Source organism: Lynx rufus, unplaced genomic scaffold (assembly GCF_022079265.1).
Source record: "Lynx rufus isolate CCGP_SWC_20201006 ecotype Redwood Valley unplaced genomic scaffold, mLynRuf1.p SCAF_3, whole genome shotgun sequence".
Classification (NCBI taxonomy): domain Eukaryota; kingdom Metazoa; phylum Chordata; class Mammalia; order Carnivora; family Felidae; genus Lynx; species Lynx rufus.
The window spans coordinates 85,170,356-85,287,865 of NW_025814845.1; the positions used below are offsets into that span (position 1 = coordinate 85,170,356).

The window sequence follows — 117,510 nt, forward strand, 5'->3', positions numbered from 1 at the left end:
ACTTGCAAAAAGATAATATGGTGTGAAAATGAGAATAATATCTATACAAATCTATTAACTTACTAAATTTATAAATTCTACATTAACCCATAGAAATAAAGCTAATAAAATGGTTGGGTTCCTTTGGAACCCAGAAATTAGTATAGTCAAAACTCACTGCTTCTAAATTTCTGCTATGAAATTAAACAAAATCTTCTTTTCATACCAATAAATATCCCAAATAATTCAAAAATTTCAGTTTATTTACATATTGTATATCTCAAAAGAAGTTGGGGAAAAAAAAATGAAGTTTTAACAGGAAGTCAGTGAATTCTCATAGCTCTGCTGGTCTCTAGCATTTGGGGAGAGGGAGTCGTGGAGTCCTCGGAGATTGGAATCTTGATGACAGAACTTCAAATGTTCCAGTCACTTGCCAAGGAAGTGCCATACTTGCTCTGTGTCTGAAATGGTGGAAGGGGGTGTCAGGGAAGGGGTAAACAGCAAGGGAGAGAGGGAGAGATGGAGGGAAGAGAAATTTCAGTTACACCTTGAGGAAGTATTTAGGCAGATAAAAACAATCATGAGCTTGCTATGACACACTTCCCTATTTAAAGTTACTCCCCTTTAAATCCCAAGTTCTCTCATTTGGCTCAAGCCTTATATAAAACTGGGCTAAACACTCCGGAGCCTTCCCATTTTATTTCCTACATTTTCCTGGATCATTTTAGTCTCTACTGAATAACACAGAAGTTAGTGCCCTAGCGTCAGCATGAAAGGTCTAGGGAAAAAACCCTGTATGGTAAAATTTGACTGCTTGTCAAATATCCAAAAAATGGAATAGTACTGCAGAGAAACAATCTGTTAGTTTCCCATATAAGGAATATAGCTTGCTTTCCCATGAAATGTCTATGGATTTGTTCTTTTCTAAACACCGTAGAACTTGACAGAGTAAACAGTTCTCAGTTTTCCTCCAATTTTGCGAGCTGAATGCTCTTCTAATGTTTTATATTAAAACAAAGGGCCAAAAATTTTGCAAAGTTTCAAAGACAAATGATATGTGTCTATGCTTGTATTTTGAAATTTTTACTACAGAACATTTTTACTTGTTTCTCAAAACAGCTTCAGATAATGGCAACAAAAATTAAGTTATTTTCCATCCTACGATAAACTGTGATTTTAAGATATTTATTTAAAACGAATGATTCATTAAGGTGACAAGATAATTAAAAGAATCTTGCAAATTCAGATTACCTGGAGTCTCATTAAATTTATCAGAATTACCTGAAAACTTTCAGTACTTCACCAAAAGTCGCTAACATAATCAAACTATTGTCTAGCCTAAAAGCAGTAAATGTGCTCCTTCTCATTTTTTGAAATTACAAAATAAATGATTTCATTTGAAAATTTTAGTGACTATTTAAAACAGTTATTTTACTTGGTTTATATAACTCTAATTAATCTATTGTGCTTTTTTGTCTGGTTTCCACATCTAGCTCAAGAACCAAAATATACCATACCTTCTTCATTACTTTCCTTATTCAGTGATGAGGACACCTGAAAGATAAAGACAGAGATGAATCCCTGTTATGAATATTTAGATGTGGAAACTACGCCCAGAACGTTTGTTTTGTTTTGTATTTTTATGGAACTATACAACAAAGTTTACAAGCAACGGTTCTCTAACCTGAAAAAAGGAAGTACTTCTCTTTGCCTTTAATTATCACTGCTTCTTCTTTTGGATAAACAAACCACAGACTCAGAGTCAAACAGAAAAAGCATGCTCGAAAATATTTTTCTCATTAACCCATGGGAACTACTGAGAATGTGAAGAGAAGAGAGAGAGGTTTCCTTTCAGTTGTTTCTTTGGCCGAGGACTAGGGGACGCAAACCCAACGCACACATTCATGGATACGTCAGGCACGCACACACACACACATTGTGGAATTTATTTAGCTGTCTTCCAGAGCATTTAAATTAATTTTTCTGTTCATTTCCATGACTGGGCCAAGATTTTTAGAACAGATGCAGTATAATCTGTGATAGACAAGTTTGAAAGAAAAGCTTTTCTGAGATACCAGATTTTTTTCATAATTAAGAACAATACATTTTTTAGTTTTTTTTTTTTCTTTCATCTTGTTTTATTGAGAGATTCCCTCATCCACACAGAGGAATGCACAAAGCCCAAGGATAAACATCTATGCAGTCACCACCCAAGTCGAGAAATGGAATAGGCCAGGCCCTTCCCCAGTCATAACCTCTTTTCCCCTAGGGATAATCACTACCCAAATTTTGTAACACATTTCAGATTTCAAATTTAACAATCAACTTCTAATTCTAATTCTCTGAATTTGCTCATCCTAAGTAGGAAAGATCTGCCTCTAACACTTGAGGTCTGGGGCAAAGGTACAAATGGAAGACCACATACCACACATGGTAATACTTAAAAGTTCTAAATCAAGCTAACAAAATGATAAATTGAACATAAAGTATGTTCCATTCTATTATCTTGATAAATATACTTTTGTGATGACTTGGAAGCTTTGCTTGGCATTCTAGACACCTCAGAGACTGCCTGAACATAGCCGAGTAAGGAAGAGAGGCACAGGGCCCTCAACCTACCCCACTTCTCTTCTTTCCTCAGGCTCCAGTCTGTATCGAGGGCCTCATTTGTGCAAGGGCAGAAACTCCAGGCCACAAACCTACACACTCCCTTCCTCCAAACAGCCACCCACTGGCCCCTGCAGAAATGATGCAAGCAAATGATTCACACAGGAATGAGCACAGACCTGGGGAAATGCCCACAGAGGCTGTAGGAACAGGCTTGTAGCAACCTGGGCAAAGAATTCCAGGGTCTTGAGTAGCTAGAGGGTGGTATGGAACGGGGGCGCTTGGCTCCTGGTGAATGCACAACTATGGTCCCCTGGTCTTGTGGGGAGGGATGTAACTGGATGAAGGCCAAAGCAGGACCCTCTACAAAGCAGAATGCAAAGTAGGGCTCTCCTTGCTTAGGTATAAGGGTACTACTAAGATCAAGTCAGTAAGGAAGAAAAACTTAAATTTCAGCAATATTAAAATAGTCCCTGTGATGATTAATGTGTTACCTTGGAGGGTGTTTTTAGCTGAGATTAACATTTAAATTGGTAAACTCTCAGTGAAGCAGACTGCCCTCTGTAATGTGGGTGGGCCTCAACTAATCAGTTGAAGGTGTGAAGAGAACAAAAAGACCAGCCTCCCAAGCAAGAGGAAATTTTCCAGCGAACTGCCTTTGGACTTCCCCTGCATCACTGGCTCCACTCTTGTCTCCAGCTTGCTGGCCTACTCAGATTTTGGACTTGTTAAGCCTCCATACTCACTTTTTACATATATCTACATATCCTATTGTTTCTTTGGAGAACCTTAATATATTCTCCTGAATCATAAATGGTTTCAAGTTATTTTTCCCTCTACTCTTTACGAAAAAGGCCAATCAAATATGCTTTATTTTCGGTCACAGAAAAATCAGGTAACAATGTAAATAAATAAAGAAGACCTCTGTATAATGTCATGTAAAACCTCCTTGAGATTTCCAAGTACTTCAAAAAAACAAAAATTCTATTCACCTTCCTAGCACAGAGAAAATGCTTAATCATGGTTGGTTTTGAGGATGATAGAACTTATGTAAAAACTGGGTATGAAAGCACCACCACAGTATAAAAATTATACTGAGAGTAGGCCCTTGGGATTTGATGGCTCTGTTTTACTACACAGATTATAAAACAGAGTAACCTGTTTATGTCTTGGAAACTGGTATGCTCAATCAACAGTGCAGGACATCTATCACAAAGTTTGTTGGAAAGTTAGCTGTTTAGATTTCCTGTTTAGAATGGGCAGCTGTTTCTTGCTGGAGCTGCCAAACATTTCAGGGGAAGAAAACGTATGGTATACATATGTACATCAGAGACATGGAGAGTTTGGTTCCAAACCACTGCAATAAAGCAAATACTGCAGTGAAGTGAGTCAAATGAATTTTTTGATTTCCTAGTATGTAAGAAAGTATGTTTGCACTATAGTCTATTAAAATACAGTGTGCAATAGCATATCTAAAATAACAATGTACATACCTTAATTTAAAAATTACTGAGAAAAAATGCTAACTATCACCTAGGCTTTCAGCGAGTCAGTCTTTTTGTTGGTGGAAGGACCTGCCCTCACATTGCTGGCTGCTGACTGATCATGGTGGTGGTTGCTGCAGGTTTGGGTGGCTGTAGCAATTTTTAAAACTAAGACAACAACGAAGTTTGCCACATTGATTGACTCCTCCGTTCATGAATAAGTTCTCTGTAGCATGTGATGCTGTTTGATAGCATATTACCTACAGTAGAACTTCTTTCAAAACAGGAGTCAGTATTCTCAAACCCTGCCCCTGGCTTTACCAACTGAATATATGTAATATTCTAAATCCTTTATTGTCATTTCAACCATCTTTAAAGTATCTTCAGCAGGAACAGATTCCATTTCAAGAGAACACTTTCTTGGCTCATCCATAAAAAACAACTCATCCATTCAACTTTTATCATGAGATTGTAGCAATTCAGTCACATCTTCAAACTCCACTTATAATTCTAGCTCTCTTGCTATTTCTACCACAACTGTAGTTACTTCCTCCACTGAAGTCTTGAGCCCTCAAAGTCATCCATGAGGGTTGGAATCGACTTCTTCCAAATTATGACTTCTTCCTATGAATCATAATGTATTTAATGATGTCTAGAATGGTGAATCCTTTCCAGGTTTTCAATTTACTTTGCCCAGATCCGTCAGAGGAACCACTTATCTATGGCAGCTACAGCCTTATGAAATTTTTTTTTTAAGTTTTATTTTTATTTTGAGAGAGAGACAGCCTGAGTGGAGGAGGGGCAGAAAGACAGAATCCCAAGCAGGTCCCGGGCTGCCAGTGCAGAGCCAGATGTGGGGCTCAAACTCATGAAACTGTGAAATCATGACCCAAGCCGAAACCAAGAGTCGGACACTTAACTGACCGAGCCACCCAGGTCCCGTGAAATGTACTTCTTAAATGTTAAGACTTGAAAGTCGAAATTACTCCTTTGATCCATGCACTGCAGAGTGCATGTTGTGTCAGCAGACACGAAAACAACATGAATCTCACTGTATAGCTGTTGGCACTCTTGGGGGACCAGGTGCATTGTCAATGAGTGATAATATTTTGAAAAGTCTTTTTCTAAACAGTAGGTCTCAACAGTGGGCTTAAAATATTCAGCAAACCATACTGTACACAGACGTGCTGTCATTCAGGCTTTGTTGTCCCATTTACAGAACACAGAGTAGATTTAGCCTAATTCTTAAGGGCCGAAGGATGTGGGGGATGGCAATAAAGTCACCAGCTCCATTGGCCTATTCTTTGAAACTCTGAAAGCCAGGCACTGACTTCTCCTCTTTGGCTATGACAGTTTTAGATGGCAGCACCTTCCAAAAGAAGACTGTTTAATCCACACTGAAAATCCGTTGTTTAGTGTAGCCACTCTCATATTTTAGCTAGACTTTCTGGGTAACATGTTGCAGCTGCCTTTATCTTTAACTTCTGTGTTATGGAGAGGCTTCTTTCCTAAAACGTCATGAAGCCACTTCCGCTAGCTTCCAACTTTTTTTCTGCAGCTTCCTCAGCTCTGAATTTACAAAATTCAGAAAAGTTAGGGCCTAGATCACGCTTTAGCTTAAGGGAATGTTGTGGCTGGTTTGATCTTCTATCCAGACCCCTCAAACTTTCTGTTTCATCAATAAGGCTGTTTTGCTTTATCATTTGGTTGTTCACGGGAGTAGCCTTCAAGAACTTTTCCTTTGTGCTCGCAATTAGGTTAATTTTATGAAGCGAGACGCCTACCTTTCGGCCTGTCTTGGCTTTCAACATGTGCATTCTCCATGAAGCTTTATCGTTTTTAACTTCTGATTTAAAATGGAAGATGTGCGACTCTTCCTTTCACTGGAACACCTGGAGGCCACTGTAGGGTTATTAATTGGCCTAATTTCAATATTGTGTTTCAGGCAATAGAAAAGCCTCTCTAGGGGCCAGATGGGAACAGCCAGACAGTGGAACAGTCAGAACGCATATAACATTTATCCATTAAGTTCACCATTTCATATGAGTGTGGTTTGTGTCACCCCAAAACAATTACAAGAGTAATATCAGGGTTCACTAATCACAGATCACAACAAATGTAATAATAAAAAAAGTCTGAAATATTGTGAGAATTACCAAAATATGACACAGACACAAAGTGAGCAAATGCTTTTAGAAAAACGGCACCAATACACTTGCTCAACACAGTTTCCACAAACCTCAATATGAGTATGATGTAGTATCTGTGAAGCACAATAAAGTGAACTGCAATAAAAGGAGGTATGCCTGTACAAAATAGAACACTTGGGCAACTCCTCATTAGCCTCAGGAAAGAAATGGACAAACTACTCTAGCAGAAACATCATCCCATTTTATTTTAAAAATAATTTCTGGAATGTTCTTATAACTTCATTCTTTTTTAAAGATCATTTCTACTTTTAAGTAATCTCCACACCCAACATGGGGCTCGAAATCACAAACCCAAGATCAAGAGCCACATGCTCTACCGACTGAGCCAGCCAGGTGCCCTCTTATTTCTTCATTCTTAAAATATACTTCTTGGTCTGTAAAAATATTCAGTATGCACAAAGCTTTGTATAAAAGAAAACAAACATCACAAGTCTAGAACTCAGAGATTAGAACTATTATAGTTTCAAGGTCATTTTTTTAACCTTTTTCCATGTTAACTCGTGCCAAAAGAGAGATGGATATTTAAATTTGAAAACAACAAGGGGTGCATGATACACAGCCACTACTATTTAATTCTTCACCTAGTCAATGGCCTCCTGATTCATAAACATGACAACAAACTACACCTTCTTACAGGAAGTGGAGTAACTAAGAGAAGCACCTAAAACTGACCCAATCCCAATTCTGTCAGGTGTCCCCATCACTACATTTTCATGGTTAGAAACATACAAAGGATTTTTAGTTACTTACTGGAAAAATGTGGGCACCCTCTAATAATCCAATACAAATTCTCCACAAAAGAGTATTATTTTATACTCTTATTTCAAAATACTATCTTCTCCCCTTTTCCCACTCCAAAAATACTTCCTCATGAATATTAGTATATTTGATTTCTTTCAAACTAATCTACAGTTTGCATTACCAAAGTATGTCTTTTTCTTTGACCCATCAAAGAAAGCTTACTCTAGCCTCTATCCCTATTCATGCATAAACTATATTTTGAGTTGATACGAACCATTAATAAAACTGCTCTGTACTTAGTGTTTCTCCTTCTAAAAAGCCCACTAGGTCCCTACGAGCATCTTTCATTCCAGGTTACATTTGTTCAAACTGACTAACACGATACACTAATTGAAACAATATAAAATTGTGCTTTTACTGTATGAGTTGATATTCTTTCACTTTATTATTATAAGGGTTCAAAATTAAAGGGAAAAAAAGTTCCTGGTTTTTCTTTCAGGTATAACAGGGTTTTTGGTTGAATTATGTTTCCAAAGTTCATAGGGCAGTTGCTCTACATTAATTTTACTTTTATATTCCTTTTCTGATTTTTGCTTTAGAAATCCAGCAAAATATGACCAATTCTTAGTTATCCTGAGACAAAATGTAGAAGTATTTTAAGTCGTGTAAGTTTAATCTACTGCCTCTCCCTTTCAATAATGTATGTAATTGGCTAGAATCTAACAAAATGGTTGATTTTATTTTAATTTCTCTTGTCCAGGAGCACCTAGGTGGCTCAGTCAGTTGAGCATCCAACCTTGAGATTATGACCTGAGCCGGAATCAAGAGTTGAACACTCAACTGACTGAGCCATCCAAGTGCCCCACTTTTATTTTTTAGAGAGAATATATTTTTAAGTAAAATAGAAAAATCCCCTTTTTCCTTCTCCTTCCAAGTACTACTCATTGTGCATCCATGAACCATCACCACTGCCATCTCTAAGCTTTGTGTGCTCCAGCTTTACCTGAGACTGCTTTTAGGGGAACCTGGCCATGTGAAAGCAAAAACAAACACTGCAGCTGCTAAGACTTCTCTGAGAGGCACTCTCTCATCCCAGTTCCAGAAGTTTCTAGTGCTTTCCATCACTCCTATGAGCTAAAGATTCACAGTCTCATGAGATTGGGCCCCTGCAACTGAGCAGGAGTGTGCTTATTCTCCTTGCCCTGAATCCTAGATTCTAAGAATTTTAATCCCCTTGGCTACCAGGGTGTAGAGGGTCTGAGGCAGGTCTAGGAATTTCTTTAACAATGAGTGTGGTTCTTTGTCGCCCTACATATACTGAGTTTGTGTGTGCCACCTCACAAAGTTCTTTTATTCCCCCAGTAAAATGACTACTGTCACCAAATATTTAAAAACCTTACAAATTACCCAATTCAGACATTCCCCAAACCATTTCCTCAGAGAGCAGATTACAAGGAAAGTGCTTAAATAAAAGCATGTGGGAGAATTCTGGGTAAAAATCCCCAGATGGGAAAAGTAGTTAAGTATTAGAATAAGTTGTTATATTGTGGAAACTAATTTCTTCTCTTTCCCCCTCCTCTTCTTCCTGTTTAAGTCTCTGAATGTAAGACTAATCCTCACTGAATAATTTATATTAGTCACAATGACTTTTACAATACCCAACAATGGAATGGGCTATCCCATGAGGGAGTATAACACTGGAAATACTCAAGAGGCTGAAATAGAAGGGATTTTTCTCTATGTGGTCAATTTAACTCAACAACATTAATGCCAAGTAACAGTAAAATCAACGTTTATTGAATACTTTCTGTTTCACATTTTACCTGGATTATCTCATTCGGTTCTCTACACTAACTCTTGTAAGAAAGATATTATTATTAGCTCCATTTTATAAATAAAGAAACCAGGCATAAACAAGTTAAATAATTTGCTTTAAGTTATAAGTGAAAGACCTGGGATTTGGACCTAGACAGCCTGACTCCAGAACAAACCTTTTTTTTTTCCTGTTAAAAATTTCCTTGGACTAACTCTGACATGAAACAAACTGTGCATACTATATTTATAGCATGTAGTTCTGACACATGTACACACTCATAAAGTCATTATCACAATCAAGATAATAAATATATTCACCATCATCCCCAATTTCTTCCTGTCCCTGTAAGAGAAATTGTAAAATCTTTCCTTCCTGGCTCTCTCCCAAACTCTCCAACCAATGATGTTTTGTGTCATCATACATTAGCATTTACATTTCCTAAAAGTGTATATAAATAGTATGATTTAATATATATATGTATGTCTGCCTTTTTTCACTCAACATTTTTTTTGAAACTCAGCCATGTTATAGCACAGATCAAATATTCATTTCTTTTTATTGCTGAGCAGTATTCCCATGCTTAACATACACTCTGAAAATACCACAATTCATCCATCCATTCATCTGTTGATGGACATTTGGGCTGTTTCCAGTTTTTGTCTATTACAAATAAAGCTGATATAAACATTTGTGTATAAGTGTTTCTGTATGGACATATACTTCCATTTCTTTTGGGTAAATATCTAAAAGTGGAATGGCTAGATCATATGGTAGGTAGATATTTAACTTCTCAAGAAAATGCCAAACTGTTTTCCACAGTGGTTGTATCATTTTTCATTCCAACCAGCAGACTATGGAAGTAACTCCACATTCATGCCAACAACTGGGATGGCCAATCTCTTAAATTTTTAGCTATTCTAAAAAGCGTGCATAAGCATGTCACTGTGGTTTTTAATTTGAATTTTCTTAATGATTAGTCAAGTTAAGCATCATCTCATGTGTTTTCAGTATGTCTTCTTTGGTAAAGTGACCATTTGCACATTTCCTTTGGAGGTGAGGGGATGGTTTATTTTCTTATTAATGAATTGTGAGAGTTCTTTATTCTAATACAAGTCCCTTTATCAGGTATATGATTTTCAAATATTTTCTTATAGTATGTGGCTTCTTTTCATTCTCTTAAGAGTAGTTTTTACAGAACAGAAAACTTTAATTTTGGTGAAATCTAATTTACCATTTTAAAAAACAGGTTATGCTTTTAGTGCCATATCTAAAAAACTTTGCCTAACTACCCAAGACCAAAATAGGTTTATAGTTTTAGGTTTTAAATTTTGGTCTAGGATACATTTTAGACAATTATCATATAAAGTGCAAGGTATGGACTGAAGTGAGGTTTCTTTGGTACCCTATGGAATAACCAACTGTTCAAGTCCTACTTATTTAAAAGATTATCATTTTGAAAATCAGTTGTGCACATACATGTAGGTCTATTTCTGTATTTAATTCCATTCATTTCTTTGTCTAGTTTTACCCCATTACTCAGCTCTCTTGATTATTGTAGTTTTATAAAATATCTTGAAAAAAGGAAATTACTATTCCAACTTTCTTCTTCATAAGGTTGTTTATTCAAGGTCTCTGGTATTTATATATATATGAGTTTATTAATTTGTAAAAAAAAAGCGTATTAGAATTTGATTGATGTTGCACTGAATTTATAGATCAAAATTTGAGGAGAACTGACACAACAATGTTGCATCTTCCAACCTATAAATATATCTTTCCATTTATTTAGTTCTCCGATTTCTGTTGGCAATGCTTTATAGGTCACAGGTTCTTCACATATTTTTTCCAGTGTTTTCCCTAAGTGTTTCATATTTTTGATGCCATTATAAATAATGTATTTATTTTGTTTCCAATTGTGTATTGCTAGCATATACAAATATAATAGTTTGTTGTATAGTGATCTTGTATCCTGTAACAAACTTGCTAAAGTCACTTATTCTAGTAGCTTTCAGGTAGATTTTATTGAACATTCTACAGAGACATTCACCTCATCTTCCTTTACAAGTTGGACGCCTTTTCCTTCTTTTTAATGCACTGGCTAGAAACTATAATGCTGAATAAAAGTAGTGGGAGCTAACTAGGCCAAGCGTTATGTTTATAGAAAGGTTTCTTAAGTACCCATTTAATTTGTTTATGCCTATTTCTTCTTCAGGGAATTTTGGTAGTCAGTGTATTTTGAGGAATCTGTCCATTTCATCAAAGTTGTCAAATTTACTGGTGTAAAGTTTTTCACAGTATTTTCCTTTTATTCTCCTAATGACTGTCACAATCAGCAGTGATGTCACTTGGCTCATTCCTGACAATGAAGACTTGTCTTCTCTCTTCTTTCCTGATCATTCTGGCCAAAGATGTATCAATTTTACTGATCATTTAAAAAAATAGCTTTTAGTTTTATTAATTTTTCTATTGTTTTCCTAGGCATACAAATTTTTAAAGCTATGAATACCTCAAACATGCAAAAAACGAAGACATAACACATATCTACTCCCTACACTTTTAAAATAGTAACATTATTTCAGAAACTTTACAACTGAAGTCTTTTTCTCCATACTCATCAGAAATAAAAATATTTATTTTCCTTCTCAGAAGTAACTTCTAACCACCATGCTAACACTGGTGTTTACTATTCTTATTTATGTTTCTAAAATGTGAAGACCGTATCTGTCTGTATTCATTAAAAACATACGGTACTGCCTTGGGTGTTTTGCATACTATGAACTATGTATGCCTTGCTGCAAAAGCTTTTCTGCCCAACACTGCACTTTCAGGTTTTATCCATGTAGTCACATGGTTCTAATTTACCTATTTCACCTATGGCATGGTATTGCACCACAGAAATAAACTATAGTTTATTTACCCAGCTTTTATCCATAGACATTTATTCAGTTTCCAATTTTCCCACATCTGATCATATTAGTGTCTCTAAAGAATGTGTACACAGAAGGGTAATTTCTGATGGTGGATTATAAGTATCTTCAACTTTACTTACAATGACTTAATTGCTCTTCAAAGTGGCTGTACCAATTTATATTCCCATCAAACATATCAACAAGTATGAGAGGTCTCCTTTCCTCACTCGCTTAAAAACACTTGGAAAATAAGACTTCTAAACGTTTGCAAACCTGATAACCATGAAATTGTATTGTGTCTTAGCGTCATCTCATTGATTATTGGTGAGATACAGCAAATTTTCACAGGTTTACTGGTCATTTAAGAATCCTCTTTTGTGACCTGTCCATTAATATTGTTTGCCCATTTTTATCTGACTAGGTTATCTTTTTCTTGTTGATCTGAACAAGTTGTTAAATCTTCTGTCATTTATATGCAAATACCTTCTCCCAATCAATGGCTTATGTTTTAACTTATTTTATGGTCTCTTATAACTGTTTACAGAGTTTTTTTTTTTTAACTTCATTTAAATTTATCAATCCCTTCCACGTTATTGCTGGCCCTTTACTATTCCATATAAATTTCAGTATCATCCTGTCAAATTCAATTAAAAACCCAATTAGGATTCTGATTGAAAATAAACTGACTTCATTAACTAATATGGGAGAAACTGCCGTTTTCATAATTAACTATTCTTTATAACTGTTATAAGTATATTCGTTTTCTAGTTTTTAACTCGTTACATATACTTTTCTATTTGCACTTTTCCATTGAATCTTGATTTAATATCGGTAATTTATATCTTCAACAAAACTGTCAATTCATCTGTTTAGAAAGGTATTGCCAAAAGCATCTGACAGTATTCCCATCTGATTATTTATGTATCTCCTATGTCCATAATTCTGTCTGTAATTCTTGATATATTTATTTGTGCTTCTCTTTCATCATTCTTCCTATAATAGTTTTGTTTATATTATTATTCTTTTAAAAATGTTTATTTTTGAGAGAGTGCAAGCAAGGGAGGGGCTGAGGTGGGGGGGGGCAGAGGATCTGAAGCGGGCTCCTCGCCAACGGCAGCGAGCCAATGTGGGGCTTGAACTCATGAACCATGAAATCATGACATGAGCCAAAGTCAGATGCTCAACCAACTGAGCCACCCAGGTGCCCCTATATTATTATTCTTAAAGAAAGAAACCCAGCTTTTAACTGATTCTTGCCATTATCTGTTTTCTTTCATTAAATATTTGCTCTACTCTGTAATCTCCTTTCTTATAATATTAAAAGATAAGAAAAAGAACAGAGTAACTGTTGAGTTCAATGTTTAGTCTCAATTTTCTTCATTTCTGCTATATCATTTTACTGCTCTCAAAAACTATTTTTGCTGCATTGCACAAGCTTTGACATATACTGACCCATTTGTCATTCAACTTTAAGTATTTTATAATTTCTTATAATTCATTTCTTTGAGGCATGACTTATTCAGAAGTGGTTTTAGTTTCCAAACATATGGATTTGGATTTCTTTTCTTTTAATATTTTCATAGCTGATTGGTAACTTTACTGTAGACAGAGAATGTTGTCATTTTTTGCAACTTGCTTTGTGGGCTAATACTCAATTTTTAAAAGTGTCCACATGTACTATATATATGGACTGAGTAATAACATATGTCTGTTAGGTTAAGCTTGTAAACTTTGTTTCAATCTTCTCAACATATTTTCAAAACATATTTACATAAAGGATCCTAAAAACAGTATCTTAAATCTCAGTAGTCAAATAAGCTGTCATTAATAGCAACTAATATTAGATATAAAAGACAAATTACATCATGTATGCATATACATATACAAACACACATCTGTTCCCTATAAATGTTCTGCACCTTGCTCCTGGAAACGAAGCCCCAATTGCTAGTCACATGGTCCTCAAGAATTGGGAAGGAATCCCGTATTTTTTGGCTGTAAAGTCATATAAATGTTAAAAAACGCTTGACACAATATTCCAAAACACACAACTGGATGGTCTTGTGGTTGAACTGTGACAGGACGTTAGTCCTGTTGTCAGAGACCCACATTGTGGCCTGGACACCCAGTAAGAGGGCAGTGCTCTCTGCCTCTGAAGATCCCCAGTGCACTGAGATCTGCACAACATCCTCATTCTGACACAGCTTGGCCTTTCATGATTATAATACATTCAAACATCTATATTCATAAACAACATCCCATAATTCTTTTGATCATTTCTATTCTCATCTTCCTCAGAGCCACTACCCTTAAGATCTCTGCCCTAAGCATGGCAAACGACTGCTATAGATATTTTCCAATTTGTTTTGCAAATGCTCCCACATAATACTCATCAGGTTGTTGGCTTTTATTTTTTCTTGGTAATAATGACAATATTTTTTCTAACTGATCTGTACATATTGTCAGGTGACTACTTAATGGTCATTTTTTTTTCTTTTTTGGTCTCAATGCTACTACATTAAATTGTGCTCAATACATATTCACAAGTATATACTTCCTGCAACAGTTCTGTTAATCACTCAAAAGTTTAATCCATTTTTTTCTTTTTTGTATTTTAAAACTATCCATTCACCAAAGCAGTTAATTTATCCTAAAATCTCACCTAATCAACTGATCCTGAATAGTCTATCAATATAGATCTTGTTGATTAAACTTGTTAGAATGAGTTCATTCATTCTGAGCCCGCCAATAAACTCTGGAGTTACAATTTGATTCCACACAATTCCAGGACTGCTGTGGTCAGAATATGATGAAGTTTGATGGGTAACTCGAACATCTTAATTTTTTTGAGCAACCAAAGAAAAACTTGGCTTGACATCAGTGCAATGTTCAGTATATAGCAAAATAGAGAGATCTTGGAATATATACCGGAATAATTATGATTCAAACATCTCAGTGTGGTTCTGAAGAGATGAAATGCCAAGTCAAAATGCTTTGACTACAAAGAATTTCATTATTACAAATTAATAAAATCTTCACAAGAAAGTACTATCTAATCTCCTGAATCACTCACTAGATGCTGCTAATAGAGCAATTCTTTGACTTCCACATTAAAAAAAAAAAAATTTTAATGTTTACTTATTTTTGACAGAGAGAGAGAGAGAGAGAGAGACAGAGCATGAGCGGGGTAGGGGCAGAGAGAAATGAAGACACAGAATCCGAAGCAGGATCCAGGCTCTGAGCTGTCAGCACAGAGCCCGATGCGGGGCTTGAACTCATAGACCGCGAGATCATGACCTGAGCCGAAGTTGGACACTCAACCAACTGAGCCACTCAGGCGCCCCTTGACTTCCATGCTTTTAATGGTGAAATCCCATATATGATACGTTCCATTAGAGGTAGTGAAGAGAGACTGATTTCTTGCATTTTGATTGTCTACTGTGGTGATCTCAGTGAAAAATCAGTATAGCACTCTCTTTCTTCATTATTATGAAGCACAACAAAGTTACCAGACCATGTAATTAAAGCTGGATGTTAATGTTTCTGAATTCTAATCTTGTTCCTCAGACCTAACTATGTAGATCACATCCATATCCTCCAATTTTTTTTCCCAAAAGGATTGTTTTCCTACTAATATAGGAAACAATTAAAAAACAGGATGTAAGGGGCGCCTGGGTGGCGCAGTCGGTTAAGCGTCCGACTTCAGCCAGGTCACGATCTCGCGGTCCGTGAGTTCGAGCCCCGCGTCGGGCTCTGGGCTGATGGCTCAGAGCCTGGAGCCTGTTTCCGATTCTGTGTCTCCCTCTCTCTCTGCCCCTCCCCCGTTCATGCTCTGTCTCTCTCTGTCCCAAAAATAAACGTTGAAAAAAAAAAAATTTAAAAAACAGGATGTAAGATAGAAACTTTAATCTTGAAGCTAATTTTAAGAATCTGTTATATCTATTATTTATAAATCCCAAACTAAAATGCAATTGACTTTGTCTTAATGTTCATTTATTTATTTTGAGAGAGAGTGTGCACTTGAGTGTGAGCAGGACAGAGGCAAAGAGCAAGGGAGAGACAGAATCCCAAGCAGGCTCCTAATTGACCTCAGTTGGTCAAGACCTGAGCCCAAATCAAGTCAGATGCTTCCGACTGAGCCACACAGATGCCCTAAAATCTGAGATGAGTGAGGGAGACTCCATGGACAAAGATAAAAAGTTTCTTGTTTTCCTTTATTTTTCTCATTAAAGAAGTATACTGATGAGAACTAAGTTCAGAATGCAATCTGCTTATATACAAAATTGAAAACTTGGAGAAAATAAATTGATATTGTGTTCTGCATTACTACAACGGCTTCCCTCATCTTCCCTTCCCTCACTCCAATCTATTCTCACCCATGCAGCCCCAGTGATCTGGTCAAAATCTAAGTCAGATCCTATTATTCCTCTGCTTAAAACTAGCTAGTGGTTCCGTATGTCATTCAGAATAAGAAACAAATTTCTTAAGATACTCTTTACAGACTATTTTACAGGGTCTTTCATAATAATTTACCACCACTTTCACCCCCAGATGTAAACATTTCTGATCTCACCTCCTATCTCCCCTGAACTCACTCTATTCCACTAGTCACTGTGGTTCCTTGAGTAGTTCTTAAACATATCAGGCATCCTCTTGTCTCATGACCTTTGGGCCTATGGACTGTGATGCTCTTCCTTCGGATGGTAACTCGGCACATTCTCTTACCTTCTACAAATCTTGACTCATGTCTGGCTTCTCCTAGTGAGGCTGTCCCTGTCTCTTTTTAATAACTCCAACTCCAATCTGCTCCTGGAACTTCATCTCCTCTGACCTGCTCATTTTCATAATAGCATTTACTACATTCAGACACACTACAGTTGATCCTTGAACAATTAGGGGTTTGAACTGCTCAAGCCCACTTACACATAGATTTTTTTTTCAATAAATTCAGTACAATACTGTAAATGCATATGTATTTTCCTTATGATTTTCTTAGTAATATTTTCTTTTCTCTGGCTTACTTTATTCTAAGAATCCGGTATACAATTCATATAACATACAAAATGCGTTAACAGACTAATCATGTTATCAGTAAGGCTTCTGGTCAAAAGTAGGCTCTTAGTAGTTAACTTTTTGGGGAGTCAAAAGTTATACATGAATTCTCAAGTATGCAGGGGGGTCAGCACTCCCAATACTCCCATACTGTTCAGGATCATTGTTCAGGATCAATACACAAGTATTTTACTTGTGCATTTATCTATTATCCATTTCCTCAACTAGAATATTAGCTACACAAGGGCAGACATTTTCACATCTTTTCTTTAATGCTGAATCCCCAGTACCTAGGATCTCACTGCACATAGCAGGTACTAATTAAATAGCTGATGAATTAGTGGGGAAAAAATTCAAAGCAGCCACAGTAGGTAAACGTTTTTTGATGTTCCTGAAGTAAAGATCTAAATTCACTAGTTTCTAGCTCATAAGTAGTTTAAGATTAAAAAAAGAAAAGCTTAGTTTATAAACCACTCCTGAACACACTTTATACAGCAATATTACTTAATTATCTGAGTATGAATTTTCTTATTTAGTGGTCTCTAAATCAAGCTGTTATTTTCCTAATAAATTCAGTTGCCTCCAGGCAGCCTTATCAATGAGACAGACATGTAAAAATCCAAGATATCACCTTAGCTAGAAGGAAAGCTTGTAAGACAGCCTAACTAAATGGAAATAAAGGAAAAACAGTCTTGTTTCATCTTTCTTGAGCCAAAATGCACCTGTACCAACAGCCAGTTGCAATTTAGACACTAGATGGTGGGTAACTCAAGGGAACAGAATGGTACAAGGAGAGCAAATACATATAAGCAATAAATTGGTGATTTTAAGAAAAGTAGCATCATAGTAAATTGGCTAAGTGGTTAATGTACTTTAGAAACAATTTAAAAACTAAGCTGAAAGATTTTCAGGTTTTTTATTTAAATTCCCTGGATTAAAAAAGATGGATTCTAATGTTATTTTTTAATTTCATATTTCCCAAAAGACTTGATACACTTCATTGCTAGAGTTTTCAGAACTTCTGCTAGACTTCCCCATGACATTTGTAAGATTAAAGGATGCTTTACCCCTTACCAGTTCAACTATTGATCTCGCTTCCTCTTGAGTACAATGGAAAGGGCTGTCGCATACCTGCACGTTTGTGCTGGTGAGGAAAAGACAATGTTATTATCAATCAGGATAAAAAATGAGCAATTACCAAACAAGAAAACCAACTCCAAATATCCCACACTGGCTGTGTAACTCCAGTTATTTATTTCCAGCCAGTGATAAAGGACCTGAATGAATATAAACTGAGATGTTTGTACATTCTTTCAGGCAGAGTTATAAATACAGTGCTCCCAGCACTGCATATTCCAGAATATGTTTTTAGTTTAAATAGTACACAGATCTAAATAATCTCCTTGAATATAAAAGACTATACATCACAACTACACTTTACCTTTTGTGAGGAAAAGAAACACCAAACTTGACCCATGAAATGATGACTATAAGGAAGAATTTTCCTTTGAGGTGATAAACAGTTACTGGCTACTGAACGATGCTATGGAATCTCTTTCTCAGACAGGTGAGGAAGGCTAAGCTAAGAGTCGTGACAGGAAAGCACATGATATGAAAACTTGGTTTTCGTACAGGGAGGGAAGATCAGCAGGGCATAAGACAAGAGCCCCTTCCATGGTCAGGAAAGGCTCTATGAAATCAAAGCCTTCCCACACAACAGGGAATGCATGCTATCTCCACAAGCATGCTGCCCATTGTGTATTTCCTACTTCCTAGATGAAAGCAAAGGCATCATTCCTCTCAAACATATTAAGACTGATTGTTTAAAATTTTATCAAAGAAATCAGATTAAAATGGATATAGAAAGAAGCAGTAGAGAAGGGAGTTAAAGCCAAAGGAAAAAGTAATTAGCAGATCCCTAAAGAAGAGGAAACACATACACACACTTGTCCCCCAAGTGGACCTAAGAGATATAGATTATCGGATACATTTTTATAATGGCTTTGTGAAAAATACATTGGGATATATATGATAAAAAGATCTGCCTATTTATTTATATAATGTCTGTAATCAGACATTGGGTATATAGCAATTACAGGTAAGTGGTTGTTCTCTTTTCTATCCAGACTCAAAATGTGGGATTTATTTTCATTCTTGGCATGAATAAAATTTGATGCAAGTTTGCATTATCTTTAAGGCTATTTTTTATTCTGTTCTCCACAGCCCATATTTAAGTAAGCTAAAAAATGAAAAAGGGAAGGTGTTATAAGTCAGATATTTCCCTAAAGAATGTCAAAACTAAATTTAAAAGAACAAGGCAAAAAATTAGACACTGTGAAGTCTTAAGTGCTAGTCCTCTGAAGGAAGCATGGTGTATTCTAAATATGCTATATATGATGTTTTTAACGTTAGAACTAAGCCAAAGTAAAACATACCTTTGGAAATTCTGAAAAATGATGGTAACAGAACAGGGGAGACTTCTCTAAATAGGGCTGCCAGATAAAATACAGAATCCCCAATTAAATTTGAATTTCAGATAACATCAAACTATTTTTTAGTATGTCTCAAATATTGCATGAGACATTTATATTACAAAGATGTATTGCTCTGAAATTTAGATTTAACTGGGTGTCTGGTATTTTATGTTAAATTTGATAACCTACTTCTAAAGAAACCCTCTAACTCTTAAATAAAGAGAACAAACTGAAGGCTGCTGGAGGGGTATTGAGTGGAGGGAAGGGCTAGATGGGTCATGGGCATTAAGGAGAGCACTTGCTGGGATGAGCACTGAGTGTTGTAAGTGATGAGTCACTAAATTCTACTGCTGAAATCATGATTACACTATATGTTAACTGACTTGGATTTAAATAAAACTGAATCTAGAAAAATACAAAAAAAATAAAGTAACCCTCCACTCAACAAAGCAAATCATCAACAGAAACGGCAAAAACAGACAATATTAAAGCCAACTCTGTAAGTTTTTAAAATTTTGAATAACTTTCTAAATATCTCTCATACAGTATCTTGACAAGTAACCAACGGAGCTGAGGAAAGCCAAGAGGCTCTGCCATTTTCGCCTTGGGCAAATGATTAGTATGACTGCTCAATAATGAAATGGAAGGTATACAAACAGACTTGAGAGATTCGTACAAGACAACATAAAGATGAGAGACCATACAGCCTCTTGTTACTATTTCTCCAACAGGCTCTTATAGTAGCATTTGGTTAGCTAAAAATAGTCCCAACTTCCTCACCGACATTCTCTTAGTTAAAAAAGTATATAATCTGGGTTGTAATAGATTTCCCCCAGGATTAAAAATACTTTGAATGTTTGAAGGCGTGTTATCAAGAAACATTTTTATTTTTATTTCCTCTAAATTGGCCCCTATATAAAAAGAGTTAACACTGATTCATATTTATTGATTGATTCAAAGAATTTTTTTTATACTATGTGTTAGGGACATTTCTAGATGCTGGGGATACAGTATTGAACCAAAGAGCTCCCGTGGAGGTTAGAACATTAAGGGTTCTTTTTTAGTCTTAAAACTATGAATGTGGCCTGCAAGAGAAGCAGTGTAATCACTTGAAGGATGACTAAGCTAGAGGTATCTATTATAAATGAGATTTAAAATAATGACTGAGAAAAATGTGCTGCTTTCCTTTTTACAGTAAGATACTAAGTATTTTGTTGTAAATTTACACAAATTGTATAGCCTATACGCAATCTTGCTGACCAAAACAAGCAGACATGACATTAGAAGAAAAGATCAGCAATACCAAAAATGCTGTGGATGACAAATCAAATTGCATTTAAAAATAATAAAAAGGTGTACTGATACATAATCGCGCAAAATAACTGATTACATAAAAAGATACAGAAACAGAAAATTACCTGCACATAATAAGCAGACATATAAAGATGAAATTTACAAGGCCAGAGATATGGAACTCTTTAGTAAAGAGAAAACGATTTTCTTCAAGGCAGACAAAGGCACACACTCATGAGAATCCCCAAAGACAGTGTCTAGGATACAGATCTGTCAAGGCCTTTCATTTTCAAGCAAAGTAGTCAAGAAAAAAAAGAGAAAATTTAATTTAAAGAGATAAGAATGACAAGGATTTTGAACCACAACCTCCAGAGTCTATAGAAGAAAACTGACATTGAAGTAAATCTATATACAAAGTTATATATATAGCTACCCATATATAGATCAGGTACACCTTCCTCTAGAAAAGTAAAATGAAATAATTTTAAGACCTAAACAATTTGGAAGAACAAATCTATATAAATATTATATATATATATAATATAGATTTATATATTATTTTTATATACTTATATATAATATATATTTATATAAATTATATATCTATATATATCTATATCTATATCTATATATATATATATATTCATTCATTCAGTAAGCATGTTTAAACCACCAGTGGCAAGTCCTGACACTAAGTGCCATGATACAAACTCAATTTACAGCATAAAAAGATAATAACACTCCAGGTTCTACACAGAGGTGTGTACAGCAGTGATGTGAGGGTACAGGTAATCTTGCCCAAAACAAATAACAACTCTTTGTAGAGGTAGCATCTAAACTGCTCCTTGAAGAATGAGCAGGCATTCATGGAGGAAAAACAGGAGACAGGAGGAAACAGAACATGAGTCTGGAAAAGTAGGTCTAGACATATTAATACATAGAAGAGTAGGATTGGATTCTATGATCAAAGGGAGCCACGACAAGTTTTTAAGCAAAAAATGACAATCACATTTGTATTTTTCAAATATAATTCTGACAGTACCACAAAGATTTATTAAACAAGAAAGGAGTTGCAATATAAAACAACTGAGTAAATAAATGACAAGTAACTGAATCAAGTAAGTAAAACTGAATTAATTATTAAATTAAAAACTAAATTAAAGAAACCCAGATGCTCTAGAAGAGCATCTGAGAATCAGCCAAAATTTGAAAAATTTAGATGGGTCAGAATAGATAATGGTTAATGAAATAAAATAAACTGGCAAAATGAACAGTACATTTCTGATTTCTTAAAAATAAGGCAAATAAGCCACGGCTGAAGAAAGAGCAAGAGGGGCTGAAGAGTAAAACTCAAACGGCAAAAAACTTTATTTCTCCTGCAACACAGTGGAAAGTGACTTTAGGGAAGAACAGAAATAATGAACTTCTCTGTGTTAAAAGAATGTGTAGCTTTCAGAGTAAATATTAAGCAATGGGAAAAAAAAAACCCAAAATAACAACCAAACCTCTTGTGAAGAAGAGGATTACTCAGAGTATCAATTATAGAATTTAATAAATGCAGGGATCTTGGAAGCAGAAGAGTAGTACTAGATTTGAAAAACAACAAACATCTATTGGTTTTAAAATATTAGTCAACAATTTGCTCCAAGAGGTATTCACTGAGTGGCTAGCACATGTCAGGCATTAGGAAGAGAAAGATGAATAAGGTATCCTTCTTCGTGTGCTTTTGAGGAAGCTACGTGCTAGAGGAGGAGACAAATTCATAAACCACGCAGTTAAGAACTGGTAAGCGTAATAACAAAAGGACACAGGGAAGCAAGGAATGCACAGTATAATGGCAGCTTGGCTACGAGGGAAAGCTTCCTAGAGAAAGTGAAGTCAAAACTAAATCTTAAAAAGATGAGGAAGTTAGCTAGTTCAAGAAATGAGAAGATAATCATGGCAAAGGTAACAGCATGAGGAATGGCCTAGAGGTCAACCAGAGCATGGTGTCAGTAACAGTGTACATTTTAAGGAATTAAGAGGAAGAAGCAACTCATTAAGACAGGACATAAAAGCTACTATGAATACATTTTTACAATCAAGTGGTGATAAAAATAAGAAAAAATGGCCAAAATAAATTAAAATTTAAAGATTTTAACTTTAAATTACCTACATGAATAAAATTTATACCCAGAAATGTATACCCTGAAAATTTTTAAGCTAAAAAAAGATTTATTTTGTTGTATTCTCTGAAAAGACAGAAGTAGAATATAGCTGGCAAGAACATTAAGTCTGGTATCTGGCTTAAATGGTGGCTCTCCCACTCAGCGTGACCTTAGATCACTTAATCTCTATGTGGTTTCAATCTCGTCATGTATAAAATGGAAACAATGATACACATCTTACAGGATCGTTGTATTAGGTAACACATACTAAACACTTCAAACTTGCAAAATAGTACAAAGTTCAATAAATGTCGACTCCTGTTGTTAACGTAATCCTTATCATCACCTAGGAGGCTACAGCAAAATGACTCCAGAGAGTAGAAATAAAATTACCCTCAGAGAAAAGGTAATTAGTCTCAGCACAGAAGGAATGACATCAAGCTACAGAAAAACTAAGCAGAGGTAATCTCTACCTGTGTAGCTGAGGAACCTGGAAAACACACAGGCCCTTAAAGGACTGCAAAAACTTTTCCAAAAGTATCATGAGGAAGAAGATGAAAGCAAACAGTGAGCAAATACTTCTTCGGACAGTGAGAGACCCTTTTTACAGGAGCTCACCACATGAATGAATGACTTAGAATATCATAAAGAATAGCTCAGTCTACTAATTACTAGGATAGTCAGGACTAGAAGACATTCACTTATACCCAGTTTTGTTAATAAATTGTACTACTTAAATTAGAAATAATCACTTGATTTTAAGACTCTGCTAAAAAAAAAGGAGTGATCTGCCTAAGTGGTTAAGAAGAAAGAAAGGAGAAAATCAAGGAGTTGACAATGTTACTCGAGCTTACAAAGAAACACAACCTGAAGGTTAATGCCTAAGCATTTGTGTCATAGGCAAGATGAGTCTCTTGATGACATAGATAAAATATATCTTGAGACTAATTCTTTACTCCATGTGATTACTGTATTCTAATGATTTCTTTAATGTCTCTCTTGATTCCCAGACTTCATGCTCCAAAAGGGCAGAGACTCTATTTATTGTAGTCACAGTAATAGTCCTGGAACCAGCACACTCCCTGGTCGCAGATCTTCAAATCAGTGTTTGTTGAGTGAATGGCTTCCCAATTTCTCCTGATTCGGAGAAGGGGACAGTGGAGTTGGGTACTCTACAGGATGACACCTGTGTTTGCTTTCTGTAGTTAGGCTTGCCAAAAGTCAGTTGTTTTTGTTTCTAAACCTGTTTATAAGAGCTGTCTTTATTACTATTTCATAATTTAAGCAGTAATTATGCTTATTGAAAAAGAGGATGTGGAAAGAGAACTGATTCTATGAATACTATGCAGACCCTAAAAACTAGTAAGGCTAAAAAGCCTCAATAAAGGTGACTCACTATAATAACTTGGTGTCAAAGTAGATGTGGGTAAGAAAACTGTAAAAAGGTTAGAAAAAAGACCCTTAAAAACCTATGAAGGTTTTTAACTGTAAGGAGTTTAAGAATTAGAGGATCTTATCTTGGTTTTCTATTCTATATTACACTAGATTATATATATAATCTATATGGAACTTATATAGAAAAGGTCTTAGCCCTATATCCAAAGATAAGTGAGTACACATTTAAATGTTTTAAAATAAAATGTTTGAGTTACATCTGTTACTGTTGTTTGATTCCCTGTAATCAATCAGCTAGTGACCCAGATCATGATGGATAAAAAGGCTTTGTACTAATTCATCAAGAAATGATGTGGTGTTTACACATAAACAACCATGTCTGCACATTGAAAAATCGCTATTTATTCCCTCTTTGCACATATCACAATGTATTATAATTAAATGCCTGTTTACTCAACAATATCCCCCCATTAAACTATAAATCTTTTGGGAAAAGGGACCATGTCAATTCCCAGTTTCATGCTGTCCACCCAGCACTTGGTAATGCTTTCCATATTGGTGTTTCATGAGTATTCTTTAAATGAAAAAGAATTGTAATTCTCTTTTTAAAAAAATCAAATTGAATAGTATTATATGGCTGTTTAGTACCAATTAATAATAAAATAACATTACATAGAAGAGACAAATCCTTACCAATTTATAGCCCCTCCATCACACTTCTTCATAAGCAATGCTTTCCAACATTCATGAGTAGATTTAATAACTTCAAGAGCAAAGGCCTAATTCCAAACCAAAAACAGATATAAAGATCACATCACCGTACTAACATGGAACTATTATCACTATGACAGCTAATTTCTAAGAACATGAGCTCTGGAGCCAAGCAAACCTGAATATAAATACTGGCATCCTTATTCACCAGCTGTGTGACTTTTGAGCAAGTTACTTAATCTCACTAAGTCTTCATTTATAAATGGAAGGTAATAGAGATATTGTAATTTAGGGTTGGCAAACTAGGGCCTATGGGCCAAATTTAGCTCACCAAAACACCATTTTTATAAATGAAGGATTTTTTTGTTTTTTGTTTTTAATGTTTACTTTACTTCTGAGACAGAGAAGGAGGGAGGGAAGGAGGGAGGGAGAAAGAGAGAGAGAGAGAGAGAGCATGCGCGAGTGAGCGAGTGCAGGGAGGGGCAGAAAGAGAGGAAGACACAGAATCCAAAGCAGGCTCCAGGTTCTGAGCTGTCTACACAGAGCCTGACATGGGATTTGAACTCATGAACAGCAAGATCATGACCTGAGCTGAAGTCGGAAGTTTAACCAACTGAGCCACCCAGGCGCCCCTGTAAATGAAGTTTTATTGAACACAATCATTCATCTGTGCATGGTTCAAGACTGCCTTAGCACCACAATGGCAGAGGTTAAGAACTTGTGACAAAGACCATATGGCCTACAAAGTCAAGATGCCACACCTAATCCAAAAGGCCTAGCTGTTGAAAGGATAAATAAGTTGTATGCAAAGTGCTTAGTCTAGTCCCTTGCTTGTAAGGTAACCATACACCTATTAACTTCATCATCATCAAAACTATAGTCTAACTGCATAAACATGTTCTAAAGAACATCCACTGTCTAGAGGTGGTAAACCTCCTTAACATTTTCAATTATTTTTTTCTTAGTATAAACTTATATGGTGTCTGAAAATGCAAAACCAATGAAACACACACACCTCTTGCTAGATATCTATCTAGCAAGACCATCTAAAGGAACACTTGTTCTGTTATTCTAAAGCAGCAAATTCTTTTGATTTTTTTTCTCCTTGCTATTTTTTCTTAAGGAGAGTCCTTAGATATTAACTAATTTTACTAGCTCTTTTCTCCTTCAATTACAACTCAACATATTACAGTAAGAAATGAAGAAATTAAAGAATCTTTGGAACCAAGATGTAATAATAATGAGAAATCTTCTGAAAAAGAAAAAAAAAGTTTTCTCAGGTCTATTGTCATGTGACATAAAGGAGAATGGCTAAATGAGGTGATATGGGGAGTCCCCCTTAACATATGATACAAAAAAGCCAATTTGTTGTCAGGATAACACAAGGAAAGATTTTTAACCAAATCATTCGGGTAATTATGATTATTTAGAATCACTTTTCCAGCACTTGCTTAAAGGAGTCAGCAGGAAAAATCTAGATAGCACAGGAGTCACCTTTTCAAACATGTTAAGGAGATACAACTTAATTTTCCTGAGTTAGGCACTACATTTTAAACAGAAGTGGTAAAAAGCAATGCCTAAAAATGATTATTTTCTGAAACCAGGTTTATAAATAATCTAGTCTTCATTCAGAAAAGAATTAACATTTATCAAAATCAAGCAAAAAAACAAAAACAAACAAAAAAAAAAACCACCCAAACCATACTCTGAGGCAATAAGGAGCCATAAAAAGTTCAAACATAAATTATAACATATTATAACATATTTTTAGAGGAAAAAGACAAAAATTAATTTATCTTATAAATCTTAAATATTTATTTTTAAGAGTATTTAATTGAAAATAATAGTTTTATATCTACATTTAATAAGTCTTAGACAAAGCCCTCAAGATGTTAAGGGTTCTTTCGATGCGCCCTTTTAAAAAATACTAGGTTAAGCAATAAATTCTTATATAACAAGATATTTATTATAATCTGTAAGTTTCCATTAACATGGCTTACCTTACTTACAAAACATGTTTTACTTATTAGTATCCACTTAACTGTTGGTGTGTACTGTGTGTAATTTATATGGTGGTAAAAACTTTATTTTTTTTAAATTTTTTTTAATGTTCTTTATTTATTTTTGAGACAGAGAGAGACAGAGCATGAGCAGCGGAAGGGCAGAGAGAGGGGGAGTCACAGAATCTGAAGCAGGCTCCAGGCTCTGAGCTGTCAGCACAAAGCCCGACATGGGGCTCAAACTCACGGAGTGTAAGATCATTACCGGAGCTGAAGTCGGACGCTCAACCGACTGAGCCACCCAGGTGCCCCAGTGGTGGTAAAAACTTTAAAAAAAATATATTCCATGCCTTAGACTTAACATCCTTAGCCTATTTTCTCCATTTGTATCACATGAGAGACACTTCATGGTAACTTTGTGGTATTCCAACAGAAAAATTCTATTACAGTAGGATAATTTAAGTGCTTTCTTAACTGTTAAACAGCTTAAGTCAGTCATGGTAGAATGAACACTTAGAAGAGAAGCCTCTTGGGATTTACATTAATGGTAAGTTAACTTTCTCCTCTCCACAATAGTAAATGGAAGGTGGTTTGTCATACGTAATATGCAGACTGAGACTGATCATGGAAACCCTTCGTTTTCTGAGATGAAGGAGATATCAACAGATAAAGAGATGAATCCAGATATTTATCAAGACTTACTGCTTCACTTAGAGACCTCCTGAAAAAAATCCTTTAAAATAAATTTGACAAAATAATGTCCTTAAGTATTCGAGTCAGTATAAAGCATTATCATGTTATATACAAATATTCACATAAGAAACCCCCAAAGGTGAAAGAAGTATTGTACAAGTATCACAAGGCATATTTTAAAATAAAGAGTATCATCTTCACCTTGTTTTTGAATTCTCCATTAAAAGCAAACTGGTTTTCTGGTTTTCCTTCTGGCACCTTATAAAATCTGAGCCAATTAAGCGTAGCTTCCAAGTAACCTGGTTTGTACTTCTTAACATCATCAATATCTGCAAGTGAAGAAACAAAATACTTTGTTAAAAACTGAAATTCATTCCTATTAGTGGTAGAGCACTGGACTGAGGGAGTCCACCTTTGTTGCTAGCTAGCAGCATAATCATCATGTATCAAACCGCCTCTGGACTTGCGGGTTTCTTTCATATGTAAAACACTACTCCTTCATTCTACAAACATTTCTTAAGCACCTCCAGATGCTATGTTAGGTACAGGGTATAAGCAGATGAAGACAACAAAGTTATTTTCCTCAAGGAGCTCAGAGATTCCAATTAAAGGAAACAGACAACAAATAGCAATGAAGTGAGATTAAGTGAGATATACTTAAGGACTGACGTCATTCTGTGAGCAACGGAGAGTTTAGAGTAAGGTAAGTTACATCAGGATCTGTGTTTTAGAAATATTAAGCTAAAGGAATACGGAAGATAAAGAGAGAGCAGTCCCCAGAAGAAAACATACTAAAGTCACATGAGAAGGGTTCACTCACACACACACACACACACACACACACACACACACACACACACCAAATACTGAGTTTTGTTTTGTTTTTTTGAGAGAGCGCGAGCAGGGGAGAAGGGCAGAGGGAGGAGAGAATCTTAAGTAGGTTCCACACTTAGAGTGAAGCCCAACGTGGGGCTCAGTCTCACAAAAGTGAGATCATAACCTGAGCCAAAATAAAGAGGCAGACCCTTAACCAACTGAGCCCCCAGATGCTCCAGTAAGTTTCCCATTATGTGTCAGGCATTGTTCTAAGCAGTGAAATATAACAGTAAACAGAAATAAGCCCCTTCTCTCAGTTTATACAATAGGAAGAAACAGACAACAAATAAAGAATATACAAAGTTAAGTGGTGAAAAGTCTGATGAAAAATAAAGTAGAATATGAAAGAGAATGCAAACAGGGCAATTTTAAACAAAGTGATATCTAGATGGCTCAGTTTTTACATTCATTTTCTATAATGATTTTCAGAATTTATTTTTAGTTCTACTGAAAACAGCTTAAAAATTGGAATGATAAGAAAAGATTAACATGGGCCCTGCACAAGGATGTGACACAAATTCGTGAAGCATTCTATATTTAAAAAACAAACAAACAAACAAACAAACTTAACCATCACATTCTGAGCATATTTAGTATATTCATTTAAATATAACTGGAAACAGTACCATATTAATAACAGACTCCTCCCCAAAACAGGTCTCCAAGAAATGTAACCGTTCCAATAAATACCAATTCAAAAAATATGGGAAATAACTAAATGAAAGAAGTCTTTACTCACCACCAGACTGTGACTTACGGGAAACAATATAAAATGACATGGTAGCACTCGAGAAATTAGAAAGGTATAACTAAAAGTAGAAGATGACACCATGCATTCGGATAATTTAAAGATCACTTGGTTTCAGACTAGCTCATCCAACCTTGTGGGAATCCCCAAGCACTAGGCATGATAGGGAAAAGTAAGCATTTTGCAGGCATGAGGAAGACAGGACGCCTGCCTTTTGCCTGTTCTGAAAAGGTTTGGTAAGAGTTACATATGCCTCCAGAAGCCAGATGTTTTGCTTAAGTGACGTAAGTGTGGTAAGGCATGTAAAAATGGCAGAAACCATGGCAAACAAAAGACTGCGTATATTGCCTAAGGCATTCAAATTTAAAATTTTATAATACATCAATGGGCCACACATCTATCTAGGGTAATTCTGGGACAAACAGCAGAAATATTATAACTAAGGGAACAAATAATCACTTGAAACTGAACACAGGGCACACCTGCTCTATTAATCACAGTAAATACATATTTATTAAGTGGTGTAAGATGTTTAGGATAACTAAGTCTAAAGATTAAGATATTTTTAGTAGTATACATTGTCTAAAGATTAAGATATTTTTAGTAGTATACATTGTATCCTGAGTCATAGAGTTCTTTGTCATGCCCAAAATAGAACACTTGATACTTATTTCACCTAATGCACATTGATTCCTCTTTAAATTCTGACTTTCTACTTATCTAATTAAAAGTGCTTCTTTCTAAAGTGAGCTTTCTATTGATCATTTTCCTACATTCTATATTTTTGCAAAATCTCTCCTAAATTAACTACTACTACTGAGTTCTTCCAATGCATTGTCTTCTTAAAGGGAAAGGAAATCTTTTAGTTCACTGAAGGTGAACAACCAGAAATGTAATTTAATCAATGTCCAAAATAAATCATTTTCTATTACTTAAATTTGACTTATGACTTTATCATTGTACCTTACCAAATCTACCGTTCTCTGTCCCAATGCATAGACTTTTTTGTTTTTTGTTTTTTTTTTTAAGGTAAATGTTTTTAACTCAGTGACTTTAAAGGAAAAGCTTAAGGAGAAGCCAGTATCTATCTTGGCTTAGGCGGCTTTCTCTTCAGATATTATAAAGCGAACTTGGTAAAGACACCAATAACAAAAACCCCAACAATTTAATAATGCCCAATAAAACTCTGCAGACATAAGTGAAATGTTTCTATTCTCAATTAGAACCTGGAATAAAAGCTGTATTCTCTCTCTCTCTCTCTCTCTCTCTCTCTCTCTCTCTCTCTCTCTCTCACACACACACACACACACACACACACACAAATCAAAATAAGCAACATTCAGAAAATCTATCAACAGCAAATACCTCAAGCCAAAAATCTTATATCAATACCAATAGTCAATTCAATTACTCTTCTGAAAATATGAAAAATTACACCTATAATCTAGAAACTGATTTACAGTCTATAAAAAACTCAGTTGTTCTTTATAAAACTAAGAAGAGTAAGTATATTCATATTAAACATAAGAAAACTACAACTAAGAAAATGTACAAGATTTGCCAAAATTTATCCAACACATTCATGGTAGAATTAGTATTATAAATATAAGTCTTCCATGAATTCTTTTCTTCTACACTGTACAGCTATATTGTCACTGGTTTTATTTATATTAAAAGAAAAGCAAACCCTGACAAACTTAACAACAGAAAACAAACTGAGGGTTGTTGCAGGGGAGATGAGTGGGAGATGGGCTAAATGGGTGATGGATTTTTTTTTTAATTTTTTAACATTTATTCATTTTTGAGAGACAAAGTGCAAACAGAAGAGGGTCGGAGAGAGAGGGAGACACAGAATCTGAAGCAGGCTCCAGGCTCCAAGCTGTCAGCACAGAGCCCGATGCGGGGCTCGAATGCACAAACCACGAGATCATGACCTGAGCGGAAGTCGGAAGCCTAACCGACTGAGCCACCCAGGCACCCCTGGGTGATGGATATTAAGGGGGACACTTGTGATGAGTACTTCGTGTTATCTGTTTAAGTGATGAATCACTAAATTCAATTCCTGAAACCAATTTTACCATATATGTTAACTAGAATCTAAATAAAAATTTGAAATGTATTAAATAAGTAAATGAATGAATGAATGAATGAATGAAAGTGTAGATGTATTTTTTAGTTTTCTTTTTTTTAAATTTTTTTAATGTTTATTTATTTTTGAGAGAGAGACGGCGGGGAGGGGGGAGGGAAGGACAGAGAGAGATGGAAACACAGAATTGGAAGCGAGCTCCAGGCTCTGAGCTGTTGCACAGAGCCCTATGCAGGTCTCCAACCCACAAACCGTGAGATCATGACCTGAGCCAAAGTCGGAGGCTCAACTGACTGAGCCACCCAGGTGCCCCTTTAGTTTTCCTTTATTGTGGTAAAATATACATAAGGTAAAACTTGCTACTTAATGTACAATTCAGTGGCATTAAGTACATCCACAATATTGTATAACCATTACTATTCTCCATTTCCAGATTCCATTTTCATTAGATATATTTTTTTAGAATATATATTAAGAAAAGGAATTCTCTAGTAATGATTTATACCCATTCTTGGAATTAACTTCTTATGGAAGTTTCTACTATAATTATACAATGCATTTTCTTTTAATATTTATTTATTTGAGCGAGAGAGCACATGCACGCAGGTGCACGTGAGTGGGGGAGGGGCAGAGAGCGAGAATCCCTGATAGCGAGAAGCCCTACACCAGGCCTGAAGTCAGGAATCTGAGTTCATGACGTAAGTCAAAACCAAGAAGAGTCAAACACTTAACCAACAGAGCCACCCAGGTGCCCCACAGTGTATTTTCAAGATGAACTAAACCAACAATAAAATCAGAATAATCTAAAAGAGTTCTATTATATAGTCAATCAATTTCAGTTTGTTTTTAACTACAAATCAAGCTCTTTTAAAAAACTGAGATCTACCGTATCAACTCCCTGAATGATTAACAGACTTTCCACTTCCGTAAAATATTTTAACTGCTGTCCATAGTGGTCTGTATGTTGAGTCTGGCAGAAAACTCTGGAAAGAAGTCCACACTTTGCTTCTACCAGTTAAGTTTTAGCTTTATCATGCATCAGGTATGTTTATTCCCAAAGCACTTATGCCAACCGTATCGGTGGTTGTAATTATGAGATTTATAAAATATTATATAAGGCAGCGATTTTACCAGTATAAAAAATTATTTCTATAAAATTGACTTCAATGTTTTGAAAGAATTCAATAAAACAGTTTGCTAAAAATATCTGCTGTCAAATTAGGCCTGAGTAAAAAAATAGTTAAAGATGAGGAAAAAAAAAACATACAAATCCACAATTATGCATGTAGATTGCTCTGCATAGTGAGGAAAGAGGATTTTAGATATGAAAGGTCAGGGACAGCCTCTGATAAAACTTTAGTAAATTGTTATTTTTTTAATGTTTGTTTACTTATTTTGAGAGAGAGAGAGAGAGAGAGAGAGAGAGAGAGAGAGAAAACACAAGCAGGGACAGAGGCAGAGAGAGAGGGAGAGAAAATCCCAACCAGGTTCCATGCTCATTGTGGAGCCCAATGCAGGGCTCGATCTCACAACTGTGAGATCATGACCTGAGCGCAAATCAAGAGAAGGATGCTTAACCGACTGAGCCACCCAGGCACCCCAAGTTTTAGTAAATTCTGGGATGAAGTGTGGGAGCAACTCATTCAAATATCTAGAAGAGGCGAAGTCCTGGGAAGAAGATAGGAAGTGCCAATATTCTGAGGTATGATTGTGCTTAAAATGGTTAAGGAAGACAGTAAGAAAGCCCTGTATTTACAGCAGAGTGAAGAAAGAATGTTAGGAGATGAGATTAGAGAAGCAAGCAGCCACAGGCCAGTCACAAGGGACTCTAAAGGCCATCCTTTTACTTTGAGATAAGAAGCCATTAGAGGGTTCTGGGTCAAACAGTACAGATTAGGAAGATTGCTCTTACTGCTGTGTAGGGAAAAGATCATAAAGGAAGAAGTGGAGTCAGGAAATCCAGTCTCTGTAGATGAAATACAATGAGGGCCGAATTAATGGTAGCTGTATGGAGGTGGTGACAAATGGTCAATTTTGGATATTTTTAGAAAGCAGAACTAAAAGGAATTACCAAAGAAAAAAGTTAAAAACAAAACCCAGTAAAGATCAGACCTATATAAAATTTAAAGTATCAAAGAATGAAAAAGGAATAGCTGGCAACATTAAGTAACAATTTAAATTATAGTACAATCAATTAAGCAGTCACCTAAATATTTATCACTGTAGTTTTTTTTTTTTAAGTTTCATAAAAAGGTGTCAAATGGCCGACAAATAGTGTACAGCCATTATTTACTTTATAACAAAGTGGTTTCCAAACTTGAAAATTTAATTAGAAAAGATTAAATGGAGTTTACTTAAGAGAATTTTTATGTTAAAACTGGAGATTTAAAATTTATAAACAATCATAGTTCTATATAAATTCACTAGAAAATTTATAATTTCTTTATTAAATATTAGCTTTAAGGAAAAACAGAGAATAATGATAAAATATAATGACAAATTTTAAAGTTCAATTTGGCTTCTCCAAATCTAGTACTCTCCAGTTTAATTTAGTTTTCCTTGACTAATTTTGATTTAGGAATTTACAAAAGCAAAGAAATTAATCTAAAAATATCTTAGTCAAAGCCTATCATTCCATCTCTGTAAACATTAGAGGATCATAATAACACTTTACATTTTTTAAAAGCAATCTTTGTGACTTAGCTTTTCCTTCATCGGAGACAGTGGTATACCTTCCATGTAATTAGGTTTCTTCTCCATATAAACCAATTCATTTGTTTTTAAAACCTAAAAGAATGTCACAAATTGTGATCTATTAAGCAAAAAAGAAAAAGAAAGTGGTTTGTGAATTAAAGTTTCTCCTGTTCTTTTTTAATTAAAGATATACTCTTACAGCAGGGGGAGATTCTAGTCACTTCTATTTTACCCAGACTTCAGAAATAAATGATATAAAAGAGGCGAACACTCAAACTGGTAAGGTTCATTTTATACATACCGCCCATCAAGAATGAAAAAGAAATACCTAAGGTATGAGATCTTTTTAATCTAGAGATACATTAAAGCACTAATGGGCCTAAAAAATGATTGTGAATTAAAAACAAACAAAACATCAAGAAATTTTAAGCATGAGAAAATTATGACAACACACTTGGTAAGCAAATACAATAAATCTACAGATTAACAATAAAACATTTTAAATAACTCTCTTGCCTTCCAAGAAACAACCATACCCAGTCCCTTCAACTTTTTGTATAATTAAAAATAGAATATTGAAAAAAAAAAAGAAAAATATACTCTTTTGTTATTTATTTAACAAAAAACTTTTTGGTCCAAAAGAAAATAAAAACTCTAAGAATATTCAGAGAACAATGAAAATAAGAACACTCAAAATTTATAAGAAGAAATTAGGTAAATTAGGAAAAACATCCCATTTGGAATCAGCACTAAGTTCAAATTCCAGTTTTGGAATTCATATACTGCATCACCTTGGGAAAGGACATTATTTTGTATATTTTCTTCCATAAAATGTAGAAAATCTAAGCTGTTGTAAGGATTAAATAAAGCAATATATTAAAAATAATTTAATAAAAATAAGGGATCATATCATTCTTAAGAAATATTAATTGTCATCCCTCCAATCCCCTAAAACCTTTTCCATGGAATGTAGACAAAGTTATATTCACAGGAAAACCTAGGGCCTTACATGCTTTCATCTCTCAAAAATATATAAATAAACATGAATTAATAATTTAGAAAATTACTGAACATTCTTACATTAATACTGACAGTTATTTTATGTTTAATGTGTATGACTCTACTGAGAAATCAATGCAGCCAGGCACAGATATACACAATATAAATATGCCCTAAAAATAACATGAAAGGGATGTGGATATACATGCACACAGATACACATGCATACTTAATCCTAACAGTTTTCTATAAACACATCTATTCTTACGGTAAAGATGGGGCCTCAAATGCATTTGTAAATAATTTCTTATGACAAATGCATTTACCTTTCTTTCTAGTTCTCATAAAGTGTTTTCATTTCTATTGTGTTTAAATTAAACTTAAATAACCACTTTTTAAAAACAATTGGAACAGAAAGGAAGCAAATACATAAAATTCCTTTATTTCTGAAATGAGACTCAATTCAAGTATATTAACCAAATTATCAATAATTAAAAACAATGCCCAACTTTATGAAGCATTTCTCTTCACAGAAAACAGAAACTTCTGTCAAAGATAAGCACTGATTTCATGTTTCAACATACAGGTTAACCAACACCAAGATAAAGAACATAAAAAGAGAAAACCAAAAATACTCAAAAACAAGATAAGCACCCTGTAGACTCAATATGGGACAAAAATGTCTGTTAGGCAAAAGCAAGATGGCCATATGATTTATTGCACATACTAGAATATTTCTGAGACTCCTAATCAAGAGGAAAAACAGCCAACAGAAATCAATCCTGAGACAACCCATGCAAATGAGGATTTTAAAGTAGTTGTTACAAATATGTTCAAGGACTTTTAAAAACTATGGTTATGATTGATGAACATGTGGAAATCTCAGTTAAGGAAGAAAAAAAAAGCCTAAAAAACTATCAGAAAAAAAGAACCAAATGAGGAAGTAAATGAAAAGTCAGATGGGTTTAATAGCAGCATTTGGATATGGCAAAAAAAAAAAATCACAGAAGTAGAAAATAAAACAACAGAAATTATCCTGTCTGAAGAACAATAAGGAATAAAGACTGAAAAGACATAAAGAGAGCTTTAGTGAACTGTGAGACAATAAAAAGTGGTTAAAAATATGTATTAGGAGTCTCAGAATGAAGGTGAGAGAGAATGGGATGAAAAAAATAATGGCAAATAATTACGCAAATGTGTAAAAACATGAACGTACAGGTCTACAAAGTTCAGTATATTCTAAGCAGGATAAATATAAAAGAAAGGATACTACTTAGTATATCAGAGAAAAATTGCTGAAAATCAAAAATGAGAAAATCTTTAAAATAGTCTCAGAAAAACAACATATACTCTGGGTAACAACACATTAACTGCTGACTTCTCTTCAGAAACAGTGGAGACCAAAAGAAAATGGAACATCTTTGTAAAGATCCCTTCAACTCAAAATTCTATATCCAGTGAAACTACACTTCCAAAAAACAGGTCAGAAAAGACAATATCGGATCAATGAAATGGAGAGAATTCATCACCAGCAGAACTACACTACAAAAAATGCTGAAGTCGGGGAGCCTGGGTGGCTTAGCTGGTTGAGCGCCCGACTCTTGATTTTGGCTCAGGTCATGATCCCAGGGTTGTGGGACTGAGACCCGCGTTGGGGGTCAGCACAGAGCCTCCTTAAAATTCTCTCCCTCTGTCTCTCTCTCTAAAAATTTTTAAAAAATAATAAGCTATAAAAAAATGCTAAAGGATTCAAGTTGAAGGTAAAGGACACCAAATGGCAACTACAGATTTTCTGTTTCTGTTTTTCTGTAATAAAATCTATGGGTATGGACAAGGCAAATACGTGGGTAAATGTAAATGAATATGTGTATGTGCGCGCACTCCTCTCCTGATTTCTTTAAAAAAAAATTTTTTTAATGTTTTTATTTATTTTTGACAGAAAGAGAGAGAGAGAGAGAGAGAAAGAGAGCATGAGCGGGGGAGGAGCAGAGAGAGAGGGAAACACAGAATCCCAAGCAGGCTCCAGGCTCTGAGCTGTCAGCACAGAGCCCCACGCGGGACTCAAACTCACGGACTGTGAGATCATGACCTGAGCTGAAGTCGGATGCTTAACCGACTGAGCCACCCAGGTGCCCCACTTCTCGTAATTTCTTTAGAAGACATTTTATTATTTAAGACAATACGAAACAAAAGCACAAAGAATGGATGGAGGTTCTGGGAGCAACTGGCTCTCTCCTACAACTGCCGGTGGAAGCACAAAGTGACACAGCCACTTTGGTAAACAGTGTCACAGGTTCTCATGATATTAAGCATACAATTATCATCTGACCCAGTAACCCTATTCCTAGATATATCCCTAAGAGAAATGAAAACCTATGTTCACACAAGAACTTGTATATAACTGTTCACAGCAACTTTATTTGTATCAGCCCGACTGGAAGGAAACCCAAATTTTCATTCAGTACATCAATAAACTGTGGTGTTATCTATACAACGGAACACTATTCAGCAATCAAATGAAACAAAGCATACTGATTACACACAATATGCAGGAATCTCCAAAGCATTATGCAAAGAATAGATATGTACTCGTAACAGAAATGTACACACGACTCTAAAGAAACAGAATAGCAGTTGTTGAAAAACTCCAGAATTTTAAGTATAAATATTTTCTCCCTCTAAAATAAGCTATTGTAATGGAAAAATTAGTATTAAAAACTTAGACACGAACCTAACATAGAATATAACAAGATCTTCTTAGTAATCTGTAGAAAAAAATTAAAATGCTGTTGTTATCTGGATTATTTCCACCAAGCTACAACACAAAGGGAGGGAAGCATATCATCAGCTGTGGATTTTTTGTTTTTATTTTTAGATAAAAACCAGTAACATAAATGTAATGCCATATCTCTTTGCTCATATTATTTAAAGGGAAGAAGATACTAGAAAATGGCCACACGCTTGAAATTTTGTCCAAAGGCGGCAAAAAGAAAAAGGAAAAGGTAAAAAAAAAAGAGTTTCAAATTCTATGGGATTTAACCAAAGGAAATAATGCACAAAGCTCTCACTCCAGCACTATAGCTGCTGCTCTCACAGAGCTAAATATGTGCACAACAGGCCTCAAACAAAATCTGTGGGAAGCAAGAACATAACGTTTTTAACGATATCTTACAAGCATTCACAAGAAACAACAGCTCCATTCCACAACACTCATTATATTTTCTGCATCACAAATAGAGGCTCTAGCTCAGAATTAATAGTTTGAATACTTTCAGTTTACTCAGATCTCTAAAAGATTTTGTTTTCCACACTGGTCTGCACATCCATGCTTCATAGTACAGTCTGATGAACTTAGTAACCCTCATTTTATTGACCTTTCCTTCTCCATTACCCTTTTCTACTAATTCTACTCTTATCAACACCTGTACTAAAAATATACATGAATATCATGAAAAATAATGGAAATTAACACACAACAAAATAAGAAATACCAAACAAGGTAATTCTACACAGAGGCCTATTTGTATTGTATCAGAAAAACCTCCTGGAAAAGACCTTGGTAGATTTTCTTCCCCCAAAATACAAATATTCATTGCCATTTCACAAGAAACTTTATGACCAGTAAAGTGAAAATCATTCGGGTGCCTTAAACACAGCAGAAATTCAAATAATTTTTCTAACCTGATTTTAACTGGAAGCATTTAACAGAATGCCTAAAAACTCAGGTTTGGGGTCAGACAGACAGACCTCCAATGAAGTCCCAGCTCCATCATCTAAGAGCTACCCTAGAAAACTTAAAAATGTGCCATGTCCCCAAGAAATCTATTTCGTAATCCTTTAATTTAAACTGTGTTTCCTTCAGCACTATCTTTGAAGACAATTTATTTAGGTCTTTCCACTTTAAAGGAAAGCTGAAAATAATGAATTAAAAATATTTCCGGGGCACCTGGGTGGCTCGGTCGGTTAAGAGTCTGACTCGGTTTCTGCTCAGGACGTGATCACACGACATGATCTCAGATTTGTAAGGTTAAACCCCGCATCAGGCTCTGCACTGACAGTGTGGAGCCTGCTTGGAATTCTCTCTCCCTCTCTCTCTTTGCTCCTTCCTCTCATTCTCTCTCAAAATAAATAAACATTTAAAGCAAAAATAAAAATATTTCCTAGAACAACCAAAATTTACGAGATGGAAAAAATGCTAGGGATCATTTACCGATTAGAGGATAAATTCTGCACCTTTAGAGTTGGGGACAGTAAAGCTTCCAGAGCTTATAAGACTTTCCCAAGGCCAGCTAACTAACAAACACAAGAGAGGATTTTAGAATTTAGGCCTCCTCTACCCTTCACCATACCACAAGAGTATGACTGAAACCTAAAAAACACTGGAAGAGGTCAAGGTTTAAAAAAGAAGCAAAATATTCCCAGTGATGTAATTCTATTCTTAATTATAGTACATTTTACTCAATTTGTCCCTGTTCCTCAAACTACCTCTTCCCACACCCCATCCCTACACACCCATGCCTATTGAAGTACCTATTAGTGAAATCAAAGGAATGAAGATCAAAAAAACCATCCTTTTACTGGGACCTCTAATCATAATTAACTCACTGATGCCTACATTATTTAAGAGCAAAGGGTCAGCACTCCCAGAAAATAACACTGTCCAAGGCCACAGATACATTCAACTACCCCAGTATTTTTCAGAGGAGTGGTGGGATGCAGTGAACAGCACAGGCTCTGGAGACCAACTGGATTCCAGGGGCTCCATGTATGACTTTAGACAAGTTACTAACCAAGAATTCCCCCTCCCCAGTGCCTCAGTTCCTTAATCTGAAAAAAAGGTAGGGGACACACTATCACATTTTGCCTGAGCTTATGTAAATAAGCTAAACAGATATTCCAGAAGAAACACTCAGCATAATTACTAAACATGCAGTAGTTGTTACAGAAATGTGAGAGCATTTAGGATGACAGTGGTGATATACCAGCCCCCTTCCGGGCCAACGAGTCCATGCACAGAAAAGCAAACTGAACTCTATTCTTGCTGGTTCTAAAGGATAACACAAATATTTTCCTTTAAGATTTCTATGCTATTCTCTGTTTTTTTCTCCCTAAATAACAGTATTAAATTGTGTTTTAAAAAGTAAGGAAATCAAACACCATGTAAATTTCCTTATTTTTAAGATCATAATTGCATGGACACTAGGTGTTCATTCAGCTAATGAAAATTTGAGTCAAAGAGAGTTGGTTTTCACAGGTTTATAACTGCCTTGAAAGACATTGAAGAACTATACAGTTTTACATGACTTTAAAATTTCTCTAGGGGCGCCTGGGTGGCTCAGTCGGTTAAGCGTCCGACTTCAGCCAGGTCACGATCTCGCGGTCCGGGAGTTCGAGCCCCGCGTCAGGCTCTGGGCTGATGGATCAGAGCCTGGAGCCTGTTTCCGATTCTGTGTCTCCCTCTCTCTCTGCCCCTCCCCCGTTCATGCTCTGTCTCTCTCTGTCCCAAAAATAAATAAACGTTGAAAAAAAAATTAAAAAAAAAATTTCTCTAAAAGTAAGCTGAAATTCTACATATATGAAATACAGATAAATTCTGATACTTCTAAGATCAGTACAGTGCTGGCCTTTGAAAAATTCCCCAAAAGTCCTCATTTTCAATAATTCCCTTTTTACTCATGTAATTTATTCATCCCAGAATGTATCTAAACCAATATAATTGTTCTGATTTCAATTTTTGTTTTCTAATTTTTTGTTTTTAAAAACTGCAAAATCACTGCACAAGCAATAGAACAGACAATTGTTTTCATTTATTTAAAGATCAAACAAAAAAATCTTTAACAGTCTGCAAGCTGAAGTAGCTTGTAGGCCTAAATTACCTCCTATGAGGTTACTTCACCTGACATAAGGTCCTCAGGCATCACTGGCATTCTGAAGAGGTTCAAACATCTGTCTGGTGAGTATGTGAAGCTCTACATTATAGAAGGTGGTTAATTTAACCCAAGGAGAAATTACACATGCCCTCGCATTTCAATTTTCTTAAAAAGCTCTGAACTTGGTTATTTCATAACCAAGCACTATTATCCCTAATGGCCAAGGCATTCTCTAGTAACAATTTAGGAGCCCTGGGAGTCTTATTAACTCTTTCAGGCCATTAAGGTACCATTAAGAGCATTAGAGCCTGGAACCTAATTACAGGGTATTAAAAGGTCTTAGTGCTCTCCAGGTGTTAATGAGCCAGCCAAAGTGACTGATTTTCTACCAGGGAACACAAGAAATTTGTTTTTAAATGTTATTTAGACTTTTCTTTTTGGAATGTCACCATGGCTATTTCTGCTTCAGAAGAAAAACCTGGAAGATTTAAATAATAAGATTAAAATTACAGAAATACAGCCAGCAATCACAGTTTCTAACTGAAATACGTTCTCTGATGCAATGGCTAGTTTTAGTTCAGCCATGTCAAAGTTAAAAACTACAAATACTAGAACAGGTCATTACAGCCTACCACAGTCTGTTCATCTGGATCAAAGAAGTGATTTCATAATACAACAACCCTAAAACTTCCTTGTAGAATTGTAATAATTCTCCAAAAAATTTTAAAAATATGTATGGAAATAAAGAAGGACATACTGTTAGTAAATTAAAACAGACTTCTTTTTTTCAAAAAAGAAAACATAGGTACTGATCATGTCAAAAAACAGCTTCTTTTTTCTTAAGATAGTGGAAATTAATGAGGGATTTATTTTTTAAATGTCTAAACAACAATGAAAATGAACAAAAATTTCTTTATAAATTTCTGTATTACACACATCCTCAGAAAACTACCGAATTAAAAAAAAATTATAGATAGCTATCCCTTCCCCTACATGATTTTAACCTTTCTTCCTATTGATCTAATAAAAATTCCAAGAAGTAAAGACAACAAATATTTACACTGTTATAAAATCACTCCTTTGTGATAAAATCCCAAATTATACACAGTAATTTTTTTAAGTTATTGCATTAGGTTTTTTAAAGCTATTTAAGTAGAAAGTGACCCCAAAAAAGACATTTCTGACATGTATGGACTCAGAATCAATCTCCCAACCACGTCATGTAAAAATTTTTGGAAAATGTACACCAGCCAACAATGAAAATGAAAAAGAGGACATGAAAGAATCTAAGAAAAAACAGAACTATTAACCCAGGGCAATGAAAAGAAACCCCGTGATGATCGCTGTGCAGCAAGCTATTCTCTTTGTGTCCATAATTAATATGATAAAGGAGGTGAATAATAGTATTATTCACATAAACACTATAAATGTTATTTGTTATTTTTCAATTTTCAGACTCAAGAGACAAAATACGAAAACCAGTTAAAGAACAGAATTTAAATATGATAAAATTAGCCACTGTGGAGCTACTGTACAGGTCAGAGAAACTGGTCTGAAAAGGACAGAGAAGTACTGCAGAAACCTCCATGCCCTGGTTTTGTACTGGGCAACCACAATTTATTGTTGAAAAGTAATGAAGTGATAAATAATGCCCAAAGTATAATAATTAGAGCTATTAACATAATCGAAGAAGAAATACAGTAACATAATTTAAAAATGTATAAGAAATTAAATTCCTAAGTTTTTGGAGCAGCAACTTGAGTCAAAAGGAAAGACATAAATTAAGAAATACAATGCTTGAGTAGAGAAGCAACTGTGCAGGGGAACTAAAAACATACAAGGAAGAAGATACAGACTGGAGAAGTCAGACTGGCGTGAGAAGTGGGAAGGAGAATTGTACTTTTTATTTTGTATTTTTACACTTCTGAGTTTTTATTTCCAAGCATATGATTATTTTTATAATTAAAAATGCCATCCAAAACACTGTATTTGTGATTCTGGAAGGTTAGATGTGGAATGGACACATAATAAAATGTTTAAATGTTGCTTAATTTATGATTAAATATTGTTAATTTTCAAAGATGTAGAGAGAGAACAGCAACAAACTTGATTATCTGTTAGCTAATATTTATTTAATCATATGGGTCCAAATATACATTTTTATCTTACTGCAATAAAATCACAAGTTGTTATAATAGGTATTTCATCTAATCTAGAAATTAAGAAATTGATTCCTTTATTTGTTTGTAAGGTCTCCTCTCTCCTGCCAAAGGTCAATTTTTAATCTGGAACATATAAAATAAGCCACATGCTTACAATACTTAGGCTCTTACTGAACTACACGGTAGGTACCTTGAGAAGATAAATTATTATAATAGAAGACTATTAAATATCATAATCAAATCATATGAACTGTTTTTTTTTTTTTTTTTTTTAATTTCTTCATAAATTTAGGAAGCTTTCCACCCCTGCAATTACGGAGCATCTCTCAGTTCTCATCCCCTCTAATGCCCCACTTTAGTAGGTGGTAATGAAAACACAAACAACACACCAGGCTAAATAATGAAGAAAAAAAAGTAAAATTAAGAATGACTTCTGTCAGGGGCACCTGAGTGGCTCAGTTGGTTCAGCATCCAACTCTTGGTTTTGGATCAGGTCATGATCTCTAGTTCGTGGGTTCAAGCACCACATTGGGCTCCATGCTGACCATGTGGAGCCTACTTGGGATTCTCTATGTCCCTTCACCCCACTTCTCTTTCTCTCTAATAAATAAATAAAACTTTAAAAAAAAAAAAAAAGAATGATTTCTGTCAATTAACATTTGCTCCAGCAGCAGGACAACAAAATCTGTCTTTTGTCTGAAATAGTTGAGAGAACAGCTGGATCGTGTTTGAGAGATACAACAAGTATAAATAAAAACTTGAGCTTAAATTAAAAATAATTAATAATTATTATGACTCTGCCACATAGAGTCATCTAGTATTCCATGATTTATAATTTAAAAAATTTCTACTATGATTTCTTCAGCCTTTGTGCCTGTATCTATTTTTTTCTTGGGTCACTATAAAAAGAAGAGAGAAAAAATTCAATACAGATACGTAGAATATATCACAATAAGGTGAAGGCAAAAGGAATTAAGAATAAAACATTTCAAACTCTTAAAACTATAGAATAACTTACTCTACAAAATCTACATTTATGATTACTTAAGGTACTACCCAGATTGAACAATAGGCAAATATCCTTAAAGTAAATAATATCCATTTCCCCCCATATTCCTTACTCATTCAGGAAATAAATACAAAACACAATGTCAGCACATCATTTCAGAGCAAAATATGTCAATAGTACTCAACAAGTTCTTGTAATTATTCTGGTCTGATGTCACCTCAACCTAAATAAGCTTCAGTATTCCTTCCGGTGTGTCTTTTTGTACAAACATACACAAAAAGAATTTAGAAGATGCCAAAGTGCAAAGTCATCTCCATTCAGGAAACAAATAGAATTAAAGTAAGGAAAGAGAACTTTTCATTCTAACCCTTAGCAAACTCAAGAGAAACATGAGGTAGTTATTAGCCTTATGTAATCTTGTTTCAATAATACTGCTAGTTACAAAAACCACGAATTACTACAATCAAGTATTAACTGCTTAGTACAATATTATAGATAGACAGTGGACTTTATAATCAGACAGAAATGAGTTCAAATCATAGTTCTACTATGTAATGGATGTGCAAACTTGAGCCAATTATTTAAATCCTTAGAGCACCTTTTAAATTAAGAATAATAATATGTACTAGAACAGGTACAAGTGCTTGGCATATGATGAGAGTTCACAAAGTTAAATCACATCTGGAACAGAACTGGGCTAAAGAATAGTTTATTCCACCTAACACATAGTTTCATTCAGGCACTCAGCCTCTCCAGTGTAGAGGGGGCATCCCTTAGCAGAGTTTCATAACTTCAGTGTGTCATATCACCAATCAGTTAGTTACATGATTTGTTTTGACTGGCTGTTGCACCATTATTTTATCAGTTCTCATTTGAGGAGCAGTTAATGCATTAAAGAATGTTTAACAGTGTATTTTGCTTCTCTTACATACATATATATGAGAAATATACTAAAGAAACCCAGGATAAAATAAAAGACAGACAAGAAATATATATGGTTATGAACTAAAGCCTCATATTTTAATTGTAGTTTTATGTTTTAGTTTTGCCCCTGAGGTTATTTGTACTTCACCTTATCAGATCCTTTCCTTTCTCAATTACACTCAAGAATGGCATAAAATCTCTAGCTGTTCCATGTGCAAGAAAAGGTTTTAAATGCACATAAAATAAGAGAGGTTAACACTTAAGTGTTAATGAGTTCCCATCCATTCAGAAATGGCATATTTTCTAACTGAGGCCTAGAAGAAACCAGGAACGCAAAAAGAATGAAACTGAAAGAAAAAAGGCTAGAAAAATAGGGGGGAAAATAGAGAATAATAACAGTGGCCATGTATTCAACACTTGATATGACAGCCAGATGCTTTAAGTGAATCATCTCTTACTGTGGACAAGCTCACAAGCCGATATAATTATCTCCCTTAATGGGTGACCAAACTGAAATTCACAAATGTTAGATGATCTACCCCAAATCACTCAGAAAGTAGCACAGCCAGAACTCAAACTGAGGTGTGTGTGACTCCAAAGAAAGTCCCACTCTTTATCATACCAAGCTATTTCTAGAACTTAAATTTCTAGGACATCAAAATTTTGTCAAAGGACAGTTATCTTTCCCTCCATTTTTGCAACACAGGACAAAAACTAGATACGGAAACAGCGTATGTCCTTGATGAACATGCCTTCCTTAGTTTTCTACTTACTCAGATGAACAAGAGAAATTTAAGCAAAAAAAAGGAAGGAAGGAGGGAGGGAACCTACAGACTGTATTTTCTTAGTCTGAGGTACCACCTGTCTATCTAGCCTTTTCTCTTTCTTGTTCTTCCTAGCAATATGACACAACTCAGATACAATCATAATAGATTCTCCTTTATAATCTGTGGATGAAGAGAATAAAAAAATCAAATATACATATTCTGTTTTACATGAGCCCCCCTTTAGATGCTAAGAATTCGAATGACATACTGATTTACTTCTGTTTCTGGAAAGTTACAGACTTACCATGAAACTTTGAGGCTTCAGGGTCATTCACATTGATAGCAATTATTTTCCAGTCTGTTTCACCCTGGTCAATAAGAGCCAAAATTCCAAGGATCTTCACACGAATAACCTCTCCACAAGAAAGAACCTTTAAAGAGAAAAGAAATTCAGCATTTTCAAGGCTTTGGAGAAATTTACTCATCTATCAGAAAATACATATGAAAGGTTAAAAGCATTACAGAATGAAATTTAATAAAGCTTTAATAATTAAAGATAATGTAAAAATAGTCTATAAAGCCTATTATGATATCCCTTTTAAAATTAAGTATCTTGATTCCTTTTTAGAAACTAAAGTTATTTATAGATCTTGAAATTTAATGTACGAGGCCTAGAAACTCCTACTAAACAGAAAATAAACCCATGCATATCATTACATAGTATAAACCTGGATTTTGCTGCTTGCGGATAAAATAGAGAGCTGAGAATCCTCTTAAAATGCTGTTTTGCAAACCACATTTATCAGTTACAAGTGAAAAGTAAATTTTTAACATATTAGAATACAGCCTTAAGACAATGAATGACACTGGAAGAATTAATATGTTAAAAATACAGATAAAACAGGTTTCATAAAATGCCTTAACAAGATTGTAAAGGAAACCAAGAAATTGCATGATGTTGAAGCAGATGTTCCATGCATTAAAGAAAGTTATTTCAGTGGTTCCTTCAAAGTTGCCAATGCCAAGTTTATATGCATGCATCCTTCCTATATCCTGTTGGCCCTACAGAATTTCACTGCAAGCTAAAATTTGAACACATGCTTCAGAACAAATTCCTTCATGATTCAAAATGCAGCTTTACATTTGGAAAGCAAGGGACGCAAAAGAAAGTCACTTTTGTGTCTTGAAATTTGAGAAGGAAAAAAACCCAGATCTGAAACCATAAAGTCAAATAAGTCCTTTCAGAACATTTGCAAAATGAATCTAAAATCTTAATATAAATCTACAGGAATTTATAATTAGTTACAACCTAATTACACACAACAGATTAGCACGATTTTATAAAGTAAACTGAAATCTCACTTGTAGGGCAATATGCACAATTATATTAACCAGACTCTCATATGTCTAAGCTCTATTAAGTACTCATCACTATGTTAAACACTATGTATCTAACAAAATCCCTGTTCTCAAAGGTTTCCGATCTTGCTGGGGAGACTTACACACCTCATGCCAGGAGATCTTTATAAAACAAAAATGTTCAAATTTGAAGTTATCACATAATTACTAGTGTAAGGCTGGCCACACTGGTTAGCTCAGTTATAAATTAGATTATTGATTCTCAACCAGAGGTAATTTTGCCCTCTCGAGACTATCTGACATTGTCTGGAGACAATTTTCGTTGTCAAAAACAGGGAGGTATTACTAGCATCTAATGGGAAGAAGCCAGGGATACTGAACAGGACAGTCCACTGTAACAGAATTATCCATCCAAAATGTCAATGGTGCCAATAGAGGACCCTGCAGAAGCCGTTGGTGGCAGGGGGAATTCCGAGGAATCATATAGTTTTAAAAAGCACCTTGTAGGGGAGGAGTCAAGATGGTGGAGGAGTAGGGATACCAGAATTTCCCTCATCCCTCAAAGGCAGTAGTATTGAGGTCAGAATACTTGGAATTCCAGGAACCCAGGCTACAAACTGACAGAGGCATGTCCAGGGGTATACGGAGACAGCTTGGTGGGACAGAGCCATATAGTTTCTGATTTGATTTTTGGTCAATTCTTAATTATATATATATATTCTTTTTCTTTTTTTCTCTGTTCTGGTTGTTTGTTTAATTAGGCATTTTTACTCTGTTCTTTTTACACCTTTTCTGTATCTCCTTCTTCTTTATTTTCCTCTTTCTCTTTGTGGATTAAACCCTATAGTTTCTTTGATTCTCTGCCTGGTTTTTTCCTCCACTCCTATCATCTCTCTCTGTTTGGGATATGGTTTCTCTTCCCCCCATCCTTCTCATTTCGAAGTTTATTTCAACAAACCAATCAAAGCACACCTGGTGGATGATCCAATCCACCACTACAAGAAGTGAGACAAAGCAGCCAAGACACAGGAACAGAGTGCATGTAACACACTCCAAAAACCCCTTCTGAACTGCCAGGCCCTGAACAGTGTATGACCCCTTTTTAATACAGTAGTACTCACAGGTACAGGACACATAACAAGCTATTAAAACATGTAAAGGACAGAAAACTAGCTAAAATGACAAAATGTAAGAATTCTCAAAAGAAATTCCAGGAAGAACTGACAGCCAGAGAATTGCTCAAAACAGATACAATATATCTGATCAAGAATTTATAATAATAGTCGTAAAACTAACAGCTGGGCGTGAAAAAAGTACAAGAGACAGCAGAGAATCTACTGCTGCAGGGATCAAGGACCTAAGAAATAGTCACGATTAATTAAGAAATGCTGTAAATGAGGTGCGAAATAAACTAGACACAGGGACAGCAAGGATGGGACAAGCAGAGGAAAGAATAGGTGAAATAGAAGATAAAATTATGGAAAATGGGGAAGCTGACAAAAGGAAAGGAAGGAAATTACTAGACCACGAGAAGAGAATTAGAGACCTAAGAGATTCAATGCAATGAAATAATATCCATATTACAGGAGTTCCAGAAGAAGAAGAAGAAGAAAGAGAAAGGGACAGAAGGTTTATTTGAACAAATTATAGCTGATGGGGCGCCTGGGTGGCTCGGTCGATTAAGCGTCTGACTTTAACTCAGGTCACGATCTCGCGGTCCGTGAGTTCGAGCCCTGCGTTGGGCTCTGGGCTGATGGCTCAGAGCCCGGAGCCTGCTTCAGATTCTGTGTCTCCCTCTCTCTCTGCCCCTCCCCCATTCATGCTCTGTCTCTCTCTGTCTCAAAAATAAATAAACGTTAAAAAATAAAAAAAACAAAAATGAACAAATTATAGCTGAGAACTTCCTTAATCTGGGGAAGGAAACAGGCATCTAAGTCCAGGAGGCACAGAGAACTCCCTTTAAAAACAATAAAAACAGGTCAACACCATGACATATCATAGTGAAACTGGCAAAACAAGGATAAAGAGAGAATTCTGAAAGCAGTTAAGGACAAATGAGCCTTAACCTACAAGCACAGACACATAAGGGTAGTAAGCAGATCTGTCCAATGAAACTTGACAGGCCAGAAAGGAAAGGCAGGGAATGTTCAATGAGCTGAACAGGAAAAATAAGCAGCCAAGAATCCTTCATCCAGGGGCACCTGGGTGGCTCACTCGGTTAAGCATCTGACCTCAGCTTAGGTCATGATCTCACAGCTCATGGTTCAAGCCCCGCATCGGGCTCTGTGCTGACAGCTCAGAGCCTGGAGCTTGCTTCGGACTCTGTGTCTCCCTCTCTCTCTCTCTGCTCTTCCCCACTCACACACTGTCTCATTCTCCCTCAAAAACAAATAAAAACATTTTTAAAAATGTTTAAAAAAAGAATCCTTTATCAAGCAAGGCTGTCATTCAGAATAGAAGGAGAGATAAAGGCTTTCCCATACAAACAAAAACTAAAGGAGTTCATGACCACTAAGCCAGCCCTGAAAGTGATCCGAAGGGTGCTCTGCGAGTGGAAAGCAGCAAAGCAACAAAGACTACAAAGCAGCAGAAACATAATCACAAGCATGAAACCTACAAATAGAATAATGACACTAAATCCATATCTTTCAATAATCACTCTGAATGTAAATGGACTAAATACTAAATCAAAAGACATAGGGTATCAGAATGGATAAAAAACCAAGATCCATCTATATGCTGCCTATAAAAGACTCATTTTAGACCTGAGGACACCTGCAGATTGAAAGTGAAGGGATGGAAAACCATCTATCATGTTACGGGATGTCAAAAGAAAGCCAGAGTAGCCATACTTATATTAGACAAACTAGATTTCAAAACAAAGACTGTAACAAGAGATGAAGAATTATATTAATTATATTTAATTATATATTAAATATATAATTATATTATATCATAATTAAGGTGTCTATCCATAAAGAAGAGGATCAATTATAAATGTTTATGCCCCCAATGTGAAAGCACCCAAATATATGAATCCACTAATCACAAACATAAATAAATTTACAGATAACAGTACTGTGATTATTGGGGACTATTTACTATATTTGCTCTATTTACGTCAATGGATAGATCATCCAGGCAGAAAATGTTAAAAAACAATGGCTCTGAATGACACACTGGAACAGATAGACTTAGCAGATATATTCAGATCTTTTCATCCAAAAGCAGCAGAATACATATTCTTCTCAAGTGCACATGGAACATTCTCCAAAACAGCTCACATACTGGGTCACAGAACAGCCCTCAACAAATATAAAAAGGACTGAGATCATACTATGCATATTTTCCAATCACAATGCTATGAAACTTGAAATCAACAAAACACAAAATTTGGAAAGCCTCCAAATACACAGAGGTTAAAGAGCATCCTACTAAATAATGAATGGGTCAACCAGGAATTTAAGAACTTAAAAAATATATGGAAGCAAATGAAAATGAAAACACAACAGTCCAAACCCTTTGGGATGCAGCAAAAGAGGTCCTAAGAGGAAAATACATCACAATCCAGGCCCATCTCAAGAAGCAAGAAAAATCCCCAATACAGAATCTAACCTCACACCTAAAGGAACTAGAAACAGAGCAGCAAAGAAACCCCAAAGCCAGCAGAAGAAGAGAAATAATGATTAGAGCAGAAATAAACAACACAGAATCCAAAAAAACAGTGCAACACATCAATGAATCTAAAAGCTGGTTTTCTGAAAGAATAAACAAAACTGATAAACCCCTGGCCAGACTTCTCAAAAAGAAAAGAGAGAGGACCCAAACAGATAAACTCACAAATGAAAGAGGAGAGATCACAACCAATACCACAGAAAAACAAACAATTATTAGAGAATACTATGAAAAATTATATGTCAACAAACTGGACAATCTGGAAGAAATGGACAAACTCCTAGATACCCACACACTACCACAACTTAAATGGGAAGAAACAGAAAACTTGAACAGACCCATAACCGGTGAAGAAATCGAATCCATTATCAAAAATTTCCCAACAAAATAAGGGTCCTGCACCAGATGGCTTTCCAGGGGAATTCTACCAGACATTTAAAGCAGAGTTAAGTTCTCGCAAGCTGTTCCAAAAATAGAAACAGAAGGAACACTTCCAGACTCATTCTACGAAGCCAGCATTACCCTGATTCCCAAACTGCACAAAGACCCCACTAAAAAGGAGAATTACAGGCCAATATCTCTGATGAACATGAATATGAAAATTCTCAACAAGATACTAGAAAATCAAATTCAACACTATATTAAAAGAATTATTCACTATGATCAAGTGGGATTCATTCCTGGGCTGCATGGCTGGTTCAATATTCACAAATCAATCAATGTGATACATCACATTAACAGCAGAAAGGATAAGAACCATATGATCCTGTCAACAGATGCAGAAAAGCATTTGACAAAATACAGCATCCTTTCTTAATAAAACCCTCAAGAAATTTGAGATAGAAGGAACATACCTTACTACCATAAAAGCCATATATGAAAAGGCCCACAGCGAATATCATCCTCAATGGGGAAAAACTGAGAGCTTTCCCTCTGAGATCAGGAACACAACAGGGATATCCACTCTCACCACTGTTGTTTAACATAGTGTTGGAAGTTCTAGCATCAGCAATCAGACAACAAAATGAAATAAAAGGTATCCAAACTGGCAAAGAAGTCAAACTTTCACTTTTCATAGATGACATAATACCCTATATGGAAAACCCAAAAGGCTCCACCAAAAACTGCTAGAACTGATACCTGAATTCAGCAAAGTCACATATACAATTGCACAAAGAACCATAAAATACTTAGGAATAAACCTAACCAAAGAGATAAAAGATCTGCACGCTGAAAACTATAGACAGCTTAGTGAAGAAATTGAAGACGACACAAAGAAATGGAAAAGCATTCCATGCTCATGGACTAGAATAACAAATACTGTTAAAATGTCGATACCACCCAAAGCAATCTATACATTCAATGCAATCCCAATCAGAATAGCACCAGCATTCTTCTCAGAGCTAAAACAAACAATCCTAAAATTTGTATGGAACCAAAAAGACCACATGAATAGCTAAAGTAATGTTGAAAAACAAAACCAAAGCTGGAGGCATCACAATCCGAGACTTTAGCCTCTACTACAAAGCTGTAATCATCAAGACAGTGTGGTATCAAGACAGACACATAGAGCAACGTAATAGAATAGGGAACCCAGAATTGGACCCATAAATGTATGGATAACTAATCTTCGACAAAGTAGGAAAGAGTATCCAATGGAAAAAAGACAGTCTCTTTAGTAAATGGTGCTGAGATAGCTGGACAGCAACATGCAGAAGAATGAACCTAAACCACTTTCTTACGCCATACACAAAAACAAACTCAAAATGGATGAAAGACCTAAATGTGAGACAGGAAACCATCAAAATCCTGGAAGAGAAAAAAGGCAACAACCTCTTTGACCTCACCTGCAGCAACTTCTTACTTGACATGTCTCCAAAGGCAAAGGAAATAAAAGCAAAACACACTATTAGGACCTCATCAAGATAAAAAGCTTCTGCACTGCAAAGGAAACAATCAACAAAACTAAAAGGTAACCAATGGAATAGGAAAAGATATTTACAAATGATGTATCAGATAAAGGGTTAGTATCCAAAATCTATAAAGAATTTACCAAACTCAACACCGGAAAAACCAATAATCTAGTAAAGAAATGGGCAGAAGACCTGAATAGATGCTTTTCCAAAGAAGACATCCAGATGGCCAACAGACACATGAAAAAATGCTCAACATCACTCATCATCAGGGAAATACAAATCAAAACCACACTGAGATACCACCCCACACAGGTCAGAATGGTTAAAAGTAACAACTTAGGAAACAACAGATGTTGGCGAGGATGTGGAGAAATGGGAACCCTCTTGCATTGTTGGTGGGAATGGAAACTGGTACAGCCACTTTGGAAAAGTGTGGATGTTCCTCAAAAAATAAAAAATAGAATTACCCTACGACCCAGTAACAGCACTACTTCGAATTTACCCAAAGGATACAGGAATGCTGATTCATAGGGGCACATGTACCCCAAATGTTTATAGCAGCGCTATCAACAATAGTCAAATTATGGAAAGAGCCCAAATGTCCATCGACTGATGAATGGATAATGAAGATGTGGTTTTATATATACAATGGAATACTACTCGGCAATGAGAAAGAATGAAATCTTGCCATTCACAACAATGTGGATGGAACTGGAGGGTATTATGTTAAGTGAAATAAGTCAACCAGAGAAAAGACAGATAGCATATGTTTTCACTCTTATGTGGGATTTGAGAAACTGAACAGAAAACCATGGGGGAAGGGAAGGGGAAAAAATAATTTCAAACAGAGAGGAAGGCAAACCATAAATGACTCTTAAATACAGAGAACAAACTGAGGGTTGATGGGGGGTGTGTAAGGGGGAAGGGGAAAATGGGTGATGGACATTGAGAAGGGCACTTGTTGGGATGAGCACTGGGTGTTGTATATAAATGATGAATCACAGGAATCTACCCCCAAAACCAAGAGCACAGTGTATACACTGTATGTTAGCTAACTTGGCAATAAATTCTCTTGAAAGAAAGAAAGAAAGAAAGAAAGAAAGAAAGAAAGAAAGAAAGAAAGAAAGAAAGAAAGAAAGGAGGGAGGGAGGGAGGGAGGGAGGGAGGGAGGAAAGAAAGAAAGAAAGAAAGAAAGAAAGAAAGAAAGAAAGAAAGAAAGAAAATAAGCTTGATTGATTAGGAAAAAAATTTAAAGATAGCACATTGCAAACTGTTTTATTTTTATTCACAAAAATTAATCTACTTTGAAATTTCATATAATGTAAGAGCAGATCTGAGATGTTTCTGATTACACCAGCAAACAGGAAACATGTCTTGGGATTATCAAGTTTCATCAGAATGATACATGCTCTCTAATCTCATAAGCAACAGAAAGGGATTGGACAAACCACTGCCTTGCTATAATACCTTTAAGACTAGAAAGGAAACTGTCAATCAAACCAAAAACTGAGAATAAGATATTTAAGAACAAATGGTAAAACTCTTATGAATCCTCCATAACTCAATTCATTCTAAATCAATTCAACAAATTTATGCAGTAGTGTTAGACACCAAATGAATAATACATGATCTCTCAAGGAACTGCAACAGCCTTAAAATTTTCTGTATCCTGTGGCTCTAACTCTATTATCAACTTCCAGGACTCTGCTCCCTTCCCTTTTGTCCATTTACAGTGTGGTGTTCAAAGATGCTTTCCACTATGATGTTCCTTACAGATGATTTAAGGACTCTTTGCATACCCAGACACCAAAGAAAGGAGCACCATACCAACATAGACTTAGTCTTCATTTTTTGTAAGTGTTTATTTATTTATTTTGAGAGAGGGAGAAACAGCATGGGTGGGGAGGGGCAGAAAGAAAGGGATAGAGAGAATTCTAAGCAGGCTGCATGCTGTGAGTGCTGTCAGTGCAGAGCCTGATGCAGGGTTTGAACTCACAACCATGAGATCAGGACCTGAGCCAAAATCAAGAGTCAGATGTTTAACTGACTGAGCCACCCAGATGCCCCAAGACCTATTCTTTAGATGGTGATATACACTTACTTCATATTTACTATTGTTTCAGGTCTCATTAACTAAAGGAATACACTGCACTGGCTGTAAGATAAAACCTATTTTCCCAGTTCCATTATAAAACTATCAGTCTACCCTTCCAAGGAAATCAATGGCTCCAGAAGAGCCTGTTACTAATTCTTGCAGTTCTTGTAGTTCATTCTTGAAAAATGAGTTGAGATTCTCAAACAATGTAGGTGTGCCACAAAGCTTTTAGGAAGAATCAGATGGGAATTATCATCAACCTTTCTAGCTCTTATGGCAAGATTTCAAAACATAGGATTTTTAAGTCATAAATACTATGAAGCTGAATTCCTTCTCCATCATTCGTAAAGGTGTTTGGCAAATTACTTCACATAATGTTTTAGGACTTGGTTTCTCAACAGTGAAATGGAGATCCTATCACTTATTCCTTGAAGTAAAGAGCAAGAGATATAACACATTCATGAACTAGAATGTAAGAGTCTTCTACAGATAATATTTTTTCTCTCTGGGCTCTACCTGTATTTATCAGCTCACACTTGTCAACTGCTAACTTCTCAAGGGCCTGGTATGAGCAGGATATAACAGTGGTCTACCACAAAAGTTCTGTGCTGATTCCAAATTTGAAGGAGGTAAAACTTCAGCTGGACCCAATCAATACAAGAAAACCATGGCAAGTAAAACGGCTTAAAGCCTGTTATCCTGTGTTTCTACTGTAGTATAATGAATTATGACAAACCTAAAGGTTTAAAACAGTTTAAATTTATTATCTCACAGTATTCATGAGTTAGAAGTCCAAGCACAACATGGCTAGATTCTCTGCTTACTGCCTGACAAAGACGAAATCAAGGTGCTGCACAGGCTGAGCTCCGATCTGAAGGTTCTAAAACTGAATCCACATAAAGTTGGTTCCTTGTAGTTGTACAAATGAGGACCCCATTAACTTGTTGGATGTCAACTAGGGACCACTCACTGCAACTAGAAGCCAACTGCATTCTTTTTCATGTGCCCCCTTCTCCATGTTCAAACCAGCAATGGCACATCAGTACTTCTCACACTTTGAACCTCTGAGTTCTTCTCCCACCAGTAAGAGAAAGCTCCTTACTTTTAAGGGCTCATTTAATTACGCTGGGTCTGCACGGGAAATCCAGGATAATCCTACTTGAAAGTAAACTGTGCTATATAAAATAATATTATCAAGGGAGTGCTATATTACCATATTCACAGATTCTAGGGATTAGGGCAGACAGCTTTGAGAGGCCAGTCTAAAAACCCTGCCCCCCATATCCAGTTGTCCCAAAAGAAATGAAAAAAGGAAAAGCTATATTCAGGAAAGCCTTTAACTTTATTAACTGTATAACAGAAAATAAACTGGAAAAAATGTCTAACAAAATCAAAATGTTTATATGTTTATCCCAAGAGGAAGAAAACATGGAAAAGATAAAAAACAAAATGAATTATTGGGACAGCAGGATTGTGAGGGAAGGTTCATGCTTGATTTCATTTCCATTAACATAACTACAATTTTCTTGAACAATAAATATTACCAAAGGAACAAAAAGTTCTAAATGTTGAAGGAATTTGGGTCAAAGATAAAAACAAAACCAGGGAAAAACAAAGATTCTGTTCCCTTGGAAGGAAAATAAAGGTAGATCCAATTAAAGGAAAAGAGCTGGACAAAGGCATGACCCTCAAGCCAACCAATACCTAAGAATTAAGGAGCTTGAAAAAGAAATCAAGAAGAAAACAGAATTAGAGCACAACCAAGATATTATGACACAAAGTCCAGTGAGGAGGCTGTTTCAAGAAGAAAGACAAAGTTAACAGTATAAAATGCTAAGGGAAATTCAAGATAGACAAAACCTATGAAACAGGCCTGCTAGATTTGGGTAAAAGAAAGTTAGCAGGGACCTTTGTGAGAGTAGTTTCACAGAAATAGTGGGAGATGGAAACAATTCTGAAGCAGGCTAAAGATTAAGTGGAAAGTAGCGATGAAGATGAGTGTTGAAAACTCTTTTTGTGAGTCTTCATGTGAGGGGGAAGAAGCCAATAAAGAAAGAGAAGTTGTGAATACAGAACAGAGAAGGGATAAGAAAACTGTCACTCAAGAGGCAGGAAGGGGCAGTATCTAGAGCACAGGTAGAAGCCCAGGTCTCACATAAGAAAGACAGTTCTCACAGTAAGAGAAGAAAGGGAAGAAATAATGTGTGTGGACCCAGGTAGTTTGGCTGTCTAAGAAGGGTAAGGGAGCTCTTATCTGCTGGTTTCTAGGGGCTCTACAAAATTTAAAGACAAAATGTTCTGCCTTTAAGTGAGAACGAAGTGCAAGCCGTTGAATGTCTGCAGAGAACAACAAATATTAGCAAGAAATGCAATAGAAGAATAGACCCAAAACACACAGAATTCTAGAAGTAGCAGCAACCTATGAAACTGTAGGTTTTATTCTCCTTCAGTAGGTCTTGGCAACCTGGAAGCAGACACAAAAACAAGAGTACCAGCTGGCTTTACTCAGTATTACATTTCCTGTCTGGATAATGGTAAGGAAACTAAAGACAAGACTCAGCAAACATTTTCTGTAAAAACTCAGATAGTCGTTATTTTTAGACTTTGTGGATGGCACGATCTCTGCTACCACTCCCCAACTTTGGTGCAAAAGCAGCCACACACAATACGTAAGTGAATGGGCATAATGTGTTACTAATAAAAACAGGTGGTGCCCTATATTTGACTTGCCATGGCTGCAGTTGACCAACCCCTAGTGTAAGAGAAAGAAATAAAGATACAAAAAGGGACTCGTATCAGAGGGATCAATAGGCTAGAACTTAGAAGAGCTGACGAACTAAAGAGAACTGAAATTCTACAGCATGAATAAACTAGAACATATATTAGAACAGCATTGTCTAGAAAACAAACCTTTGAGCCTATTTCACAAACATCAATAGGGTCATTATCTCCACAGCAGTCTGTACTATTATCCTTTCGACAGGGATCTTCCCAAGTCTAAAATAAAAGGGAGAAGTGAGGCAAAAATATAGGTTAATACTCACTAAAATGTATCTCAATTTTTCCACATGATCAAAGTTTTGCAGTCGTAATCCAAAGGAAACATTTTCAGAAACTACACAAGCTCCATGCCAACATGCCAGTAAAACCTTAAACATCATAATAATTAAGACAAATTTACAGTATTTCCTCCCTCCTGCCTCTCATTTTTCTGTGTAATCACATCTGAAAATACAAACATACTCTTCTTCCAAGTTGAGTCAGCATGTAAATTCATGCTCACTTTTCAAGTTTCAGTTCAGAGATTTCCACTGTCTATGCCATTTCCACTGGCTGCCTAAACTGTTGCTTCCATCATTCACTGCTTCCTTTGACATGGTAACAGCACTGAGTCTAGCTTTCCGTGTTTGAAAATACACTTCCTATTCTTTAAATGACTTCTACTAGGAAAAAAACAAAAAACAAAAAACAGCTTTGCCTTCATAAAGAACAAGATAGTATCTACACCAAATAAAAGAAAAATCTATTTTTGTCTCATTTCATTTCAGTTAAAAAAAATCCTCTATTTTGCCATCAAATCTCAAGACCTTGACAAAAACACAAAAAATTGTCAACTCTATAGTTTACTTAAAAGATATACCTTGTTGGTTACAAAATATACACATGGGCATTTTTATAAATGCACACCACTAACAGAAATGTTACCAAATTTAAGTATCTCCTAGGCACAATCCTTCCCAAAAAGCCTCATAATTACCTAATTCTAAATGGAAATGTGGAAGCTCCCCAAAATTATTTTCCTCAGATTTACATTACAAGATACGCAGAGACTGTGTTACCTCAGGACTGTTATCTAGAGGTAATTTCAGATTATCCAAGCTTGGTTCTTCTAATTTTATAAAGATAATTTTAAAAATATACCCTTATTTATAGCTAAACCCTAGATAAACTCCAATATTTTCCTTCTGGTGCTAATTATATTTAGGAATAAAATGAACCCACCCTTAACAAAAAAAAAAAAAATCAGTAAACCAAGATGTCACTACCACAAATACTAATATTACTAGCAAAATATAAGAAGAACTGACATAAACACATTGGTTCTAGGTGAGAGGCACTTTCTGCATGATACACACAACCACCCCCCCCCCACACATGTTAACTTCATTTTACAGATAAGTAAACTGAAGCATAAAGAACTTAAGTTTCCCAAGCTCACATTTTCTAAATGGTGGCAATGGGATGAGACTCAAGGTATTAATTATTAGGCTATGATGCCCAAGTTTCAATGGCAACTGATCGGCAATTACTTTCAGATAAAACCTTATTCTATTTCATGGTTCTCTTCTTTTAAATACCTGTTCTTACTCTCAGAATCTCCCAAGTAGGCATTCATTCACACAGTCAATATTTACTGAGTACCTACTCTGGGCCAGGAGTTAGGAACAGAGATGAATAGGACACAGTCAATACCCTGAAGAATGTCATGTTAATAAATGGTACAGCATTTGTCATAAATGCTATAAAATTAATCTTAATGTGCTGGAGAAACCAAGATGGGACTGAACTATAACTGAAATCAGAAAAGCCAGAAGCAGAAGCAGAAAAATATCTGAAAGGTTCTTCCTTCCTAATGCAGGAATCCTCTCTTGAACCTCCTTTAACTTCACTTCCACTCTCAGGCAACAAATGTGATAAGCTAAAGTCACTCTGACCTAGATTCTAGTCCTACTTCAGTCACAAACTACCTTGGCCAGAACATCCAGACCTGTTTCCTCACCTATTAAAAAAATGGCTAGAGACAACTGCTAGATACATCTCAGTCCTGAGTTCTATGATTGTTAGTTTAGTGGTCATTCATAATCTACATGAATACTACCAGTGAATAGGAAGTTCACAAATTCATGAGATAACTTAGCTCATTTTGATCAGCTTTAATTTTAAGAAATTCTCTCCGTGAACTGAGACAAAAATAGTCGTCACATAAGTTTGTACTCTATATGGTTTTAGTAAGTCTTTCCATTTGTTAATTGGTTGGTCTATATTCCTCTCAGAACTCAACTTTCCATATTATCTATCAATTGATTCCTCCTGTTGAGGAAATAAGTACGTAAGTGCAAGCTCTACAATCTTGTCACTTCTAAGGCAAGTTCTTCGTGATTTCCTTTACAGCAAAACACTAGACTGGTTCATTCTATTTCCAGTCCTGTCTTTAATGCTTTATATGCACAGGCCTCAGTTTTTATTACAAAAAGAGATTCACACTAAATGGTTTCTAACTTAACTTTAATATATAGTATAATTTTAAGTAATCACCAGGAGAAGAAATCTTGACAAATTTAAAACTTTGATGACGCCCTCTTGTGGAGTCCTAACTGTATAACTAGGCAGAGAAACAACTAAAAAAACCCTCAATATCCACAAGAGGAAATTCCAAATCTTAGTATTTGTTTCCCAAAAGTTAAGATTAGCATTCAGAACATAGAAATAACTTCCACAACTAAATAAGAAAAAGGGCAACTCAATACAAAATGGGCTAAAGACAAGAATAGGTAATTTAAAGAGAAAACATGAATGACTTATAAATATATGAAAAGATACCTAGTCTGATCAGAAAAATAAAAATTAAAACCATTAACATGACACTGTGTCAAAAACCTAAAAATCTAATAATGCAAAATATAGCTGACCCTTGAACAACGTAGGGGTTAGGGATGCTAAACCCCTGCACAGCTGGAAATCTGACTGTAACCTTTGTCTTCCCCAAAACTTATCTACTAACAATCTACTGTTGATCAGAAACCTTACCAATTACATAAACAATTAATACATTTTATATTTTATATGAATTATATACCATATTCTTAAAGTAAGCTAGAGAAAAGAAAGTGTTATCAAGAAAATCATAATAAAGAGAAAATACATTTATAATACTGTACTATAAAAACTCTGTATATAAGTGGATTCAAACCCATGCAGTTCAAACTCATGTTGTTTAAGGGTCAACTGTACTGGTAAGAATGTAAGGCACCTGGAACCCCATATACTGCTAATGGGTGTGTACACTGTAACAATGTCTTTTGTAAACAGTTGACAATACTTAGTAAAATAAGTGTGCAACGCATAGTAGGCAATCTGACTTATAGGTATATACCTACCAGTACATACGTATGTATACCACCTATATAGAAAAATTTTAGCATGGACCCAAGAAAAACATTAAAAAAATGAGAAACTATCAGCAGAAATATAAATAATGTTAATCTCATAAAAAAGATGACTATAAGCTATGAAAATAAATAAATCAAAATACAAAGATTATTGATCTAGCCTAAAATAAATCTTTCTCAACCTTGTGCAGGTGCTTGGTATCATTATTTACAATCTATAAATATTAATCAATACATCTGTAGTCACCATGCTCTGGGCCTTAGGTCGAAACATAACTGACTTGTACAGAGCTGTATATACAGGTGCTTCTTGAGAGCTACTTCCTGATTAATCAGGACTCTTATAACCAGATCAAAGGAAGTAGGATCTACCTAGCCACTATCTATTTTAATAGATTCGATCTGAAGCAAAAGCCTCTATGAGATGTTTTACTATTAGCAGCTACTATCAGCAGCAACAGTGTCAACATTGAAATAATATTCCTGAAAACTAACTATGGAACTAAAACATTTGCTTTGATTATCCCATTCGATATTGACAATAACCTTCTGGGGTGGGTGGTATGATGACAGAGATGTACAAATAGGCCTAAAGAGATTGAGTCACTTGTTCCAGGTTATAAAACTAATAGGTGGTACTAATCGATACTTGGGGTCAATAAACCACATTCATAATGAAATATGAATAATAAACACAACAGCATTACATTAATACCGAAGAAATCTTGGGGATAAGGGAAGGGGTGGGCAAAACGGGTGAAGGGGAATGGGAGGTACAGGCTTCCAGTTATGCAATGAGTAAGTCACAGAGATGAAAGGTAGAGCATAGGGATAGATCAGTGGTATTGTAACTGCATTATATGGTGACAGACGGTAGCTGCACTTGTAGTGAGCACAGCATAACTTACAGAGCTGTCCAATCACTGTGCTGTACAGCGGAAAATAACGTAATAGTGTATATCAACTATACTTCAACTAAAAAATATTATTGTTTATTAAAAAAAATTACAGAAAGCTAAAATTTCATGATTCTAGTCCTTTAACATTACCCAGTCCACTAACATTAACAGGTCTTCTAAATATTCACTCAGAAGATATAACATTGGAATAATCCATTATACATGGAAATATAACTGGGAGAAAACAAAGCAAGCTTCTGCTCAGGCCGAACTCAACCTTTGGGGACGGCACTACTGCCAGCGAGGGAGAAGTTATCAAGGTTCAACAGATCTGAACTAAACACAGCACACTGATGAATCACCAGTAAGTGAGAGAGACTCCTACTTAAACAATACTCTACAGCTTAATGTTCTTCCAAGCACGGTTGGCTTGGTAACTGCTCTTAACACATATCCTGCTGTTACAAGACAAAGCATAAGAAAACGGCAAAATCCAATACCATACAAGCTTATGAAACAAATGCAACACACACAATGAATTCATTACCCTTTCTCAAATATTTATTAATCACCTACTCTGTGCCAGGCACTAAGCTAAGCAGTTAGTTGGAAAATGTCAATGTACAACACAGAAAGAATCCCTATCCTCCTGGAGTCTGCATTCTAGCCGGAAGAAATTAACAACAAATATAATAAATAACTAAATTATGGAACGTGTTAGAAGTTGGTAGATTCTATAGAAAAGGGAAAAAATAAAGTATGAAGCAGAACAAAAATTCAGGAGGCAGGGTTAAAATTCTAGAGGATCATCAGAGCAGACATCATGAAGGTCATTTATGAGCAAATGTTTAAGGAGGTAAGCCATGTGGGGTGCTTGGGTGGCTCAGTCGGTTGAGCGTCTGACTTCAGCTCAGGTCATGATCTCACGGTTCATGGGTTCGAGCCCCACGTTGGGCTCTGTGCCGACAGCTTGGAGCCTGGAGCCTGCTTCAGATTCTGTGTCTTCCTCTCTCTCTGTCTCTGCCTCTCCCCTGCTCACACTCTGTCAATCTCTCTCTCAAAAAAATAAACATAAAAAAAAAAAAAAAAAATGGAGGTAAGCCATGTGTGTACCTGAGAAAGAGTGTTCCAAGCCAGAGGACACAATAAATGTGAAGGCCTGAGGCACAAGTGTGCCTGGGGAACAAGAGGAATTGTGCAAAGGCCAGTGTAAGAGTGAGGGAGCTGGAGGAGAAGGATGGGAAGCTGGAGATGAAATAAAAAATGTAAATGGGATCAGGGGCTGGCTATCATTTTAAAAGATTAATTCTGTCTTGACACTGACAATGAAGCAAAAAGATATTAGATACAATTATCCCGTCCCATCAACACTTGGTCTAATTTCAATTTTCTATAAACAATAATCAATTTAGGGGTGCCTGCGTGGCTCAGTCAATTAAGTGTCTCACTCTTCATTTCAGCTCAGGTCAAGATCCCACAGTTAGTGAGTTTGAGCCCTCCAATGGTCTCTGTGCTAACAATGTGGAGCCTGCTTGGGATTCTCTCTCTCCGCCCCCCATCTGCCCCTCTCCCGCTCACACTCTCTCTGAAAAATAAACTTAAAAAAAAAAAAAACATTAATCAACTTAGTTATTTTTGTTTGGTAAGTAACTTCAATGCGATAGACAGTATATTCTTTTGCTAAAGACTAACACACTCTTTTGGATTTGGGTTTAAAAAGATAGTAAAAATTTCCGGTTAAAAATGGCAGAGAGTGTAATACAGGTCTATTCTTCCTCACTTCCATTCTAGCCACACTGGCCTTTTTTCCTGTTATTCAACACAGTAGGCCTACTCCTACCTTGGGACCTTTACAACTTGCTGCTTCTTGCTGGATTCCCCTAGGGGTCCATGCTACTTGTCCCCTTACTTCCTTGAGGTCTTCACTCAACACCTACTCACTGAGGCCTTCCCCCTATCTAACACTGCAACAATCCCAATATATTATAGCCCCATTCCCTGCTTTATCGTTCTCCAACACACTTATCACCATCTGACACACTGTACATTTTATTACTTTTTTTTGCCGTGTCACTCTGTCCAGAATAAAAGACCCAGAAGGATCTCTGTCATTCTGATTACTACTTTAACTCCAGTACTGACAACCCTGCCTCGCAACATCAGGCGCTCAAAAAACATGTACTGAATGAATGAACAGCTCTGTGAAGGCTTGGTGTAGAAACAAGAGAAATTGGAAACACTGAAGGAGTCGCTGTGGTAAAATGGAAGCAAGAAAAGACAACTGTTGCAAAACGAGGCTGGAGCACAAAGCAGAGGCCAGACTGATTAGGCAGGGTGGAAGAGCCATGTTAAGAATATCATGTTTTATCCTTTTGGCAATATGAAACCACCAAAAAGGTTCTTAGAGGAGGAAAACATTAGCAGATTTAAGTTTTAAAATGTTATCTTGGATGCTGGATGGAGTATTAAATTTCAGTAGGCAATAGTTCAGGATGCATTAAGAGACTGCCACAGTCTAATTCTGTTATAATTAAAGTAGAGCTACTGTACCTAACAGACTAACATAATCGAAGGTAGGAGCATCTTGAAAATTCAAACACATCTGGAGGAGTAAAAAAATTTGTCAGGACTTTAGATAAACTACAAAAGCTCATAATTAGTAGATGATTACTAGCAGTTATTATGCTCTATGGGAACCAGTGGTTCAGTTGCTGATTACCCCCATGAGATTGAATTCCTTTAGAAGAAAGATCATATAATAAAAAAGTAACAGTAGATGTAATAATGTGATCCCTATCCATCTGGCACTCTTCTAAGATGAATGTGCGATAACTCATTTAACCTCAACATGACCATATGCAATAGGTATTTTATCATCTCTATTTAACAGGTAAAGAGAGTGAGCCACAGAACGACACAGTAAGTTACCCAAAATCACATTACTATTACATGGCAGTATGGCTCCAAAACCCACATTCTCAGTCACGTATTTTGCTCCCTTCATTAATATATATTTGCTGCCTTATATTAATATATCATTTTTCTTTGTATACCCAACACCCATACACTGCTTAGCACATAAATACTTAATAAATGTTTAATGAAATAAACAAATACATCAACTTTAGTTTATCCCCTGCCTACTTTGTCTGTTTTTGTCTTTCTCTAATTCAAATGCTTCTTTGGCCTTCCCCTCATCCATACATCCTCTCCTACAGACAGTATCCCCTAAGCTTAACAAATTTTTTTTTTTTTTACCCTTTTACTGCTAGGTCAAACCGAATGTCTACTTAGGCACCTGGGGAGTCAGAACACCTGCCTTCATGGTTTCAACAGGCCAGACATTCTTTTTCTTAGTACATCATTTTAGAAAGGCTTGTTTTAACCAAGAACATATCCATGTGGGTGGTCTAAATGCATCAAAGGCAGGCTGACTCTTTAGAAAACAATTTTCTTTTTTCTTCCCCTGTAAATATTTATTCTACAAGGGCAGCTGGTTTTTTGAGTTGGATAAAGGAAGTCTCCCTTTTTTCAGATATCTCTCCAAAATAATTTTGGAATTTCATGTAAAATATTAAAATTAATAGATAAAATAAAAATAGAAAGCTTAAATATCCAGATAGATGGTCTAATATAGATGGCTCTTATAATCATACAGACAAATACTTCTCTATATCCACTAAGCCTAGACAAAATTTTCATTCTATATACTCTGAGTTTCACTCACTAAATAATTTGGAAGGAGATATCATTTTCCAGGAGTGAGGAAACATGAAAAGAAAACAAAATGGGATAAGAAAGGATGCTATCACATATGAAGGTATATAAAAGCATAATTTGTCACATTCAAAGAAATGACTGAAGATAAAGCGATAAAACATTTTTCACTGACTGTTAATAGCCAAGCCCAGAAAAGGAAATATGTTCAAAATGCCAAATATGAGTGTTCTATATCCCTAACTCCAAGAACTTGAGTACAGACATATATATAATTTGAAAAAAATTTACAGATACAATGAAACTCCCCATTAAAAAATTTTAAATTTACAAATCTGTCAAACTGACACGTCCTCAGAACCAATTTAACTTCAAGTAGTCCGCAGGATTTACGAGAAAATTTTTTCAGAAGACAGAGAAGTTTTACCACTATTACAAGAACATTACCTGAGGGAGGGCACCATAATTCCATATATAACCCTTGTGAGGGAAGACATTCGCCACATAGCGTAGCTTGCCATCCTTTGTATCTTGTTTAATGGGATTCAATGGCTCCTTCGTGGCAATCTACACAGATCATGGAAAAAAGGGGGAAGGAGAATGAGAAATGATTAATCCTATATTCAAATTGTATGTTTTAAATCTGGTATTATCAGGTTAAATATTTATATTCTAACTTACTGGTCAAAGACACTGTAAAATAAGCTAAGCCAGCTCTCATTTCTAATTTACAGTGTTGTGTAAGAAAAAACATCTGGAAAGGAAACATCCCATTTTAGATTTAGGTATTCTATTATTTATGCATTCATTTCTAATACAAATAACAGAATGACTGAAATGGCAAGAGGATAAAGATTAACCTACTTGCTGTTTCATTTTTGTTTTTTTAATTAGTAAAAATTAGTGAAAATACTAATTTTGGGCATCTTATCATCAATCTTATGATAAAAAGGTTAACTTAATTTTCACCAAGTAATTTCATTTGTTTTCTTTCTATCAAACATACTCAAACTGCCTTGTAAAAAAAAAAAATCTATCCTATAAAGAATAACTGAAGCCATTTTTTAGTGAATAAACACTACTTAAATTAGGTAGATTCTCAGATTCTTGATCCTATACCTGAGGTAGAAAGTAGCCAGAATTCTGAAACATTCTGAAGGAAGACCAAAAAAAGAACCTATTATTTTTACTTTTCCCTATCAAAATATTAACCAAAGCAATGCTAGTAATTAGTGACAATTCTCTAAATATAAATTCTGAAAAATACATACCTACATAATAATCTTTAATTAAAATACTTTAAATAGTATTTGCCGTTGCATCCAAAGCTATAGGAAAAGACTTAAATAATGAAAGAAACTAAGTGCCACAAATTAAATTTCACTCAGAACTTTAAGGGATCTTACCTAACTGAAGATGGAACAATAAAATTCTGAAAAGCAAAAGGGAAGTTCTTGATAGGTTCATGCCTCATGAAAAGATAGAAAAGAAAAAAAAAAAAAAAAAGGTAACCAGGGGAATTAGCAGACACTCGTAGTGCTCATTGATCAAGAGTTGGCCAATAAAATGTTTTCGTTCCTGGTAGAGTAAAATCTAAAGGACAATTAAGTCCTTACAAACTAAACTTGCCATGATTCCCAAATAAGTATATTTCAACTGTATCTATGAACAAAAATATATCTCAGAATCTGTTTAAATAAACCTTGAAAAGATTTGTTATTTTCAAAGACAGAAGAGTCAAAGAAAATTAAATAAATATGTGTATAACAAACTAGAACGGCAAAAATAGAAAACACGTGCTTCAAAGTAAAAATTCAGCTCTATTTTGCTTTTAGAAATGAGATTCAAAGTTCACAAAAGTGTTTTCAATTGTTTGTATCATAAAGTAGTTTGTCAACCATGCGAAATTCAAAAATATTATGCCAAACGACTTGAAACAAAGTTTTTATATCATTATTACTTATAATTTCCATTTGATATTAATAGAAAATATTCATACCTCCATTTTAGCATTTGTCCACCGAGGTACTTCTACAACCATATTAAACAAAGTCTGCAGTTAAAAAAAAACAACAACAAAAAACAAAGATCATTTTTTAAATTTTACCTATTCTTTATCACTCACCTCTTGTGTGACAATGCTTTAGTTTCTTTCCCTACAAAAATGTGTGCAGACTGTATCATACATCTGCATATGCCTTAAATTTCTTCTGAAAAATTAGAGAAGCTGTCTAAAACACAGCAGAATTTAAGCCATCATGTCACTTGAACAGTGCTGCAGTGTCAGAAGTTGCTATATTTCTGGAAATACCTTCACAGTATAGTGACACAACTAGAATGGGGTCAGGAAACCAGTTTCAAGTTTTATTTTCCCACTAAAACAGGAGTGATAGACAGGGTCCATCCTGTGAGTTGAATGTCTCACTTTTCTTTTTTTTTTATTTTTTTAAAAATTTTTTTTAACGTTTATTTATTTTTGAGACAGAGAGAGACAGAGCATGAAGGGGGGAGGGTCAGAGAGAGGGAGACACAGAATGGGAAGCAGGCTCCGGGCTCCAAACCATCAGCACAGGGGCCCGATGCGGGGCTCGAACTCACCGACCGAGAGATCGTGACCTGAGCCGAAGTCGGCACTCAACCGACTGAGCCACCCAGGCGCCCCGAATGTCTCACTTTTCCAATCTGCAAAGTAAGTGTAAATACTCTGTCCTACTCACCACCTACGTAAGGTTGTTATAAAGATCAATTATGTAATTTAAATGAAAATACAAAAAAAAGTTATAAAATATTTTGAAAATCACAAAGCACTATTTAAATTCAAGTTACTATGATCATAATGTGAAATTAAGGATATCTGCGTAGGTTGGTATCAAGTTTACAAAGAGACAGACTAACGCCTTTTTACACTTAGTTTGCTTATCTAGTGATCTCTGGTTCCCTAAAGTTACAAAAGGACTACTACTTCTTTTTATCATGTTTGAATTTTGCACTGTTTAAAGCAAAGCAGATTATAGGTCAATGGTTAGCAAAAATAATTTCCCACAATACTTAGGAATACAAGGCTATAATTTCCTGCAGTTTGGGCCTTATAAAGAGAAAGTCTCAAGGGTAAGGCTGCCTTGCATGCCATTTTGATATCAGTAACTAACAGCTTACCATAGCACAGTAATGGTTTAAAACAGTGTTACACCAACTGTGGCCGAGAACCAGAGCTAATTGCAAGCTGACTGTTATAGGTTCACTTAGAAACATTTACAGCAATCTGATGCAGTAATTTTTAGGTCTGTTGAACCCTGAATTACACTTTTCTTTAATTACACTTTTCTTTAATTACACTTTTCTAATAATAATTGTATTTTTTAGAAGTATCAGTTCACAACAGATTAGAAATAAACCAAAAAACTAACCCTTTAGTATAGATCATTTGAGAAACCAGTGATTAAATATACTTACTCTCAATTGTGCCACACGTCAAAATCACCAGGAGAGATTTTATCAATTAAAAAAAAAAAAGCTTCCTAGAGCCCCACCCCCCACATTCCCACTTATTTGAATTCAATGGTTTTGAGGCAGGGCACTGCTTATTTTTCAAAGCTCTCCAAGCAATTTTAATATGTAGTCAGAGTGGAGAACTTCTGGTTTGCAGCATTGCTAAACAATATCTGAGGGCTTTCCAAGTGAAACACAAATGCTATTATTAATTCAAAGGATGCCATTTACACAACTAAGTATAAATTTAAATTGAGCCGCAAAAAATAATGACGGTTGTTCAATTTTTCTAGGTAAGACTAAAGTTTACCAATGACAGAACTGCATATCCATAATGAGATGAAGAACAAAGCCAAGAATGAATTCTCAACAATTGCTCCTTAGAAGTATGTCTCATACCTATCTTAGCAACCTCATACACAGTCTTGCTGTTATGTTTCATTTTCTATGCTCTTTCATGAGGTATCCCAGCACCTGTTTAAATATGTCTCAAGTAGCTGTTAAAAAGAAAAACCTAAGTAAATGGCAGATGTTCACATAATTTATTCATCCTTGAAAGCCTGGCTATAAGAGGACAAAGGCATACAGATGAATACTCAGAGGTGATAGAGAAGACCAGGCTAGTGGCAATTGTTTTACACAATGACACCTACCAAAACCACTCAGAGACTTGAATTAGGCCAAAAGAACAAAAGATAAGGTTTGAATCTTAAGCCTGCAAACCATCTCCCCTCATCATTTGTTCTGATCTCTAAGGAACAAATTTCCAGTCTGCTTTTCTTCTTTCCAGATAAAATGCATATAATCTATAATTTTTCAAAGCCAGTGTTAGTTGCGTTATCCTAAGACTACTGTTAATTATAAACCAGTAACAGTCTACTGACATCTAGTACAAAATCACAAAGACACAAGGGGACACATTTCCAAGAAAGTTGGGTATGAGCTAGGACCATTTACCTCCTTCAGTTATCTCCTCCATTTTTCCCTGCTATTTTTGTTGCAAAAACCAAAAAGATAACTAATAAGATACGAAAAAAAGTCAGTAAATTTTATATGCCTTTGGGAAAAATGGGAGGAAATCACCCTTCTTTTCTCTTTCCAACTCTTAAAAGATCAAATAAATTTTCGTTTTGATACTAAAAACAAAGGCAACAAAAGCAAAAATAAACAAGTGATACCATCAGACTAATAAACTTCTTCATAGCAAAGAAAGCCATTAACAACATAAAAAGACAATCTAGAAATGGGAAAATGCATATTTGTAAACCATGTATCTGATAAGGATTAATATCTGAAACATAAAGAACTCCTGCAACACAACAGGAAAAGACCAATCTGATTAAAAGATGCGCAGAGGAATTGGACAGTTTTCCAAGAGACACACAGTCAACACGGACATGAAAAGGTGCTCAACATCACAATTATCAGAGAATGAGATATCACCTCACGCCTGCTGGAATGGCTGTCACCAAAAAGGTAAGAAATAACAAGTGTGGGCGAGAATGTGGAAAAAGGGGAACACTCTGCACTGTTGGTGGGATGTAAATTGCTGCAGCCACTACAGAAAACAGTATGGTAGTTTTCCAAAAAATTAAAACAGAGCTATTGTATGATCCAGCAATCCCACTTCTGGGTATTTATCTGAGAAAAAAAAAAGAACACAGGATATTAGAAAGATACCTGCACCCCCATATTCACTGCAGCATTACTTACAATAGCCAAGATAAGGAAACAACCTAAGTGTCCATCAATGAATGAACAGATAAAGAAGATGTGCTTAATATATACAGTGGAATATTATTCAGCCCTGGGAAAGAAGGAAACCTGCCATTTGCGACAACAATGGGTAGACTGTTAGGGCATTATGCTCATTGACATAAGCCAGACAGAGAAAGACAAATACTGCATTTTACCACTTATATGGAATTCTTATATATGAAACCTTATATATGGAATTCTTTAAAAAAAAAAGGGGGGGGGCAGCCTAATTCATAGAAACAGAAAGTAGAAAAGTGGCTGCCAAGGGCTTGGGGTTGGGAAAAATCGTTCAGAATTATAAATAAATAAACACACAAACCACAAACAGACTCAAATCAGGCAGTCTCTGACAAATGAACCATGTTCTAAGAATTAAATTTTAAGTTGGCTATATGCTCTCAGAATACATTTTCCCCAATGAGAAAACTATTTCCAGGTTGATACATAAAGTCTCTAGGAAACTATAAAGCCTCGAACCCCTCAATGTCTATTCACCCAACATCTGGGGCAGTGGTTCTCAAACTTCAGTACGTGTAAAATGCCCTGAAACACTCGTTAAATATGTGGACTAACTAGTCTCCATCAAGCAGAGATTCTGGTGTAGTAGATATGTAATTAAGGCCTGGATCTGAAATTTTAACAAGTGTTCTACATTATTCCAATGTATGTGGTTTAAGGACCATTTTAACAAACACCAGTTTAAGAGAATACAAGATGGACGGCAGGCAATGGTGGTGGGGACTGAACAACACCCAGGGCTATTTGTGGAAGTAGATTCAAAGGCTGGGGTCATGAGTTTCAGTTGAAATAGAGAAAAAAAAGATGGAAATAAAGTTGAAGGGAAAAGAAGGCTGAGGAAGGTGATAAGAAATGCTGTCTGGCATCAGTAAGATAAAAAGGCATCAACAACATGAGATGAGATGACAGACATCAGTCAGACGTTCTGGGCCTAAGTCAACAACTATTGAAGGTTTGACAGTCACATATTTAAAAGATATATTTAGAACATGTTTATTCTAGCATATAGGTGGTCTTTTTTCCTCCTCTATCCCCAAAAAGATTTGTCCCTGCATTCTAAAACAGCCTCTCAAACCACCTTTTTCCTTATAATAAAAAAATGACAAAGTGACCAATTTTCATAAAGTACCTTTACTTTAGACTATCTACCATGATAAGTAACTTGCTACTAAAACCTGGGTTCTGTTCCTGACTCTCTCTGGTTTTTCACTTATAAGATGAAATGTTAAGGGGATTCCTAGAATAGTCAGATTCATAAATAGAAAATGGAATAGTAGTTACCAGGGGCTGGGTGAAGGAGGGAATGGAGAGTCACTGTTCAGTGGGCAGAGTTTCAGTCTGAGAAGAAATTCTGGAGATGAACGGTGGTGATGGCTGCACATGCGGAAGTACCTAACTATACTGAACTGTACACTTCAAAAAGTGTGCAATAAAGAAAACGGTAAATTTGATTTTATAAACAGGAAAAAGAAATGAAATGGTAAGATCATCCCTAGCTGCCATACACACATATTGGAAGAATGAAAACATCAGAACGCACACAAAAATCTTCATAGAGGGGAAAACTTTAGAAGCACTTTACAAATGCAAACAATCATCGAGGTCTTTAACGGACAACAGAAGTGATTCACAAAAATAAAAACCTTTAGATATACCTCATATTCATCATTTCGTGCTCTCTTTGTAGGAATGCCATTTTCCTATAAAAGAAAAGATGGTATTTGTGATTGTAATATCTCATCAAAGAATACACCTGCACTGCAAAGCAATCCAAGTAAGCCTACTGCAGAAATATTCCACTATAGAAGCTGTCCAGACACCGGGTTCAACAGAGAACTACCGAATGCCCAGTTTCTTTTCTCTCAGCATTTGCATCCCCAGTGCATGAGCATCAAGGTGTTTCATAAAATAAATTATTAGAAAAGCTAAATCTCTTTCAAGTATATTTTCCTAGTTTTTATAAAAATAAGCAAAGGCTCTGTTCGGTCTTAAAGGAAAGACTGTCAGTCTCCCGTGATTACACTTAAAACAGTCATTTCATTATTGAAATGAAACTCTAGGGAGCATGACTAACAAGCCATGAAAGTACTCAGCTACACCTCCTGCCTGTAAATTCCACAAAGGTGTGATTACTACGCCTCCATCAAGCACTTTTAAATTAAAAAAGACTACATGATGGGTTGGGAAGAAAAATTACTCCATTCACAAATGCTCACACTTACATGTAACCTTTACACACCAAAAAAACACAAACAAACAAAAAACACCAAAGAAGGAAACAAAACAGAAAAATGACTATCCCAAGTAGGCCCTGAAACATTATTTCTGTTCCTAAAATAACCACCTCCCAAAGTACAAGGTGCAACAGTTCTAATCATTATAGTTGAGGATGGGAGAAACTTACGTATACAACCACTGTGTGTACCAATCCCCACGTGCCCAGAATTCACAGGCATATCCTGTTCTATGTTAGTCCTGCCCTATTCTCAACTTTCTCATATTCCCCAAAACCCATTCTCCTTAGGCAGAATATCATGCCCACTGGAATGTTTCTAGTCCATTCTTTGTTCCACTGCCACCCCTACCTACTACCTGATTCCACAAAATATTTTTTGTTAGGTGAACAGATTTTGTCATGGTACACCCACACATGAAGCAGCACCCACCAATCACTCCTTTCATTATCCTGTTCTAGTTTTACAGCACTTAACATTCTCTGATTGACTTGTTTCCTGGTTGTCCACCTCCTTCCATCGAGTGGGAACTATATGTCCTATCTATCTTACTCACTGCTGCAACCCTAGTGCCTGGAATGCCGTCTAGCTCATAATAAGCCTGCAAGAACTGTTTACTGAAAGAAGAAATTAGTAAGTGAATAAATAAATGCATGCACTTTTGGCCAAAAGCAAGCAGTGGTGTTGGGAGACAGGAGATATTTGGGTTGGACTGTTCACCGGCCAAAACAAAACACATGGACACACATACAGTAAAATGGAGTTCTTTCTGCCCTCTCTTTGCCTTCTTTCTCTCTCCAGATTATATGACCTCCTGTCCTGCAGCTGAATACTACTTAGAAGTAATGAGCTGGAATGATTGCACAAGAGCAATTAAGAATACAACCTTTGGAGTTAGAGCACCTAAATTCATATCCCACTTCCCACAACAGACGATAGATTTGTGACCAGGGGCAAGGTACTGAACCTCATTAGCAAAATAAGGGTAATAACAGTAGCCCTAGCTGTACTCAGATAATGCAACTCAAGCTCTGAGCACAGTGCTTGGATAAGCACTATGAGCATTCAATAAATCTTCACTATTATTCTCCCTGCAGCCATTTTATTGACAGTCCAGGCCTCTGAAGGGCTGGAAGGCAGCACCAATCCCACATCAGTGTTCCATAACCTTCCTCCTGGAATGATGCTATTCTCACACTAATTCTAATTCATGAAGGAGGCTTACAATCCTGTTGTGATAACTCTGTTATCCTTCTTGACTTCCAACCCACATTCTTTCCTTTCAAAATGCTTCTAAAAAGTATTTTGTGGTGATACTAGAAGTACATGTTGTCACCCCCAAAACAAGTTAAAAACTATACCTCTGTAGAGTCCACCCTCAGAGGAATATCATGAAAGGGGGAAATGTAGTCACCAGCTACATTCTCTGCAAAGGAAAAACAAAAAACAAAAATAAAAATACAGATTTAAAGCAATGGACTATCCTGTTCTTCAGAGCAATTATATCCTTATCCACTTTTAAACCTAAAAGGAGTTTTTAAAGTTTTTTCGAAATTAACTTTAACTCCCAATTTAAAGTTTAATTCGACTTTTAAAACTTGCCCCAATATGATGACCACAGAGAATACATACCAAATAATCCACATTTGGTTTACTGAAATAATTTACAGTTGACCCTTGAACAACATAAGTTTGAACTGCTTAGGTACAGATTTTTTTTGATATAATACTGTAAATATATTTTCTCTCCTTTATGATTTTCTTAGTAACATTTTCTTTTCTCTAGCTTACTTTATTGTAAGAATACAGTATATGATACATGTAACATACAAAATGTGTGTTAATCTACTACTTATGTTATGAGTAAGGCTACCAGTCAATATAAGCTATTAGAAGTTAAGTTTTTGAGGGGTGCCTGGGTGGTTCAGTCGGTTAAGCGTACGACTTCGGCTCAGGTCATGATCTCGCGGTCCGTGGGCCCGAGCCCTGCGTCGGGCTCTGGGCTGATGGCTCAGAGTCTGGAGCCTGCTTCCGATTCTGTGTCTCCCTCTCTCTCTCCCCCTCCCCCGTTCATGCTCTGTCTCTGTCTCAAAAATAAATCAACGTTAAAAAAAAAAAAAAAGAAGTCAAGTTTTTGAAGAGTCAAAAGTTATACGTGGATTTTCAACTGTGAAGTGGGCAGGTGCCCCTAACCCTGCATTGTTCAAGGATCAACTGTACTTCTCTCTCTAGCTTAACACATCCAAAGCAGAAAATGTCTAAAATTGACTAAAGCCCCAAATATGAAATATCTCACTTGTGAACAGATACTCATTAATAAGTGACTGGATTAAAACTGATGTCACTTTTCAGAGGAGTAATCTAACAACAGAATTCCCAATTTCTGTCTACAATCCTATGAACAGGATGTAAAGATCCTACCCAATTAAAAGAAAAGAACAAATCATTTGTTTCCACTCAGTGATAAGAATGTTTATATTAAGGTAAGCTTAAAACAAAAACAAACTTTAATAATAGAAACTGTCTTATCTTCACTGCATATAAAAATACATATTTTAAAAGCTGGGCTTAATACAGCCACAAAAATTTTTCAGTTTATAATTACCTAAGTCAGGGTATGTTTTATTTCTGGCCTGCTACCTCTTTGTCATAATTTTCAAATTGAGACTTTAAAAAAAAAATTAACAAAATAAAACATGAACTGGCTGACAGCCTAATAGCAATGAGTATACTCAGCTCCCAAATCTTGGGTTTCCAAATACTATTCTCCAGTAAAAAGAACTAGGACTTCTTAAAGAAGAGGTGGATTCTAAGGCTGGGACAAAAAGTATACAAGATGAAAGGAAATGGAGCCAATCTACAAGAGCTCCCAAAGGTCAAAGGTGGAACAAACTGAGGAACAAATAACAAGAGTATTCGATCACAAACCAAATTATTAAATAAATAATACAAGAGACCCACTAATGCAAATAAATGATTGTTTAAATAAATAAATGAGGGAGAAGAGACAAACATTTCTTACAAAAAATTCCAAGAAATATATACATATAGATGTCGCCCCTCCAAGAAGGAAAGCTTACCCTGCTCTCCCAGAGTGCAGACTAAACTTAATGACTGACTCACTTCAACATAGAAAGGGAAAAACAATAACATTACAGTAGAGAACTCTGGCAAGAAGTACCCTTAACCAAGTGATCAAAGTTGACATCACCAGTGAAAAGTCATGTTAATAACATGTACCTCCTGATATGCTGTGATGAGAAGGGTATGTACTTCACTTGTATTTTTCCCCCAAACCCATAACCCCACTCTCATCACAAGAATGACAGCAGATACATCCAAACTGAGGGACGTTTTACACAATATTAACCAATACTGTTTAAGAGTCTCAAACTCATAAAACAAATAAGGAAATACTGAGAAACTGTTAGATTGGGGGGAATGTAAGGAAATACAATAACTAAGTATAATGTGGTACCCTGAACTGGATTCTGTAAGAAAAAAATGACATTAGTGGGAAAAGTAGTCATATCCAAATAAAATCTGGAGTTCACAGTTGGTACCAATGTTGGTTTCTTAGTTTTAAAAAATGTACACTGTTAATGAAAGATATTAACATTTGGGGAAAGTTGGTAAGAGATATACTGGAATTCTGTACTATCTTTGCAACTCTGCCAAATCTGAAATTATTTCACAATAAAATTTAAATAAACAAAAACAAGCTGTGGCGTCAGCCCACTAAAGTGAGAAGCATAGAATTTAACAATGGCCCTCACTCCACCAAAACTGCATTTCTTCTTCTCATGCTTCACAGGCTTTCCTTAGCACTTATTACTAAAGTTCTTGCAGGAAGGAGTTTCTGTTGTTTGTTTTCATTTGTTCTGTTATGCTCTCTCCTCAGTCCCCAGCATCCAGAAAGTACCCAGCACTTAGTAGGCATTCAATAAATACATCTCTATTACAATTTCATTTTTCCGTCCAAAAAGTTCATGTAATTTTTCTTTTCCCACTCTAGGAACAAGGGAGTTGTGCATGAAAGATCATGTACAAGGTAGGATAAAGATGACTAAGAGTACATAAGTGACAAAATATATAAAAATCTTGCCATGACCTATAAAGCTCTTTTCATTAGTTAAAAAAGATGCATCTTAAAAAAATGCTTTTCCATACCAGATCAAACGTCAGATTCTCTGCCTGAATTTAAAATCCTCAGTGAGTAACACAAGAAATGAAATTATCAGTTTGCTGCATGATTATTTACTTTTCTATAAGTAACACAGATACTTAAATGGGTCACCTTTATTTTCTATTAAAATAAATTATGGCAGTGAAAACTGAAAATGATACAGACACTTTGGAAAACAGTGTGGCAATTTCTTATAAAGTTAAATACTTGACCCAGAAATCCTACTGTTAAGCACTTGACCGAGAGAAATGAAAACTTATGTTCACATGAAAACCTATAAGTGAATGTTTATAGGTGGCTTTATTCAAAATCAAAACTGGAAGCAAACTAAATGTACAAATAGTAAACAGATAAACTCTGCTACACCCATATAATGGGTGTTTTACTCAATGATATATTAGTCCCAAATAAAAAAGAATGAACTATTGCCAAGTGAAAGAAGCTAGACTCAAACCATTCCATTTACATGACATTCTGGAAAAGGCAAAACTACAGGGATAAAGAGCAGATCAGTGACTGCCAGGGCTTGAGGGTTCAGGGTAAGGGGGCTAAAGAGAGACGACAAGGAAACTATTTCGGGGTAACGAACTGTTCTATGCCTTGACTATGACAGTATTTAAATGAATCTATATTTTATCAAAACTCAGAACTGTTCACACAAAAAAAGTGAACTAATGTATGCAATTTAAAAAATAAATATGGAGCAAAAAAAATCAGTTAAGGAAAGTATGTATTAAAGTATAAATAAAAGGTGCGCCTGGGTGGCTCAGTCAGTTAAGCATCCAACTTCAGCTCAGGTCTGATCCCACCATTCGTGAGTTTGAGCCCCGCATCTGTGCTGACAGCTCAGAGCCTGGAGCCTGCTTCAGATTCTGTGTCTCCCTCTCTCTCTGCCCCTTTCCTGCTCATGTGCACGCTGTCTCTCTCTCTCAAAAATAAACAAACATTAAAAAAATTATTTTTTTAATTTAAAAAAAGTATAAATGGAAGGTCTTGTTCCAATGAGCAATCAGTCTGTAATTCTTCACTTTAAGTCACAAAGATAAGGCAGTTTTGAGAAAAATGCAATCCTTTAGCAGATTATATCAATAATTACATTTGAGACCTATCACTGTGATGGGAATTAACAATAATCCCAGCTCTAAGAATTCAGGATGTTGCACAGACCAGGGAACTTCATTATTAAAATTAAGGAAGTATAGGAAATTTGACAAAATAGCTGGGCTGCCTTTGTAATTAAGAGTGAAAAATACCTCTAGTACACTGATTTGGTGTTAAATTTCTCTAGAGCTCCAATGCTCTTGTTAACTGGGGACAAGCCCCAATAAACTAAGATTTAAGATGAATGCATGTTACTCAAGTCTGAGCGAAAAATGGCACTAGCCTAAGCTGTGATTGCTAAAAGCTAAAGATTTGTGAAGTGTGCTTAGGTACCTATCTCTTTAAATTGCAATCTAAATGTTATATTCAGGGGTGCCTGAGTGGCTCAGTCGGTTAAGCATCCAACTCTGGATTCCGCTCAGGTCATGCATAATCTCACAGTTCGAGAGATCAAGTCCTGCACTATGAGCACAGAGCCTGGTTGGGATTTTCTCTCTCCTTCTCTCTCTGTCCCTCTCCTGCACAAGCACATGTGTGTGCTGTCAAAAAATAAAAAAAATACGGATGCCTGGATGGGTCAGTTGGTTAAGCGTCCGACTTCAGCTCAGGTCATGATCTCACAGCTTGTGAGTTCAAGCCTTGCATCAGGCTCTGTGCTGACAGCTCAGAGCCTAGAGCCTGCTTTGGATTCTATCTCCCTCTCTCTTTACCCCTCTCCCACTCATTCTCTGTCTCTGTCTCTCTCTCTCTCCCTCTCTCTCTCTCTCTCTCAAAAATAAGCATTAAAAATTAAAAAAAAAATAAACTTTTAAAAACAAACATCATATTCAAACACTATGGTAATGCCAATACATATGTTTAAGTGGTATCTAATTGGCATCTTGGAAGGTAAAAAGAGTTATTAGTGAATGAGTGGTCTCAGATAACCATACCTACTGGAAGCCATCTGGATCACGAAACAGTATAAATAAAAATGTACTAATGAAGAAAAAAGAATAAAAGAATTACACATACTAAAATAAAAATAAAATATGGCTTTAAATGTCAGATGATAATGCTTTGATGAGTAATACACCAGTAAATTCACACAGAGCAATGAATACAGAGATCAAGAGCCTGACTTCTAGTTACTGAGCTTGATAAAGCCACTCAATTTCTCTGAAACTTAATTTTCTCAATTTTTTCAATTGAGCAATGTACAATTTGTACATAAAAGGTAATGTACTAGATGCTGGAATACAAACGTGCTAAAAGTGAGCTATATCCACAGCCAAGAAAGGGAATGCACTAAATCATCTACATAAGCATTATCCAGTAAGTGCAAAGACAAAGGTCCTCTTGGCATCATTATCAGAAAGCTAATCACTGACCTAATGCACAAAGGAAGGAACGAGAACCCATTAAAAGTTTTCTAAGGTCAGTGCTATGAGTATGTTAGTATGCTCCATATAAAGAGTATGAAGAATCTCTAAAGGTAGATTTATTTTTTTTTAAGTTTATTTATTTATTTTTGAGAGGGCAAGAGAGCAAAGTGGAGAAGAGGCAGAGAGAGAGAGGGAAACACCTAAAGCAGGTTCCAGGTTCTGAGCTGTCAGCACAGAGCCCGATGCAAGGCTCAAAGCCATGAACCATGAGACAACGACCTGAGCCAAAGTCAGAAGCTCAACTGACTGAGCCACCCAGGAGCCCCTAAAAGTAGACTTAAAGATAGGTAGAATCTATCCTGATCCTCTCTATACAACAAAAAGGGTAATCTATATTATACATACGAGCCATAGACAGAGAGATGTGGTATATGCAGCAAGCACTGTGGCAATGTATGGCACTTTGTAAAGGTAACAGAACTGAGGCACAGTACAGACAGCCCTTTCTCAGAGCCTCAGAATAATAAATTAGTAATAAATCTTGAGTGAGAACTTCATTATATGAAGTTCAGACTGGTTGTTTCTTTAGATTTAAAACCAAGTTGTTGCTATCAGTTTGCTTTTTAAATACCTATTTTGTTGTTTAAACAAAGCAATGCATGTACATGGTTAAAAAAATGACATCAGGGGGCGCCGGGTGGCTCAGTCGGTTGAGCATCGGACTTCAGCTTGGGTCATGATCTCGCGGTTCGTGAGTTCGAGCCCCGCGTCAGGCTCTGTGCTGACAGCTCAGAACCTGGAGCCTGCTTCCGATTCTGTGGACCCCTCTCTCTCCACCCCACCCCTGCTTGTGCTCTGTCTTTCAAAAAATGAATAAACATAAAAAAATTAAAATTAAAAAAAATGACATCAGTACCCACCTCTAATTCAGATCCACTTTTAGAACCTACTTGAACCTCTTTAACTTACCTTAGGTCTAGTGATTATCTACATCTCCCTAAATAATATATTTGTATGATAATTTTTTACTTTACCAATTTTAGAGATTATCTACTGTTTCCAATGCTAAGATATAATATTTGACCCCAACGTATTCCTCTTAAATTCTCTACTGACCAATCTTAACACACTATAGCTTGATTCCAATGTTCCACCAAATACAGTATTTCTTGACCCTACTAACTGGCTTTTTCCTCATTCTTCTCTCTCTCTCCTAATTTCTATCTTCTGCATTTTCATCTTTTCTTCATTTCAAGGTTGACAAATGTTCTACAATCACACTGAATTCTCTGTGCTTTTCCTATTAGTGTATTTCCAAAATTTTTCTAATCATAGGAAAAACTTGGGAGTGCTTGTTAAAAAAAAAAGTCTTTGGAACCCCCATACCTAGGGAACCAGAATCTTTTTTCAAAAAAATTGTTAATGTTTTATTTATTTCTTTTGAGAGAGAGAAAGACAGAGAGCAAGCAAGGGGGGGCAGAGAGAGAGGGAGACACAGAATCCAAAGCAGGCTCCAGGCTCTGAGCCGTCAACACAGTGCCAGATGCGGAGCAGCTTGAATCCACATACTGTGAGATCATGACCTGAGCTGAAGTCAGAGGCTTAACTGACTGAGCCACCCAGGAGACCCGGGAATCAGAATCTTTTTCTTTTTTTAACGTTTATTCATATTTTGAGAGACAGAGTGTGAGTGGGGGAGGGGCAGAGAGAGAGAGGGAGACAGAATTTAAAGAAGGCTCCAGGCTCTGAACTGACAGCACAGAGCCCGACGTGGGGATGGAACTCATAGACCGTTAGATCATGACCTGAGCTGAAGTCGAACGCTTAACCGACTGAGCCAACCAGGCAGCCCCCCGGGGATCAGAATCTTAAGAAGAGATCTGGATATCTAGATTTTTAGCAAGCATCCGCAAATAATTCTTACACTGAAGTAAGTTTGAGAAGCACTGTCTATGTGCTGATTTTTGGCCAAGTATAGTGTTACAGTTAAATTTCCTTTCCTGTTTGGCTTCTATTTTGACTTGTGCTTCTAATTATGTTTCTTCCATTGTCAGTCATAATCATATCTATAAATTATTCAAATGCCTCACAGATTCCACAGAGACTATGGAATTCTCTCTTTACACAGTTCCCTTTGAAATCGCTATCCTCTTGGTGCAACACGGACTGAATGCTTTTTTGGCACCCTAAGATTTTGCTTCTTTGGTCTCCAGCTCAGCTCTGTTTTCTGGACCCCATGCACTCATCCATCTTTTTTGGTTTACTTACTTGTTTTGCTGGAGCATATCCCTAATTTGTGTTCTGTAAGAAAGGATGCATACAAGGTAAATTTCCCAAGTCCTTAAATGTCTGAAATATCTTTATTTGGTCTTCAGTCTAGATTAATGTTGTCTGGATAAATTGTAGGGGGAAAATTCTTTTCTCTCAGAATTTTTAAGGCACTACTCCAGTCTTTAAGCATTCATTTATGCTGGTAAGTCACATACCAGTTTGATTATCATTCCTTTGCAGGTGACCTGTTCTCCCTCCCTCCTCTGTCCCCAGCCCCAGGTCTTGCAGAATCTTCTTTATAAAAGCCTCAGTTTTCTGAGATTTTATAATGTGTCTGGGACTAGGAATGCTTAGGTCCTTAAATTCTTAGATCTCTTCTGTTATCTAACCCTTTGTAATTACCTCTCCATTCCTTCTGACACTTGTATTAGTCAAATGTTGGGACTACCTAGATTAAATCTCTATGTCTCCTCTTTCTACCTCATTTTTCTGTCTGACATTTTGTTCTACTTTCTCATAGATTTCTTTACCTTATATTCTAACTTTTCTGTATTAGTTTTCCAGGACTGCCATAACAAATGATCACAAAGTTGGTGGCTTAAAACAACAACACCATTTGTCCCACTACACCTTCTACAGAGTCCTTTGTTTCTACAATCACACCATTTTAATACATCCGTGATTATCTTTTCTTCATAGCTTCCTCTTCCTTTTTAAAGGATGTAGGTTTCTAAAATCTCAGAGGATACCCGTTGGACTACTTAAAATTCGAATTCTCTTCTTTCTACTTTCTCTTTTTCCTATTTAATTCATAAGATTTCCTTAAATGCATTCATTGGATATTTACCAAACACATATACTATACCAAGCAGCTTTAGGTCGTAGGTGTACAAATTCCTTGTTCTTATGAAATTTATATTCAAGTAGGGGCGTAGGTACGGAAGCAATGAAAAGGTATGTTCTAACTATACGGGGTACAATAAGTACCACAAAGGAAAACAAACAAGGGCAAGAAAGGAGTAAGGGAAGGGATACAATCTAAACTGAAAGAATGGAGATCTCACCGGTAGGTAACATTTCCGCACAGACAGAAATGAAGTAAGGAAGCAGGTCAAACAGACATCCACGGAGGAATGCTACAGGAACAGCAAGGAGGCCAAAATGGCCAGAGCAGAATGATCCAAAGGAAGAGTGGTAAATGACGACTTCAGAGAGGAGCCCCAGCAGTAGGTCATACGGGACCTTGTAGACTGTGGTGAATATTTAAAATTTATTTAGAGTGACATGAAAAGTCACTGGGGTTTTGAGCAGAGCCTGGACATGAGGTGACTTCCACTTCAAAAGGATCAAGGGGACTTCTGTATGGAAAGCAGCTACAGGAGGACACAGGGGACAGCAGGGGAAGCATCAGGTGACTGTAGTCGGTCAAGGGAAAGATGGATAGAGTGGCAAGGGTGCAAGTGGAGAGAAGTAAACATCACCTGGATACATCTCAAAAGCACAGATGAAGGGAGAAACTACTGACCTAGAAGGGAGGTAAGAGTAAGAAAGGCAACAAGAATGGTTCCTAAATTGTTGGTTACACATATGAGGACAGAAACAACCAACTGAGTGGAGGCTGGGATCAGGAGTCCTGTACACATGAACCTTGAGATGTCTCTGAGACAATGAAACGGAAGTACAGACTGCACTTACTGGATGTGTAAAAATGAGTTCAAGATACAGAGTGTGCTTACTGGATGTGTAAAAATGAGTTCAAGAGAAATTCAGGCTGTTACACATCTGGGAAACACAGATGGTATCTAAAGCTAAGGGACCAAAAGGGATCACAGAGAGCAATGGTTATAGTCAGCAAACTTTGGCCCATGGCCTGTTTCAGTCTGTATAAATAAAGGTTCGTTGGAACACAAAGCCATGTTCAGACTTTTACTGTCTCTGGCTGCTCCTGTGCTACAGGCAGGGTTAAGTAGTTGTGGCAGAGACCTTATGGCCTGCATAGGCTACTAGTTACTATCACAGCCCTTTACAGAATATTTGCCAACCCTTTCCCCCTAGAGAGAGAGATGTGAGCTAAGTACTGAATCCTGGAGCATTTCAAAAGTTAGAGTTCAGAAATATGAGGATCCAGAAAAGAAGACTGCCGGAGAAGCCATCAAAATAAAAGAGAATGTTATCCTAGAGATAAAAGAAAAAAAATGTTTCACGGAAGACAAAGTAATCAACTGAAAAGTTCTATTGATAATTCATGTGAGATGAGAACTTAAAACATCATTATAAGAGCACCTGGGTGGCTCAGTCAGTTCAGCATCCAACTCAGTTTCAGCTCAGGTCATGATCTCGTGGTTTGTGAGATCGAGTCCTGAGCTGGGCTCTGCACTGACAATACGGAACCTGCTTGGGATTCTCTCTCCCTCTCTCTCGGCCCCTCCCTAGTTTGTACTCACTTACTCTCTCAAAAATAAATAAACATCAAAAAAAAAAAAAAACCTGGTCATTATATTTGCCACATGGAAGTCACATTTTGACAAAAGCAGTTTGGTAGAATAGTAGTGATGAAAGCCTGCCTGAGGGTGATCCTTAACAATTTCGTTGACATTTAAGAGTAAGAGACTAGAGGGGTGCCTAGGTGGGTCAGGTGGCTAAGTGTCCAACTTTGGCTCAGGTCATGACACACAGTTGATGGGTTCGGGCCCTATCTGGGGCTCTGTGCTGACAGCTCAGAGCCTCGAGTCTGCTTTAGATTCTGTGTCTCCCTCTCTCCCTGCCCCTCCCCCACTCATGTTCTGTCTCTGTCAAAAATGAATAAACGTTAAAAAATTTTTTTTGAAAAAATAATAAAAATAAGAGATTAGAAAAACGGATGTATAACCAGGAGAGGCACCTAATGCCTAAGAAGCTGGCTATTGCACTGGGTGGGGGTTGGGGTCGGTAGGAGCCTAAGTGCTAGAATGTAGAAGGCTCTGCTGGGGCAATACCATCAGGTTGTTCTACTTCCCTCCAAACACTTTCTTCAATTTCTGTAGAGGAAGCCAGCCAATCCCACAAGTCCTAAACCTGCATGGTAAGCATCTGTGTGCTATTCCATAATAAAACTTATATCGACCCCTCGATAAGTGCCACATCCCACCCATAACCACTCTGCGGTTCTGCAAGGAGTCTGGCTTCTTAAACTACAGACTCTTGACACATATACTTAAGCTGGGATTTCATACATGCTGTTTCATCAATAACCACAGTTACAACTATTTTTCATGTTCCATAAATATTTTGAAATCTCCCGCTCTGATGAATCCTTCTTATTTGTTGTTTTAGGGTTATCCTTTTTTATTCACTTACTATCAATTCAATAGGAAATTTATTAGAGGGAAAATCCAACAAACAACTGTAGTCACCCTACCATCCTGTCTTGATATTTCACTTTGTCAAAAATCAGACTGCATCCCTGAGCATAAACTAATGAATTCTTTCAGGCCCATCAATATACATACACTTGACATGGCCAATGTCAAAACTTTCCCTTCAACTAGACTGAATTGAAATTTTATTCTATTATTTTGTAAATTACCTATGTTTTTCTCTCATAACACCAAGTTGTATCAGGATCAAAGTTTATTAATGGTATTAGTAAGTTTATTAATGGTATTAGTAAGTGAGAAAATGGAATGGAATGCAAAACCGGTATTTGGTTTTATGTATATATACAAAATAGCTACATGGATGCCAAGTACCAACAAACTATTACATATTATTACTAAAAGCATTTCTAGAGACTTACTGGAAGCTTTAACAATGAAGAATACCAAGTACAAATAATTCTTCAATATTCACACAATAACCATAATGTTCTATATGTTCTACACAGAATTCAAATTCCATGGTATGAGCCAACTTAAAAAAAAAAGGTTACAAAACTCATATATTTAAGACTCAAACACACATTGTGTGGATTATTCACAGAAAATTTTAGTAAGTTCAAATGTATGGTACATTCAACTGCAGATTCTATCATCTACCACTCAAATGATGTACTTAAAAGAAAACCAATAGTAACTTTAACTTAAGCACATAGTTAGTATAAATGACAAAACAAATTCATTCATTGTTAAAGAACTGCATGATTCATTCTCATGCTAAATAAAAGCAATGTGAATTACCTACAGCATTGTTTCTCTAAATAAACCAGTCACTTGCTCCCTACTATCCCATAGTAACAAAAGTGCAAACTATGAAAAGCATAGCTTCTACTCATCTTTTGAGAAAATGTAAAAAACCTGAAATAATGAATTTTCAAGTTATTAGCAAAACAAAAACATACAGACTATCAAAGGAACATTGACATGCAGTGCTTATCTTTGGTCCCATATAAACAAGTCTAACTTCATCATGATTTCACAATTAATTCAAAAGACTGCAGGGCAGTATCCATTAAAACGGAGGCCTAGGAATTAATACATCGAGACATATTCAAAAGATTCAATTTTATCCGCATCCTTTTGTTTTCACCCTTCACAGATTATAAGAATTTTGGTCTTATATCTTGAACTCAAAAAAAAAAAAAAAAAAAAAAGGAAATAACATAAGTTAAATATTTACCATATGCCATGTGTGCGACACTGATCATATTTACACATTTAACTACCACAGCAGTTCTATAATATTATTAGCATTATCCCCATTTTGCTGATGGAGAAATTGAGCTGAGGTCCAAGACCATTAAGACATGCCTATTAGTGTAGAATTGTTTCTTTGATACACATGCTTTGGGAAGTTTCAGAAATCATCTCACCCAGTGCTTCCCCAACTTAATTCCACAAAACTCTGGAGTCACTATGATATTAACAAATGTGATGAGAAATAAGGGCTCTAGGAGTCAAAATTTTAGGACAAGTTACTTCACATCAGAATTTCCCAGAACTTTAATACGTACTGTGACTCTCCAAGATGGTGATAAAATGGGAAGTGTTCTGCTCATTTATTAAATCATGAAGCCCTCTGTTTAAAGAAACCTAATAATAAACTATGGTACATCTGTGCTCAACTCGGCACAGTTTGGGAAATGATCATCTAGTCCAATTTCCTCTTTCTATGGTTTAAAAAAATGAGTTACAGATAGGTTAAATGACTCACTCAAGGCCACACAGAAAGTTAATAAAGGGACAGGGCTGGCACCAAAGGGGCCTGGTGATTCCCTGCAAGATCCCTTTTCCTCTACATCATTCTGTCTCACTTCACTACTGTTTCTAAAAAGTCCACACTAATTAAAAAGGAAAAATAAAGAAAGTATTAAAGTTATCATTTATTCTGATTCTTCTGAATAGCAGTAAAGAGAAATAATTTGCAGATATGAAGCTCAAAAATGGTCTACCTCCCAATGCAGTAGTATTTCAGGGAATTGGGATATATTTGGAAATGTGGGAAATCATTCCACTCTAATAATGCTGAATAACACTTTTCAGCCAAGTGGTGCTACACTCGTATATTTTTTTTTAATGCTTGTTTATTTTTTTTTTGAGAGAGAGAGAGACAGAGCATGAGTTGGGGAGGGGCAGAGAGAGAGCGGAAGACACAGAATCCCAAGCAGGCTCCAGGTTCTGAGCTGTCAGCACATAGTCTGACACGGGGCTTGAACCCACGAACCACAAGATCATGACCTGAGCCGAAGTCAGACGCTTAACAGAATGAGCCACCCAGGCGCCCCTCATATTTTTCTTTGAAGTCACGTACAACTACACTCTACTGCTGCATGTAGACACTGCCAGAGTTCAAAATACCCAATCTGAGACCATCCTTAAAAGGAGCAATGTGTTCACTGTTTTCCTCGTACTCCCTCACACTGAAGGGGCTTCCTTTCACTTTTCCTACCCCTGCCAGCAAGCAGTACGCAGTCCTGGGCCAAGGATGCCATCTGGTGTTTTGGTTCAGGAACTGTTTAACCCTACACAGCCTTCCAATTACAACCTCACCACCTGGCCCCTCCCCCAAACCACCCTTCCTTCCAATTCTTGCACATTTACCTCAGGAAACCTTTTTTTCTTGTTTTCTGTCATTTATCCTAACTGGGTAAAAAAGATATCTCTGGCGTTCTAGTTAAGGACAACTCATGAGTCTGAAATACACTTGTAGCTAGAGAAACCAACCATGGTGAGTGGCCAATTCCGCCCTGGAGATGGCCTAATAGAGGCCCTGTCCAAGAGAGAATGTCAGAATATCTAATATTGATCCAACACCTTCAATCAATGAATGGCAGCACCAACAAGGACCTTGAAGATCAAATGCTAGGTCAACTGCGTTATTTTACAACTAAAGACACTGGCCCTGTATGAAATGAAGCAATCACCTGCCCAAATAACAGGAAGTGAGAGCTCATACCGCAAAGTCAGGATTAAGGACTGACTCTCCATTCCAAAGCCAGTGCTCAGTCAACTATGTCATATGCTCTAGGCTCCTCAAGATATTGTTTCTCAGCCAACATGCAAGTAAAATATTTTTCAGTGTCTTTATATTTTCCTTAATTACTATATAATAATATAATATATTGGTATTATGACTCTCTTGAGAGCAGGGCCCATAATGAAAATCTCCCCAGTGCCATGTCTAACAGCGTCCAGCACACTTCATAAATACGTACTGACGTTTTTGGTCTACTATTAACTGTACTTCTTGCAAATCTAGAATAATTTTACCATGCCATGTATGTTAGACAAGCTTTTATCTACTCAAAAACCTAAATGCCATTTCATAACACTCTTTCAATAGAAAATGGTGCCCAAAGTCATCACATCATACATAACCTTTGGTAACACATCCATTCAGAAACTTGGGACTTCTTGTTAAGGGTTCCTCTCCACCTGATCAGTCTTGACTAAACAAGGATGTAAAAAAAATATGTACCAAAGAGGAAAAAAGCAATCAATTTTGAAGAATATGGGTATTTCACTATCAGTTGCATCATAATCCTAAGAGTATACAAATTCAGTTTCCTCTTCCATAAAATACCCTTCGACGCTAAGTTCAGTTAAGGATACGTGTAAACATTTTATAAATTACAGGTATCAATAATGAGACAGGTATTATTAATAATAATTTATATTCTATACACTCTGACTAATCACTACATACACTTCACCTTGTAATCTTTACAGCCCTGTTTCACAGATAAGACAAAAAACAAGGCGTAGCAAAGTCAGAAACTCATCAGAGGTCACAGAGCCAAGAGCTGAAAAATCCAGGATTCGGGCTTAAATCTGAAAGCCTCCAAAGCTGGTGCTCCAACGAGATGGGCGATCAGGCAAGGCCGACTTCACAGAAAGAGTACTCCTCCCCTTAGGGCTCTGAAATCAATGAGGCATGAAAGCAACTCGACCAACCTCGATATTTTCGCGTTATTGCTAACCTACACGGTGCAACATGGGGCTGCAAAGAAAAATGAGAATAACGGGAACCCGGGTCATTTTCCGCCTTGGCCGGCCAGCTCAACGCCCTGCAATTCGTGTCGCCCTCTGGGGCTTGTTCAATGTGAGGAGGACACTGGCTACCCTGAGGCCCACTAGGCTCTTGACGCAGCACAGCATTCAAAGTGCCAACCTGTGAGTATAAATTCATGCTTCTGAGACAAGATCCTTGGCCAGAGTCGCCCTAGAAAAAGACCCACGGGACGAGGAACCTCCGAAGTTCTGCCTGCCTCTCCAACTGCAGGCGGCCCTCCCCGGGAGGAGGAGCTTGATTACGCGCCCGAGGAAGCCGTCCAGAGGGCGGATTCTGCGCTTCCCTCCCACGACTAAATTACGTTGAGCCCGGAATGGCGGCAGGGACTCGCCTAAGGCTGCGCGGCCGCAGCGGGGTACCGCGGGCGTCCCTGCGCGCTCCGCGCCCGGCTCGGAGAGGGCGGTTGGCAGCGCCCAGGGCGACTCGGCGCGGCGCCGCCGGCTGCCCTGCGTCTCTGCGCTCCGCATTTGGGGGTTGGGTTCGCCGTCCCCTTCGCTGGCTGCTCCGTGGCTCTGCGCGGGTCCCCGCGTGCGGGCAGGCGGCCTGGGCCGCTCGGCCACCCAAAGGAAGGAGGGAGGAGGCCGCGCGGACCATACAGGCTCCAGCCCGAGCCTCCTCTAGGCGCGCCGTCCGCGGGAGTCCCCGCGAGCTACTTACTGAAGAAAAGGCGGTAATCGGGGGTGTAGGGCTGGCCGCGCTCCTCCGTGCGGTAGAGGGCCATGGCGCGGTGCGGCCCGGGCCCTGTACTCGTTCCCGGGGGCAAGCGGGCAGCAGCTGGGGCCCACGCGCGCCAGCCCCAACCCGTGCGCAGGAGCGGCAGCAGCACGCGCATGGCGTAGACGGCGGTCCGGCTCTGCGCTGGGCGGTGCTGGGGTCCTGGCAGAGCCTCGCGCCGGCGTCCCCTACTGGCCGGAGTCAACACTCTGGCCCCGGGTCTGGATCTGGATCCCCCACCCCAGCCAATCTCTGGTTGGAGAAACGGGAGAAATGGGAGTGCCCAGCAAATTGCAGTAAGGTACACTGTATATGAGCAGTGAAGTCAGGGCTCAAAGGTAAACAAAACAACATCCACCACCCCTGAGGAGCTCATGGTCACTTATTAATGTGTATATGCGTTCGTGCCTTCACCAATCCAGTCAATATTTACTGTCATAATATTATCTTTATTATAATGATATATTGAGTGATAATTATGTGTCAGGCGCTGCTCTAGATCCTGTCCAATGTAGGAGACAAGCATCACACACACAAAAACATCGTAAGAATGATCAGACCTCCTTGTGAAGATTTGACCTTGACACTGACTTCTAGAGCAAAAAAAAACCATTAACTTCTGTGCAAATATGTTTGTATCATCAATGCTATCTCCTCCATGAAGCCTTTCCTATTTAACCAAACTAAAGGTGATTTAGCCTTTCTTTTTCTTATATTTTCACTTCTACAGTGGCACTTGGTACTGTACCCAGGTCTTTGTAAACATATCTCACCAACCCACTGGATTGTTAATGTGCTAAACACTTAGGAATTAAGATTTAGTATCCTTTCTGGTTGTGGCAGCATGCCCTGCATAAAATAATGGCTCCTTTGTCGTGGCGGTAAATTGCTCCTGGAAATCCTTTTTTTACCAAATTTTTCTATTAGCATATGAAATTCTAGTTATTCACTTTCCAGAAAAACTTGTGAAAACAGTTGTTGCTAAGTAGTATCTCCACTTCACATTCTTTCCCCATCTCAATTCAGATGAGCTTCCTCCACCTTAAGATCATCAATGTCCTCCTTGTCAATATAAAGTTCAATTCTCACATATCAAAGAGAGAATCCAGAAGAAAGCAGTAAAAAAGGTTTTTCATTAGAAATTAAAACTTAATGTTAAATATCTGTTCAGTTAAAAGTGAAAGCAAAAAGAGTAGCAATTTTACAGAAAGAGGCAAAAAAATGCATTTAAGATCTTTGCGAAAACTAAGTGAAATGGTTTTAATGAAAAGAGAAGGCATTTTTAAAATCATCTCTTAAAGCACTGTAATAAAAATTGGCTTCCAAGTGAACTGTTCCTGTGCTCAATGAATACATAAATTCATGAAAAATATAATTCTAACTTAAAATCACACCTCTTACAAGACAAACATCTTTGCGCAGATTGTTAATTAAGTTACATTGACTAAGTCATGATTATGGATCTGATTCCAGTCTAAACTAGTTTTTTTTTTCCTCTGTTCTATAGCTACAAGTACATCCCTGGTTCTCGATGTTAACAAGATAGACAAGATTTTTTAAAAATTGGCTGAAACAAACCTTTACTTACAAAATTCTGTAGGCAGAAATGTTACCAAGATGGCTCTATAGCTATCATGTAACTTTATAGAGAGAGAATAATACTTATATCTAGATGGTGGTCAGAATTTTGATCAACATAAATGTCCGGAAGGCGGTGAAACAGAGCTCTCCCATATTAGAGAGCCAAATTATTTCTATTTCGTTGCTCTTCTGTGTTTGATTTCCATTGCTAAGGTCACCCTAATAGTTTAAAATGACTACTACAGCTCCAGCCATCACATCTTCAGTTCACCTAGTAAGAAAGGAGGAAAAAAAACAAAAACAAAAAGAAGGGTGTGCCCCTTCCCCTAAGAACACATCCCAGAAACTATATAACTACTTTTACTTGCATTGCATTAAGCAGCACTTAGTCTACAGGCCACAACTAACTATAAACTAGGAGCCTTTTTTCTGGGTCATCAGAGGCCTGGATACAAAGTAGGAGCCATACTACTACAGACGAAGGGAAAAATGAATAATGGAGGACAAACTTCAGTCTGCCACAAATGCCATTTTCTTTCCCAACAGTCCAACTTTCTTGGAAAGGTCTGTGGGAATTCTACATGTTTCTACTGCAACTGTGAACTGAGTTCACATTCTTCGCTACAGAGCACCTGAGTTCTTTCAATATCACAAATTATTTCAGGACAGTTAAAATTACAAGACTGGTCTACCCAATTTCCAGAAAGGATCTCTAGAAGATATTGTTAATAACCATTTAGATTCTCTACTTAGATTGTAGATCATAAAATGTTTTTGTCAACAGTGGTGGCTTTGTAATGTGTCAGCTTCCTTAAGCTAATCTATAGGGCGGACTCTCCCGTAAAAGGTCGGGGTGGGGAGTTTCTTTTGTGCATACATCACAGTGGCTGTATAATTTTATTGTTTCCTCATGTAGAAAAAAAAGCTTCATTGTTCTATTAACTTTTGAAGTTCAGATGTTTCAACAAGACAAACCCCACTGAGACAAAATTGTGGGCTATTTTCTAATGGTCTATAGATTCTCAGAATAAGATTAAACCCCACAGAATATTCTGGAGCTTAAGTAGCTCCAGTTAGAGTTGTCAGAGTAGAACCAAAATCACTGGGCCTTTATACTCCAGTAATTGGATATGGGCTTCCCTGGAAAGGGTATGGCATGGGAGAAGCAGCTAAAGCCATCCCTAAGAAGGCTGACAACTAAAGTGAAAGACTTTCGTTAAAGATGGTACAAAACCAGTATTTTCCACAGCTGTGAAACTGTGCTAGAGATAGGAGTTGGAGCTAGAGAAAAATGAGATAGTGATCCCAGTTCTGTTTTTGCTTTTAGCATTGGTAAGTGTAATACAAAATCTAACTTGGATAGAGTGGTCATTTTCTGAAATGCTGAATTATCCTAATGGGAAATAAAAGAATTTTGGAATTGTGGAGTAGTCATTTATGTGTGATATTTTGTAAAAGCAGCATATGTCTCTCAAATTCATTATTATCCTTACCTATAACAGGTAAATAAACAGGTTTAAAAATGTACCAGTTGCCATTGCTTGTGCTTGCGAGCCAATCAAAATATGACAGGGGCCCCTGGGTGGCTCAGTATGTTAAGCATCTGACTCTTGGTTTCAGCTCAGGTCATTATCTCATGGTTGGTGAGTTCAAGCCCTGCATTGGGCTCTGCGCTGACAGTGTGGAGCCTGCTTGAGATTCTCTCTCTCTCTCTCTCTCTCTCTCTCTCTCTCTCTCCACTCTCTCTCTCTCTGTCCCTCCCCTACACATGCTCTCTCTCTCTGTCCCTCCCCTACACATGCTCTCTAAATAAATAAATAAATAAATAAATAAATAAATAAATTTTGTAAAAAGTGGTTTAATACATACACACACACACACACAAAGAACTCTTAAAAATAAGAAAATAAACAATTTTAACAATGAGTAAAAGAGGGGCGCTTGGGTGGCTCAGTCAGTTAAGCAACAGACTCTTGATTTCCGCTCAGGTTATGATCTCGTGGTCATGAGACTGAGTTCCATGTTGGGCTCTGTGCTGAGCAAGGAGCCTGCTTAATATTCTTTCTCCCTCTACCCCTCCCCCCTTGCACTCCCTCTCAAAAACAAAACAAATAAATAAAAATAAAAATGGGTAAAAGAACAAAATAGAAATACTGCAAAGTGATTGAATAAGTTTGTGGGTGATAGAGGCTAATAGTCCCCCAACATCAGTACTCCCCTTCTTTTATAACAAAATAATTTTTTACTTTTCCAAATAAGAACTGTACTTTCCAGCTTCCCTACAATAGGTCTGAGCATGTAAGTAAAGTCCACCAGTGGGATATCTAGGAACATTCTTCAGGAAAATGTGGTGTACATATATACATAACAATATTATTCAGTCATGAGAAAGAAGGGAATCCTGAAATTTGTGGCAACATGGATGGACCTTGAAGGCATTATGCTAAGTGAAATAAGCCAGGCAGAGACAAATACTTCATGATCTCATTTATATGAGCAATATTTTTAAAAAGGAGGTAGAGCAAACTCAGGAAGAGTATAATGTAGCTGCCAGAGACTAGCAGGTGGAGGAAATAGATGGTAGTCAAAAGGTACAAATTATAAGTTCTAGGGATGTAACGTACAGTATGATGACTATACTTAATAATCATTATATACTTGAAAACTGCTAAGAGAATAGCAAGAGATCTTAAATGTTTGCACCACACACACTTACAAAAAAAGATAATTATGTCAGGAGATGAAGCTATTAACTAAGCTTATTTTGGTAATCATTTTGCAATATACACATGTATATATATATTTGCAATATACACGTATCAAATCGTCACACTAGACACCTTAAACTTACACGATGTTATATATCAATTATAGCTCAATAAAGCTAGGGTGGGGAAAATAAGGAGGCAGGTAGATCATCCTTTACCTTTTCCTCTTCATCATTTCTTGCATTCTGTTACTTAGAACTTCGATGCTTCCTTGTCCATGAAGATAAGGGTCACACCTTTGAGGAATGGAGCTGTGAACTGAAAGGAGCTTGTTTGTACCCCACAGGACTTTGTGGAGCAGAGCTACCATATTAGCTCTAGAATACATATCCCTGGACTTCTACATGAGGGACAAATAAATATCTTACTTAAACCACCAATATTCTTTTTTTGTTTCTGTTTTCTGGTTCTCCTAGCTGAATTTAATTCTCATCTTAATTTTCTTCTTTTTGCAAAACAAAATTTGTTAGGAGAAATTCAGACTAATTGGAGACCGACCCCCACTTTACTACCTATCTAATTTCATTCAAAATATTGTGAAAATATTCCATGAACTGTTACTTATCAAGTATTTAAATTAAGTTACTTGTATTACTAAGGGAAAAAAATATGGAATGATTTCAACTCTAAAAGCCAAATGAAATGATATTACAAGAGAACTTTAGGCCCTCGGAGCCCGGCGCGGCCGTCATGTCTTCAGGGGCCTGCATGAACAGCCTTCCACACTGGGTGGAGCAGCTCAAGCTGGTGGAGAGGGTCAAGGGCTCACAGGCAGCTGCAGAGCTTCAACAGTTAACTGTGCGCCGAATGCCTGCGAGGATGCCCTGGAAGTTTAAGGTGTAAGTGCACGTGTTCCAGCTGGAAGCAACGCCTTCCAGGAGCCCAGATCCTGGGCTTTATCCTAAAGGCTGTAGGGAAGAAGTTCACTAGGGAATGCTTTTAAGCACAAAGTGATGAATAGCTGCCTCCAAGTCACAAGAAAACACTTTTCTCCAGCCAAATGACTTTAGATATTTCAGACCTTTCCTGTGGCCTGGTGCTATAGCCAAAATTCTACAAAAATTGATGAATTTTTCCACTCAGGTAAGGAGACTGGGTGAAGGAGTAGACTTTAAGTAATAATGGCCTGAGTTCTTCTCAGGCCATTTTATTCTATAAAATAAAGTTCTTTTATATGTAAGACAAACAAAAATGTTACCACCAAACACACCTCTTTCATAAGCGAATTACTGGTGTTTCTATATGCCTGGAATATTATGTTCATTTTATTTACTGGATGTTTACATTTTGGGAAGGAAAACATTTTTGTTTGCTAAAAAATTGAATATTTATAATTTGTTGTTCTTAAGATTTTTATAGCATATCAAAACTGGTTCATTTCTTGTGAATTTACAGTTTCTACATGAAGACAAACAAGTTTAGAAGAGGGGGAAGAATAGGCTTTATCAATCAAATGACGTCTGATTTTTCTATTTTTTTTAAATGTTTATTTTTGAAGGAGAGACAGAGTGTGAGTGGGGGAGGGGCAGAGAGCGAGGGAGACACAGAATCCCAAGCAGGCTCCAGGCTCTGAGCTGTCAGCACAGAGCTCAACTCAGGGCTAGAACTCACCAGCTGTGAGATCATGACCTGAGCCAAAGTCAGACGCTTAACTGACTGAGCCACTCAAGCGCCCCATGGTCTGATTTTTCTAAATGAGAAGACTATTTTATTTGTAACACTAAACATAGGAGCTATTTCTTAGCAAACTTGTTATGGAAAGATTCATGTTGGGTTGTGTATTAGATTGCCCCATCCTGTGTGTGAAGCAGAGTTGGTCTTTGTCTTCTTAAGTTCCTCTATTTTATAGTTGTGGTTGTACTTAAAAAATTTTTTTAAAAAGGAAAAAAAACCCCTACATTGTGTCTTTAAAAAGATGTTTAAATGTGATCTTCGCAACATTTTGCAAATGATTAAAAACAAAATAATGTGAAAATACTACAGCCTAAATGAATTTTTAATGTCACAGGTAGGTTTTACTTTGATGATGTGCCTTTGATTTAATCTGGGACACTTTTAAAAGGATACTTTATTTGTGTTTGTCATGATCTTTGATGAGCTTGGAAATAAAAATTTCTGCTTAATTCATCATTTTTTTTAAAAAAGAGAATTTTAGTTGAAATCTTAAGCAGATTGGCAGAAAATTTTTACAAAACACGTATCTAATAAGAATCGTATCCAAAATATACCCGAAAAACTCAAAACTCAAAATGAGAAAACAAATAACCAAATGAAAAATAGGGAAAAGCCCCAAAGAGACACATCACTGTAGAAGATATGCAATGGAAATTTGCATATGAAAAGATACTCTACAACGTTAGTCATTGGGGAAATACAAATTAAATCCACAATGAGATACCACTATCTCAGAATAGCTGACATTCGAAACACTGACAACACCAACTGCTTCCAGGATGTGGAGCAACAGGAAATCTCATTAATTGCTATTAAGAACAGAAAATGCTACAGCTACGTTGGAAGACAATTTGGCGGTTTCTTACAAAACTGAACATAGTCTTACTATACATGTCAGTAGTCATGTTGCTTGGTATTTATCAAATGAACTGAAAACTTATGTCCACATGAAAACCTACAGATGGATGTTTATAGCAGCTTTATTCATAATTGCCCAAACTGGGAAGCAACCAATATGTCCTTCAATAGGTAATAGGTAAATAAACTGTGGCCCATCAGGACAGTGCCAAAAAGGAAATGAGCTATCAAGCCATGAAGAGACATGCAGAAACTTTAAATGCATGTTACTAAGTAAAAGAAACCAATCGTAAAAGGCTACATACTATATGATTCCAACTGTACGAATGAATTCTGGAAAAGACAAAACTGTGGAGACAATAAAAGGATCAGTGGTTGCCAGAGGTTGAGGTTGGAGGGAGGGATGAACCGGGAGAGCACAGAGGATTTTTAAGGCAGTGAAACTGCTCTATGTGATTCCATAATGATGGATACAGGTCATTATGAAGCCAACTCGGCCCTCCAGCCAACCTAGTAGTCTTCAAGCCTTAGCAAACAACCTTAACCTGCGTGACTGATTAACTTTTCTTTGTGTATCTATGATCATTCATACGTTCCTAGAAAAAACAGAACACCTCTGCACATCAGGAAACAGAAACCAGACCTCCAGGCACTAAGGAACAGACTTTCTTATACTGAGGAGGGATCTTGGGGCAAGCTGAGGGCAAAATACAGGCTGACACACCCCCCTCCCCACTCCCCACCCCCCCAGCAGTTGGACTTTGTGTGCTATTCCTCAGACACTCATGGCTACCCAAGAACAAAGAAAAGGAGTTTAAGTGCTTGCCATGGTAATGTGGGAAACTAAGACAAATGAAAAATTAAATTCTCTTAACTGTCTATAGTGCAATGACGAGTCCTTGAGACCAGCAGAGTGACCTCCCTCTAGGAGCTCAGCTGCCTCAAGGGTAACACTTTGCTGGGGGCAAAAGAGAACCTTAGCTTAACATTATCCCAAACTCGAGGATCAGGTTGAGTCGAGGATCTCAACTGCCCTAAGACATATGCTGGCAATCATACTCCAAGCTTATGGCCCCTCAGTATACATCTAAAGGATCTCATGACTGAGGTGTTATTAAATGGTAATAAATGGTGTTTCCTAGCAACAGCTAGCCCCTCAAGGTCCTGGAAACCTTGCTTCCAAAATTCCTTAGAGATTTACTGTATCCCTGACACCCTCCCAACCTGAGGGTATATAATGAGTTACCCATCACAACCCCAGTGCAGCTGTTCCTAACCATGGGTCCTGTCCCCATGTTTTAATAAAATCACTTTTTTGCACCAAAGACATCTTCAAGAATTCTTTCTTGGCTGTCGGCTCTGAACCACCCCACCATCACCCCAAAACTTCATCAATACAATCTCCGAACACTGACATAATGTCTGTAGCCTGTACCATCTAGTCTGTATGTAATCAAGAAATGTTAACTGCCCTAAACTCCTTTAAAAACTCCTGAGCCAGGCAGAAACCTCAGAGTTGGCCTTTGGACAGGAGTCTGCCTTCTCCCCAGGTGGCCAGCCTCCTGAATAAATCTCATATTCCTTTCCGATCAAAGGAATCTTGAGTGTTGGAATCTTGTCTCTTGAGTGTTGGCTTTTCGAGTGACAGGAAGCCAAACTTGGATTTCGGGAACAATCATATATTCGTCAAGATCTATAGATTATACAGCACCAAGAGTGAATTCCAATGTAAATGAAGGAATTTAAGTGACAATAATGCATCAATGTAGGTTTGATTGTAACAAATGTACCACTCTGATGAGGAATATTGATAGTGGGGGATACTGTGCACTTGCATGGGGTGGAAGGGATAAGGGAAGCCTCTGTACCTTCTGCTGAGTTTTGCTGTGAACCTAAAAGTGCTGTGAAAAATAAAAATCAATAAAATAAAAAAGATTCCAAGAGACTTTACATCTCAAAAACTTTTGAAACAATTTTTAGTATAGCCATTTACATTTAGAAAATATATAATTTCTTTTCTTTTGTTATTTTATATCATGTTTTATTTTAACTTCCTAACTAATAGTGCCTGTTAGAGTGTCACTAGTACCTTTAGATGCTGTATTTATAACATTTGTTCTTAACTTAAATTGCTGTTGCTTTAGCATGGGCATATCACGTTTGCAGGCTAGTCTGCAAAATCATTAATCATTTTAAATTAGGTGGAAGTAGGTTCACCTGAGGGCATTCCATGACAATTTTGCTCTTCCAGAGAATTCTAACATACCCTTCCTTATGATTATTGAGAAAATTGTGTATTGTTTATTTTTAAGTGAATGTCCTCATTTTTATTTCACACAATTTTACCCGCCTCCTTCATCACCCTCAACTCCAGTAGCTTGATAGAAAAGCTTAAATTATCAGACGTCCTTTTCTGATGAGTTACGGAACACTTACTTTGAAATATAAAAATTTTCCCACACATACAGCTATTAAATAGCAACTAATTTTAGCTCTCACTTCAAAGGCTTCTTAATGTAGATAGGAAGGCTTCTGAATGAGGCAATAGTTCACTGGTGATCATTTTTCTCTTCCTATTTCACAAATATATATCTGCCGGATCCATACCTGTATGATAACTCAGCAGGATGTTTTTATGAAAATTCTCAAAAGGATTGTTCAACTCAAATATTAGGACATAGCTCTGGTACCTTAAATCAAGAAAGTGAAAAAGAATTGGTCCAAGTGAAAAAGAAGCTCCCAAAGGGTCTGACGCCTCTCATCACCTGACAGAGAGCAAGTGGCAGACAAGTCTCTGTAACCTCAGTCTTGGTGGCTCAGCCTTTGGGATGCCGAACAGCAAAGTGTAAATTTTGTTTTCTGAAGTGACATTGTGTCCAAGTTTTACCTAACTTTCCACTATCAGAAGAGTCCCTGGGAACAAATCTTGGAGAAAAGAACTGTGGGTATCAATACCATACCTGCTTGCACAACAGAACAAGCCAGGACTTAGTGTGGGGGCGGGGGGGGGGGAGGAGGGGGTGAGGGTCCGGGGCAGGGCTGCAAAGGGCAGATTCCAGGGCCCATGCATTTTTTTAAATCTTTATTTATTTTTGAGAGAGAGAGAGAGAGAAGAGAGGGAGGGATAGTGTGTGAGCAGGGGAGGAAGAAAGAGAGAGGGAGACAGAATCCGAAGCAGGCTCCAGGCTCTGAGCCACCAGCACAGAGCCTGATGCAAGGCTCGAACCCACAAACCATGAGATCATGACCTGAGCTGAAGTCAAAGGTTTAACCAACTGAGCCACTCAGGCGCCCTGGGTCACATGTTCTCTTTGGGTCACCAATGCCCCCATAGAGGCCATTTTTAAATTGCCAGGGTGTTTTCTGATGTTACAGTGATTGAGGAACATTACTGCCATTTAGTGCATAGGGGCCAGGGATACTGTCCATGCTACAACACTTTAAGAAAGCCTTATACAATCAAGTGTTGTCCTGTGTCCTTCATTGCTCTGAAATGTCCCATCAGACATTTGTATAAGTGCAAATCCTGTTTTTTAAAAAATTATGTCAGCCTAAAAACTAATGATATTTTGTATATAACACGAAGTATTTATTGCATTGTTTTAAGATGTGCATGGTATTTCAGACTCTAATATTATATACTGTACTAGTCTGCATTTGTAGCTTCTTAATTCATGGTGATTCTACATATGGATGCAAACATATGACCATTTGATATGTCTTTAATATTAGTGCCTAAGCATTTGCATATTGAAATACATATAATTTTGTTACAAATTATTTTACTTTTGTGTTTGCTTTATAAGATGGTTAACCGTTACATCAATTTTTTTGAAATTATCCATGTAGTAGGTTTTATCATCTATCAATTTTGTTTCAAGAGAGTAAAGACATTGTTACAAAAGACTTCTTATTAAAATAAAAGTTTAGGGGTGCCTGGGTGGCTCAGTCAGTTAAGCATCCAACTTTGGCTCAGGTCATGATCTCGCGGTTTGTGAGTTCGAGCCCTGCGTCAGGCTCTGTGCTGACAGCTCAGAGCCTGGAGCCTGCTTTGGATTCTGTGTCTCCCTCTCTCTCTGACCCTCCCCTGCTCATGCTCTATCTCTCTCTGTCTTTAATAAATAAATAGTTACGAGAAAATTAAAAAAAAAAAAGAAAAGTTTAGTTTATCCATTCACCCATAAGAAGAAATGAAGTTCTGATATATTCTTGTATGAACATCAAAAACATTAATGTTAGGGGCACCTGAGTGGCTCAGTCAGTTAAATGTGACTCTTGATCTCATCACAGGTCATGATCTCATGGTTTGTGAGGTTGAACACTTTTAGTGCAGAGCCTGCTTGGGATTCTCTCTCCCTCTCTCTCTGCCCCTCCCCTGTTTGTGTGCTCTCACTCTCTCTCAAAATAAACTTTAAAAAAAGAAGCATTAATGCTAAGCAAAAGATGCCAGACACAAAGAGTCACATGTCATATGATTCCTTTTATATGATATATCCAGACCAGGCAAGTCCATAAAGCCAAAAAAATATTAGCTGTTGTCAGAAGAATGGGGGTAAGGAGGAATAGGGAGTGATTACTTAAAGAATATGGGGTGTTCTTCCGGGGTGATGAAAATGTCTTGAAACTAGACAGGCGGTGGTTGCACAATATTGTAATCGCACTGGACGCCACTGAATTGAACACTCTAAAATAGTTAATTGCATATTATATTACTTTCACCTCAGTTCTTAAAAAGGGAAAAGTTAGGTCTATTAAGTTTGAAAATAACTGCCTTAGGAGTTCTTAACCTCTTCTGTTCCATGGACCCTACTAAGTAGCCTTGGGAAGCCTATGAAACTCTTCTCAAAATAATGTTTGTAAATATTTAAAATACATTGTTAATGAGTAATCCAATTATATTGAAATATATCTACAAACAAACTTTAGGAAAAAAAACATTGTGATCTAATAACACACTTGCTTCTTCACTGAGGCATGAAGTGACTGGATCCAGCAGCAGATCTAATCACTACCATAATTCTCAAGTAGTGATGGATGTAAATGATAGAGACACGTGTACCATCAGAAAAATGATATCACAATTATGTATCACTTCTACTGCAGAAGAAAAGCATAGACAGTGCTCCCACTATGTAGGGTTTGTTGTCTGCATTTATAAATGCTAAATTTTAGTTAGAAGTCAATGAAAATAAAGATGCAATCTTTTTTTATTTTTTAAAAAATTTTTTTTTCAACGTGTATTTATTTTTGGGACAGAGAGAGACAGAGCATGAACGGGGGAGGGGCAGAGAGAGAGGGAGACACAGAATCGGAAGCAGGCTCCAGGCTCTGAGCCATCAGCCCAGAGCCCGACGCGGGGCTCGAACTCACGGACCGCGAGATCGTGACCTGGCTGAAGTCGGATGCTTAACCGACTGCGCCACCCAGGCGCCCCTGCAATCTTTTTTTAAAATCCAAGTTTACTCACCCCCTAAAATCTACCTCAGAACCGCTGGTGGTAAGCATTAGTAAAGGGAATGGGTATATATTATTTCCCTTTTGTCCTTAGAACCCCTTTGGTGGAAGTGGTTAAGAGCTTGAATAGAAGATGGGGTGCCTGGGTGGATCAGTCGGTTAGGTGTCTGACTTCAGCTCAGGTCATGATCGCACAGTTTTTGGTTTCAAGCCCTGCATCCAGCTCTGTGCTGACAGCTTGGAGCCTGGATCCTGGAGCCTGCTTGGGATTCTGTGTTTCCCTCTCTCTCTGCCCTCCCCTGCTCACGCTCTCTCCCTCTCTCTCAAAAATAAATAAACATTTAAAAAAAAAAAAAAAAAAAAAAAAAGCTGAGTAGAAGAATAGAAGAAAAGAAAAAAGTAGGTTGGTGTTCCGGATTTCTCTTTAAGACTGTCATGGTTGAAGAACAGATAAGAGTCTGTCCTCTACTTATTTTTTAAACGTTTTTCTTCCCTATTTTAAAAGATATTTTGATCCAAGTTTTAATGAAACAAATGGCCAAGGAAGCAGACTCGCCTAGCTAATAGAGACATAAATGAATGAAAGATGAGAAATTTATTTTATTCCCCCTTGTCTAGGGGAAAAAAAAAGTTGTTAGTGGAAATTCTTTTCTGAATGATTGTAGTTATATAAGTGACAATAAGTCCATATTCTGAGGCCCATATATCTCTTAAAAATAGAAAAGAGGACAATCGAGTTGTTTTTAACCAAGTCCCAGTGATATACAGAATATATGTGGTATTAAGCTTTCAGTCTTTCTGGCTAGTTAGTGAATTGAATGTAATAAAATTCATCCATCATCCAAGAACCACATGTTATTTAACTACACATTGTTAAATGGCACAAAAAAATAGAAAGTTTTGCTTCATTGTATTATTACTGCTTCTAGGCTAAAATAATCATGAGAAATTTCAGCTGCAAGTGACACATTATAAATTCCTTGTAATATTATAAATATAGTAATCATGGTAATACTCTAATCTAATTCAAGAGTGAGCTACTAAATTGGCAATAATAGGTCCTGAACAAAATCTAATGAGACAACCCATTTTCTCTGCCCACTTTCTAGATTTTCCCTTTAGGCCTTGAGCAGTAGGAATTAATTTTGTTTTAAATGGTTTAACCATAGAACTCCTATCCGCCCCCCCCCCCGAATTTATACTATTCTAATTACATGGAATAATGGTTTTAAATGGGATTCAAAAGAACCCTGTGTTCCAAAGGCAATTCCTTGAAATAAATTTCAAATAATCCATTGCAAGAAACTATGGACAGAATTAATTTATAATCAAACCTCTTGCCTACACCACAAAAGAATTTTAGGGCACCAAAAAGAATGCAGAATGGTTTTATAATGTCAGTTGGTAATGTTTGTGTTAGAAACTCAGTAGCTGAGGTATTTTCCTTGTTTGAAAATCACGTTTCTAGAAAGAGAACTTATTCTTGCCTTCATTCCTTTATTCATACCTTCATCTAACTAATATTTAGTTAGATGTACTACATGTCAGGAAGTATGATAGTAACTGAATACAGAATGACAGAAAAAAATTTTAAAACATCTGCCCTCATGGTGTTTATAGTCTAGTAAATAGTTCAGGCATTCAACAAATAATCACATAAATCTGACAGGATTAAAAACTGAGATAAATGCTGTGAAGGAAAATATAGGAAGCCATGACAGAAAATAATAGGAAGACTTGATTTAGGTTGAGGATCATGGGAAGCCTTGGTAAGGATGTCACATTTTAGCTGAAACCTAAAGAAGTAAGAGAGAACTAGGTGCCTGGGTGGCTCGGCCAGTTAAGCTTTGGACTCTTGATTTCAGCTCAGGTCATGATTTCACACTTCATGAGATCAAGCCCTAGTCAGGTTCTGCACTGACACAGCCTACCTGGGATTCTCTCTTTCCTCTCTCTCTCTGCCCCTCCCCTGCTTGCACATGCTCTCTCTCTCTCTCTCAAAATAAATAAATAAACATTATAAAAAAAAAAAAAGAAGTAGGAGAGAGCCAAAGGAAAAGTGGCATAGGGAAAAGAATGTGCAAAGATCCTGAGGTAATACTTGCCTAAGGAATTTTTCTAAGGAAATATTTGCCATGATATATAAAATATTTTTTCCCCACAGGATGGATGCTCCAGGAAGCAGAACCTGAGACAGAATATTTTTTAGGAAGTGCCCTTAGACTCAATCTCTGTGGAAGGCAGGGGAAGGACTCAGGATTTGGCTGAGGGAAAAGTTCAGATGCAATGTAGACCCAAACAGCAGCTTTGGCTGACCGCACAGGAGTACTAGAGGTCACACGGCCAGTCAGAATTGCCTTCTAATGGGCCAGAATGGCTGGACCTTTTTTTTTTTTTTTTAATTAAAAAAATTTTTTTAATCTTTATTTATTTTTGAGAGAGAGACAGAGTATGAGCAGGGAAGGGGCAGAGAGAGAGGGAGACACAGAATCTAAAGCAGGCTCCAGGGTCTGAGCTGTCAGCACAGAGCCCCACACGGGGCTTAAACTCAACGTCTGAGAGATCATTAAGTGAGCCGAAGTCGGAAGCTTAACCGACTGAGCCACCCTGGACCTTTATAACCTTCCCTCTATTGAATATAAGCCATTTTGGTAGAGGGTGTGACCTTGGGCAAGGTGGCTCTGCAGTTGATGCCAACCCTGAAGAGACTGACAGTTGATGGCTCTCTGCTAACAGTGCTCTGTGCAGTTAAGGAAACCAGTCCCTCCTTGAAGGGGAGTCTGAGTGGCGCCTCTCCGTGAATATCACAATATTCAGTTTTATAAAAGCCTTACAAATGAATAAAAAGAAAACTATCCCAACAGCAAACAGAGTGGAAATTTACAGAAAAATCACAAGTTACCAATAAATACATAAAAATATGCTCAACCACCGTCAGCAATAAGGAAAACACAAACTAGAATGAGAAGCCTTTTAGCTGTGCTGTGCACTGCGTTGGCAAAAATTTAATGACTGATAATACCCGTAGTTGATGGAGGTATTGTTATACTGTCGCTCACTCATCCTGGAATTCCTGAGCAATGGCCCCTCTCAATGTGATACAGCTTCCTCAGTGCAGGAGCATCCCTGTTAGCTAGCTATCAGAGTTTGCAGTAACGACGATGCAGTTTCCACACTGGGTGAGGGAAGGGGGCTAAATCAAAGTAATTTTGAAATGGACTGATTCATGTGAATGTCCACACAGTCCACGGGAAAAGCAAACAAGACTCTACAGGGGTTCCTCATAAATACATCTCAATCTCCAGCTTTCTATTATTTTTTGTTCAATTTCAAAAAAAAATTTTTAATAATACAAGGGGCTTAAGAAAGATGCTAACAATGTTGCTCCTTTGAATCAGATTATCTTAGGCAAGTCCACACTGATGGAGTTGCCTTTTAGGCACCGCTTCGTTGATGTCAATAGTCTTTTCCCCTCTTTTAGAGCTTTCAGTTGGCTTCCATATGCAATCAGGTCTTCTACATTTTTAAAAATTATTTACTTTAATTCCAGAATAGTTAACATACAGTGTTATATTAATTTCAGGTGTACAATATAGTGATTCAACAATTCCATGCATCATCCACTGCTCATCATGATAAGTGTATTCTTTAATCCCCATCACCCGTTTTATTCCATTCCCCCCACCTCCCCTCTGATGGTTAGTTCTCTGTAGTTAAGAATCTGGTTTTTGGTTGTCTCTTTTTTTATTTGTTTGTTTGCTTTGTTTCTTAAATTCCACACGAATGAAGTCACATGGTATTTGTCTTTCTCTGACTGACTTATTTCACTTAGCGTAATACTCTCTAGCTCCATCCATGTCATTGCAAATGGCAAGATTTAATTCCTTTTTATGGCTGAGTAATATTCCTACATATATACAAATATATACCATAAATATCATATGTATCATATATATCATGTGTATATATATATATATATATGATATACACATATGTGTATACCACATCTTCTTTATCCATTCATCTACTGATGGACACTTGGGCTACTTCCATAAATTAGCTACTGTAAATAATGCTGCAATAAACATAGGGTGCATATATCCTTTTGAAGTGTTTTTGTATTCTTTGCATAAATACCCAGTCGTACAATTACTGGCTTGAAGGGTAGTTCTAATTTTAATTTTTTGAGGAAACTGTATACTATCCTCCACAGTGGGTGTACCAGTTTGCATCCCCACCACCTGTGCACTAAGATGACTTTTTCTCCACATTCTTGCCAACACCTATTATTTCTTGTTCTAGCCTTCTATTTTGAGGTTCAGCTATTTCTATAGGGAGAGGAGTTACAATTTTTGTTTGTTGGTTTGTCCAAAAAAGAACTTATCTGTGTTTACATATATGCTAATAAATGCAGAGGAAAATCTGGAAGGACATATTTTTTGAAGCTTACTTCTGAGTGTTTTTTATTGTTGTTATAATTACCATGTATTATTTTAAAATTTTAAAAAGGCTTTAGATGATCTCCCAGCAAAAGTGATGCCTTCTAAGATAGCTAATCATTTTCAGAACTTCATCTTAGACATCTTCCTCTTAGATATTCATTAAGAATCAACTACCACTCCGACCTTCTCCCTGTCCAAAAAAAAAAAAAAAAAAAATTAAAATTAGAAAAAGAAAACAACAAAGAAGGAAGATAGGATTAAAAAACAAAACAAAACAAACAAAAAAATCCAGTCCATCCTGGGTGGATCACAGTGAATAACTACAAAGGAGAGTAGTAGACAGATCAAATAGAGCCTTATGGGAGATTTTAAGAATTTGGGAATGGGAGCCCAATAAGAGTTTTTTTTTTCCTCTTCAGATAACTTTATTTTTTTTTATTTTTTTTTTTTAATTTTTTTTTTTCAACGTTTATTTATTTTTGGGACAGAGAGAGACAGAGCATGAACGGGGGAGGGCCACAGAGAGAGGGAGACACAGAATCGGAAACAGGCTCCAGGCTCTGAGCCATCAGCCCAGAGCCCGACGCGGGGCTCGAACTCACGGACCGCGAGATCGTGACCTGGCTGAAGTCGGACGCTTAACCGACTGCGCCACCCAGGCGCCCCTATTTTTTTTTATTTTTTAATATATGAGATTTATTGTCGAATTGGTTTCCATACAACACCCAGTACTCATCCCAAAAGATGCCCTCTTCAATACCCAACACCCACCCTCCCCTCCCTCCCACCCCCCCCCCCTCAACCCTCAGTTTGTTCTCAGTTTTTAAGAGTCTCTTATGCTTTGGCTCTCTCCCACTCTAACCTCTTTTTTTTTTTTTTTCCTTCCCCTCCCCCATGGGTTTCTGTTAAGTTTCTCAGGATCCACATAAGAGTGAAAACATATGGTATCTGTCTTTCTCTGTATGGCTTATTTCCCTTAGCATAACACTCTCCAGTTCCATCCACGTTGCTATAAAAGGCCAGATTTCATTCTTTCTCATTGCCACGTAGTACTCCATTGTGTATATAAACCACAATTTCTTTTTTTTTTGTTTGTTTGTTTGTTTATTTTTGAGACAGAGACAGAGCATGAGTGGGGGAGGGGCAGAGAGAGAGGGAGACACAGAATCCGAAACAGGCTCCAGGCTCCAAGCTGTCAGCATAGAGCAGCTAACATGCCGGCCCAAGAGGGAGAAAAGTCTTTGCTGTTTTAAGCCACTGAGATATTAGGGACCGTTTTTTATACAATATCACTCCGGTGAAAGAACTAATAGAGGCTCATAATTAGCAAAGGTAGAATATTCAAACTCTTTTTTCAAATGATTGTATTGGTTGCAGTTTGATTCACAGGCATAGTAATAGAAGAACCTCAAGTAACAATGGCTGAAACAAAACTGAATTTTACTTCTCTATTAGAAAAATTGGTCTAGAGTTAGGCAATTCAGACCTAGTTTAGCGATTCTATGAGGTCACTAGGCTCTTTCTTACGCTCCATCTTCTCCAGCATCTATAGTCTCCGATTTGTTCATTTTGGCCACTCTGATTGGCGTGAGGTGATATCTGAGTGTGGTTTTGATTTGTATTTCCCTGATGAGGAGCGACGTTGAGCATCTTTTCATGTGCCTGTTGGCCATCCGGCTGTCTTCTTTAGAGAAGTGCCTATTCATGTTTTCTGCCCATTTCTTCACTGGATTATTTGTTTTTCGAGTGTGGAGTTTGATGAACTCTTTATAGATTTTGGATACTAGCCCTTTGTCCGATATGTCATTTGCAAATATCTTTTCCCATTCCGTTGGTTGCCTTTTAGTTTTGTTGATTGTTTCCTTTGCAGTGCAGAAGCTTTTTATCTTCATGAGGTCCCAATAGTTCATTTTTGCTTTTAATTCCCTTGCCTTTGGGGATGTGTCAAGTAAGAAATTGCTGCAGCTGAGGTCAGAGAGGACTTTTCCTGCTTTCTCCTCTAGGGTTTTGATGGTTTCCTGTCTCACATTCAGGTCCTTTATCCATTTTGAGTCCAATAAGAGGTTTTAAGCACAGACTGCTTATTCAATTTCTGCCTTATAGCCACCACCTTAATTGGAGTGTGGCCAATCAACTGGAGGGGAGCAAGTATGGCAGCTAGGAGTCTAATTAGGAGGCCATGGAAAGAATCCAAGTGAGATACAGTAAGAGCATTGGGAGTGGCAGCAAAACTGGTAGAAAACAGACGGCTCTCCTGTGGTCATGGAGTTAACAGGAATGGTAGAGAAGCTGAGATAGAAAATTATTTCCAGGGAGGAGGAGAAAGAACAAATCCAGCACATCAGAAGAGTCTAAGAGGGAGAAAGGCAAGGAATACTGGACATGGAGGGGGAAAAGGAATTAAGAAGAGCTATGGAGGCACCTGGGTGACTCAGTTGATTAAGTATTCAACTTTTGATTTTAGCTCAGATTATGATCTCAGAGTTTGTGAGATCCAGCCCCACATCGGGCTCTGCCCTGACTACCCAGAGCCTGCCTGGGATTCATTCTCTCCCTCTCTCTCTGCCCCTCCAGCATGTGTGCTTGCTCTCTTTCTCCCAAAAATAAATAAATATTTAGTAATGGAAAAAAAAAAAAAAGAACCATGAAGCTGAGGAAGAATGAATTAAAAGTAAAATGGAAATAAGGTTAGAAAGCTCTGTGGGGCTGTAATCTGGAGGCGATGAAATAGTAGTGGTCTATATCTTTAAGCAGCAATTAAGGAAAAATTAAACCGTTTGTATACTTTCAAAGCAACTAAATATTATATCTTTTTAAAAATTTTTATTAGGAAAACCAAAATCTGCCACTATATTTAAGTGTGTTTCATTTATTTCCCTTTTGCTGAAGAGCTTCTCTTTCATTTTAAAATATAAAAATAACATAACTCATGTGCCCAGTGGTGCCTGGTGTGATGCAACACATCTAAACAAATTTTGTAGTTAGGACAATGCTTCTGAAGCTAGGCTATTGTGTCTTTTTTGACTTACCTTCTAAGCTAGTTGGTTCTGAAATATTTTTCCCATACAGACAACACTGTATTCTTTAAGAAAAGGGACTTGGCTACTGCAAATGAGATAAACGATAATATGTTTATCAGGAAGAAGTATGCCTTATTAACATACTTTAAATCAAAAGACTTTCATGGCAGTGGTTATAATTGGAGAAATAAATTTTGTGTAATAAATGATCCTCTTCAGAGCCATCTGGCTCTCAGGTTAGAAGTCCCCCAAGGAGAGGTCTCCTAGCGCTTAGGATGTGTACTCTCTAAGGACCTGGAGTGAGGCAGCAGCCATTAACATCCTAATCATGCTATGAAAACCAGCTTTGCTTACCAAGGTGATTCGTGGGTCCTGTGTTCAATATAGCTTCTCATACAAGACCAAACGGGGCTCAAAACTGCCTATCTAAGGCTGCAGCCAGCAAGATCCTCTTTATCTGCCGGAGAAGCCAGCGGCTCAATCAGCAGTGACATGTGGGCTGGCTGAGCTGTCTGGGACTGAGTCTGGCCCCATCTGAAGAAGGGCAACGGGGAATGGGCAACTGAAATAAAATGGGGGCCTTGCCCACAAAGTCAAGCAGACCATAAGCCACCCAAGAGAGCTGCTTTCAGGTTTGACAAGAAAGGAGTGGGTATGTACTGACCTTTAGTGATCTTTTTAGGAAAATATGCAATCAGCTAGAATGTTAATCTAGTGCATAATTCTAGTATATATGCTTTTTAAAGCTCTGATCTAATTCTAGTATGTACACTTATGAAATATATCTAAACTACTATCTATATCTTATGTGGAATATTATTCATTATATGTAATTTCATTTTATCTTATTCTTTTACATTTTCTCTCCTTTCAAACATTTTTTCCCGAAGCTTTACTCCAAGTGAAAACAATATCAAAATTACCTAACTAGTCAGCTAAGACTCTTTTTCACCAGCTTTGATGTCACAGTGCCATCCACTTTATCACATGAGGTTTCTCTAGAGAAAAACCACCACTGCCGTATGTCTTCAAGAAAGAAAATTCTGGTTAACTGACTAGCTCCATTTGCTGAAATCACTTTCCTTCTTATTATTTTTGTTTCCGTGAGTAAGAAATCATTTATTTTTGAAAGTAAAAGATAACTTCATAAATAATACCTAAAAATAAATGCCCATTAGCTGTCTCCAAGATTACAAAAAGAAAAACTATGCAATTAAAAAATAATACATAGATAATTGATCCCTAAAAGATAAATCTAGAAGTGACTGAACTAAAGTGCTTTTCTTATGACTTTTGGAAATCTACAGTGGGTCCTTAGCTATCAATATAATTATCTCACTTAATTCCTGTTGGCTTTGCTTTAACTGATCACCAGGAAAATTCAAATTTCCCCATCTTGGAAATGAAGCTTGAGTCTTTTCTCAAACACTGGACAAGGGAGATAATAAAGCATTTAATCTCATTCGTAAACACTCAAATGAGTATTTATCCCTCATTTGCAGCTGTCATACAGTTATTTCAATTCCCCTGCTTTCTCTCAAAACACTTTTAGTAGCCTTTTCTTAGAAATGTCATCCAGACCAGGTTACCAGCCACTTTAAAAATATCAGTCTCATCATATTATAATGATATCTCATTTTAGACCCCAAAATGTTATTACTCAGTGAAATCATACATCTTTTCCTGCTCCAAATAACCTTCACATCTTTCCAAAAACCGAATTATCAGAGGACAAAGATTTGGCATCACTGAGAACAGTCCAAATGGAATGCCATGGGCTCTGAACAAAAAGGATAAGAAAACCCATATATGTTTGGCATTTTAAATTTTCAAAACATCTTCAACTCTCTCATCTCATTGACTTCTTCATGATTTTCCATGGGTATTATTAGTCACATACAGAGAAAGAAACTGAAGCCTGAAGAAGTCATTCTATGCCATTCACTCATTCATTTGATATTTATGTGATACCTACTATGGGCCAACACTGGCAGATCAGATCATGTCTGAGGTTACATAGCTAGTAAATGGCAGACTAGAACCAGGACACTAGGTCCAACCTTCTGCTCTATCATATGGCCTGTGGCAGATAAGATTTTCTAAACTAAAATCTTTTGTTATGTATGCCGTAGAAGTTTGCCACACCTCTATCAAGGAGTGAAGTCTAATATACTCCTTCTTTTGAGTCGGAGTAGGCTGTGACTTACTTGTCACTAATAGAATTAATGTCAGATGCTCTCTCTCTCTCTCTCTCTCTAAAAAAAAATTAAAAAATAAGAAATAAAAAATTAAAGGAATATTTGGGGTGCCTGTTGGCTCAGTTGGTTAAGCGTCTGACTTCAGCTCAGGTCATGATCTTGTGGTTTGTGAGTTCGAGTCCTGCATTGGGCTCTCTGCTATCAGCACAGAGCCCACTTTGGGTCCTCTGTCCCCCTCTCTCTGTGCTGCTCCCCCACTTATTCTCTCTATCAAAGTAAATAAATAAACTTCAAAAAAAAAGAAGCGGCAGAAGTGAAGTTACATAAATTCTAAGGTTTGCTTCAACTTCATGAGCTAGACAACTTGCTCTTAAACCTTGTCTTTTAAAGTTAGCAGTCCATGTGCCCTAAGGCCAGCATGTTGTCAGGAAGCCCAAACTAACCCCTGTCAAAAGACCACATGGCAAGGCTCTGAGAGCCGGATACCCAGGCAGCACCCATCTGCTTTAGCATTCCTTCTGTTCCGACCCCAGCCATCATCTATCTGACTGCAACTGTATGACAAACTGCATGATCCAGAACCATTAGGTGAGCCTTTTTTGAGTTTCTAATCCATAGTAATAATTAACCAGAACACTGTCACTAAGAAAAATCCAAAACATTTGTGATAACTGTGTGGTAGATTGCATTAACCACTCCGAATTCTTCATTCCTCCCTATCTCCATGCCCTTCCCATGTATCGTTGCAGCTCCTTGAGGCAGAGTATATTTGACCATTCTGTGACTGTCATTTCAGCGATGTGACTCCCTTTGCACTAAACGATATTTGTAATTATAACACAAGTAGGGACATAAAATGAGCTTAAATGTTTGGGTTTGTTCCCTGTGTCTCTGTCAACATGAGAAGACTGTACCTTGTTGTGGCCAGTCCACTGGTCCAAGGAGGACAAACGACGTATGGACTAGGCTACCTCAACTGAGCGCAGCCTAGATCAGCTGACCCTCACCCCATCTGCAGATGCATGAAAAATAATAAATTATTGTTGTTTCAAGCCATTGAATTTTGGGATGATTTATTTTACAGCAATGGTTAACCCATATACTAACCTTTGAAAAATATATATCCTCTTTAGACAAAAAAAAAAGAAAAATACTTATTATTATGCATAAGTCCTAATTTGTTGTTTGAAAAATCATTCTTCATCTTATTGTCATAATTCATCAGTCCTATGTTTTGGAAGGTGTGGCTGAGGTTAGTGGGGCTGTGATTCCTGTCTTTGCTACTCACAAGCTGCTTGATCTGGGCAAGACTTAAGCCTCTCTAAACTTGGTTAAAGGGAATAATAGTACCTATTCCAAAAGATTGTGAGAGAATTGAATGAGATAATCTGTGGTGTTAGTTCTATGCTTTTGTGACAAGTGATAGGAATACAACCCAAACTAAGAACAAATGGAAATTAGTTGATAAGATATTGCATATAAAGAAGGAAATATTTAACAACTGAACCACAAGGACATAGCTGATCCTTAAAAACAACTGAAACTCAGGTCTTTAAGTAACTGGAGGACTCTTTTTCTCTTGTTCTTTCCCCATGTATTTTACCTATTTCTCTTGGCGTGTCAGTATTTTTCTTCCTTAGCATTTCCTTTGTAAAGCAGAACCATGGCTGCTAACGGCTCCCAAATCTGACATTCTGTGTTTCCTACTACCGTATGCTCTCTGGTCTTAAATTCAGAATTCTCAGTGGTGGGCTCTAACTGGCTGTTTTGGGGTCAAGTTAGCTACCTTGAATCAACCAAATATGGCCAGGGGCATGGTCTGTGGGATGGTTGCTCTTAAATATACCACAGGCAGAGAGAGGAGGATAGTAGATTCCATCAGAAAGGGCACTATACCCACAGCAGGCAGGTGTAATGGTAGAACAATTCCTTAGATGGCCACTATATACATAAATCACTTAGCATGGTGGCTAGTTTATGGTAAAAGTGCAGCATGTATTAGTATCTTTTGACTGACCCAAAAATTGTCAGTAATCATCACTGAGACATTATCTAATATCCACATGCCTAATTTATAAACCAAGGTTGCAGAACAGCCTAATGTTAGTTTCTACTGACATTCACCTTCACCTCAAGTGTTATATGGCATGTTAATAGACCTTCCCTGATAATACATGATTTGACAAGTCAGTGAAACCTTCGGAGTTTTCTTCCCTTTCTGAGACACCTTTGATCAAAATCTCCTTTATAGGCTTTATGATGGTCAATTTATGTGTGAACCTGGGCTAATGGGTGCCCAGATAATTGGTAAAATATTATTTCTGGGTGTGTCTGTGAGGGTGTTTCCAAAGAGATTAGCATTTGAATCAGCAGACTGAGTAAATCAGATGCCCTCATCGGTGTGGGTGGGCATCATGCAAACTGTTGAGGGCTTAAGTAGAACCAAAAGGCAAGAGAAGGGTGAATCTGCTTTCTCTGTTTGAGCTGGGGCATCATCTTCTCCTGCCCTTGAACGTTGGTGCTGCTGGTTCTCAGACCAGGACTTACACCACTGGCCACACGGTTCTTCCCTGGATCTCAGGCCATTGGGTTTGGACTGGAACTATACTATCAGCTTTCCTGGGCCCAGTTTGCAGATAGCATATCATGGCACCTCTCTGCCTCCATAATTGTATGAGCCAACCCATCATAATAAATCTCTCTCTATATATATTCTATTAATTCTGTTTCTCTGAAGAATCCTAATACAGGCTTAAAGCCCATTTTATCACAGAAACAAGGGAAATTAGCAAATGGTATCTTCTGTGTATTGTATTTAAATTACACTCAGCAGCCTGTGCACCTACTGAAGAAGGGAATTTATACATGTTGCAATAACATGGACTGTATACTAGAAGATGTGTCTTTCCACAAAAATATACTTAAAAAAATAAAAGAAAGGAACTTGCCTTTTCTTTTACTTAACAGTTGTGAGGAAAGTTCCCAAGTGATAAACTCCTGTATTCCCAACCATGAAAGTAACAAGAAAACAAATGGCCCTCAAGCCATCAGACTCCATTCCCAGCCCGCCTGCCTACTGTTTAGATGTCATAAATAACAAACAGTTTTCAAATCTCATCTTCCTCTAAGGAAATATTTGTCACCCTGGCTAGTTCTCTCCAACAGAATTGTAGTAGTCAGGTTGCCAGTGGCTCAGGTGGGACCCAACTCTCCTGCCATTCTTCTTTTACTAAGAGTTGGAGGGGACCATTTTGGGATGGTCTAAAGCTCAGGTTTTATAGGTATCATATCTTCAGGTGTTTATTTAGAACTCTGAAAGAGTTTTTTTTCCTTCCTTCCTGTTAGAATTACCTAAACCTGGAAAGGTTCTTCCAGTCAGAGAAACTTCGGAGGTTCTTCAGGAAATACATACAGTAGACATTAATTGGTATGATCACCTGGCTCACAGTGATCTCCCCAGTAGTCAGACTCTGATGCTCCTCTTCTCTAAGGACTGATTCTTCTGTGCCCACTCCCACTCTAGCATATGGTAATAGCTTCCAATGGAAGCTGTGTGGTCTTTTCTCCATGGTTAGGCAAAGTTAAACACAGGCTCTCAACTCAAGCTAGGCCTGTCAGAGGCCTTCCTTTGGATTGTTAAAACTGGAGCAGTAAGTAATAAATATATGCATCCAGAGCCATGCCCACCAATCTATAATATGAGAAACCCATCTGCAACAGTGAGAAGCAGAAAGAACAAAAAGTACATAGGGAGTGTGAATGACATTAAAATCTATATTTCCAGTTACTGAAATTCCTGGAGCTACTCTAATCCCTGTCTTTCCAAGAGGTGGTTGTTTAATCTTACATTGGCTTTGGGAGATTCACTGGTACCCTTCTAACAACTCCTCTTTATTGTTCATGGTTCAGTTACATTTCCATCACTTGCAACCAAGAGTCCTAACTCCCTAGAAAGCAAGTGGCTGCCTTTGATTCAAACAAACAATGTGAGAGTTTAGCCCATTCAGAGCCCAAAACTGGTACCATTTTAAACCTCTGTCACCCTAGGTGAAATCAGCGATCACCCTCCCATATCTAACCACCCTGCAATGGTAAACAAACATGAATCCTAAGGTCCCCTTCTATAATCAGTTCCTTATTTCAGAAGAGAATGATTTGTCCATGGAGTTCTTTTTTTCCCTAATAGGGTTGAAATTATTCTTCATTTCAGCCCTCTCACCATTTCTTTGCTTAGTGACTTTAATTTTTTGGAAGAGTTCTCAGGATTGTGTGCACTCTTTCAAAAGTTACCAGTTGCCACAGACTAAATGCTTGTGTTCTCCTGCCTCCCCACCCCCCAAATTCCTATGTTGAAATCCCAGTGCCTGATGCAATGGTATTAGGAGGTAGGGCCTTTGGGAGGTGCTTAGATCATGAGAGTGAGGCCCTCACGAATGTGATTGGTGCCCTTATAAAAGAAGCCACAGAAAGAGCTGGCTAGCCCTTTCCTCCATGTGAGAACCCAGTGAGAAGGTGCCAGCTCTGAACCAGGAAGAAGAAGTTCACCAGAATGTGACCATGCTAATGCCTCTGTCTTGGACTTCCCAGCTTCCAGAACTGTGAGAAGTAAAAGTCTGTTGTTTGCAAACCACCCAGTCTGTGGTATTTTGTTATAGCAGCCTGAATGGACTGTAAGACACCAGTCATCACCAAAAACAATACTAATGGATAAGTATTTTTTCTCCTCCAAGAGATGAGCAGTCTTTTGATTTTTGTTTCTAAGACAGGAATGCCTGTGGGAAGAAAATAAATATTTTTGACATAATTATCTTCTAGAGCCCCAAGACTATCTGAGGAGCCTGCTGACCAAGTGTAAAGGAAATTGTTTATCCCCAATCCCTGCAACTCTGCTTGCTGGGTTTTGGGCTTATTTTGTAGTAGAAGGCAGAGGATGAGGGAGGTAGAGATAGGGATGAAATTATATCTGTATCAAATTTAGGTCTCCAAATAGACTGTCTTCCAGCAACACTGCTATTTGATCTTGCAGTCTGGAAACCACAAATGCTATCTCTCTCATTGACTTGTACAGAATTAACCTTATTAATCAGGAGAATGCTGAAGATGGAGAGAGGGAGGTACCAATATTTATAAAAAAAAAAAAGTAGGTCTCTTTATTCTGGATACTTATGGCTAAGTCTTTTCATGAGGAATTAACAGTGTTGTTCCAAAGGAGCTTGGTTTTTTTCAAACTGTGTTCCATAAAGCCTTGTTTTATGTTTCACTGCAGAAGTCACTTGTTGCACATTTGTAATAATATTTTCTCCGTTCTGTTGATGTGTGATCAGAAACTTGACATGCAACTTATAGCATCTCTCCACATAACTGGAAACTACCTCCTTTGATTTCCGTAAGCATTCTAGGTACAGAGAAGAAGGCATT

The 117,510-nt window shown here is 36.9% G+C and overlaps 1 protein-coding gene, 1 non-coding gene and 1 pseudogene across 3 annotated transcripts; 2 read left to right on the forward strand and 1 right to left on the reverse strand.

Moving 5' to 3' along the window:
- Nucleotides 1-221: 221 nt before the first annotated feature.
- On the reverse strand, nt 222-90,228 carry PPA2 (inorganic pyrophosphatase 2). 2 transcript variants are annotated; one of them, XM_047091430.1, is made up of 12 exons: nt 90,041-90,228; nt 74,338-74,402; nt 72,398-72,442; nt 67,477-67,530; nt 65,925-66,044; nt 57,602-57,688; nt 45,951-46,077; nt 27,713-27,840; nt 24,801-24,886; nt 17,873-17,942; nt 1,497-1,533; nt 222-440 (listed from the first exon to the last, which is right to left on the reverse strand). In XM_047091430.1, the coding sequence occupies exons 1-12, from the start codon at nt 90,213-90,215 to the stop codon at nt 406-408; spliced, it is 1,029 nt and encodes a 342-aa protein (XP_046947386.1). In that variant the 5' UTR covers nt 90,216-90,228; the 3' UTR covers nt 222-405. The 2 variants fall into 2 exon arrangements, with proteins under 2 accessions (XP_046947386.1, XP_046947387.1); XM_047091431.1 differs by lacking the exon at nt 57,602-57,688.
- On the forward strand, nt 28,825-28,928 carry LOC124521420 (U6 spliceosomal RNA). Its single transcript, XR_006964515.1, has one exon. It is a non-coding gene; the product is annotated as a U6 spliceosomal RNA (small nuclear RNA).
- A 4,908-nt stretch (nt 90,229-95,136) lies between the features above and the next one.
- LOC124521119 (guanine nucleotide-binding protein G(I)/G(S)/G(O) subunit gamma-10-like) lies at nt 95,137-95,351 on the forward strand (annotated as a pseudogene).
- Nucleotides 95,352-117,510: the final 22,159 nt, after the last annotated feature.

What these genes read in the sequence shown, in the direction of transcription:
- PPA2 (XM_047091430.1), bottom strand. Translation starts at nt 90,215, where the DNA reads ATGCGCGTGCTGCTGCCGCTCCTGCGCACGGGTTGGGGCTGGCGCGCG. An exon ending in GGACAAATGCTAAAATGGAG is followed by an intron (nt 66,045 to 67,476) that starts GTATGAATATTT and finishes TGATCTGTGTAG; the next exon opens with ATTGCCACGAAGGAGCCATT. An exon ending in TTTGTGAAATAGGCTCAAAG is followed by an intron (nt 46,078 to 57,601) that starts GTTTGTTTTCTA and finishes TTCTCTTTAAAG; the next exon opens with GTTCTTTCTTGTGGAGAGGT.